The sequence below is a fragment of the Pan troglodytes genome, chromosome 16 (assembly GCF_028858775.2).
Source record: "Pan troglodytes isolate AG18354 chromosome 16, NHGRI_mPanTro3-v2.0_pri, whole genome shotgun sequence".
NCBI lineage: Eukaryota > Metazoa > Chordata > Mammalia > Primates > Hominidae > Pan > Pan troglodytes.
In genome coordinates this window covers 70,205,702-70,311,644 of record NC_072414.2, presented here as the reverse complement: position 1 = coordinate 70,311,644, position 105,943 = coordinate 70,205,702, and the positions used below count along the sequence as shown (strand labels likewise).

Here is a 105,943-nt window from a genome sequence, read left to right as displayed (position 1 = left end):
ATTTGGTCCTCGTGTGGGCTCAGTCCCTCTCCAGTCTCTGGGCTGATGCTGTCCATGGTTGATACTGATGGGAGGAGCCTGCAGCTGTCATTTACCTCAGTGACTTCATTCAGGTCAGCCTTGCTGTGGGCTTCCATGTGACTTCCAGCCTAGAGGAGCCCCTCTGTCTTGTGAGAAACAGCCTCTGGCCCCGTTTCCCCAGGGCTTCATAGTCTATTGGGGCGATAGGCATGTCGTGAGATGATCACAGCCCAGTGTAGCCAGGGCTCTGCAGGAGCAATGCAGGAGGAACTCAGGGAAGAAACAAATAAAGGAAGAAGCACTGAAGTTTTCCCAGATGAGTCAAAGACAGTGTTCTAGTTATCTCCTGCTCCAAAACATAGTGGCATAAAACGACCATCTATGCTTCCAGATTCCATGGCTCAGGAATTTGGATAGGACACTGCAGGGTGTGTCTTCCCTGCTCTGTGAGGCCTGGGCCTCAGCTGGGGTGACTCTAATGGCTAGAGGTGACTTGAAGAGTTGGGCTGGGTTGGCTGGGCTGGCTGAAGAGTGGGCTCAGCTGGGACTGTCAACCAAAGTGCCTACTTGTGGCCTCTCCAGCCTGGTGGTCTCAGGACAGTTGGACTTTTTACATGGTATCGGGGGTTCAAGTGTGAGTGTTCCCAACGAACAAGGCAGAAGTTGCATGGCCTTTTATGACTCAGCCTAAGATGACACATAGCATCACCTCCAACATACTCTATTGGGCATAGCAGTCATAAGACCAACCAGATTCAAGGGACAGGGACACAGAATTCATCTCTTGAGGCCAAAATCTTGCAGCCATGTTTTAAAACTGCCACAGAAGTTTCTGCAGAAGAGGTAACCCTTGAGCTGAATTTTGAAGGCAGAGTAGAAGTTTTCTGGATAGACAACATGGTGAGGGTGTCCTAGGCTGAGGGATCAGGATATGCAAAGGCCCAGGGGCACAAGAGTGGACTGACTGCATGACATGTCATAAGTCCCACAAGACTTCCCAGGAGCTCAGCACACAGACCCTTCCTGCCAACTCAGACAGCCATTGCTGGCTGGTCCTTCCCCGAGTGCTAAGAGCCTGCTGTGCCCCAGGGCCCGTCAGCCGAGGGCTCACCCAGATCACAGGTTGAGTGGCAAGTCCACATCCCAGTGGCCTGGCCTCACCTGGCTCCTGAGGCTGTGGTGAGCACGCAGGGAGATGCCACCTGGGAACAGCTTTGAATGAAGTTCAGTCAGACTCCATGCCTGTGTTCTCATCTCCAGCTCTTGACTTAGAAACCCGAGGCCCAGCCAAAGCTTTCTTGGTTTGGTTTTTCAAGGCACTCTGTGTCCATTGGCTTGAATCCTAGCAATTCTTTCCATAATGCTTAGTCCTTTTGAGTGGAAGCATAAAAACTCAGACTAGATTAAGCAAAAAAGGGAATTTATTCATTCTTGTGAATGGAATATTCCAGGAGCAAATCCTGGAGTTTAAACATCAGAATTCTCTTTGTTTCTCATCTGCTCATTTTTGTGTGTTGGCTTCGTTTTCAGGCAGAGTCTCCCGCAAAGTACCAGTGATGACCCCACAGTTCTAGGCTTACCTGATCCCCGTAGCCAGCAAACCCAGACGAAAGAGAGCACCTTCTGCCTAAATGCTCTGGCTGCGGTCCCAGAGAGGGCTCTGATTGGCTTAGCTTGGATCACATGCCTGTCTCAGAACTGATCACCATGGCCATGAAGCTGTAGTGCTGTAATTGGCTATGACTGAATCAAGGGCTGACCCCTGTTAGGCTTATGGATTAGCCCCACAGTAACCACATAGAATCACTTCCTTTCTAGAAATAGGGGTTCTGTAACCTGAAGAGGAAGGGAAAATGTAAAAGGCAGATGAAATTTAGTGGCCACAGCCCCAGGGCCACTAGTATAGTTGCACAATTTGTGCACTGCATAAAGCAAGGATAGAGTACCCTCCTTGTCTGCCCAGAAAAGGTCTCCTTTTCCAATTCACACAAAAGCAGCCCCATGGATGCATGCCCAGCTTTGCAAGGTCTACCCCACTTTCCTTTTCCCTGTGCTCCAGCACTGCCTGGAATACTCCACCCGCTTCCTCCAAGTCCTAGTTCCAGTGCCTACTGCCCCTTGCATTGGCCAGGATGAATCTCAAGTTCCCCATGTGCCCACAGAATTACAACTTCTGCTTTGGTCATGGTTGTCCAGCTGTGGTTCTTTGTCTATCTCCCTGTCTGGCCTCAGACAGGTTCCACAGGGACAGGGGGTATATCAAAGCCAGGGAGTGTATCCAAGCCCTCCCAGGCCAGGTGGAGGAGATGCACAGGTAGGATCTGCTTGGTGGGTGGGAAGGAAACAGCATTGTTCTCATTGCTGCCCCAGACCCTCTCCCGGCTGTTCCCTGCACATCCTCAATGAGAGGCTATTGGCCTGATCTATGCACCTCCTGTGTCACTTCTACTAGCTGCTAGAGACAAAGCTGAAAGGAAGGGGTCTGTCTTGAAAGATGCACCCGCAGAGCCACCATCCAAGGCTGGGCTCCAGACATCAAGAGCCCTTCTTCAGGAGGCCTCAGGGGAAGAGAAGGTGGCTGGGCTCCATCTGGCCTCACTGAGGCTGCCAGGCAATTGCTCTAGGGCTCAGCTCTAGCTCCTGATGAAAACCAGATCTGGGAGCTTGGAGCCTTTGGTGAAACTGGATACCTGTCAACGTAGGCAAAGGAAATACACTGTGGGAGAGAGGCTGGCTGGCAGCCCGGCAGTGCTAGGCTGGGCAGTAAGATTGGGCTTTCCTTCTGAAAGGCCCCGAGGAGCCCTTGCCATGTGGGGTGATGACAGCCCTAAGAAACAGGAGCCCCATGGAGACGGGAAAAGCACACCCACTTCTCCGTCACTTTCCTCCCTCTTCCCTTCTCTTTCTCTGTTTCATTTATTCAGATAGAAGACCTGGATTCAATCCCAGTACTAATTTTTATTCACTTTGGGTGAATTATTTAACCTCTCTGAGCCTCAGTTTGATCATCTGTAAAGTGGGAGTGAAAACAGTAGCTACCTAGTTGGCTTACTGCAGGATGAAAGGTGAAAATGCAAAGTGATTAGCACAGGGCCTGGAACATAGTAAGCCCTTATTAAATGTCAGTGATCATTACGCTTTCTCCCTCCCTCCTTTTCTATGAAAAAGTTATTTCATAGAAATAACTTTTCTATGAAATAACTTTTTTTTATTAAGCCATAAACATAATACTTGCTGACCATAGTAAGGAAAATATTTTGTGTCCCTAATGGCTGATGGGATGGCAAGAGCATTGGCCCTGGAGTCAGACATCCTGAGGTTGTAATCCCAGCTCTGCCATTTACAAACTGGATAATTTACTCAAAGCACTTAACTTCTTTGAGCTTCAGTGTCCCCGTCTGTAAAATGGGGACAGTCCTGATACCTGCCCTGCTTAGACCCCCGGGTTGCTATGCATCACATATAGGATACATTTGCAAAGGGGCACCAGAAACCATGCAGAGACGTACACCTTGGTAATTATTATTTATGCTTCTAATGTTGTGCTTTCCTTCTTGCTGTCTCCTTTTCTCCTGTTTGGTTCTTCTTTTCCTTTTTCCAGTCATGAGTCAAATAAACTTTGTGGAGTCATAGAGTGTTAAAGCTGGAAAAGACCTCTGTGACCATTGGTTCAGTGGTTCTATCAGAAATCACCTGGGGAATGCAAAGAAATTAAGATTCCTGGGCTCCAACCCAGACAAAGAGAATCAGAATCTCTTTTTAAGTGAAAACTTGTTTTAAATTACAAAAGTCGTACATGCTCATTATAAATGAATCCCAACCATACAGAAATAATGAGAGTAAAACGGTCTCTCAGAGGTAACCACTCTTAGTGGTTTGGTGTGTGTCCTCTAGGGTTTTGGCTTTTTTTTTCTTTCCCCTGGAAAGAGCTAAGCATATAGCTTTTATTTTTCCCATTAAACTAGATCCCCACTCACTTAAAAAAACAAAAAACCGAATATAGCTTAGACATCTTTCCACATCAGTACACATATGTCTACCTCACTCTGTTCTACAGCTGCAGAGAATTCCATTGTGTGGCTTGTTGTGGATGACTTAACCATTTCCCTGTTGGTGGATATTTGGGCTTTCCCTGGTGATTCACATGCAGCCCTCCCAGCCACTGCCCATGTTTAGCAACCTCTGCTTTCTACAGATGGGCAACTGGAGGCCCAGGGAAGGTACAAGAAAGAGCAGGTAGCTTCACGGAGCAAATTAGTGGCAGAGCCAGGACTTACAACCCTGGTTTCCTGGCATGCTCTCTGCATTGAACTATACTACCACATTCATCAAAAACAAACATAACAGCAACAATTTTTTTAAATGGCGATAAAGGGAACTTAATAACATTTTTCTGAACCTATTCCTAATAGTAGGAAAGAGAAAAAAAATCCTCAATTTTATTTCATGTATTCTGAGGATTGGATGTTTTCCCAAACTTTCTCAGGGTTTTCACTTCTCATTATGTTCTTTGTAAGAGTTCATAACTCAATAATTTTTTCCTACACATTGTTTCTGAAGCCAATTTTTTTTTATGTTAGTATCTCCAAATCCCACTTCCCTGGAGTATGGCTATTCTGAGAGACCTTGGTCAAATTCCACTTTACGAACCCAGCTCCCCCTTCACTCACCATAATTGATGAGTTTTCCTGGCTTGTGAAAACAAATGGAATTATAAAATTGTGACTGTCATCTATTTTTTTTATTAAGTAAATTCCTCGAAGTCCTGCAGGTAATTTTCCCAGAAAGATGAATTACCCACTTGTAACAAATATAACATGTTTGCAGAATCCTTGTGAGAATTTGCTCTTTGCCCAGAAATTATGCTTAATCTTCCTACTACAGAACGGAATGTTAATCCTGCCTCCAATGAGCTAATGGAGATTTGATTGGAAGTGACCACTGCCCATCAAGTCCCATTCTCTTTGAAGCAGTTGTCCTCACAGCCTGGTGCTGAGTTACAGACAAATATTTCCAAGTCTACTGCCCCCACCTCCATCCCCTGCCACAAATGGATTGGTCAAAATCCACTCCGATTTCTGAGTAAAAAGGAAGAGATGTCATCCTCAGATAGCTGAACACAGTGCTGGCAACATCTGAATACTGTTTAGCATTGTCTTGGGCAGAAGATAATGGGAACAAAGGAGTACAGAGTAACTTTTTTTTGTTGTTGTGTTTTTGAGTTGGGGTCTTATGGCATCACCCAGGCTGGAGTGCAGTGGCGCAGTCACAGCTCACTGCAGCCTCTACTTCCCAGGCTCTAGCAATCCTCTTACCTCAGTCTCCCAAGTAGCTGGGACCACAGGTACATGCCACCACATCCAGCTAATTTTTAAAATTATTTGTAGAGATGAGGTCTTGCTATGTTGCCCAGGCTGGTCTCGAACTCATGGGCTCAAGCAATCCACCCACCTCGGCCTCCCAAAGTGCTGGGATTATACGTGTGAGCCACAGAACCCGCCCCAGAGTAAGTTTTTTGTCTGTGACCTGCCTCTTGGGAACTAAAACTCTGGCTTCTATCTTAGAATCAAAAGTAGGCCCATCTCTTGGCCCCCAGATTGTGGTTTCTAAATGCCATTGTCTCCTAAAACAACTAGGCTCCTCGGAGAAATGGCTGATTCCAGGTCTGGAACAGGAAATGAGCTGGAGTATCTTATTAGAATAAATAGCAAAGAAGTTATCAAAGATAACTAGGGTCCCACCAAGACTCAAGAGCCAATATAAAGAAGCTCCCAGTGGCAAAAGATGGGTCACTTTCAGCATCAATGAGGATAATAACTACATTGAATTGAAACATATCAAATATGTTTTAAATTACGAAAGTCATACATGTGCATTATAAGTGAATGTCAACAATACAGAAATAATGAGAGTAAAACCGTCTCTCAGATGTAACCACTCTTAATGGTTTGGTGTGTGTCCTCTAGGGTTTTGGTTTTTTTTTTTTCTTTTCCCTGGAAAGAGCTAAGCATATAGCTTTTATTTTCCCATTAAACATATCAAATGTATTTCAATCCATAAATTAATAATGATATTAAAAAAGGAAAACAATGGCTAGGGCACAGTGTCTCATGCCTGTAATCCCAGCACTTTGGGAGGCTGAGGCAGGAGGATCGCTTGAGCCCAGGTGTTCGAGATGAGCCTAGGCAACATAGCAAGACCCCCATTTCTAAAAAACAATAAATTTGTTTTAAATTAGCCAGGTATGGTGGTGTGTGCCTGTAGTCCCAAGCTACTCAGGAGGCTGAGGTGGGAGGATTGCATGAGCCCAGGAGGTCAAGGCTACAGTGAGCCATGATCATACCACTGCAATCCAGCCTGGGCAACAGAATGAGACCCTGTCTTAAAAAAAGAAGAAAATAGAAAACAGAAAAATGCATTGGTCACTTTTGAAGGATGCCAGGAAAACCAATTCATTGCTCTAAAAACTGGTAAATACAGGGAAAGAATCAAGTATTTATTCTGTCTTTCCTATGCATACTGTACCTCAGGATAACCACATAGTAGATGAGAGCAAGTATTTCTTTTTTTTTTTCTGAGACGAAGTCTCGCTCTGTTGCTGAGGCTGGAGTGCAGTGGCGCGATCTCGGCTCGCTGCAACCTCCGCCTCCCGGGTTCAAGCAATTCTCTGCCTCAGCCTCCCAAGTAGCTGGGATTACAGGCACCCGCCACCACACCCAGCTAATTTTTTGTATTTTTAGTAGAGACAGGGTTTCTCCATGTTGGCCAGGCTGGTCTTGAACTCACCGATCAAGTGTCTTTTTATGGAAGTATTCCAGCTCATAAACGAAGGAGGTAGAATTAGAATATCCCCATGTTTCAACCTCTAATGAGAACTATAAATGTAGCCAGTGATCACCAATGGCTGTTAACATCATAGAAAGAGACAACCAGGGCCAGACATGGCAGCTCACGCCTGTAATCCCAGCACTTTGGGAGGCCGAGGCGGACAGATCACAAGGTCAAGAGATCAAGACCATCCTGGCCCACATGATGAAATCCCGTCTCTACCAAAAATACAAAAAAAATAGCTGGGTGTGGTGGCATGTGCCTGTAGTTCCAGCTACTCGGGAGGCTGAGGCAGGAGAATCGCTTGAACCGGGAGCTGGAGGTTGCAGTGAGCCAAGATCATGCCACTGCCTTCCAGCCTGGCGGCAGAGCGAGACTCTGTCTCAAAAAAAAAAAAGAAAAGAAAGAAAGAAAGAACGAAAGAGACAACCAGGTGTTTTCAGTCTTCCTAAGGGAGCAGAGCATATCACCTATGAAGCATTCTTGCCAAAACATCACCCTTGAGTCTGGCTGAGCTTCTAGAGCTACCAATCTACAGAAAAATACAGAAGACAGAGAACATGTTAAGTAACACCACAGAAATACAATCATCAAAATCTAGACTGTGTGAAGCTCTGCAGGACAAACAACGAGTTTCTCCACAAAATACAATACAAAAAATAAAATGAGGCAGAGGAAAATTTATAGAGTCAAAGAGATTTATAGTTATTTCAATCTTGATTTGAGCAAGGAGGTGAAAAAGACAATCAGGAAAATCTGAACACTGGTAGGATCTTTGATGATATTAGGACTTGTTAATTTTAAGGTGTGATAACATTTTTATTGTAATTTTAAGGGAATTATTAACATTTAGAGATATAGGTAGATTTTTTTATTTTTTATTTTATTATTATTATTGTTGTTTTAGACAGAGTTTCCCTCTGTCGCCCAGGCTGGGGTGCAGTGGTGCCATCTCGGCTCACTGTAACTTTCGCCTCCTGTGCTCACGCCATCCTCCCACCTCAGCCTCTGGAGCAGCTGGGACTACACGCATGCGCCACCACGCCTGGCTAATTTTTGTTTTTGTTTTTTTTTTCTTAGAGATGGAGTTTCACCATGTTGCCCAGGCTGGTCTCGAACTCCTGGGCTCAAGTGATCTGCCCATCTCAGCCTCCCAAAGTGCTGAGATTACAGCCACGAGCCACCACACTGGCCATCCTCTTGATCTTGACAAGCACCTGAAATGATGGTCTTGGCCAAGTCATTTCCTGTTTCTGAGTTCCATCTCCTAGCAGTTGGAATTGCTTAAAAGGGGAGAGAGGCTCTGATGGGTTGGTTTAAGCACAACTGCCCACCCAGTGTAAGGGTTTGTAATTTCAAATCTACTCTGAGATGTGTTTATTTGACCCTTTGGGGACTTTGTGAAGATTAACTTTTCACCCAGTGACATCCCACATTTATTTTATAGGACACTTTGCTGGACATTCGGGAGGGCAGATATAGATGTAAGTGATGTTTTTGACAAGATCTGGGGACTTTCTGACACTAATGGATAGTTACAGTAAAGTGCTGGAAGGAGGGAAGATCCCTGGAGGGTGCTCCCAGAGGAGGGGGTGCCTCTGAAAGGAGTGGATGGGGTTGGGTTGGAGTGTGAAGGCTGCATTTGTAGACTTGCTGCCCCATATTATTTTCACTGATAATATCCTTGCTGTGTACTATGAAACTCTGGCTCTTATGGCGATGAGAAGAGACTGAAGAGGGGATTGAGAGAGATGTTACAATAGGAATGGGGTCTTACCATCCATAAAATATGTTAACTTCATTGTTTCTTTTGAGCAAGATGGCACATTGTCTAGTTCCATGGCACTGGTAGTCATTATCAAGACAGATGACTAGAAATCTGCCAGTTAGACAAATCTACAAGCCTCTGTCCTTCTTTAGGTTACCTCGGTGTATCATTTAGAAATACTTTTCGGTGCAAGTACAGAAACCACTGAATAACTGGCTTAAACAAACAGGGGCTACCTGCCCTCCTCCTGTCCCTTCTGCTTCTTTTTTTTAAAAATTATTTTATTTCAGTAGTTTTGGGGTAACAGGTAGTTTTTGGTTACATGGATAAGTTTTTTGTTTTGTTTTGTTTTTTGAGACAGAGTCTCACTCTGTTGCCCAGGCTGGAATGCAGCGCCACCATCTCAGCTCACTGCAAACTTCGCCTCCCAGGGTTCAAGCGATTCTCCTGCCTCAGCCTCCCGAGTAACTGGGATTTCAGGTGCATACAACGATGCCTAAGTTTTGTATGTTTTGTAGAGATGGGGTTTCACCATGTTGGCCAGGCTGGTCTCAAACTCTTGACCTCAAGTGATCTGCCGCCTCGGCCTCCCAAAGTGCTGGGAATATAGGCATGAGCCACTGCACCCGGCCTATGGATAAGTACTTTGGTGGTAATTTCTGAGATTTTGGTGCACCTGTCACCTGAGCAGTGTACTTTTGGGCCAGGCACAGTTGTTCACACCTGTGATCTCAGCACTTTGGGAAGCCAAGGCAGGAGGAGGTCAGGAGTTTAAGACCAGCCTGGGCAACATAGTGAGACCCAGTCTCTACAAAAAATACAAAAATTAGCCAAGCATGGTGGCACACACCTGTGGTCCTTGCTACTTGGGAGGCTGAGGCAGGAGGATTGCTTGAACCTAGGAGTTCAAGGCTGCAGTGAGCCATGATCACACCATGATTACTCCACTGCACTCCAGCCTGGGTTACAGGGCAAGACCCTGTCTCAAAAAAACAAAAACTAAAAATAAAACAAAAACAAAAATACCCTCCCACTTCTGGGGATAGGGACAGGCAGAGAAGGTGCCCTAATGGAGGGTGCTCGCCTTGAACATGTAAAAGATCAGAGAGGTCCAGAGGAGTGGGTTCAGGTTTGGACCCATGTGGCTGGAGGGCAAGGTTTAGGTGGGAATCTATAAAGCTCCCAGCACTTAACATAAGTTACCCAAGTTCTTCTAGCCAGCTTGGTGGATGGTGTTAACCACAGTTCACACCTACCCAGTCTGTTTTCCCCTATTGCTCTTCATCTGTTTCCCAGGCTCTATTTCTCGCTTGGGGTCGGGGGGTGAGAGGGGGAAATCACATGACTCAGGCAAGGCCAATCATTGTACTATATTCCTCCCTAATTGTGATTGGTCCAGGGGTTATCATGTGACTCAAACCAGCTGCATAAGGAAATCAAGATGGAGTGAGACACAGATAGAAACAGGGATTTTAGGGGCCTGCAGGTTCAGATTTTTGGCCCCAAAGCTCAGTTCTTGCAGCTCCTCCTTCAGAGGGCTTCCTCCTGAGAGCTTCCCCAACATTCCTTACAACCAAAAAAGTCAATACATTTCTTTTTTTTCTTGAGATGGAGTCTAGCTCTGTCACTTAGGGCTGGATATGAAGTGCAATGGCCTGATCCTGGCTCACTGTAACCTCCGCCTCCCAGGTTCAAGTGATTCTCCTGCCTCAGCCTCCCGAGTAGCTGGGACTACAGGCATACCACACCAGGCTAATTTTTTGTATTTTTGGTAGAGGCGGGGTTTCACCATGTTGGCCAGGCTGATCTCCCAACTCTTGGACTTAAGTGATCTGCCCGCCTGTGCCTCCCAAAGACCTGGGATTACAGGCGTTAGCCACTGGGCCTGGCCCAATACATTTCTTTAAAAAAAAAAAAAATCGCTACTTTTCTTAATTTCTTTTTAGTTTCTTTTTTGTTCTTACAAGGTCTTACTGCATCACCCAGGCTGGAGCGCAGTGGTGTGATCATAGCTCACTGCAGCCTCTCCGTAGGCTCAAGTGATTCTCCTGCCTCAGCCTCCCAAGTAGCCAGGACTGTAGATGCCTGGCTAATTTTTGCTTTTGTTTGATACGGAGTCTCACTCACTGCAACCTCCACCTCCTGGGTTCAAACGATTCTCCTGCCTGAGCCTCCCGAGTAGCTGGGGTTACAGGCATGCACCACCACGCCTGGCTAATTTTTGTATTTTTTATAGAGACGGGATTCCACCATGTCGGCCAGGCTAGTCTTACACTCCTGACATCAAGCAATCTGCCCACCTCAGCCTCCCAAAGTGCTGGGATTACAGGTGTGAGCCACCGCACCTGCCCAAATTTTTGTATTTTTTTGTAGAGATTGGGGGGGGTCTCACTATGTTTCCCATCTCAAACTCCTGGCTTCAAGCAATTGTCCTAACTTGGTCTCCCAAAGTGCTGGGATTATAGGAGTGGGTCGCCACACCCGGCCAGTTTTACTGAGATATAATTCACATAGCCTACAATTCACCCATTGAAAGTATACAATTCCATGGCTTTTATTGTATTCATAGGGTTGTGCAACCATTACCACATCGATCTTAAAACATTCTCATCACCCTAAAAATAAACTGTGCATCCAATCATTCCCCATTTCCCCTCAAAACCCCCAGCCTTAGACAACCACCAGTATACTTTCTGTCTCTATGAATTTACCTATTCTAGAGACTGCATATAAATCAAATAATACAACAGGCAGTCCTTTGTGGCTGGCTTCTTTCACTTGACATAATGTTTCCACGGTTCATCCATGTTGTAACAGAATACATTTCTTTTTGCTGGGACTGGTTGTGGTTGGGTTTCTAGCACTTGCAAACTAAAAGTGTGGTCAGGATTTGACACTAGATCTGACAGGCACCAAAGCCCTTGTTCTTTCTGTTTTACCTGGCGAGGCCAAATCATGGAGGGCTTTGAATGCCAGGCCAAAGGGTTTGACTTTCCTGCTATAGACTGTGGGGACTACTGAGCAGGGGAGTGACAAGTTTACAGCAGTGTTTTAGTGAGAGTATCCTGATGACAGTGTAGGTTTCAACCTATGTGTGTGTATATACTACATATCATATGCAATGTGTATACACACAAATGTCTTAGGGCTGATGATTATAGCAGCAATTCTCAAACTGGGTTCCACGGAACACTGTGGTCTCATGGGAGGTGTTCCATGAGGTAATGAGAAATACTGTGCCTTTTATCTGGAAAATGCAGAAGGAACAAGATTCAAGAGAACCAGGATGCAGCCAGAGTTCTGAGTCTAAGTGAACTACTGGCACTTGCTGTCACTTCATCTAGTCATCCAGATACCCCCACCCATGCCTGTTGGCTGTCAGGCAGGATGAGAGTTACAGCTGGTAGCCTCCTGTACTCTGCTGTGTTCCTCAACCTTTGTGAAAGCTGATCTGAAGAAAACTCGTGAGGGAAAGAAAGGCCTTCATCCTCCCTTCAATCGGACAAGGTCTTTTATATAGAACCATCGTGGAATGGCAGGGCAGTGCTTTTATGGAGCAAATCTAGATATGGAGAAGGCAATGAAGCAGTGGGAACTGGGAAAGGGTGCAGACCGAGATGTCTGAGGCCTCACCCAATCCATCCACAGTGGCAATGAGTACCCAATACCTACAGGCAGAGTCCAGATATCCCAGCTTCATCCATCCAGCATGACTACTTGCCTTGCCCTGTGTGGCCAGCTCAGGACACTTTCTTTCTTTCTTTCTTTCTTTTTGAGATGGAGTTTCACTCTTGTTGCCCAGGCTAGAGTGCAAGGGTGTGATCTTGGCTCACTGCAACCTCCGCCTCCTGGGTTCAAGTGATTCTCCTGCCTCAGCCTCCTGAGTAGCTGGGATTACAGGCACCCGCCACCACATCCTGTTAATTTTTGTACTTTTAGTAGAGGTGGGATTTCGCTATGTTGGCCAGGCTGGTCTCGAACTCCTGACCTCAGGTGACCCACCCACCTTGGCCTCCCAAAGTGCTGGGATTATAGGTGTGAGCCACCATGCCCAGTCATGTCCCCACAGTTTCTAATTGAATTAGAAATTAAATTAGCACATTCACCCTCAGATGGGCCTTCCAGTTGCATTTCTCTCCACTGCATACTAATCCATGTCCTCCCTATCCTTAGAGGCCCTGGGCCAGCCCCTTCCTCTAAGAAGCTGTGGGGCAACTCCTCCGGCACGCCACTCTCTGCCACAAGGAACTCTGTGTTTTGTAGGGTACTGAGAGTGGACTTGGCTGTTTCTGGTGAGCAGTGCAGCCCCAGAGAGGAGAAGCAAGCATAGAGGAGGGAATGGCATGGTGCTTGCATTCACTGGCCCCAGAGGCAGTGGGTTAGAGCTAGAAGTTGAAGAAGCTGTTTTCATAAGGGACTCTGAGAGGTTCTGGACACAATCCAAGGTGCCTCAGGGACCTGAGGACCAAGGATAGCCCAGTGTCAGGTTTTCTCCTGACTCTGACCCAGAATCCAGCCCCATTCTGATGCATCAGGGCCTGGTGGCTTTGGGACTGTGGGAAGCAGTCTGTTGGCAGAGCCACTGGCACTTTCATGGGGGGGCATCACAGCAGAGGCAGTGCATAGAGCCCCAACAAGCAGGCTCAGGATGTGAGATGTGTTCTATTCTGCAAGAGATTTGTCCCGTGAGTTCCACATGTAGGTAGGTAGAGTCTGAGTGGAGGGCTGAGGTCCTCCATAAGCAAATGTGGATTTGTGTAGGTTTTCATCCTGTGTGTGTTTTCATCCTTTCGGCCTAAGGTTCTGGGCTGGGGGAGGGGGGAAGGGTGACGCCTCAGGTAAACTGTGTCCCCATTCACACTCAGGTGATAGCACCTGGGCCTTGGGTGTCTGCCCTGCCAGAGTGTAAGCTCTTTGAGGGTCTCCTGGCCTCACTGTTGCCCATACACTGTTGGATGGCCCACTCTGACCCAGCTTTGCTGAGAATCTGCGTGCTTGGTGTTGGGAACAGGCCCCCCAAAATCTGGCCATAAACTGGCCCCAAAACTGGCCATAAACAAAATCTCTGCAGCACTGTGACATGTTCATGATGGCCATAATGCCCATGCTGGAAGGTTGTGGGTTTATGGGAATGAGGCAAGGAACACCTGGCCCGCCCAGGGCAGAAAATCGCTTAAAGGCATTCTTAAGCCACAAACAATAGAATGAGCGATCTGTGCCTTAAGGACATGCTCCTGCTGCAGTTAACTAGCCCAACCTATTCCTTTAATTTGGTCTATCCCTTCGTTTCCCATAAGGGATACTTTTAGTTAATTTAATATCTATAGAAACAATGCTAATGACTGGCTTGCTATTAATAGATACGTGGGTAAATCTCTGTTCGGGGTTCTCAGCTCTGAAGGCTGTGAGACCCCTGATTTCACACTTCACACCTCTATATTTCTGTGTATGTGTCTTTAATTCCTCTAGCACTGCTGGGTGAGGGTCTCCCCAACCAAGCTGGTCTCGGCACTTAGGATGGCAAGGACAGAAGCCAGGCAGGCAATGTAAATGAAGCCGGGGCCAGGATGGGGTCTAAGGGGAAGCAGAGGGTATGAGTTCCATTTAAAAAGTGGGAAGCTTCCTGGCCAGTTGTTACCCTGTGGGAATGTAGGTCTGGGGATGCCAGATTTTCCCAATTTTTCATTTAAGGAAATAGAGATTCAGATTATGTGAAATCTACCGATTTTCAAATTTAAAAGTCAGCAACTGTGTGGGTTGTTGTCTATGTGCATGTTCAGATCCATTCTCCCCCTGGCCACATCCTGGGAGGGTGACCCTTGTGAACAGCACCCTCTTCCCTGCCCTCTCCATTCCTATTGGATTTGGCCAATGGACAAAATAGGTAGTGACTGAAAGGTGGGAGATTAGGATATTTATCCCCCTTGTTCCAAGCCAAGTCTCTCCTGACCCCATAAACACTGGGGCCATGGTTTTGGCAGTGGCTCCTCTCCTAGGTTATAGCTCTCATGGTCTGGTGACCCCTCTTTCCCTTCTATCTTCAGGCCTGGGGGTGAATCCCTCCACTGCTTGTCTTTGGGTGCCTTCCCATCCTTTGCTGGCTCTATTCATCCTGCCAGTATAAACAGTCCCTTCATTATGAGCTCTTCCCTGTTAACCCCTTTTAAATGTGCCCTTTCCTGCTGGGAACTACTGATACCAAGTAATTCAATTGAACAGCCACACTGGGAGGTGCAATCACACCTGGATCTGCAGTCTGGATCCAGCCAGTCTGCGGGAGTCCAGCTTGCAACTGCTGACATATGCTCAAAGCCCCACACCGAGGCCAGCAGGCCAAAGCTGAGAGTACTGCACTGACCAACACAGTGCTAAGGACAGTAGGTACACAATAACTCCCATGTTGAAACTGAAGAGGCAAACCAAAAAAGGGAAAAGGTTGAGACACGTCTAACCAGTTTAATGACTTCGAAACCGTGCAAATGCCAAACTATGGAGCACTAGGGATACAAGAGGCACCAAGGCCTGGGGGGTGGGGGTGGGGGACACTACAACATTGTCATGGGGAAAACGGGATCACCTAATATTGGTAGGGGAAAAGGGCGGTCCACCGGCAGCTCAGAACTATGACATATTCCTCAGGGGAGCCTGCATCCCTTCCTGAAAGTAGGAGCAAGCCAGCTGTCTTCACTCTCGGACATAAATTCTGGTGCAGACCACGTCATCGGCGCCAAACGTCTGCAGAGAAGAAGAAAAGGAAAACCAATCAGTGCAGATGCCTGTGCAAAAATGTTTAAAGCATATCACTAATAAGGCCACTTATTGCCCTGTTAAAAACTCTTTGTAACAGACATTCAATTTCCTGTGTGTGTGCTCAGGCTAAGCATTAAGGGATATTTTTTCCCCCTTAAGCGCTATTGGCAAAGAGGTAACCAGAGTATAGAATTATGTTATATACCATTTTCCTTTGCTTCTGGAACCTGTAAAATGCTGACATAAGAAATGCCAGGAGTTTTGGTTTTAAAATTAAACTGAAAGGGAAAGAATGTCACAATGGACATTTCTGAAGTGGCTCTGTCTCTTTTCAAATGACTTCAAGATAGAAAGAAGCTCAGGCAGCTGGGGTCATGAGGCCCAGCACTCACCAGCCAGTTCTGTTCCTTGCTTTGGAGAAGGAATAGAACTGCTTTCCAGGAAGCAGTCATCTAACCTGGGAGACAGGCTGAGATGCTGTATATGTAATACTCAAGTCACCTGCAAGCTAGAAAATTGGTCTCAGCTGCAAAAGCACAGCATTGGCATCCAAACCTAGCCCTGCAGCTCACAGCTGGCTAAGCTTGGGGGCAAATGTTTTCCTCTCGTGGCCTGTTTGGGAAAGGGGCAGGCAGGGGCTGGTGTTGAGGAGAGGGGTGGAGTTGACAAGATGATCATCGCAAAGGCTCTTCCAGCTAAAATTCTATGGCTCTTAGTTTGTTTGCTGTAGGGAGGACACGAATCATTGCACAGATGGAGGAGGACATTTTTCTGCTGGCCCCTGAAATGATATTGCCCACAAGTAAACTGTCTCAACTTTCCCCCAAAACTAGCAATTACTCACAGGCCTGCTCTCCTGGACCTCTCACAGGCAGTTAGAACAGGGAAAGCAATATGTATGTTAAAAAAAAAAAAAAAACCAAAAACAAAAACCAAGAAACAGAAATTCCCCAGTCTGTAAACCTGATGTGAGTATGTTTGTTTGCAAATGTACATTTATGTGCCAGAAGGTCCTTATCTTTCAGATTCTTAAAGTGGCCTGAAATTACAGAGATGTTAAAACCACTAAACGAGGCATTTAGCTATCCTAGGATCTTTATATTCTTACCCTGCCATCTTAGTTGGTCACGAGATGCTCTCAGAGAACATATGCTAAAACATTATCCTGACACGTGTGCTTCAGGGAAATACTTCAAGTCCTTAGTGACTGAGGAAGCAGATGCCCATCACTAGCTTCTTTTCTTTTTGAGACGGCCTTACTCTGTCGCCCAGGCTGGAGTGCAATGGTGTGATGTCAGCTCACTGCAACCTCTGCCTCCCAGGTTCAAGTGATTCTCCTGCCTCAGCCTCCCAAGTAGCTGGGATTACAGGCATACACCACCATGCCCAGCTAATTTTTGGGTATTTTTAGTAGAGATGGGGTTTTACCTTGTTGGCCAGGCTGGTCTCAAACTCCTGACTTCAAGTGATCCACCTGCCTCAGCCTCCCAAAGTGTTGGGATTACAAGCATGAGCCACTGCACCCAGCCACTAGCTTTTCATGCTAGGGATCTCCTGACCAGACTGGCAGTTATACCCACTCCTGGACACATTTGTCCTAGCCTCTTCTCTATTGGGAAGAAATGCAGGTGATTCTGCATGCTAGGGGTGTGGGGCTTGACTTTCCCACCATAAGTCTACCTCGCAGATGTCTGGACGCCTCAGAACCATGTTAATTTTCCATAATTCTTTGAGTTCTACTGCCACGGACTGTCAAATGGCTGCCAGCATTTGGGTATTGAACGCTGTACCCTGGAGAAACTATTCTCACTAGCTGACAGCTCTCCCCAGCTAACAAATAGCTTCATGACATGAGAAGAAATCGCCGCATTTCCAACCACATTTGAAGCGCCCTTCTCGGCCTGCAAACTATGCTTAGAGGTTCCCGACAGAAACTCTGTAGAATATTCCAGAGTGGTTTGTGGGAGTATACTCAGTTTTCAAAGGAAGGCAACTTATAGCCTGGGGGCAATTTACTGTTGGCGCTGGGAGAGCTTATTTCAACTTAACTAGAATAATTGCCTCTTGTTATATAGAGACTGCATCTCTCTGCGTTTTAGATTTATTAATGATAATAACCCTTGAAACAAAAGCCCACATTTCAGATCCAAAATGCCAAGAGTTAATACTCCCTTTCCCTTTGAGGCTTGTATATATGTTTGCTGTGCCAGGGAAGAATGCAGGGATAGAACTGAAGTTGGGAGGAGGGAGGATTTGAAAGTGATGGGGTCCATCTAGCAGAATTTGGCCTGTGACTCCAGCTGCTCGTATACTACAGAGGTTAATAAAATCACTCTTTCTCAGAGCAAACCGATCCTACTGAACCCTCAGCTACATTCTAAAACTCTAAAATCATCTCCCTCTGCTGTCTCTGGTACCAGTAAACCATATACGCCTTTTCTCCTAAATTTCCATGTCTCAGCCTCAAATTGCTCCCCCAAGCCCAGCAAATATCCTTTCCCTGGAAACAATATTAACCAGGTTGCAAATTAAGCCAGTCCTTTCTCTGTGAAAGGAGAAAGCATGTTAAATCATACCAGGGAAGGACAAGAGGAGAGAGAGAAAGATCAAGCAGTCTCAGTTCAAGTAATAGCTCAATTTAGGGTCTTCTTGCAGAATAAACATGTAATTTCAAGGCTGAGAGGGACCTCAGGGATCAGACTTCAGCTTAACCCCTCATTGTATAGCAAGGGGAAGAGCTTGGGAAGGGAAGGCCTATGCTCAGGTCACACTGCAAGTCCTTTCCTAGCACCCTTCAGCAGGCAGTCTCCTATTCACAACATTTCAAGGTGACATTCACTAAGATGGAGCAGAGATTAACAAAATACCTAATGGAGAACAAAGGATATAATTTCCTGGTTACCCAAAACAGCTTTCCCTTTTCTGGTCTGGAAGAAAAGGGTGGTTGCAAAACCCTTAATTAGTTTTTTTGTTTTTGTTTTTGTTTTTAATTTTGAGACAGGGTCTCAGCTCTGTTGCCCAGGCTAGAGTGCAGTGGCATGATCACAGTTCACTGCAGCCTCAAACTCATGGGCTCAAGTGATCCTCCCACTTCAGCCTCCGAGTAGCTGAGACTACAAGCATGTGCCACCACACTCAGCTAATTTTTTTTTTTTTTTTTTTGTAGAGATAGGGGTCTCACTATGTTGCCCAGGCTGTTCTCAAACTCCTGGGCTCAGCCTCCCAAAGTGCCGGGATTACAGGTGTGAGCCACCAATCCCAGCCCAGTTTTGTAACACAAAGGGAGAGCGAGGGGGATTGTTCTGCCCTCAGCCTTCCTTTGTTCTCTACCTAAAAAAAGGGGAGGAAGTGTGTGCTTAAATTATAGAGGTTTCTAATTTGGCCTCACTAGGTAAGTTTTGTTTGGCTAGGAGCAGGTGTTTAAAATGTTTTCGTCTGAATACTTTTTTTTTTTAGAGACAGAGTCTCTGTCGCCCAGGCTGGAGTGCAGTGGTGCCATCTCAGCTCACTGCAACCTCCGCCTCCTGGGTTCAAGTGAATCTCCTGCCTCAGCTTCCCGAGTAGCTGGGATTACAGGCATATGCCACCACGCCCGGCTAATTTTGTATTTTTAGTAGAGACGGGGTTTCTCCATATTGATCAGGCTGGTCTCAAACTTGCAACCTCAGGTGATCCACCCGCTTTGGCTCCCCAGAATGCTGGGATCTGAATACTTTTAAGGAAAAGCCTATCTTTTTTAGTTCTACAGGGGCTCATCTCTCCACACTGTGTTATACTCAGACACTTCCCAAATTAGCATTCATTGCCCGGCTCCCGAAGGCCATTGGAGTTTGCAAATCACAGCTAAAAGTGTTCTCTAAGGTTCTGAGTGCTGATGTGATAAAAATTACTGAAACCTTTTCCAGCCAGCAAAAGGGGGAATGAGAATGAAAAAAAATCCCTTCTGCCATGTGAGCGTGGGGACCTCATAGAGCCTAAGCATTCCAAGCCTGATGAGAGGGGAGCTTGGCTTAAAGCATGTCACTGCCACTGGGATGTATTAGTGTGGATAGTGGCAGGCACTCCAGCCTGTCTCCAGCCCCTATTCCATCCTCTGAGCCACTCCTCTTTCCTGCCAACCATTTAACAATGATTTCCTCTGACCTGAACTGTCATCTCGGGTTTTCTGCTCTAATTTTAATCCAGGGCAAATGGTGTCTTTCTCTGAACAGCCGAGTGAGGAGGACATATTTGTGGGGCCCATCTGGGGCCCCCTCTGGGGGAACTTCAGGATTATTTCAGGGTCAAGGGTTCCCTACCAGGATAAGTTCATCGTTGGCCAGCTCACGGGTCCAGTAGGTTTTGGGGCCGTCCCCTTCAAGAAGAGTTTGCGTGCAGTGGATCTTGTTCTCATTCTCCCAAGTGGCTAAACTCTGCAGGCGGGAAAAACATTAGTGACATTAATTAGAGCCTCAGCAGCGGGAGCAGGGACAACAATGAGCATTGAAAAATAATTGCTCTGCAGAGAATCAACACATGGTCCCTGTCAGCAGGCCACAGATTCTTCTCCGCTGAGCCTTATAAAGTCCAAATTCAGAGTGCTGGTCACAGATTTTATGGGGTATAAATACACCTTGTATAACACACACACACACTCACAAACACACACAAACAATCTCTTACTGAAGCAGCAAGGCCTTAGGCATGCTTTACATCTCTAGGAATAAAATTTAGAGCATCAAATGATTCATTTATATAAAAATTAGCTAACCCTTCAAACAATTTGGATTTTATTTATTTTTATTCATTTTTTTTTTAGATGGAGTCTCGCTCTGTTGCCCAGGCTGGAGCACAGTGGCACAATCTTGGCTCCTTACAACCTCCACCTCCCAGGTTCAAGCAATTCTCCTGTCTCAGCCTCCTGAGTAGCTGGGATTACAGGTGCCTGCCACCACGCCCAGCTAATTTTTTTGGTATATTTAGTACAGATGGGGTTTCACCAGGCTGGTCTCGAACTCCTGACCTCAGGTGAACATAATTTGGATTTTAAAAGCAAGAACCTTCACATCAGAACCACAAGATTTTACAACAGTTAAGACACCAAGTTTGTAAACACATCTGTCATCAGCCTATCAGGAGCACGATTCCCTGCATGGATTTTGGGATAGGAACGTCCTTTCTGTTCACTCCTCATCAGATTTAGTGCACCCCTGCACTGATAAACCTCGGTGTCTTTGGCTCTGAGGGTTAAAATGCTGCCACTTTCCCGGTTACATCCCTTTAGAAAAAATTTAAAAAGCAAATCAATCTGAAGGCTCTTCATGCTTTTGGAGGTGGGAGGCAAAAGGAGGGATTTCCTGAAGTTTTTCCCAGTGTCTGCACAAAGCTAAGTGTGGTACAGCTGGGCTGGGGGGTGGGCCAGAGCTGAATGTGCACATAATCAGTTTTTAACTAACACATGGGACACATTCATTAGGCAAGGTGTGGGGGGATGGGGGGGGGTGCATAAAGCCCCACTCTCCCGGCTGTTGTGTGAACCTTTAATTTTTTTTTTTTAAATCAGAATTACCCTTCCTGGCAGTAGCCAACATTGGATGTCCCCAGACTGAGCCCTGCCTATTGCCAAGCCTCCTCTCTTAGACTCCCAGCCCTTCACTCTATGCTGTCCTGCTCTTTGTTTCTGCAGTGCAGTTTAGGCTTCAGATCCCACCCCCTCCAAGCGTGGAGATCATTTCCAGGCTATGACAATTCTGGAGCCAAAGATTGCCTCCTAGATCAGCCTGCTTCTGGGGGGCTTTGTTTCTTTGTCCTTCCAAGCCCAGTGCTCAGAGAGTCCCATTCCGAGATCAGACCAGGCACACTGCTCAGGAAAGGTGAAAGAAACAATTTCCCACTCTCTGGAATGTTACGACTTTTTTCTTTAAAAAAAAAAAAAATTGGAGAAGGGGAGGGAGACATTCTGTCACTTTTTAAATAAGTGGTAGCACCGGTGATTATTTTTCCATCTGGTTAACCAAATGCAATTTTTGCCCATGCAAAAAACGAATGTACAACCCCTTGCTTCAATCCACTGGTTCATCCCTGGGCCGATGCATGGAGAAATAAAAAAAAAAACTCTTGCCCTTGAGGACTAAGAGAGGGCAACTAGTCCATTTTCCCAGCCAGAACCTGCCTTGCTTTTGGAAAGACTCCGCCGTTCCTTTAAGGAACCAGGCTGAAGGCGGGAAGGGAGAGGTGACGGGGCCATCGGGACTGCTAAAACTGTATCCAGAGCGTACCCAGGCGGCCCAGGGACCCGGGCGGGCGCGGGGGATACGGCGGGAAAGGAATGCAAGAGCTGCGGCTTCACCTGCGACAGAGAACCTGGCGGCTCCTGCAACCTCCTCCTCCTCCTGCGCCGCCTGCGCTTGGCGCCGCAAACCGCTGCAAAAGCCACTGCTGGGAACGCGGCGCAACCCAGAGCCCGCTCTTTAAGCGCGGCTGTTAGCACCCCGGGAGGCAGCGTAGGGATGGGGTTGAGATGGAATGAAGGTAATACTTTGTCTTGAGCCAGGGGCAACTAGGATGCACAAACCCCCTCTGCGAACAGCCAGTGTACACACCCTGCAAGGAAAGCGCGCCACAGGCTGCAAAGGGAGACATAGGTTCCTCCAGCAGCAGTGGGCCATGGGCACCGAGCGGGGACCCGGGGACGCTGTAGTGACTCTGGGGCCTCACCCTGCACTTGCGTCCGTCCACGGTCTCCTCCTCAAAGCCTTCTCCGACCTTGAAGTTGATCTCAGTGGTGCGCACCGTGGTGGATGTCTTGATGTAGAACTGATCCCCGTCCTGGCGGATCTCCACGTGCGGCTTGGACGCAGCCGCTACGGCCACTTTCCTCAGCATGGCGTTCACACCTGCGCAGGGTGCACCACAGGCTTGGGTCACGGGGCCTCGCCGCCAGTCTCGGGACCGGTCGGGCACTGCTCATACCCTAACTTTAGAAAGGGGCCTTAAAATTGATCCACTCGTTTCCCTGCCCTCGCCCTTGTTTTCGAGATGAGAGACTGAGGCACAGGGTAAGTGACTTTCCTCGAGTTGCACAGTGAATTCGTGGCAGAGCCTGGTCCCAAATTTGAGTCTCCAAATGTAAGTCCCTGATCCTCCTTGCTCTCCAGTAATCTCTCCTCGCTATGATCTAGCACGAGATAAAGTCCGCACCATCGAGGAGGGCGCCAAACATTCAGCAAACGTTCGCTGAACGCGTGGGTTCCGGGATCTCTACCAGCTTCTCCGAGACCCGGTGCGCCTGGGAGACAAGGCGATCTATTGCCCCGGGGACTCCCTCCTGCCTGGGCTCCCCAACTTCCACCCCCTCCAGGACCGGGGCACTTCCGGGACCAGGGCACCTCCGGGCCGCATCTCCCCGTCGGGGCGCGCCCTCTGCACCAGCTTACCCAGTGCCTTGAGCAGCTCGTCGAAATTCTCGCTGCTGCGCATCTTCCAGGTGCCGGCGAAGTTGGGCATGGTGGCGGTGGCGGCGGCGGCAGGTACGGACAGCGGCGGCGCAGCGGGCACACTCTGAGCTCGCAAGGCGGAGACTGGCGCTTTGCGCCCAGCGCTGCGCGCCTTGAGTCACTAGGAGAGCGCCCCCCACACCGCCGGGCTTCTGGCCCCGCCCCGCCGGCCCTGCCCCCGCTCCCCCGCAGCCCCTACCCGGTATGCGCTCAACTCCCAGCCCAGTTGTGCCTCAGCCTCCAGAGGTGCGGGCACCCGCTCTCCAACTGGGGGGCCTCCACCTCCCTCAGGACACCCACATCCCGCTTTAAAATGGGTGGTGGGAGAGGGTTAGCTGAAACAAGATGGGCTTGGAGGGGATAACTGTTGAAGCTGGGCGGTGTGGACTTGGGTTATGATTCTACTCTTCTCTCTACTTTTGAATATGTTTGAAAATATCCATAACATAAACTTAAAGTGGATAGCGAGCGGGGCCATCAGGGGATGGGACCCACTCTTTTTTCACCTCCGGTCGTACCTACTGGGTGTGCCCAGATGGTGTCCCTTCCCTCCCAGTCCGGGATCCTATTCTGAAACCCTCTCCCCGCATCCCCACGCCCCCCACAGGACCCATGGGGAGTGAGTGGCAGGAAACCGCAACCCCCATCAACACCAGCTTGGGCACTGCGGCGCGAATCCACGAGCTGCGGGTCCTCCGCGTTCCGAGTGCAGGAGGGGGCCAGACCTTTGTCAGGGCTCAGGACAAACTGTGGGTCGAGAGGCGTGGACTGAATCAGCTCCAGAATCTGGGCTGGGTGCGGCCTGTTTTGCAAAAGCGTGAGGCTTTGCACTCTTCGGGCAGACTGTGAGGGTCAAGGGGAGGAAGTCTTCGCCCTTTGCTCCCAAATAACCTAAACATCACGACCTAAAGTCCCCTCGGTGTTTCCACTAAGGGAGTACAAACACTTCACTATTACCCTTGTAGCTCTTCTCTGTACATTTTCCTTCCAGCTTTTCCCCACTATTTTACCATCTGCACACCTCAGCCAAACTGTACAATTCAGGATTCGAGAACGTGCCATGCATTTTATTATCTCTAAGTTTTTGCCCATGCCATGGCTTCTTCCTTGAATGCCCCTTTCCTCATCGGGTTAATCAAATCTTGCCCATTCACGAAAGCCCATCTTTATGCTCTCTCTTTTGTGAAATTCAGTTTCCTAATAAACTGTGATTATTTTTCTCTGAATTGACAGGATTCTTGTCCGGTCCTGCTCTTGTTCAAGTCTTCGCTCTGCTATAAACTGAACTCCTGGAGGGCAGTGATCGTTTATCCACTTGTCCTCCCTTCCTAAGGCTTAGCCAGGTGGGGCTCGATAACTGTGCATTGATTTGAGGAGGATGTGAGTGGTGGCCTGGGGTGAAGATTCCCCCAGGACCTTGGGGAATCTGTGCTGAGTGCCTACTGAACAGGGCCCTGGAAACTTCTGGAGGTGGCTGGGGCTGGGTTGCTGCCAGGAGGCTCCGAGGATCTGTCTAAGAAAGCAGCTGAGGACAGGAGAGGGGAGTGGGGCCATCATCAGCTGGAAAGGGGCATGGGCAGGGCCGGCATTCTGGACGTGCCGTCTGTGCAGTCACACAGGGCCATGCACTTAGAAGGGCCTGATAGTTAGATTGGAAAATGGAAAAGCAGGAATGCTCTGCTATTGCCAGCTTGAACGTCAGAATACTTTTTGTTTGTTTGTTTGTTTTGAGACAGAGTCTCGCTCTGTTGCCCGAGCTGGAGTGCAGTGGCGCAATCTTGGCTCACTGCAACCTCTGCCTCCTGGGTTTAAATGATTCTCCTGGCTCAGCCTCCCAAGTAGCTGGGACTACAGGTGTGTGCTACTATGCCCAGCTAATTTTTTGTATTTTTAGTAGAGACAGGGTTTCACTGTGTTAGCCAGGATAGTCTCGATCTCCTGACCTCGTGATCCGCCCTCCTCGGCCTCCCAAAGTGCTGGGATTACAGGCATGAGCCACCGTGCCTGGCCCCATAATACTTTTTGAACAAGGAGTCCTGAATTTTTATTTTGCACTGAGATCTGCAAATTAAGTAGCAGGTCCTGGATGTGGGAGGCAAGGGATGGAGCTGCCATAGAATCAAACCCACTTCACAGAGGGTTGAGTGCCTCTCCAGTGAAGGGGCAAAACAGGAGTGCCATCCAGCTAATGCAGGCCTCTGCCCGCATCCAACACTCTTCCCTAAGAAGGCTTCAGCCATCTAAAGGGCAGGGCTGGGGAGGGACTGGGGCAGGAGGCTGGAGGAGGGCAGCAATGTTGGAGCAGCATCCTAGTTTACAGCCCAGAGAGACCTTGTGAGGATAGTCAGAGGGCCGTGGATGAGGCACAAAGGTGACAGAGAGCTCTTGCAGCAAAGGCATTGGGTGAACAAAGAGGGAAGAGGGAAAGAAGAAGGTGAGGGAGGGAGTCAGAGAGAGAATGGGGCAAGAGGGGCCAGATGAAGGTGTCCATTCCAAAAGTTGGCGATACTGGGACAGGACAGTGGTGCCGTTCTGCAGGCACAAAACAAGGGCGGGAGCAGGTTCCAGGAGTGAGGAGGGCACAGCCAGTTCAGCCATAGAGTGGAAGATGATCCCAGAGTCCTTGTGAGCCCACTCTCCTTGTTTTTAAGACAGGGTCTGGCTCTGTCGCCAGTGCTGGAGTGCCCTGGTGCCATCTTGGGTCACTGTAACCTTGCCTCCCGGGCTCAAGCAATCCTCCTGCCTCAGCCTCCCAAGTAGCTGGGATTACAGGCATGCACCACCGTGCCTGGCTAATTTTTGTATTTTTAGTAGAGACAGGGGTTTGCCATGTTGCCCAGGATGGTCTCGAACTCCTGAGCTCAACCAATTTGTCCACCTCAGCCTCCCAAAGTGCTAGGATTACAGGCATGAGCACCCAGCCTGCTGTCCTTGTTAATGGAAGTTTAGAGGTGACCAGAGCAGACAGGAGGGGCCAGGACTTCTCAGAAGACCCAAATCTCATCAGGTGGCACATGGAAATGGGAGGGCAGGCTGCTATCACCTTCCTGGCTACTGGGGAAACCCCAGAGCCAAGAGGGCCACAAAAACACCACCATCATGGCTGGGCACGGTGGCTCACACCTGTAATCCCAGCACTTAGGGAGGCTGAGGCAGGCGAATCACCTGAGGTCAGGAGTTCGAGATCAGCCTGGCCAACATGGTGAAACCCCATCTCTACTGAAAATACAAAATTAGTCGAACACGGTGGTGCGCCCCTGTAGTCCCAGCTACTCAGGAAGCTGAGTGAGGAGGATCACTTGAACCCAGGAGTCCCAGGTTGTAGTGAGCGGAGATCGCACCACTGCACTCCAGCCTGGGCAACAGAGTGAGATTCCGTCTCAAAAAGAAACAAACAAACCAACAAATAAACAAACAAACAAAGCCACCACCATCGTGGTGTTTCTGTGGATCCAGAGCAGGCCCCCTGCTGGGCAGAGACCCGGCTCTTGGCCTGGGTCTTCAAACAGATGGGCAGAACCACCTGAAATGCTCTGACCTCCCTGTCTTCTCTCCTTCTCTTCTTTTACCCTTCCATTCACTAACCTTTGCTGACCATCTCTGTGAGCCAGGAACTGGGTGCACCTCTGAGGATAGTGACCACTCAAGATCCAGGTCCTGTCTTGAAGGTTCACTGTTTACACAGGAGGAAATAACCAAGAAACTCTATGATCACCACACGGGCTAATAGTGCCTGAGTGGCAGGTACTGAGCCCAGCCTGGGTTGAACCTTAGGAGTGGATCCCGAGGGGCTGTGAGAGTGAGGGAGTACAGTCAGAAGAACAACACGTGCAGGGACAGGGTTATGTGTTTAGGAACCACATATCTTTTGGCCTGGCTGGAGTGCATACCTTGAAGGGAGCAAGGTAGGAGGTAAGACAAGAGGTGAGCTGAAGGCACTCTCCTAGGGACAAAGGGTCATGAATGCAGCGTTCCCAGGTGGCCACATAGAAGGATTTAAGCAGACATGAGCCATGGTCCTACTGCATATTTGGGAAGTTGCCACCACCACAGCGTGGAGAATGAATGAGAGGAGACAAGTATATTACCAGGGACGCAGGGAGGAGGATTTTGCCCTGAACTAGGCAACCAGCGGTGATGTCGGCAGTGGGTTAGACCACAGTGGTTCCCTAAGGCTAGTCTGTGATTTGAGTCAGGCATTACAGCAGCCTGGGGAGCTTTCTAGAAATTCAGATTCCTTGGCCCCAGCCCAGGAGATTTGGATCCTGTAAGTCGTGGGTAGGGCCCAGGAAACTGTGTTCGGCAAGTTTTCCAAGTGATTCTCCTTGCACAGCCAGATTGACTTTACAATATGTCATGACTGGCAGGGGTGAGGGAAGTGGGAGCAAGAGGCCAGAATGACTCCCAGATTCCTGGGTGGTGTGCTTGGTGGTCTCATTTGCTGCTATAGGTAAGACATGGATAGCAGATGAGTTTTATTTGGGAAGCGCTGGGTTTGAGTTGTCTGAGTATCCAGGATCCAGTGGGAAGTGTGGTTTTGGAGTTCGAGAGAGAGGTCTTAGCTGAAGACAGGGATGGGGGTCACCTGTTTCCAGCAAGCAGTTGAAGACATGAGTGTGGATGAGATGTGCAGAGACAGGACACAGAAAGAGAAGAGCAAAAGGCAAAGGGTAGAGCTTGGAGAATCTCAGCGTTTAGGGGTCAGATGGAGCAGGTGAGCGCTGAAGGAAGCAGGAGGGGAGAAGGAAGAAAACCAGAGGGTGATGCCCTCCCAGTCAAGGAGCCCAGCATTTTTTAAAAGGAGGGATTGGCTGGGTGCAGTGGCTCATGCATGGAATCCCAGCAGTTTGGAAGGCCGAGGTGGGTCGATCACCTGAGGTCAGGAGTTCAAGACCAGCCTGGCCAACATGGTGCAACCCCATCTCTACTAAAAATACAAAAATAGCCAGGTGTGTTGGCAGGCACCTGTAATCCCAGCTACTTGGGAGGCTGAGGGAGGAGAATCACTTAAGCCTAGTGGGTGGAGGTTGCAGTGAGCCAAGATTGCACCACTGCACTCCAGCCTGGATGACAGAATGAGACTCCATCTAAAAAAAAAAAAAAAAAGGAGGGATGGACCAACAGTAACAACTGCTCCAAAGAGGTTCATGGAGGCAAGGGCCACCACTTGTCCCCTGGATGAGCAGCAGGACAGTCTTGGTGACTGCAGTCAGAGCAGTTTTAGGAGGTGGTGGGGTCTGAAGGCAGGATTAACAGGTTGAGTTTGGAAAGGAAAGCATGAAGTTGGAATCAGAAAATGCAGACAACTCTTTTGAAAAGCATGACTGTAGGGGAGGGGAGAGATGAACTGAAAGTTATGAGAGGAGGTAGCACCAAAGGACTATTCAGAGTTTTGTTGTTTGCATTTCAGATGGGAGGGATTTGAACATATGTATAAGGTGAAGGCAGAGACTAAAGAAAAGACAGAAGGTGCAGGAGAAATAGAAGATGGACACAAGTGGTAGAGATGGGAGAGGAGGAGACCCAGAGTGCAAGTGGAGGTGTCTGCCTTCCAGGTAAAGGAACCAGAAGTTAAGGTGCTCCTGTCTGTGTCCTTTCCTTTCTCTGTAGGTAAGAGAGGGGTCTTCTGCAAAGAAGGAGGGAAAAGTTGCAAGATGGGGCTCTTGGAGAAAGCTTGGAAGAGCCCCTTCTAAAAATAGGAAAGGTGACTCAGGGTGCACAGAAATGATGCTCCCACCTCCCTCACCAGGAAGGGCTCCAGGAAGGTTGGAGAGCAGGACAGGGGCTGGCTCCAGATTTCACAGTGGAATGTACTTTTCTCCAGCAGATCTGGGACTCCAACATATAGGTGATGGAATAGTGGGCATGTGAACTGATGCAGAGACAGAGAAGAGCAGAGCAACTGAGAGTGATGACGGAAGGGGTTGAGGTGTAGGACCAGGAGTTCTGGGCAGAAGAGGGATGGAAGTTGAGCCAGGACAGGGCTTGCTAGGCAGGGAGAAAATGGAGGAACTCAAAGGCCTGGAAGTCCTGTGAGGGTGAACGATTGGTGCGCTGGGGCAGGAAGGTAGGCATGGTCAGAGATTAAGATACTGCAATTTAGGATAACGATAAAGCCGTCTTTAAGATGTGAGTGTACATTATTAATCTTGAAGAGGGCCATTGGTGTGCACCATTTCCTAAACATATTGAGTCTTAAATCTGGAGAATCTTGTAGGACTGGTGTTTCATAGAACCCACTTCAATCAACTCCGATAAAAGATAATGGGAGCTGCCAGGCACAGTGTCTCATGCCTGTAATCCCAACACTGGGAGGACAGGGTGGGCAGATCACTTGAGGCCAGGGGTTTGAGACCAGCCTGGCCAACATGGCGAAACCCCATTTATACTAAAAACACAAAAATTAGCCAGGTGTGGTGGTGCATGCCTGTAGTCTCAGCTACTTGGGAGGTTGAGGCAGGAGAATCACTTGAACTCAGGAGGCAGAGTTTCCGGTGAGCTGAGATTGCACCACTGCACTCCAGCCTGCGTAATAGAGTGAGACTCTGTCTCAAAACAAACAAACAAACAAAAAACCAGAAAAAAAGGTAATGGGAGCCATGGAAGGGTTTTAAGGAGAAAATGCCTTGGTCAGATTGCATCTTACACAGATCTTGCTGGTGGCCTGCATGGAGGATGGACTGAAGGAGAGTGAGAGCTGTTACATGGAAAGGAGTGAGGAGTCTACTGCAGTGGTCCAGGCAAGAAATATAGAAGGTTAAAGCTTGAGGAGGTACAAGATCTGAGAAATATTTAGAAAGTAAAATATTTATTTCTAGAAATATTTAAAGTAGGACAAGTAGGACAGATTAGAGGTTGGAAGTGAAGGATAAGGAGAGATAGGTGCTGAGTTTCTAGCTTGGATTTGACATGGAAAGTGAGACCAACTCAGATGGTGGTAGACAATTTTGTAAGGAGGATGCTGACTGCCAGCTTGGATATAATAGCTTTGAGGCTCATGGGGACAAACAGATGGAAGCGTTCAGAGCATGAACTTCAGTGAAGCAACAGGAGGGAGTGTTCTGGAAGGCCTCGAGGATGAGGGAGTCAGTTTGCCACAGTATGGGAACCCTAGAGAAAGAACCCATGGAATGAAGGTGTAGGTTAATGTGAATCACCATGACATTTGAATTTGGAAATACCTGGGCTTCAGAGTAGAGCACTGATAGCAGAGTGGGAGGATTGGGGACAAGAGCGTGGAGTGCCAAATGGAATTCTGTGGTACATGGTCTGGGAGCTTGGCAGTGCCTGCCTGGACAGCTAAGGACAGGGATCAGACTTTGGGCCCTTACTGCTCAGCCCAAGGAGACTTGACTGGCACTGGCCAGTAGGCAAAGGTGACTTATTGGCTGAACACAGCTGCACAACTGTCAGTTAATTCCATGACTGTGGGATTCTAGCACATTGCAGGGTGTTTTGTGTGTATGGTGCATGCTCAGGCACACATGTGCTTACATTCAGGATCCCCTTATTGTTTTGGCTGGAAAAGCTGATCTTTGAATCTCTGGAACTTGAGGCCAGGGGTTTGAGACCAACCTGGCCAACATGGCGAAACCCAGTCTCTACTAAAAATACAAAATTTAGCCAGGTGTGGTGGCGGGTGCCTATAGTCCCAGCTACTCCGGAGGCTGAGGCAGGAGAATGGCGTGAACCTGCGAGGCAGAGCTTGCAGTGAACCCATGAGGCGGAGCTTGCAGTGAGCTGAGATCGCTCCACTGTACTCCAGCCTGGGTGACAGAGCGAGACTCTGTCTCAAAAAAAAAAAAAAAAAAATACAAAAATTAGTTGGGTGTGGTGGCTTAAGCCTGTAGTCCCAGCTACTCGGGAGGCACGAGAATCGTTTGAACTCAGGAGGCAGAAAAGACTTTTTTTTTTTTTGAGATGGACTTTCACTCTTGTCACCCAGGCTGGAGTGCAATGGTGCGATCTCAGCTCACTGTAACCTCTGCCTCCAGGGTTCAAGCGATTCTCCTGCCTCAGCCTCCCAAGTAGCTGGGACTACAGGCGCGTGCCACCACACCCAGCTAATTTTGTATTTTTAGTAGAGACAGGGTTTCACCATTTGGCCAGGCTGGTCTCAAACTCCTGACCTCAGGTGATCCACCCGCCTCGGCCTCCCAAAGTGCTGGGATTACAGGTGTGAGCCACTGCACCTGGCAAGACTTCTTGGAATGAAGATCTGTGAGTAGATGCACTTACTCACCCACTCACCATGTTTGGAGTCAGGCATGGGGTTTAGAGGAGAAAGGACATGGCCCAGGAATGGGAACTCACAGGCCGGTAAGGAAGAGAGATGCACCAAGATAAAGTCTGGGACAATGTGGTAGTTGCCACGAAGGGGGAAAGTGGAAGCATTTGGGGAACTCAGGAGAGGGCATCTAACCCTGGCAAGTTTGGACTTCCCAGAGAATATGACATTAAGCCTAAGCAGGGCCCTGAAGGATGAACAAGAATTTAACAGGCAGACAAAGGGGAAAGGGCATTCTGAGCAGAGGAAACAGCGGGGGCTCAGAAGGGAAGCTGAGCAGGGCTCTGAGGCCTCTTGCAGCTCCAGTGAGGGACAGTCTGTAAGGAGCCTTCTGGAGAAGGGACTTCCTTGGCAATCAGGTAACCTCACCTTGGAATCCAGGGACCTCAGTCTGGACCACTCCTTCCTCTCCCCCAGCACCCACCCAAAAGGGTCTTCTCAGCTGGCTACAGTTGCCTATGGTGTGTGGCCAGTTCCTGGTATTTCCTCTCCTGATGTGGATTGCTCAGGCCTGGGCCCTCTCTCCAAGACCCCTTTGTTCTCTGGCTGGCAGCCTAGAGTCTGGCTCCCGCCTTTGCAGACCCCATGTTGCCAGCCCCTCCCAGGCCACTGACCTGCATCCCTGCCTGGGACATTTCTGCTGAGTGTAGCTACTTTTGCCTGGAGGCACGCCAGAGCCTCAGCCCCCAGGGGCCCGCTGGCCCGGGGCCCCACGCCCTTAGGCAGCCTGAATTCATGCTGGAAGAATGGGGGTCAGAGTTCAGTCCCCGAAAGCTGGGGGCTCTGAAGAGGGTCCCAGTGGGGGTCTTCAGGGCAGCTGTTTGTAGTGGGGGCTGGGGCCACCATGCCCAGGACAATCTGGGAGTCAGCAAAACAGGACAAAGAATAGCAGGGCTCCTGGAGAAGAATGGCATTTGGGCTGCACACTTGCCCTGCTTGGTAGGTTTCTTTTTTTTTTTTTTTGAGTCAGAGTCTCGGTCTGTCACCCAGGCTGGAGTGCAGTGGCGTGATCTCGGCTCACTGCAAGCTCCGCCTCCCGGGTTCACGCCATTCTCCTGCCTCAGCCTCCCGAGTAGCTGGATCTACAGGTGCCCGCCACTGCGCCTGGCTAATTTTTTGTATTTTTAGTAGAGATGGGGTTTCACCATGTTAGCCAGGATGGTATCGATCTGCTGACCTCGTGATCCGCCCGCCTCGGCCTCCCAAAGTGCAGGGATTACAGGCGTGAGCCAGGTGGGTTTCTTTTAGGTTAATGGAGTGGAAGGAGCACTGGACTGGGAGTCAGAGGGAGACAGCACCAGGATTGAAGGAGTCCTGTGGATCATGGAGTCTCTTAGTAGAATAAAAACAAATAGCTAGCATTTATCGAGCTTTCACTATGTGCCAGGCACTGTGGCAAGTGCTCCATGAGTATTCATTCATTTATTCCTTACCACTGTCCTGTGAAGTGGGTACTCATTTCTAGATGAGGAGACTGAAGCACAAGGGGTGAGGTACCATGCCAAGCTCACTCAGCTAATGGGAGTCAGAGCTGGGAGGTAGGCCCAGGTAGGCTGGCCCCAGATTTATGCTGTTCGTTTATTGTACAGAAGGGGACCTGGAGGCCCAGAGAAGGGGTGCCTGGGCTCAGGTCACACAGTGGAGCAGGGAGTATCCCTCATCTCCTGCCCACCAGCCCCAGGGATCTTGGGCTCATAGGCAGTCTCCAGGGCCTGGGACGTCTGACCACCTGAAGGCTAATGAGAACAACTCTGCTTAAAAGCAGGGCCAGGAGAAAGGCTTGTGGCAGATCTATTGCTCTGTCCACCTGGGCTGTAGTCCTGGATTGCCACTGAGTGGCTGTACAACTTGGAGCAGGTCACAACTACTGTGAACCTCGGTTTCCTCCTGTGTATTAACAAAATGGAAGTGAAAATACCAACCATGCCTGCTTCAAAAGGTAAAATGAATTAATAGATGTGAAAACAAAAGACCAAACAGCTGCTTTTTAGAATCTAGGCTCAACTCAGTCCTGGCCTGCCCACCTACCCTTAAATGGGAACTCTGGCTTCTCCTTTAAGTGACTGTTACACTCATTCATCAAACATTTATTGAGCACTTACTATGTTCCAGGCCCTGTAATCAAATAACTCTATGGGTTTTGTTATTATATCCATTTTATAGACTTAGAAAATGAGGGTCAGAGGTGAACTGACCTACCCAAGGTCACAGAGAAGTAATAGTCAGAGCCAGGATTTGAATCCATGATTGTCTCAGTTGAGAGTCTGAGCCTCCTAGAAGCTGATAAGTGAGGCTGGTTCGAACGTCCACAGTGCCACATCATCACCCTGTAGCAGGCACAACGATGAAGGAGTAACCTGAGATGCTTAGGAGCAGGAAGGAAGGAATGACTATGCCAGGGGCAGTCCAGGGAGGGGTGGCCTTCCACCCAGAGAAGGGGTGGCCCTTGAGCTAAAGCTCAAAGATTTAGAGTTTGCCAGGCAAGTGCTTTAGAGCTAAAGCTCAAAGATTTAGGGTTTGCCAGGCAAGTGCTTCGGACAGAGGAAACAGCAAGAGCATAGACCTGGCAGTGGGAAAGGCAGGGAAGTGCAAGAGATGGAGGGAGCCTGGATCCTAGGGTGCGGTGGGGCAAGCGGGGAGCTGGGAACTGACCTGTAAGGGCAGCAAGGAGGAAGCCAGGGAGACTGCCGCACCTGCCAGAGGGTGCTGCAGCCTGTCACAGGGCATTACTGCTGCAAGGCAGGAAAGGTGAGCAGCCCAGGTGCAGACGTTGAGTGCAAAAGAGTTTTGTGAGGTCCACAGTGTTTCTCTAAAACGATACACCCCACCAATGTCAAAAATCAGATTTCATGTCAATCCAGATTTCTGGCTTCTCTTGAAAAACAAATGATCTGCTAACTTGGGGCTGACCTCCTATATCACAATCTGTTATGAATTGGATGGTTTCCCCCCGCAAATTCACCTGTTGGAGTCCTAATCCCCAGTGCCTCAGAATGGGACCTTATTTGGAGATAGGGTCTCTATAGAGGTAATCAAATCAAAATGAGGTCATCAGGGTAGATAGACTCTAATCCAATATGATTGCTGTCCTTATAAGGGGAAATCTGGTCCCAGAGACACTTGGAAGACAGATGATGTGAAAAGAGGCAGGGAGAACACGGCCATCTGCAAGCCAAGGAGAGAGGCCTGGAACAGAGCCTTCCCTCACAGCCCTCAGAAGGAATCAATCCTGCTGACACCTTGACTTTGAACTTCTGGCCTCCAGAACTGTGAGACAATAATTTTCTATTGTTTAAGCCGCCCAGGTTGTGGTGATTTGATACGCAGCCCTAGCAAACCAATATGCAATCCCTGGCAAGCCAGGAGGAAATGCCAGTTGAGGGTGCCCTCCTCTAGGCTTCCTCCCCACCCCTCCTCCAAGTTCCCCTTGCCCCTGCCCCATTTACCACCCTTGCCTGTGCCCTGCTTCCCCCTTGGGCCATGGAGGTAGAGCCTCTGCCATTTCACTCTGCCTGTCTGTCCTACTGTGAGGGGCTCTGTGACTAGCCCCAGCATAACCTGGTTCACTCCAGCTGCAGGAGGAACAGAAGAACCCATGTGAGCCTGGTTGGTAGCTGGCAGCTGGCCCTTCATCTTGTTGGGGAGGTTTGAACCTGGGAGTACCAGTCAGTCCTTGGGAGGGAGTAAGCTCTGTGAAGGGTCTGAGCTGGAAGAGACTTCCTGATTGTCTGGGCCCTATGGTCTGTGGACCAGCAGCATCAGAATCACCTGGGAGCTTGTTAAAATGCAGAACCCCAGGCCCCAAGCTGACTTGCTGAATCAGAATCTGCATTCTAACAAGGTCCCCAGGTGATTCATACTACATTCAAGTTTGAGATGCACTGGATCTTAAACGTCGCTGCACACTGGAACCACCTGGGGATTCTAGTGATGCTAATGCCTGGGTACCTTCAGAGACGATGATGTGATTATTCTAGGGTGGAGCTTGGACATCACAGTTTGAAAAGCTTCCCAGGTGATTGTAATGCACAACCACATTTGGGGACTGCTGGTCTACTGTGGGTATTTACACCAACTCCCCTTCCCACCAGAAAACCTTTATAGCAAATAGCAAAACTAGAGCCATGGGTCCAGAAAGAACTGCCCACATCCACCCCCCACCACCCAAATAACTCAGGCTGTCTGGGGAAGGGCCTGTACAGATGACCCTGACCAGTGAAAGCCATGGTCAGAGCCCTGTGTGGATGATTAAGAAAGCTTCTAGTCCTTAGTAGTATTTAAGTTCTTCAGTGTTCTGTAAGTTCTGGGAGGAACTTGAAATTGTACCCAATGCCCAAAGATGTTAAGTGACTTACCCAAGGTCCCATGGTTCTTCTTGGCAGAGCTGGGACTTGTGAGTGGGTGTTTGAGTCCCACTTTGGAGCACTTTGTTGATCAAAGTCAGTGGTATAGTCTGTCCCTTGGAGCATGTGTCCTCATGTGTCATTAAAAGAGTCATGGCCTGAAAGCACTGGGCTGACTTTGAGTCCCTATTGTGAAATTCAGGATGTACCCAATTCGGATGAACTTTAGAAAAGGCAGACAGGCTGCAGCTGACTCTGAGACCCAGATGGTTCTAATGAAGGCTGAAGGGAAACTATTCCTTCTTGGAAACCAGGAAGGGACTGGCAGAGGAAACAGAGGTAGGACCCTGCTCCCAGATGTAATAACCCTCCCCCTGTGCTGGGGTCATTAGTCACTGATGATTAGCTGGTGCTTTTAGGGCTCAAATATTGGACTTGAGGTTGAAGTTGCTTTCTATTTACTTTCATCTTTTTCACTAAGTAGTTGAGAGAGTATACAGTAAGGGGATGTAAGGAAGAGGATGCTCCTGGAGTCCCGGGGACTAAGGTTTGGGACCAGCTCCACATTAACTAGTTGTGTGACCTTGGACCAGACACTCAACTTCTCTGAGCCTTGGTTCCACATCTATGACTTGGGGGAATTTTTTTTTTTTTTTTTTTTTTTTTGAGTCAGAGTCTCGGTCTGTCGCCCAGGCTGGAGTGCAGTGGCGCGATCTCGGCTCACTACAAGCTCTGCCTCCCGGGTTCACACCATTCTCCTGCCTCAGCCTCCCGAGTAGCTGGGACTACAGGTGCCTGCCACCACACCCGGCTAATTTTTTGTATTTTTAGTAGAGACAGGTTTCACCATGTTAGCCAGGATGGTCTCGATCTCCTGACCTCGTAATCTTGCCCGCCTCAGCTCCTAAAGTGCTGGGATTACAGGCATGAGCCACCGCGCCCAGGCAAAAAAAATTTTTTTTGAGACAGAGTCTCACTCTGTTGCCCAGGCTGGAGTGCAGTGGTGCAATCTCAGCTCACTTACAACCCCCATCTCCTGGGTTCAAGCGATTCTCCCACCTCAGCCTCCCGAGTAGCTGGGACTCCAGGCTCACACCACCATGCCTGGCTAATTTTTGTATTTTTAGTAGAAACAGGGTTTCACCATGTTGGCCAGGCTGGTCTTGAACCCCTAACGTCAAGTGATCCTCTCGCCTTGGCCTCCCAAAGTGCTGAAATTACAGGTGTTACCCACCATGCCTGGCCTGAATTGGAGGAAATATTAACACCTACTGGCCTACAACCTACTACAAACCTGGAAGGATAACATGAAATAATGTATGTTGAAGTATACTGTTAAGGGCCATGCCTAGGTTGGACAGATGTTCTTGCTTTGTGTACTGTGGAGGGTGATGCCTATGTTATACCGTCCATGCATGCACACGCAACTACATACTATCTACCTGAATGCAAATGTGTCCACGTACTCACAGGTCCACAGTTCCTAATTCGAATCCTTTGGGGCCAGATGTGTTTCAGAATTCTGGGTTTGCAGATTTTCTTTTCTTTGTTTTTGTTTTTTGTTTGTTTTGTTTTGTTTTTTGAGACAGAGTTTAGCTCTGTCACCCAGGCTGAAGTGCAGTGGCACCATCTAAGCTCACTGCAAACTGCGCCTCTTGGGTTCAAGTGATCCTCCCACCTCAGCCTCCCAAGTAGCTAGGACCATAGGTGAACACCATCATGCCTGGCTAACTTTTGCATTTTTGGCAGAGACAGGATTTTGCTATGTTGGCCGGGCTGGTCTTGAACTCCTGACCTCAAGTGATTCACCTGCCTAAGCCTCCCAAAGTGCTGGGATTACAGGCATGAGCCACTGCACCCAGCCTGGTTTGCAGATTTTCAAAACTAATATGATACTCCATAATTAAACACCTTACTATTATCTCAGAAAAACATGTGAATCTTCATGTGAAATTGTATAATAAAGAAATGGCCTCATGTCAGTTCTGCTCTGGTTTTGCCCCCAATAGGAAGAAATGTTTTGTTTTCAGAATGTTCAAAATTTCAGAAAAGGGGTTGTAGACCTATGTCTTAATAGCTCCGGCGCCTTGAGCATAATGTCCTGTGTGCCTGGCATCATGCCTGGTGCTTCCCACATTTTACTCACTCAGCCCCCTCCATGGCCCTGTGAAATGGAAGGTGTTTTCAGCTTCATGGGAGTGAGTTGTTCAGGACATTCCCCTGCAGACATGGCTGTGAATAGTGACATTAACCGCAGAGTCAAGCTGGAGAATGTGCCCTTGCTAGCGGACATCCCAGCCATGGGGCCCCTGCCAGTGTACCCTGTGCCCTTGCCATAGTCTGCTCACACCCATTCCTCCACTTTAACATCTTGTTTAGATCTTTAACGTCTAAACAAGACCACATCCCATGAGCCCACTGATTCAAAAGGCTGCTTTTACCCTTTCTAAAATTGGTTTGCCCTTTGTTTGTTTTAGTGGTTTGAATTTTGGCGTTTTTTTGCTCTGTGGATGTGTGTGGCAGCCTTTGTTTGTCTGTGTCTGGGCTTTGTGTGTGTGTGTGTGTGTGAGCTTGGGCTCTGGGATGGAATGCAGTGGGTGTGTCTGCCTGCCTTGTGTCTATGCCTCTGCTCTGTGTGTTCCTCGGTGTGTCTCTCCAGGTGTCTAAGGCCTTGGATACATGAAGAGTGTGCCCCCGCCTGGGCTGTGAGTGATGAAGAGGGTTATCCTGGCCTATGATGGTGACCGCATTTGTGCCGATAACCTTGTGTGCGCAGACCCCTGGGTGTTGGTGCTATCTGTGTGGCTGTGTGTCTCTGAGTTAGGGTGACCAACTGTCCCAGTTTGCCTGGGACTGAGAAGTGTTCCCAGGACATGGGACTTTTCAGTGGTAAAATGAGAAACTGGGAAAGTTGGTCCCCGTCTTCCCAGGGTAGTCACGCTCTGTGGTTCTCTTTGTGTGCACCTCTTCTGTGTGTTCTCGCATATGTGTGCACACTGTGGGTGTGTGTTCTGCGTGCATTTCCTCAGAGTGTGTGTCGTGTATCAGCTTTGCACATTGGTCATGTGCCTCTCCTGCATGTCTCTCTGTAGCCAGCTCCTTGCACATGTGTCCTCTATGTTGTGTCTATGTATGCCTATGTGCATCAGTCTCCATGTGTTTGTCTCTGCATGCTCTGGAATGATCCAAATGTCTCTGTGTATGTCTGTGAATCTCTCTGCCTGTGAGCTTGTATCTAAGGGCACATGTGTTCTCTGGAACAGACACTGGGCCTCTCTGCGTGGCCATGTCTGGTTCGTTCCGCTGTGGTCAAGCTGGCCCTTCCCATGGCTCAGCCGCCCTCTCCTCTCCATCCCAGTGCCCAAGGATGCTTCTTTCTGAATGCAGCCCCTCTCTACCCTCACTCCCAGCCCCAGCCAGAACCATTGCAAAAGAGGAGTTCATTCTCCATATAGTTAGTGCAATGTGGTTGGAAACTCCCACCTGCCCCTGCTGCTGTATCTCAGTGCTCTGCCTTGCAGGCACACCGTGGCTCCTCCCTACTTCCCAGCTCTTCCCTCTCAGCACTCTCCATCTTCCATACATTCTTTCTCAGTCTGTCTGCCTTTCCCAGTATCCCTGTCTCTCCCTAGCACCCCTCACTTTTCGCTAATTCTTGAAGACTCCCGTCAGCATCACCTGCTCTGGGAAGCCTTCCCCTCTCGCCCTTTGGCAGAGTGAGCATTTCTGCCTCTGCCCTCCTACAGCCCTAGTGGCTTATCTCCACAGTGGGGTTGCGGGGTGGGGGGGGGTCATCTCTAGGCCAGGACTCTCCATTTATTGAGCCCCCTCCAGAAGGTGCCAAGCACTGGGCTGCATTGTCATTTAATCTTTACAACCATCCAGTGAGATACTTGTCCTCATGGCTGCTTTTCGGATGAGGGAACTAAAGCTCAGACAGGTTGAGGCACTGGCCCAAGGCCACACAGCTAGGAGGTAGTGCAGCTGGTTCCAAAGTCCAGACTCCTGGCACCAGGCTACCTCATGACACCCTTTTGTGGGTGTCTGCCTGGTGTGGGGCTCTGCCTGGTGTGGACCTCTGCCTGTCCCCACTGTCCTGTGAGCATTTTCACGCTGAGAGCAGGTTTGATTTGTCTCCGTGTGCCCAGCCCTCAGCACGGGCCCGGGTACCTAGCAGGCACTCCATAAAGGTTTACTGAATAAATGCCTGCTCTCGAAAATGACAACCTCAGCTTTCATTAGTGTGATTTATACATGTGCTGGGATCTTCTGGGCTGCAAGGCTGGGGAACGGGTGGCTATAATTTATCAGAAAACGTGGCAATTGTTCCAGCTTCTCTTTCAGTGCAAAAGGAGGAAGTAAATTGATGGCCAACAGCCCTGCACCGGGAAGGGCCTGCGATGGTGGATACCCCGATTCTTGCTAACAGAGCAGGCACATGACTGGGAGGCCCTCCAACCGTCCCCCACGTGGGCTCTCCTATCCACCTGCTGCCTGGAGGTGGCCACAGGGGGGTCAGCTGCCTCTCATTGATCGTCCTGCTCAGGATGCCAAATGGTGCCTTTGAAAGTCCATAAAGAAAGAGACACTCATTCATCCCTGATCAATCACCTCTTGCTGCCCTTTGTGCGGCACGTGCAGGACACAGCACAATGCCGGCTCGTCACGGGTGCTCAATCACCATTTCGGGATTAATGGTTTTTCAGATGGGAGTCACGCCCACCTCCTTCCCCCTCATCCCCAGGCCAGGCATCTCCAGGACAATGCTGCAGTGGCTGGAGAAGCCCCCAGCTCCCTGAGGCCCTCCTTAATCGAGATTGACGGATGTGGGGCGTGTGGTCCATAGAAGCCCCGGGCTCCTGCAGAAGCCGGAGACGACTCCTCCTGGGGATGGATGGGCAGGACAGCTGCCTCAGCCTTCCCAGATGTCCAGGGGAACCCATTCTCTCTCCCGATCAATGTGGCAGCTGGGTGAGCCCCAAGAGCCCCACCTGAGGGGCCCCAAGCCTCAGGCCTCCACCAGGCCAGGTTGTCAGGCCAAATGGCCTCAGCTCAGGAAGGCCTTTGAGCTTGAGAGCTGGGGGCAGGGGCTTGCTTCTCCCTTTGCCCCCCAGTGACAAGCTCCGTGTCCCCCTTTTCCTCCTGAGGCTGTCCCAGACTGGGCTGTGAGTGATGAAGAGGGTTACCTTGGCCTATGATGGTGATTGCATTTGTGCTGATAACTTGAAAATTCATCATCATAATAAGGCCTGCCGGGCCGCTGAATGAGACGGATGGCCTCCCCACATTCCGGCAGCACCGAGCTTCCTGCTGAGCTGCGATCATGTCGTCATCTTCATGGCTCCCCGAGGCCTGCAGGATGTGAATATTTAATTAGCGTACCTTTCCTGCTCTCTGGGGTGTTTGTAAATATGATTCATGGGCTGTATTGTTACCTCAGCTGAGCAGTCCCTGCCCCTCTCTGCGTGCCAGCATCTCGGGCAGAGACAGCCACCTGGCAGCTTAACCCCCCAAGTCCCACCCAGTGTGCACATCCAGGATTGCTGTTGGGCCTGGACACGGATCACTTCCCTTCTACAGCACCCAGGGTGGAGAATCGAACCACGTTTTCACCTTGCGTTTGGACTGCAGGCCCAGCAGTTACCTAACAGGCCTTTGAGGAAGGCCCCCCAAGACAAGAGGCCTGATTCAGGTCAGTTGTTCACAGGGAGCAGGGAATGACCCCAAGGGAAGGCACGACTTCACCCCACCCTCACTTAGATCAAATACACACAAGCAGACCGATCACTGAGCACCTTCCCACCAGCGCAAACCGGGGACCCGCCTTGGATCTGAGGGAAAGGCCTGGGGCCAGGGAGCAGGACCTGGGGTCTTGGTCTGGTCGCTGCTGCCAGCATGCTTCCTGACCTTGGGTAGGTCATCGGGCCTCAATTTTAACATCTACACATAGGCCCGGTAACACCTATTCTTTTAGGCTCACAGGGTGATGGGGGTGCTGGGGAAACCACAGAGTTCTATGCACATTTAAGAAATGGAGCTACTCAGGAGGCTGAGGTGGGAGGATTGCCTGAGCCTGGGAATGTCAGGGCTGCAGTGAGCTGTGATTGTGCCCCTTCACTACAGCCTGGGCGACAGGATGCCATCTCACAAAACAACAAAAAATAAAGAAAGAAAGAAAAAAGAAATGGAACTCAGAGCTGGGAGGGCTTACATCTCTCATATACAGATGGAGAAACTGAGGCCCCAAGAGGAAAAGGAACTTGCCTAGAAGTACAGTCAGAGCAGGGGCAGACTGTAGGGCTGCTGACTCCCAGCTGGGGGATTTTTCTGCAACAGAGTTTAGAAACAAAACTATTTTATTCTTCCAGCTGTGTTCCTGCATTTGCTTGGTAGTTATTACTATAGGGAATGAAGGGAGGGCACTTCTCCCTAAGACACAGTGCAGGCCGGGAATGTAGTGGGTTCCCTGCGTGGTGCTGCAGCTGTTGGAGGTCGTGTGGTGGGGAACAAAGGCAGTGGGGCTGTCTGGGCACACCCTCGGTCTCAGGCATCTACCGTGGAGGACTGTCGCAAGCTGCCTCTGCACCTCCCTCAGCGCCCCAGCAGGGCTGATCTTGTGGGGCACCCGCACAACGCACACAAACGGCCCTGAGACCACTGCAGGAGCTGGGCCTTCACTGTCCTCACGGGACCCACACCTCCTCTTCGTCCCCTCAGCTGCTGCGGCTCTCCAGGGCCATCTCCACAGTCCTCTCCACCCCTGGCCCCCACAGCAGGTCTCCCTGTCTACAGTCTTTTCTGCCTAAAACCCTTCTGCAGTGGCCCCAGCTTCAGAAATGAGTCCTCTCCCTGGCCTCAAAGACCTTTGTGATTTGGGTCCCTCCATCCCACTTTGTCCCATTCCCTCCCTCCCACCCCTCATCCCTATTTGCCCCCCGAAACCAGAGGCCCTTGTATACTTCTTTTGCTTTGCACTGCCCTCCCCTCTGTCTGCCTGGCAAAAATTCCCTCTCACAATTCAAAACCCAGCTCATGTCCCCAACTCTGGAAACATCCCTGATGCTCCAGGCCCTCGCCTCTGCCCCCGCCCCCACCCCCTGACATACCATCCTCAGAGTGCTCAGCCTCAGGATTTCTAAACCTGTCTTCCTCCAGTCTGAGAGCAGCACTGAGTCACAGACCAAGTCCTGCTCCTCTCTGTGCCCAGGGCCTAGCCCAGGGCATGGCACAGAGTGGGCATCAGTGATGTCAATGAATGAGAGGGTTTTCCAGGCAGGTTCTCTGTATGCACAGTCTCAGGTTCACAAGCTTGTTGTCCACACAGCAGCTGGTCTAGGAGCCATACTCTTCCCTCCCTCCCCAGGCCTTTGTCTGCTCTACTCATCCAGGCCAGGAGCCAGGGACCCTGGCAGATGGAGTGGAAGGAATGGGGAGGAGAAGGGCGCGGCGGTGGCTGGAGGCACCATGCATGTGGAGCCTGGTCCCCCTCCATGCAGCTTCTTGGAGTCAGGTGGGAGGCCCTGGGATCTGAACAGCTTAGCAGGTTCCTTATCCATCCTCTTCCACTGGGGATGGGGCGGGACCCTTTGTCTGAGGCCTTTGATCAGACTCTGTGTCCTACCTTCCCCCAGGTGGAGAAAAGCAAAAATAAGATCCTGGGAAGCAGCTGGCTTTGCCAGGTGTTGAGGGTAGAGTTTCTGCCTTCACCCAAACAGGAGGCTCTTCTGGTCCCAGGTGACCTCATACCCAGCCCGAGGCCTTTGCCTACCTCCTGTCCCTTCCCCATCTCCAAACGCTGCGATTATTGATTCTGCCTTTGGCCTTTTCCTGATGAAGCCTCTGCTCCTACCTGGCATGGGCGCCTCAGGGATGCGGAGAGTGGGTCTTCCAAGGGCAGTGGGGGCTTCCCTGCCGCAGTCATTTTGGGGGGGCACAAATGAAGAACAGCAGTGGTTGGGCTGCCTGTCGTCAGGGATGCCTGGCCCAGCGGTCATTAGAGCCATTCGCCCCCAGCCCATGAAGCGGGTCAGAATCCCTAACTCATTAACGACTGGCCCATCCATCTTGTCTGTCTGCACTGACACAGCCGTCGCCCCTGACAGCAGACACGGCCCTCCTGGAGGCATTACCCTCTGTGTGGGGATGAGGGGTGGGCTTGGCCGATGGGAGAAGGAAACGTCTGTTTGGGAAATGTCCTTATTGTTTCAACCACTTTGAAGCCACAACGTGTGCATGTGTGAAGGGGAAGTCTGTTGGTGGAATTGTGTGAACAGAACCGGGATCCCCTCTATACAACGGAGAGACCGATCTATCTCTTGGTCCATTAGAATACAATGGATGGGGACTGCCAGCACTGCCCACTTTCAAGACACCAGGACTCTTAACCTGAAAATGGCTGCCTCCCTGCTGCACACACACCAGGCTCACTTTTAAAAGCAGGCCAGTCTAGCCTGACCTGACAGGTTCACGTCCTAGGCTACAAGTCCCCACGTATGATTTGTGAAGGGCCTTTGGAAGCCAAACTAGGCATTGCCAACTTTCTGGACAGGGACAGAAGAGATCAGTCATTAGGGGGCTGTTTCCTATTGCCCAGTTGCCTGTGGTCTGCCTGGATGGGGTTTTGCTTGCTCTTGGGTAGATGTGGCTGTGGATTGTTGAGCTGTTTGTTGAGTTGATCTGTCCTGGACCTCTTCTCCTCTACCCCACAGCAGTGCTCACCACAGACCCTCTAATGGTCAAATCCACTCCCAAGTAGCAAGTCATGTGGATGCAGAGGAGTTTCTCAGCTCAGTGTCTGGAGAGAGAGTCACAGGTTCCTAGGCTGGACTGGACCTGGGCACCTAGGGGAGACACTCCCCATTATGCATGCACTCTGCCTGCACCCCCAGGGATCCCCCAGGCAGCCCAAGCCACTGAAGGCCGGGGTCTCAGTCTGTGAGGAAGCCCCTCCTCAACTGCCTTCTCCTGCTTAACTCTGCCTTTCGGGGGCCTCTGGCCTGGACCCAGGGTTCCAATACAGAAATCATCAGAGAGAAACTATGAATGGCCCATGCCTCCCCCTCCCCAAGGTTCCTGCCTCTGGGGCCTCCAGCCTTTCCTGATGGGACACATTTGAGTTCCATCCTCATGCTAGTCTCCCTCTGGGGAATGTTCATGTTAACCAATGTCCCTCTTTTTAAAGACATGCATATATTTTAAAAATTAAAATATTGTATAGAAAAATGGAACAAAGAAATCCACTGTTTGCAGCTTTGTATTTCCTTTCAATTTCCTCCTCCACATCTGTTAAGGGGTGATCACACAGCATACAATTTTAAACCGTGTTATTTTGTCTTGGTTTTATAGCCCAAGCCATTTCCAGTCTGATATCTGATATTCATTTTTTTAATGTTTGAAAATAGTGCAACGGAATGAGTCAATATCATCAAGTTTTCCATTCACCCCCAAAATACTCTATAAAATTCAAGGCCAAGCAAAATACTAACAAGATTTTTCATATTTGACAGATTGGCTCTAAAATTTATATGAATGAATAAATATACAAGGATAACCAAGACAGTTATGAAAAGGAAGAATAAAGAAGAGGAAATTTTTCCACCAGATATAAAAATTATTCTAAAGCTTTAGTGTTTTAAAACCATGGAAATTGGCACAAGAGTAAAAAAACAGATTGATAGAATAGAATTAAGAGTCCAGGGACATATCACCTGTGCATATATAGAAATGCAGGACATAAAAAAGGGCACTTCAAATGTAAATCCTTGTGTATAATATTCAAATGTTCCAGAATTAATTAAATACATAAGTCTCCTCCTCCCCTTTCCAGCCAGCTTCAGGTCTTTGGTGTGAACAATCCCATCACATGGATGTATACTAATTTACTCAACACAGTCCCTTTCTATTGGACATTTAGGATTTGCCCACTTTTTTTTTTTTAACAATATGAGGGGCACTGCAATGAGCATCTGTGTCTCTGAAGCAGTTTTTCTTTGTTTTTGGATTCTTTCCTTAAAGAGCTGTTCTAGGAGTGGAATTGCTGAAGCACAGGGTAGGGTATGCCCACATTGCTTTCCCAAAGAGCTACTGTGGGGTCAGGGAGAAGAGGTCCAGGGTGCATAGTTATTTCATTTCATTCATTCATTCATTTCATTCATTCATTTCATTCATTCATTCATTCATTCATTTCATTCATTCATTCATTTCATTCATTCATTCATTTCATTCATTCATTTCATTCATTCATTTCATTCATTCATTCATTTCATTCATTCATTCATTCATTTCATTCATTCATTCATTCATTTCATTCATTCATTCATTCATTCACTGAGCTCCCGTGCTGGGCTGGGTGTCAGGACTGGGGATCCAGGTCAGGCACAGAACATATGATTCACTGAAGGAGAGGCATGGAAACAGGGATCTTCAAAATCAGGAGAGTGAAGTCACCTGGCATGGCAGTGCTCGGAGCAGCACGCTGTGAGTGTCCAGAAGAGGGCTCCCCAGGACGCTGACATTTAGACTGGGCTGCCTTCTGGAGATGGGTGTGAGAAGGAGCAGAGGCAGATCACAGAGGGCCTCAGATGCCAGGCTGAGAAGTTGGGACTGTGCCCTGTGGCCATGGGGAGCCACAAAAGGTTGATGAGCTGCGGAGTGATGTGTTCACCTGCGTTGTAGGAGGCTCACGGGGGTAACCTTGGCGCAGCTCCTGCCATTGCTGGCCCTGCACTTCACAGCTCTGTTGTGCTGCCAGCCCTGCCTGACCCTCTGAAGCAACAAAGCCTCCTATACCCAGAGGCCTCCCGGTTATCCTTGTATATTTATTCATCCATATAAACTTTAGAGCCAATCTCTCAACCCCTAAAAGTCCAGGAATGAGCAAAAGTCCCGTTTCGCCCTTCTCTTGCCCTCAGGAAACTGTACCTTGTCTCAGAGTCATTGAGGGTGTGTTTAGTTGGATCTGCACCAAATAGGGCGGTGGTGGCTATGGAATTTTATCACATCGGTTCTTGTCCTGCCCCCGCTGCTGATTCCTGAAACGACCTTAGGTGAGTGAGTCCTTGCTTTTTCAGGCCTGAGGTTCCCCACGGTAGAGTGAGGAGTTTGAATCAGCTCATCTGAGAGCGCTGCCAGCCTGTATTTACACAATGCAAATGGAGCCCCAGCCCCTAAGACCAAGCATCAGCTTTTATAGGGGAAACACTGGGCTCGGTCAAGCAGAAACCCCGCCTGACTCCCGTGGCTTTCTGGGACTCCTTCCTGACCGCCTGCCTCCTCTCAGCTGTCTCTGGTTAAGCCTGTTAGATCTGGTTCTGTCTGAAGAGATGCGCACAGGCTGCTTTCCACCCAACACCCATCCCAAGGCCTGTTCCAGGCCCCTGTTGTCCCCCAGGCAGCAGAGGCCTAGCGACAGGCCTCATTCATCTTCCCACTGAGTCCAGAGACAAAGGGCTTAATGTGTGTGCAGATGGGCCTGCCCCTCCATCATCCCTCACAACTAGTGTCCGATAATGTGCCTCCAATGAGTCCCCCGTGGCCACCCTCTGGCCAGGGGGTGGCTGGGCAATGACACATGCAAACACAGGGACTGGATGACAAAGCAAGCCTTGAGGGGGCATGGCGGGGGGTGGGGCACGATCACAGCCCCACGGAGAATCCCATAAGTCATTTCTGACGTGGATACATTAGGCCTCTCAAAGAGCACTTGCCCCTGAACACTGAGCTGCCAAATTAATTGACAAGGGACCTTTACAGGCAGCTCCTAGAGAGCAGAAACCCCTGTCCCCAGAGGCCCGGCCCAAGAAGCTGTCGTTTTCTGAGAGGAAAGAATTGTGCCCTGTCTGGCCAGAGCTCAGTACCCTTCTGGGCTGAGTGAGACCCTGGCCACTGCAGAGGGTCGCATGTATGTGTGATCAAGGAAATTGGGTCCCAGAGAGAGCAGCGATGTGCTGTAAGCACACAGCACATAGGTGGTGGAGGTAAGGCTGGAACCCAGGTCTCCCGACTACTCTGCCAAGCCCTTTCCCTCCCTCTTGTGGCCAAGCCCCTGAGTGCTGCAGAGGGCTCTGACTGCCTAGTCGTAGGTCCTCCCCACCCTCGTGGCAGGGCTTCTAGGGGTCAGGGGGAGAGTCCTCAGCCCCTGTTCTCCCACAGAGCCTGAGCCTGGCCCTGGTGAAAACACTGATGACCCCCCTCCTTTTTTATTTTTTTAGAAACAGAATCCTGCCTTGTCACCCAGGCTGGAGAGCAGTGGCAAAATCATGGCTCACAGCAGCCTCAAACTCCTGCCTCAGCCTCCCAAGTAGCTGGGACCACAGGTGCATACCACCATGCCTGGTTAATTTTCTTATTTTTTATAGAGACAGGGTCTTGCTATGTTGCCCAGGCTGGTGTTGAACTCCTGACCTCAAGCAATCCTTCTGCCTCAGTCTCCCAAAATTCTGGGATTACAGGCATGAGCCACTGAGCCAGCCTAAAGCCCCCTTTAAAATGCAGACACAGAGCAGGAAGAGTGGCAGAAAGGATGGAGGGAGTGCCAGCAGCCAGGAAGCCATAGCTGGCCACTCACGGAAAGCCAGAGCACAGTACTAGAGACACAGAAGGCTGTGGATGGGAGTGGGCATCTGGGGACTAGGCTCACATCCCCACTCTGCCCTGGCCCTCTTGGGGATCTTAGGTCAGCCATGTCCTTCCCTGAGACCTTACCTTTCAGCAGAATGAAAGACTCAAAACAGGAAGCAATGATCCTATCACTATTTGCTCCCGTTTATCAAGCACTCTCTGTAAGCCAAGCACTGCGCTAAGTGCTGCTGAGTCCTTGTCTTATTAATCTTCGTAACAGACCCAAGAAGAAATTGTCTTCATTACAGGTGAGGCTGGGCACGTGGCTCACACCTGTAACCCTAGCACTTTGGAAAGTCGAGGTGGGAGGATCGCTTTAGGCCAGAAGTCCAAGACCAGCCTGGGCAACACCGTGAGACCCTGTCTCTACAAAATAAATAAAAAATAAAAATTTAAAAAATACAGATAAGAAAACAGAGTTTCAATAGCTAAAGTTACTTTTCTTACAAGTGGCTGAGCCCAGGTTAGAACCCAACCTCGGGGCATGCTCCTGGCTTAGGGACAAGGATAAGAGGGGACCAGAGAACAGACAGAGAATTCCAGAGGCCCAGGTTCAGCCAGAAAGGGCAGGTCAAAGTGGGTCCCGAGTGGGGAGGCCCATTAGCCACCAGGCCCCTTGGCCCCTGGAGAGAGGCACAGCGCAGAGAGAAACAGCCCACCTCCCCGCAGGTCTTGCTGAAGACCCTCTATTCCCCTTCTGAATCTCTACCTCCAGCCCCTCCCACAACTGGGTCCCTTTGGCTCCTCCTGTAGGAGTAGCCTCACCCAGGTGGCCTTAATCTGGTGGTCATGGAAATTTCAACAGCCCTGGGCCCCGAGCCCAGCCTGCTCTGCCCTGCTCCCCAGAGCCCCTTTCTAGTTACATGTCCTGAAGCTAGGTCATGGGGCTGGGTCACCTCCCTTCAGCATCTAGAGACCCCGCTAGTCTGTCACCTGAGTGCATCTAATCCTGAGGCTCCCCCTCCTTCCTCTCAGAGTGGCTTTGTCCATCTCCTCTCCAGGACCCGACAGGAGGAGCACAGAAAGAGCCCATGAAGAACCCCGGACTGAGATGGCTGAGGGCTGGGGCCTCGGAGAAGGATTCCCAGGGCATTGGATGGCCACCTGGATTTGGAGATTCACAAAGGAGGGACATTGTTTGATGGGAGAGGAGGCAGATCATAAGGAGTGTGAGCATCGAGGCCAGAGAGGAGGGCCTCACGCCAGCCCACAGCCTTGAAAAGCCCATGGGATGCTGCCTGGATCTTATAGTTGTGCACAGCAGAAGCCCCCAAGATCTGGTTGCTGAGAGTGGGGAGGTACAGGGCGGAGATCCTGTTGTGGGTTGGGTAGATATCGGAGGGTGAAGGAGTCCAGCATTGGAGCTGTCCTGGTTCAAAGGTTCCTTCAGTCTTCTGCAGTCCTCCCGATCACAGCTCAACAACAGGAGCAGGCTGGTGTTGACGGGTGGCTGGGGCACCACACTGTGCTGCTGGGGCCCAATCTGCCTGCCCTGCATTTGGCTGTCCAGCTGTGGCTTGTACATCCCCTGGGACTGGAGGCTTATACCTCCAAGGCAGACCCTACCCCTGTGGGATGGTTCAACCTGTGAGAAAGACCCTTCTTCCTATGAGTCCAGGTGCTTCTCTGTGGCCTGTCCCTAGAGCCTGGCCCTGTTCGAGGTCAGAAACTATATGCATTCCCTCGGACCAGCATAGCCTGACTGAGGTCTGCCCAGCAGGCCCAGCACCCACCCCGCCTCCGCCTCCCAGGTCTCTGCAGGCCAAGGATGCTGTTATTTTTTAGCCATTCCATGGAGTATGACCTCCTCATCCCCCCGAAACACTGCCTCTTCTCTAGGACCTCAGCTCGGCAGGATCCCTGTCCTCCTGACTGAGTGCTCAGAGCGGATATTCTGCAGTCTAGGGGCCTCTATTACTTGGTTTCCCGTTCCCCACTGATTTGGCAGGAGCCTGGAATTGAAGTCCGTGGAGGATCTGGGTCAGTTTCTTTACATCTAGAGCTTTGCTCAGAGAATAACTCAGTTCTTCAGGCACAAGACACCCCCAATAGCAGCTACCCCCTACACCAATGTGATGAGTTCCCACAGACACCCCAGCCCACCCAGCACAGGCCCCTCACTGACCTCCCAGCCTCCAACAGGTCCCCTGGTTCCTGGCCTTCTCCCCACGGCTGCAAAAGACTCTTTGGAGTGTCCCTATTCCACACCCCTTCTCACCCCTCAAGAAATCATCTCTGAAGGCAAGGGAATGAGAACTTTATTTGCACACCAAAAAAAAAAAAAATTGGCCGAATTTATCAAAACAGTAGATTATTTGCAATCATGGGTGCTTGGAAACTGTCTTAGCCTGGATTCCCCCTAAAGCAGAGCCTGAGACAAAGACCCCAAGCAGGGAGCTGTCTTAGGAATTCAATCCCAGGGAGCAGGAGTGAGGGGCAGGGGCGGAACAAAGGAAGAAGCAAAAGCCAGATCAAGGATGCACTGCTGAGTTGGCCACCAGCGCTGAAGGGCCTGTGTCAAGCATCTCAGAACTGTCCCTCAGGGGCCAAAGGGGGAAATATTTACTCATCAGCTTCAATCTCCCATTGGTCAAGGCTGTCCCACAGGCAACAATTCTTCTGGGTGAATGTGGAGTGATCCCCAGGGCAGGAAGATAGAGGTGGAGACTGGGGGAGGGGAGGTGCTGTCAGCTCACGCTTGGGCAGAGCTGGTTGAAACTTGTGCAGAACGGACCCCAGGGTAGTGGCTGCACTAAGAGAGAAGAGGCTGAGAAGATGTGACGTGATGCACATAAGCTGTCCTATGCAGTAGTCAGCTTCATCGCGTGTGACACAGGCAGCTCACAGCTAATGTGACAAGTCAGTGGGAAGGACACCGTAGTCAAGAACAGCTGAAGTGGATCAGAAGGTCAAAACTGGAAGGAGGCTGGGCGTGGTGTCTCACACCTGTAATCCCAGCACTTTGGGAGGCCGAGGCGGGAGGATCACTTGAGGTCAGGTGTTTGAGACAAGCCCGGGCAACACAGGGAGACCCTATCTCTACAAAAATAAAAATAAAATAAATTAGCCAGGCATGGTGGTGCACGCCTGTAGTCTCAGCTACTCAGGAGGCTGAGGTGGGAGGGTCGCTTGAGCCCTGGAGTTTAAGCTGCAGTGACAGTGATCATGCCACTGCACTCCAGCCTGGGTGACAGAGCAAGACTCTGTCTCAAAACAAAAACTGAAGGAGTCCCAGAGCCAATGGACTCACGGGACAGACAGCTAGGGAAACTGAGGTCCAGAGAGGGTTCAGGCAGAGGCAGGCTAGAGAGTCTCCCTTTCAGAGCCAGAGATGGTTCCTGAGGCCATCTGGGTGACTTGCCAGCTTCATGCCTGGCACACACTTAATGATCAAAAATAGGAATGATATCAACAGTGACAATAACAGTAATGGCTCCTGATGTGAGGTTCCGTGTTCTGGCTGCTAAGCCCCTCGGCCTCCAGGGGCACTTTGGGCATAACTGCACAGCAAGGTCTCCACATGCTTTCATTCTTCTGCTATTAATTTTAGTGCAATGGCAGTCAAGGAGTAAAAGCAGTGCTTTCACCTGGATATGCCAGCTCTGGCACCAGGATGCACTGGAGACTCACATCTAATGGGGGGCCTGGACCTCAGCTCCCTCTCTGAGTTAAGGGCGGTGTGTGGAAGGAGCTTTGTGGTGAGGCTGTTCTAAAGCTACCTTTGGCTTCTTGAATTCCCTTTGTCCTTCAGAAGTGCATTCGATACAGGAGTCCTGGGACTTTCCCAAGCTTTCCAGCTTGGGGCCAGCACCTGTTCACCCTGGTAAGAGACCCTGGGCTTAAGCTGTGGCAGGAAGGGATTTCCAGGTTCTGTTGGAAACCTCACGGCAGTGAGTTCTCTTCCTAGAGCTCCTTTTGCCCCCTTGCCTCCCAAGAGCAGGCCCTCTGGGTCAGCACTTCCCTGCAGTCCTGCCTTTCCCACCCGGCTCTCAATCCTTTGACCGCCCCCCCACCCCACCACCAACTTTGTAAATAAAAATCCCTATATTTTCAGCTCTTTCACGGTCCCTTATTCCAACCTTGCTGTCACCACAGCTAGCTCTCTGTAGAGGACAGTGGTTCCTGGCAGCCTCTGGAGGGGACACTGCAGGTGTGCACACCTGGATTGAGAGTGACACCCCCAGCAACATAACAGAACCACTCAAGGGGATGCTGAAGCTGGTACATACCAGCTTACCAGAGCAGATTGTACATATTGGTCAGCAACTTCCTGTCCGTGGCTTGAAATAGCCCATGGGGAATGGTGGCGGGTGCCTGTAATCCCAGCTACTCGGGAGGCAGGAGAATCACTTGAACCCAGGAGGCAGAGGTTGCAGTGAGTCAAGATAGCTCCACTGCACTCCAGCCTGGGCCTGGGCAACAGAGTGAGACTCCATTTCAAAAATAAAAGAAATAGCCCATGGGAGCTGTATTTACACTATGGAAATCAGCAAATGCTATACGCCAGGTTTAGGGTTTTTCTCTGAAAAGCCTGTTGTTAAACACTTACCAGCACACCATGAACCTCTGATTCTCCTCCTTCTGCCCCTCTGAGACTCTCACCATCCAGGGAGACCCCTGGCTATGTTTGAATGTGTCCCCCAAAGTTCATGTGTTGGAAACTTAATCCCCAAAGTGACAGTGTTAGAGGTGGAACTTTTAAGAGCTGATTAGGCCGTGAGGACGCCACCCTCATGAATGGATTCATGCTGTTATAGTGGGAGTGGGTTCCTTATAAAAGGACAAGTTCAGCCCCTCTTGCACTCTCTCTCTCTCTCTCTGTCTCTGTCTCTCCTCGCCTTCCCCCATCACCCTGTCTCTCCCTCTCCCTTCCTTGCCCTTCTGCCTTCTGCCATGGAATGACACAGTAAGAAGGGCCTTACAAGACACCAGTAACTTGACCTTGGACTTCCCAGCCTTCAGAACTGTGAGAAAAGAAATTTCTTTTCTTTCTAAATTACCCAGTCTTGGCCAGGCATGGTGGCTCAGGCCTGTAATCCCAGCACTTTGGGAGGCCAAGGTGGGCGGATCATCTGAGGTCAGGAGTTCAAGACCAGCCTGGCCAACATGGTGAAACCCCATCTCTACTAAAAATACAAAAATTAGCTGGGTATGATGGCCCACACCTGTAATTCCAGCTACTGGGGAAGCTGAGGCAGGAGAATCGCTTGAACCCGGGAGGCGGAGGTTGCGGTGAGCTGAGATCATACCACTGCACTCCAGCCTAGGAGAGAGAATAATAATAAATAATGATAATAATAAATTACCCAGTCTCAGGTATTCTGTTATAGCAGCACAAAACAGACTAAGACCCCACCTCCTTTTCCTTCGTCATCATGCTCACCTACCAATCTCTTCTATCTCATTCATTGCAGACAGTGGCACTAGCTCACAGCTTCCATACCCAATTCCTGCCACCCTTCAGAGGCTTACAGCCTCCTCCTGGCAGGCCCACCACCCTGGCCTCCTTGGCTCACCCTCCTACACTCTCAAGTGCCTTGGCAGCCATCTTTTTTGGCCTGACTTTGCTGCCTCCTATGTGAATAGGTAAATGCCAACGATGTCCAGAAAGTGATGGCATGATCCCCAACTACAGCAGAATTTCATACACAGCTGGGCTTCACGGTCCCTGTCCCCTCTCCACACATAGGACCTGATTCCCTTCGGTTGCACTTTGGGTCCCTGAGAGGTATGACTCAGTCCCCCAGTGTGGGGTGAGTCTACTCCTGGTTCCTGCCCAGTTTTGAAGGATGTGGGCACAGCGGAGGGACTCAGGCCCTGGATTGGCCCATCCTATCTCTGGGCCATGCCCACAGCCTGCTCAGAGCAGAGAGTCGGGCTGCATGAGGACTCAAGGGGTCTGAGTTCTGCTCCCTACTCCACCACAGCTTTACCAGGTGCTCTGGATTAACCACGTGCTCTCCCTGTGCCAACTTTTCTATAAAATGGGGATACATAATTCCTACAACTCTTATGTAGGGAGAATCAGAGGAGCTAGGGCTTTTCCGCTGGAAAGTTGATCTTGGTTGAAGATGGCTTAGAGTCCTGGTGAGAAAGAGTCACTGTGAGCTCCTTGAGGGCAGGGATTTCATCTAACTCCTTTGAATATCCCCAGCCTGGCCCCATAAAGGTCCAGTTGGTGGATGCTGGCAGAATAGCCAAGTACTGAAGGTGACCACCAACCGCTGGTCAGCAGCTGGTGAAGAGAATTGAAACCCCACCCTGAACAGTTGCTGGGTGCAAAGAACTTAGTCCCCCAGGCCATGCTCGCAGGATGCAGCCCCTCAGTCAGGTATGTGCAGAGGATGGGAGGCCTCAGCTGCTTCTGGGCAGGATGCTCTCTCCCTGGCTTCTTCCTTCTGCTGTAACTCCCTTGGGGATCTCACTTCCAGAACCTACAACTGTGGTCTGGGAACCACACTTTTGAAAACCACTAGGGATTGAGACCATGGTGTTAAGAATTTTGTTTTCAAGATGAGGAAGTTGAGGTCTAAGATGCCTTTACGAGGGGTCCCATAATGATTCAAGAGCAGGAATTCACTGCCTCCGGAGTCTGGAGGAGCCCAGGAGGGCAGGTACTTGCTACTCCATCAGCAGCGCCAGCCAAGTGGGCATGTGTAGGCAGTGACTGCCATCCTCTGGCCAGCCGTGGTAAAGCCCCTGGCTAGTGGCTCCACTGTGGTGGTCTGTGTTCCCGACTGGGGACTGTCAAGGACCCTGATTGCAGGGTAGGAAGCCAGTTCCAGGAGGTTCCCTGATTCAGTATCCATGGACCAGCTGAAGAAAGGAGTGATGTGTCCCTGTGGGTTTGGATTTGAATCCAGACTCCCGCCTCTGGCCCCATAATTGTCCTGCCCTCACCCTCTCCATACCCCTTTCTTTCCTGTGAGCTCCTGTTTCCCTGGTTTCCCTCCCTCATACTGTGGAATTATGAACAAAAAAAATCAGCTACACCCAATTCAGCATGGGTTTCCATCCTTACTCTGCCTTGCTGGCTGAATGACCCTGCAGAAGCCACTTCGCCTTTCTCAGGGTCAGTTTCCTTCTCTGTGTGAAACAGGGTGACTCCCTCCTCCGTAGCACTAGCGATAGTTATTTCTCAGGGCGTGGCCCAGTCCATACATCCACCATCGCAGCTCTCCCAGTGTTTGAAACCAAAATTAAAATTTGAAGACATTAGTGTCTCCAAAGTAGAATGTGTATACCCCAGACAGTGAGCAAGACCGTCTGGAGTATAGGAAGAAAATATTAGATCTTCTGATACTTATTTTTATCTTGTCCCTCTTTTATTTTTATATTTGTTTTATAATGTACATAAATATTACAGTAGTATAAATACATATATATTTATAAATAATGTACACATAGGAGAATGCATGGTGATAATTTTTTATTTTTAATTAATTAATTAATTTTTTTTTGTGAGAGAGGGTCTTGCTCTGTCACCCAGGCTGGAGTGCAGTGGCACCATCTCAGCTCACTGCAGCCTCTGCCTCCGGGCTTAATAGATCCTCCTACCTTAGCCTGCTGAGTGGCTGGGACCACAGGCATGTGCCACCACACCTAGCTAACCTTTTTTACATTTTTGCAGGGAGGGATTTCATCATGTTGCCCAGGCTAGTCTCAGACTTATGAGCTCAAGTGATCCACCTGCTTCGGCCTCCCAAAGTGCTGGCATTACAGGCATGAGCCACCGTGCCCAGCCAGTAATAAATTTTTAATAATAGGTACATGTGGTCACTGCTTTAGAAAAGAGGAGGCATAACTTTCTAGAAGTTTCCTTGTGAGGAAATGCTCAGAGTGGCTGATTGCTGAGTGAAGTCTGGAAGTTGCCCTGGCTATAAGCTTCAGAGATGTAAATACCCTTAGCCATCTGGCAAGCTAGTGAGGAAAAGAGACCTGGGGGCTTTCAGGGCCTTCCCTAACAGTGGGCTGTATGTTTGAGACATCCCAGAATGGCAATTGTAAGAGTAATCCTAGCTGGCATTTTTTGAGTGTTTTCCTTGTGCCAGGCACTGTTCTAAGCATTTTACATATTTTAACTCTATTAATCCTCATATCAGCCCTAAAAGGAAAGTTCTAGTATTATCCCCATTTTAGTGATATCCCAGTGGGGTTACATAATTTACCAGAGCCTTGGGTGGAGCAGCCAAGATTAAGCCCAGGCATTGTGCTCTAGAGGCCAAGTTGTTTAACCCCTTTGTGCCAAAACTGGAAACAAAAACGCCTGGGGTCTGTCTGGTGGGGCATGGAGGAGAGAAGGAGGTGCTGCTTGATGAAAGCGGGGAAGCTTGTGGGGCAGAGTGAGGGTGGCATCTGTAGAAGGAGAGGGGCACCACATGAGACACTGTGGCCCACAGGAGGGGAGGGAAGAGGGGGACCAGGAAGAAGGAGAGTCGGGTGTCAGCTGTGGGGGCCAGAGAGGAAACCTGGGATAAACATCAGAAAGGGCAGGTGGGGTCCCTGACATCAGACTCCGCCAGCTGGGGTTCTGAGGAGAGCCTTGAGAGCTCTACACGGGGCAGATGTGGCCCATGGACCTCCCTCTCCTTCTCCCTGTGCTGAACAGAGAGCAGGACTTTTGCCTGCACCCCGCTCCAGACCTGCTGATTCATGTCTTTCCCGGCAAGTCAAGTAAGCCTTCTCGGAACTGGGGCGGAGGCAGCTCTTCCTCCCAAGGAGGTAGTGAGCTCCCTGTCCTTGGAGGTATTCAAACAGAGGCTGGATGATCCCATGGTGGGGTTGTATAGAGGGAGAGAGGTATGAGATAGATCTGTGAGGTTCTTCTTCGTTCAGAAATGCTTGGACCTGTGACTCTGAGTGGAGAAGTATAGGGGTAACTCCTGGGACACTGTAGCCTAGTATCATTCTTCCTGCTTGAGCCTCTCTGTGGGTCTGCTCTATGCAGGGCTGGTTGGAAAGGCAGTGAATGACTCTCAGGGAACAATTATGTCCCTGTGGGGCTGCAGCCTTAGAGGGGGCCTCCCAACCTTGGCCTCTTTATGAATTGTAGAGCTTTTCAGGGCAGCCCTTACATCTTGGAGCTACTTCATCATTAGCCTGGATGTTTATCTATCTTATTCTAAAATCTTTTCATTTCCTCCTGACCTGGAAGACCAGAACTCTTATTAAAGATGTTTAAATGGCATATACAGTGGCAAGTCTCTCCAGATTTGCTTTACAATGGGCATTCCGCGGATCTGTGAACTTTGATAGGAAAATAATTATATCTTTATTTCCCTTAAACTCTAACTGGAATTTAATATCTTCTTTAATTATAAATGTATGCAATAAATCTAGGAGTATTAGTAGTACCTGTGACTTTGTCACCAATACAAATCACAAATATTTTCGTATCACATTGCAGCTGTTGCAAGTAATTCTAAATATTGTTTATGCTCACTGCTACTTTAAAATTACAGAACAGGCTGGGAGCCATGGCTCATGCCTGTAATCCCAGTACTTTGGGAGACTGAAGTGGGCAGATCACCTGAGCCCAGGAGTTTGAGACTAGCCTGGGCAACATGGCAAAACCTTTTCTCTACCAAAAAAAAAAAAAAAAAAAAAATTACAAAAATTAGCCAGGCATGGTGGCACATGCCTGTAGTCCCAGCTACTTGGAAGGCTGAAGCAGGAGGATCGCTTAAGCCAGGAAGATTGAGGCTGCAGTGAGCAGTGATTGCACCACTGCACTCCAGCCTGGGTGACAGAGCGAGACCCTGTCTCAAAAATAAAATAACAGAAGATATTAGACATGCTGCATTAATAAAGCACATATACTACTGTTTCACAGATATTTTGATAACTACTTTGATATAATTGGTTTCCTTTGTAATCCCATGTGGCTTGTTCTTATGTACTTGAAAACATTATTCTGCCCCACCTGGCTGTTCTGTGATCTCATGACCTTTGAGTGGGAACTCAGACTCAGGAGGGCTGCTGCCAGCACTGGCCCAAATGACTTCGGTGGTTTTTACAGCACGCTGGAGAGAATCTGAGATGATTCCCTGGCAGGAATTTGGGGATTATCTGGGTGATGCATCAGTGATTACAATTTTGTTTTTACCAGTTTTGCTAAGCAGCAGCAATAGCAGAGGTGATTAAGAAAAATGAAAGAAAAAAATGCAAAAAGAGAATAGGCAGAGACGGTGGTAGCTGCTTTCTTGATGTTGATACTGAGGGCCAAGCTTTCCACCCACCCCCTTGTAGTTGCAGAAAGCCTCAGATGTAATGGTAGTGTTACGGGATCTTTGGACGGGTATGGGAGGTATTGGTTTTCTTCCCGGGAGTGCCTTTGCCTGAGTTCTTGTCCTGTGTCCAGGAATAATGAGGTACTCGAAGAACTTACTGAGTGTTAAGCAGCTCAGAGAAGACCCGCAGTGGGTAGCTCCTCTGAGCAAGTCATCCCATGGAGTGTTCAGCTCTCAGCAGACAGGAGGCCTGGAGAGGGTAGCTCCCCTCTGCCCACTGGTTATCCTGCCACCTGCTGCTCTCAGCGGAAAGAAGACCCAACCCTGGAGAGGGGAGCTGCTCTCAGCAAAGAGAAGACCTCACCCTGTAGAGGGGGGCTGCTCTCAGCAGAGAGAAGACCCAACCCTGGAGAGGGGGACTGCTCTAGGGGATCCTGGCGGGGGGTGCTCCTGGAGAAGGAGGCTGTTCTGAGGGATCCTCTCCTCAGGTCATTTGGAAGTCTCTACAGGAGGAGGGGGGCCTCCTCTCCACAGGTCCTTTGAAAGTCTCTGCAGGTCTCTGCAGCTCTGGCAGAGAGGGTAGCTCCTTTCTACAGCTACTCTTCCCGCTGTCTCTCCGTCCTCTCCTGCAGTTTGGCTGAGCCCAGGGCTTTTATGGACCTCAGAAGGGAGGAAGTGTGTGCTGACTGGCCCATGGGCAGCCATGGGCGAGCCTGGAGGAGGCACCACAAGCTCCCACTCAGGTCTGTGGGACTGGCAGCCTGGTCCCCAGTCTTCAGTCCCTCCCTGACCTGAAGGTGGGGCCTTACTGGAGACCTACCCCCTTCTGCCCAGGAATCGATCTGCCTCCTACTGTCATTTATGGCCCCTGGGGCTTGGCCCCAAGCCCTGCTCCAAGATCAGAGCAGGGGCGGCAGCAGAGAGAGGCCAGGCAGCAGGAACAGACACTCGCTAGCGACGGGGTGCGGTGGGGTCCTTTCTGGGGTCCACAAGGGTGCAGGCTGCAGAGACCCTCTGGGTCCTGCACCTAGGAGGGCAGATCTTGCCTGCTCCCAGCCCCCTCCAAGAGCACCGGGAGGCTCGGATCCACAGCCACTGTTTGGGCAGTTGTAGCCCTGCCTGCTCTGTAAAGCAGGAGGCCTGGATCTGCAGCTGCTGTTTGGGCAGCTGCAGCAGCACCTGGGGAGCTCTCCCCAACTCAGAAGGGGGAGGCATCCACAGCCCCAGCTGTGCCTCCCTGCCTCAGCCCGGTGATGGCAGCAGCTACTGCAACAATAGTGTAAACATTGGCCGGGCGCGGTGGCTCACGCCTGTAATCCCAGCACTTTGGGAGGCCAAGGCGGGTGGATCACGAGGTCAGGAGATCGAGACCATCCTGGCTAACACAGTGAAACCCCGTCTCTACTAAAAAAAACACAAAAGAAAATTAGCCGGGCGTGGTCGCGGGCGCCTGCAGTCCCGGCTACTCAGGAGGCTGAGGCAGGAGAATGGCGTGAACCCGGGAGGCGGAGCTTGCAGTGAGCCGGGATCGCGTCACTGCACTCCAGCCTGGGCGACAGAGCGAGACTCTGTCTCAAAAAAAAAAAAGTGTAAACATTTTGAACTGTATGCATTATTATATCAAGGAGTAGCATATCTTGCATGAATGCTCTCTTTTGTGTCTAGGTATTCTAAACACTCTTAATGTGAAAATGAAGTGCATGTAGCAAAAACCTTTTATTATATGAAACTTTACAACACTTGTGAAAAAAATTAAATTTGGTTTGTGCACAGTGTAACCTTTCTCCAGATATTGTCCAAAATTACACACGCACAAACCGTTCACCCTAATTAGGCGTTGGCCTCAACCTAAACATCTGGGACTGTTATCTATTAAACTGCTGCCAGAATCTTACATCCAGTTACCTCCACTTTCTAGAACATATTCTCCAATAATGCTATAGAAACCAATTTCTACTCCATACTGATGTTTTTTTGCAACAGCAATTAAAATTTTTTCTTCCAAAAAACCCCATTGTTCTGGGACAGGATTCATTGGTTTCATCAGATGCCTGAGACGTCCACAGTGTAAAAAAGGCCAATTATTCTAGCTTTATAGTCCCAATGCTAAGGTCATGCCAATGATCGCATATGTCTGGCCCTCTGGGGGAATGTGGTGAAAGTAGGTATTTAATACATCCTTTTTGAAGGAATGGTTTGGAGTTCTTGTCATAATTATAGAATTATAAAGCTGGAAAGTCTTTAGAAAGTCTTTATTACAATGATTTTCAAAGTGTTTGGCCATGACTCATAGCAAGAAATGGATTTTCATTTGTGACCCAGTAACCGCATGGGTGAAACAGTTTTTATAAAACATGATGTAACTTTACTATGTATGATGCACTTTTATATCTTCTATTCTACTTCTTTCTTAATGTATTCCATTTCTCTTTTTTGAGATGATTAATTGAATTTTTATCCAAAACAACTGGCTTCAATTGAAAATTATTAGTAGCAGATTTGGGAGCAAGTAAACAGAAATGGAAAGCCTTAGTATTTGGCTTAATTATTCTAAAAGCACACTGATCACATTTATGCTTTTTTAATTTTAAATTTTAATTAAATTTTAAGTTAAAAGGCATAAATGTGATCAGTGTGCTTTTAGAATAATTGGAAGGTGGGGTATTTAAAGTTAATGTGTAGAAAAGAAAAAAAACCTTACATAACCCCAGATCACACAAATTAAAATTCACTTAGTCATACAGTTGTGAGCACTTTTGACAGCCAAGATTTCACCCTTCTTAAAGTAGGAGTCTTTCAAAAATATTTCTTCATATTCAAAAGCTAAAAGTTAGAGTGAAGATGGCCCAATTATCTCGGTGTGGGAGAGATTACATAATAATCTATTTCCAAAACCCACAAAACCCCGTAAATGTCAACAACAAAAACAAAGCAGCAGATTGGCCAAAACTAAGGCAACTGGTTATACAGGAAGGCAGCAGGTCACTCATTTAACTGCTAAAAGCCATTGCTTTGTAGTACTAATGTTAATTCCTTTCCACACTTCAGGAACCCACATCCCAGCCATTGCAGGGTCAGTTTCTGTGTATTTAGCTCTGTGGAATGTGCCCGAACACCAGTCAGCACTTAAGTCTATCTAAGTTTGAAAATCAGCTCACTGGCTTCATGATATAATTTGTACATTCTTCCTTAGCTTCAGGGGCACATGCCTGACCCTGGTCCAATAGATCCAGAATGGTTACAAGGATATCTTGACTTATAGGAGATGCCACATAAGAATTTTGACAATTCAGTCTTGAAGTCTGCTCACTTTGACCCAAACTTTTTAAGCCAGTGACATGCAGAGGGTCCACTGGGGCTGGATGAAATTTCTATGGACAGAGATGTCACAGAGCTGGGAAGGAGAGAAATAGCTCTCCAGTCAATGTGACTGAGAAAAATTAGTCATATCACTCTGAAACATGTGAACTTGAGGGTTAAGGATGCTGGCATGCAGGGAAGTCATGTGTGCAGCAGAAGAGCTGCAGGATGTCTTCTCTTTTGTGTTAATGTGAGATTACTGAGGACAAGAGAATAGGTCCTGGGAGATGTGGGTGTATTTGCCAATTTCTCACCACACATAGCCTCCTCAAAAAGCCCCCAAAGATGGCCAGGTGCAGTGGCTCATGCCTGTAATCCCAGCAACTTGGGAGGCAGAGGTGGGTGGAGCACCTGAGGTCAGGAGTTTGAGACCAGCCTGGCCAACATGGTGAAACCCCGTCTCTACTAAAAAAAAAATACAAAAAAAAAATTAGCCGGGTGTGGTGGCGAGTGCCTGTAGTCCCAGCTACTGGGGAGGCTGAGGCAGGAGAATCACTTGAACCCAGGAGGCAGAAGTTGTAGTGAGCCGAGATTGCGCCACTGCACTCCAGCCTGGGTGACACAGCAAGACTCAGTCTCAAAAGAAAAAAAAGCCCCCAAAGATGAACTTCACCTAGTTGTAAGTGGTCTAATAGTCTTCCGTCTCAATATATATATATATATATATATATATATATATATATATATATATTTGAACTTCAAAACTAGTTTTTTCGAAAAATATTTTTTAGAGCTGGGGTCTCACTCTGTCACCCAGGCTACAGTGCAGTGGCCCAATCATAGCTCACTGCAGCCTCAAACTCCTGGGCTCAAGTGATCCTCACTTCTGCCTCCTGAGCAGCTGGGTCTACACGTGCACACCACTGCGTCTGTAACTTTAAAATTTTTTGTAGAGATTGGGTCTCGCCATGTTGCCCATACTGGTCTTGAAATCATGGCCAGAAGCAATCCTCCCCCCTTGGCCTCCCAAAGTGCTGGGATTACAGGAGTGAGCCACCACATCTGAGCCACAGGGCGGCCTCCATAATGGGGCATGAGCCTCTTCCCATCTTTTTTTGTTGTTGTTATTCGAGACAGTCTCACTCTGTTGCCCAGGCTGGAGTGCAGTGGTGTGATCTGTACTCACTGCAACTTCTGCCTCCCGGGTTCAAGCGATTCTCCTGCCTCAGCCTCCCAAGTAGCTGGGATTACGGGCACATGCCACCACACCCGGCTAATTTTTTGTTTCTGTTTTTTTTCTTTTTACTTGAGACGGGGTTTCACCATATTGGCCAGGTTGATTTCAAAACTCCTAACCTCAAGTGATCCACCCACTCCGACTCCCAAAATGCTGGGATTACAGGCATGAGCCACCACACCCAGCCCCATCTCTTTTTTTTTTTGAGACGGGGTCTAGTTCTGTTCCCCAGGCTGGAGTGCAGTGGCGTCATCACGGCTCAATGTAGCCTCAACCTCCAGGGCTTAAGCGATCCTCCTGCCTCAGCCTCCCAAGTAACTGGAACTACAGGCATGTGCTAATTGTTTTTATTTTTAGTAGACACGAGGTCTCTCGCTATGTTGCCCAGGCTGGTCTGGAAACCCAGAGCTCAAGCGAGCCTCTCACCTCGGCTCCCAAAGTGCTGGGATTACAGACGTGAGCTACTCTGCCTGGCCCTCAAAAAAAAAAAAAAAAAAAAAAAAAGTCAGTTGACAACCTATTAAACTGATATCTGTCACGCTAATGGGTCATGACTAGCAGTTTGAAAGACAAAGCTCGATTTCACTGAATTTATTTCAGCAACAGAAGTTATTAGCTTTAGTCCAATCTCAAAAGTACAAAATGAAATTGCAACACAAACCTCTAAACCTGCAGTTGCCGGAAGCTAAACCTCTGCGCTTCCGGAAGCAAATTTCCAACTACCACTCCTCTGGAAGCAGGACCTGGCTTCCTCCCTCCTCTCTCCGCCCACCCTCGTCGGCGTCTGCCCCGCGCCCGCCATAGCGACGGCAACGGGCGCTGCGGAGTGCTCCGAGCCGTGAGGGCGGGGCCGGCGCGGTGCCCCGCCCCTTCGATAGCTCATCTTTGCGCGTCGCAGTCGCGCGGAGCCCGGCTTCCGACGTGCAGCCTGGCAGTGCAGTGGTGAGTTGGAAAGCAGGGCCGTTGGGGATGGTGGTCATTAGGGCCGTTGACAGTCCAGGCCAGAGGGCGAGTGAGCGAGGTTGGGCCCGAGGCTGCCTGTAAGCAGGTCCGTTCAGGGATGCTCCAGGCCCTGGGGCCTGAGGGTGGCTTCCATGACTCCATTTGCCCTGGCTGTTCCTCGGTGTACGGGGCCTGAGGGGAGTAGGGGAGGCCCGTGGGTGGCCTCCTTTTGCGTCCTGAGAATGTTCTGGGCAGTATCGAGATTAGGGCTGGTTTCTCTGCGGAGGAGATCATTTATCCGTAGCTGGGAGGGCTGTATTAACCGAAGTTTTCCAGTAGTGGGCCACGCCGTCTTAGGTAGCGTGCTGGACAGATACAGACATCACTGGACGGGTACAAACAGAGGCTGGGTTCGCTTTACGCCAAGTACCGCGCAATACTGTGGGCTGTTGACTTGCCTGAGTAGTTTCATAGAGGCATCTGTAGTGTTCCTTGGAAACACTGAGTCAGTGATGAATTCTGCCTAGGAAATTTAGGGAAAAGTTTCCCAAAGAGAGAAGATGGCAAGAGAGGGCTAAGGTCTAAAGTCTCTTAGCTCTGACCTTCATAAGACCCTGAAGTAAGAGGTAGTGTATCTTGGTAGCCTATACTATAGCTTGTATCCACCTTTTAGTGTCCCTTGGGGAAGCTTCCTTAACCGCTTCTAAGCCTCCATTTTCTTACTAGAAAAGTGGAACTGATCATAAGAAAATAGTAGTTCCCCCCTTATCTGCGGGGTGTACGTTCCAGTGGATGTCTGAAATCTTGGATAGTGAAGGACCCTGACTGACTTACCGTGGTTTGACTTATAATTTTTCAACTTTACATAGGTTTATTGGGAAGTAACCCCATTGTAAGTTGAGGAGCATCTATACTGTGTTTTTTCTTGTACAGATTACACATACATACATACCTGTGATTACTTAGTTTAATTCGTAAATTAGGCACAATAAGAGAATAACAACAATAATAATAAAATAGAATTATAACAGTGTAATAAAATGTATGTGAATGTGGTCTCTCTCAAAATATCTTACTGCACTCTACTCACCTATTTTTGGACTACGGTTGACCTCTGGAACTGTGGAAATCAAAACCTCAGCTAAAGAACTACTGTACCTAGTAAGCGGGGTTATGAGGTTTCAGTGAGCTAAATCTTTGTGTATTACTTAAAATAGGACCGGATTCATTGTACATCCTCAAATGTGCACTCATTGATAGAATCACACCCTTGTCTTTTGGAGCCCGGGTTTTTGGAAGCTGGCTTACCGCAAGCCTTCCTCCTTTTTTTGTTTCTATCCATTGCCAAATGTGAGGCCCAGAATGACAGGGAAGAGGACAAGCCTGTGCTCCAGCAGGCAGAAGGCTGTGCTGAAGCAGAGGTTGAATACCATTCCCGTTAGCCAAACTGGCTTGAGCACTTTCCTGTCTTTCCTACCCTGGGCAGAAAGAACCCCGTTCATGGGTCACAAATGAATAAAACACTACCAACCTGTCTGTAATCCCAGCACTTTGGAAGGCCAAGACAAGAGGATCGTTTGAGGCCGGGAGTTTGATACCAGCCTGGGCAACATAATGAGAACTTGTCTTTACAAAATCAAGACAAAACACTACCAATTTGAGATCTTCATAGGCAAGGATTAGTTATAAATTGTTTGTTTGTTTGATTTCCTGTTATTGGAAAACCTTCAGCAGCTTTTTGGGCTGGCAGATTTAAAGAAAGTAACCTGAACCTGGATGCCTTAACTGTGTGGTCCCTTAAACTGCCAATGGGTAGAATTGCGAGGGCCGTGAACTTGGCTGAGAGGAAAAATTGCATCTTTATGTTTCCTAACCTCCAACTGAAATTTAGCATTTTCTTCCACTGTGAATGTAGGCAACAAATTACATTATTAGCAGTGTGACTTTGTTATGAATATAAATTATAGATATTTGCATATCATGATATTGTGTAAGCTCATTACAACTTCGAAATTATGGTAGTTATTAAATTTGCTTCTAGATCACGTATATAATGTGTCAGTAAAGAAGCACATATGTTTTTGTATTTTGATAAAATTTTAGCATACAGTCTATCCTCATTATTTGTGGATTCTGTATTTATGAATTCACCTACTTACTAAAATTTGTCTGTAGCCCTCAAATTAATACTTACAATGCTTTTGTGTTCTTTGGAAGACATGACATTTTTTCACATGTGAAAAATTTTAGTCGCCTGATGCACATGTTCTCAACTGAAGTCAAACAAGGTGACACTGCCTTCTTGTCAACTCTCATATTGTAAGCAAATGTCATTTTTGCAGTCTTTGGTGCTACATTTTTCTCATCTTTGTGCTTTTTGTCGGTGATTCCACTGTTTGAGATAGCCCCCAAGCATAGTGCTGAGGTGCTTCTAAATGCAAGAAGATTGTGATTCGTCTTATGGAGAAAATATGTGTGTTAGATAAGCTTTGTTTAGGCATGAGTTCAGTATTAATGAATTACTAATGTATATTCAGTAAGTGCCTTTAAACATAAACACACATAAAACATGATTATGTATTGATTGGTTGACAAGAATGTGCCCAGAGGCTTTCAGGAACCTGTTTCCCCAAGGAACAGTGGTTCTGTGTTGGATAATTTAGTGTCTGTAGCGACTTCATAGAACATAATTGTTGTGAATAATGAGAACCTACTGTAATTGGTTTCATTTCTAAACCTGTGTATTTTCTGTAAAGACATCCTGAGCCTGAGTCTGGTGGCTCATAACTGTAATCCCAGCACTTTGGGAGGCCAAGACAGGAGGATCGCTTGAGCCCAGGAGTTCAAGACCAGCCTAGGCAACATAGGGAGACCCCATCTCTACAAAAAATTAAAATATCCAGACATGTTGGCACGCACCTGTAGTCCCAGCCACTCAGGGGCTGAGGTGGGAGGAAGACTTGGCCTGGGAGGTTGAAGCTGCATTGAGCCATGATTGTGCCACTGCACTCGTCTGGGTGATGGAGCAAGACCCTATCTCGAAAAAAAAAAGTCCGCTAAAGGGGGTCTTTGGCACACACAAAGAAATAAGAACCATTAGCCCTTAATGTAGCCTGAGAAATTAGATCTATATCCTTTATTTTTTATTTTTTATTTTATTTTTTTAAGATGGAGTCTTGCTCTGTCACCCAGGCTGGAGTTCAGTGGCACGATCTCAGCTCACTGCAACCTCCGCTGCCTAGGTTCAAGTGATTCTCCTGCCTCAGCCTCCTGAGTAGCTGGGATTACAGGTGTGCGCCACTACACCCAGCTAATTTTTGTATTTTTAGTAGAGACGCGGTTTCACCATGTCAGCCAGGATGTTCTCAATCTCTTGACACGTGTCTCCCTCCAGCCTCTGCCCTTATTTACCTGCCTGTTGGCTCTTAAAGGCATTTTTGGTTGAGACCTTTGCATGTAAAAGAAGAACTTTGCCATCTTTGGATTCCCCCATGTTTGTTTGTTTGTTTTTAATAAATAATATTTAATATTTAAAGGAGCTGTGGTTTTTTTCTCTCTAAAGAGCAGGAAAGGACAGAGACTGGTCGCTCTCTGCAGTCACACTTGAGGTGAAGAAACCATGGGATAGGATTAGCTGTTAGTTGAGTCCCTAGGTTCAGAGGAAGAAAGAAGACCATACCACCTGGTAGGGAATGTGAAGGAGGTTCCAGGGACTGATCCATAGAAGGGTGTCAGAACAACTTCATAATAAAGAATTGCCTTATTTTCTTGGTCAGGGGGAACTTCCTGTGTGCCTTCTATCCTGATGACACCCCCTCACTGAAATCCTGGTGTTGTTTCCACAGAGCTGTCTGGCCTTTTGTCCTTGATCCTTGGTTAAGGAAATGACCAACCAGGTAAGACCTGTGTTGAAGGGAAAAACATCAGTTGGTCTCTTTGCCAAGTTCAAGTCCAGTAGGTTTTCTGGATGTGTAGTCAAGAAACTAGCATCTCATTCTTGCCCGGCTCCTAAAGAGCTGGGTGACCCTGGGTACCTAGTCACCACAGTGTTAGGTGGGACTAGTGAAATGCAAATACTGAGAGGAGGATTGGTTCATCCAAGTCTTTACCACAATTTAGTGAGTAATAGAAGAAGCTTAAAAGATGTTGTACAAAAAAAAAAAGAAAAGATCAGAATAGGAGATAGAACAGGAGAAACATATCTTTGTAATAAGATTAGGGACAAAGTTAATAGACTGTTAGGCAGGCTGTGTGTTCTTATGCAGCTGCAAAATTTAAGCTACAAACTGGACTCTGAGCTTCCTTGGTGATCAGAACAGAAAAAGAAAACATAATTTATTGGTCTCTTGTTGGGTGAGTGTGGGTAGTAGGAAGGAGGGGAGAATGTCAGTTTCTTTAAGAATTTTTTTCTGATATGACTGTACAAATCTTGCATGAATGGGAATCAAGGAGCTTGCGGGATGGCCAGGTTGACAGCAGAGGAAGTAACTAACACTGTGGTGACTCTGTCTACTCGGGGAGGAGTGCTTTCTGGAGGCAATGTGAGACATCTGAAATCTGACCATGGGTTTAATGTGGCTTCTGTTCTTTTTTAGTACGGTATTCTCTTCAAACAAGAGCAAGGTAAGTAGCCTGCCTGTTTAAGCAATTCATCTGTGAAAAAAACTGTGTTGTCCCTGGTTTAAGACTTTGGTCATGCTGACCAGACATGCAGTTTTCAAGTATACTCACTTTGCAGAAGAATTGGCAGCTGAAAACAAATACTCTTAAAAAACAAACAACAACAACAACAACAAAAACCTGAACAACCAACTAAAAAAAAAAGCAGTCATCATGATAGGTTGGAGAATTCTAGGCTGAGGAAAATTTTTCCACCTGAGGAAGACATGACGGAGCTTCCCAGCTGCTGAGGTGGAAGAAGGAAATGCTTTGAGCCTCAAAACTCTGTTAATGCCGGCTCATCTGGGGAGGTGAACATGAGCCTTTTTCTGAACTCAGAACTTGCTTTGGCCCTTAATGAAAGTGAAGCCTATAATAGTGAAATGAGTTTCTCTTGAGGCCACTGAGTGCATGGGGAGGGCTGGGAGCTGTGCAGCAGTGGCAGTGGCAGGGATGGGAGAGCAGGCGGCAGGTCAGAGTGGGCTGGGATTGTAGCTGACCAGTGGTACAGAGCTTTGTACCCAAAAAGGAGCCATGTTTGTGCATGGGCTACTCACCCATCTCATTTCTTCACTATAGCCTCGATGAGTTTGAGAAGGCCTAAGGAATTTGTGGAATGCCTAATAAAAGCTCTTGCTCTCTAAGTAGGTGACATGGAGGTAGTTTGACGTTTAAGCCAAAAGCATCATCCAGGTTAGCTAGTGTAAGTAACTAGTAGGCTAATTGGGCATGCCAGTCAACTACCTTATATGTAGCTATTGTCATCCCGGTGGCAAGTTAGCAGGCTTGAGTTAGGTGAGGTTTGAAATGGAAGCCACAACGCTGTCTGTGGTGCACAGCTGTTTTAAGTTTAATGCCTTTATATTCATATTTTGGGAAGGTATCACTGGAGAATTGTTGCCAGGCAGGGGTAAAGCCTCCATGTGCACTTGTCACGTTTTTACATCCACACCGGGTCTGCACATACAACAGCATGGCCTACCAAATATGTAGCTTACAGACTTAGACTTAAGGTAGACTTTAATTAATAGAGATTGGATTTGAATCCTAGCACCTCTCATTCCTTGTCTATAAAATGAGGATATTAATAGTACCCACTTCATAGGATTGTTGTAATGTAATAATTGGCCCATTAACCATAATAAAGATACTTGTTGGGAAAGGCAACTTAATATATGGAGGCTATAGTAGGTATTTTCTTTTAGATCTATACTGTTTAGAATTGAACTGCCTGCTTGTTTCGAAAGATCTTTTCGGAGTATCTGTTACCGGGTTTAGGCCTTTTCTTGGTAGGAGGGGGTCTTCCCCACTGGTTTTACTTGTTTTTAGCCAAGTGATAGCCATTGTAGACTCCTATATACCAGATAGCATGCTAAAAGAAAGGACACTGGATTTAGAGTCCAAAGTACCACCTTCTCGCCTGGTAAACATGAGATTTAGGGCAAGTAGCTTCTTCAGAACCTCCAGTTTTCATATGTGGCCCCAAAATTTCAATAAAAGCTGTATAGGAAAGCACTTTGTAAAATAGTAAAGCAAATACAAATAAATGTTACCTCACAATTGTTGAACAGTATCTCGGCTTCATTAAGTCGTATGCAAGAAGAGTTTATAAATGAAGCACTTTCCATTCTAGCCCATGATGATGCCATTTGGTCAGTTGCTTGGGGGACAAACAAGAAGGAAAACTCTGAGACAGTGGTCACAGGCTCCCTAGATGACCTGGTGAAGGTCTGGAAATGGTGAGTGCCTCTCCGCTAACATACAGCCTTGGAAAATTGGGGGCTGAGGTTTTACTTCTGAACTCTCCAGTTGCAGTCTGGGAAATACTTTTTTCTAGGCAAGAAAGCAATAGCAATATGGTGGTATAAAACAGCAGCTTATTTTTCCCACTTGTTTTCCTGTTACTCTGTATTAAAGCCCTAAAGTTAAAAAAAAAAAAAATCTTAAAGTCCTACATTTAAAACCTGGCAGCATTTGGTGTTCTGTAGCTCATTAACTCTTCTCTGATTCTGTATTTCATAGACCATTGGTATTGCATAGTCACAGGGACCCAGAATTTCAGATGCCAGGTAAAGTGTGTTCTGTGTGAAGAAATCCATTTCTCTGTCCCCTGTTGAAGGCGTGATGAGAGGCTGGACCTACAGTGGAGTCTGGAGGGACATCAGCTGGGAGTGGTGTCTGTGGACATCAGCCACACCCTGCCCATTGCTGCATCCAGCTCTCTTGATGCTCATATTCGTCTTTGGGACTTGGAAAATGGCAAACAGATAAAGTCCATAGATGCAGGACCTGGTAAGAGTTTTACTTGTAGGGGAGATAATAGAGGTTCATGATTTCTTTTCCAAAATCTTTAGGGATAGAATGTGTTTTACAACTCGGAATTTTTTGGATTTGAGAGGGGTGATAATGTGTGCATGAACTGTATTTCACATAATACCCTCAGTGGGGCTGGAAACAGCACTGTAATGAAACACTAATACCTCTGCAACTAAACATGAATGTTTACACTAAGGGAGATAAATAAAGGCTATAAATAGCCTTATGTCAATTCAGGTTAGATTTTGCTGCCAAATGAATTTTGGTAGTAAACCTGTAGAAAAAGCCTGTAGTTTCCAGAGCTTTTTGGATTTCAAACTGCTGGTTTGGCGTTGTTGACCTGTATTTTGTATTTTCCAGAGGTTCTTTATTTGCCATATTCTGAACTGATTCATTCACTGCCTTACGGAAACCTAGAATGTAAAGCATGGGGTCCTTATAGATCTGTATCATGGTCATCTCTACTAATTTTGATTAAAGGGTGGGATTCTTGGTATGTGATACATGTGAAACTTTTAAGAAACATCAATTTTTTTTTTGTTTTAAGTACTGTAGAACAGCATAATCTTGTCCATCAGCCTCGGTAAACATCATCTGAGATGACAGAAATTAATGATGTCATAGGCTGACTAATGTGGAGCAGCAGAGGACATTTCAGGATTCTTTTGAACTTCACATTTACTTATAAATGGCTGCACAACATTCCCCAGCAGAACCTGCTCTGCCAGAATGGGTGGTAACCGCTAGAGGGTGCAGATAGCCTGGCATTTCTCTGGCACACCCCTTTGTGGGTTGATGATAGAAGAGCTGCTTAGGTGTTCCATGAACACAGTTCCCTCGATTGGTGCCCTGGATGGATTCGCCTCCCACCAGTTATGCTCAGTAGCCACTCTAGGCTGTTTCTGTATTGGAAAGAATGATGGTCCCAGAGTTTTTAAAGAGGCTGGGTTGTCTGGAAACTGAGTGCATTTTCCCTTAGAAGCAATATTTCTTGTCTGTAATTCTTACCACTGGAGCTCTTTTAAGAATATGCATGCCCAGTCCATATTTTGGATCCACTGAATCATAGTGTTCAGAGTACGTGGGGTGGGATATGTATTTGGAAAAAGCTACCCAGATGCACCCTGACTCCCCCGATGGTTGTCTTTACATGTACCCTTACCCTGCTTACATTACTTACAGAGGACTTGGGTCCCCAAACTATCCTGCAAAGTCTATTAAGACTCCAATATATAAGCATGGTCTTAAGAAAAGAGGAAGAGACAGAACTGTTTCTACCTTTTCATCTTGGGTGCCTAAGCTTTCCCTGGGCTCATAATGCTGGTGTTATTCCATGCTGGTTGTAGCCCTGGGCACAAGGCAGCTGAAGAAATCAGTGCTGGATTGGTTCCGAGTAAAAGGATGGCGTATGTATCCAGCTCACTTTCTCTGATAAACAGTACCTTTTACTGGATATTCTCCAAGTGTGGCAAGGTTTTAAAGGTTACTGTTATGAAAGAAAAAGATAGAAGAGGCCAGGTGTGGTGGCTCACGCCTGTAATCCCAACACTTTGTGGGGCTGAGGCGGGTGGATCACTTGAGGTCAGGAATTCAAGATCAGCCTGACCAATATGGTGAAACCCTGTCTCTACTAAAAAATACAAAAAATTAGCTGGACATGGTCCTGTGCACCTGTAGTCCCAGCTACTCAGGAAGCTGAGGCAAGAGAATAGCTTGAACTCGAGATTATGCCACCATACTCCGGCCTAGGTGACAGAGCAAGACTCAATCTCAAAAAAAAAAAGGAAGAATGGTGTCTGAGAGTTGGATTTATTTTCTTTTTGGATAGGACTCTGCATAAAACTAGACCAGGCCATTAAACAGCCAACAGTTATTTGGTCCAGTAACAAAAGCAAGCATTGCTATTGACAGCTAAAGAGCAGCTAAATTCATCTGAAGGTAAAACTCCTTGGATGAATTTGGGTCTAATGAATGTAGGGAAAATAGACACTTAGTTTCTACCTATCTTGAAAATATGCATGGAGAATCTGAACCACCACAAAGGAAGAGAAAAAGAAAAGAGAGACAATCCCCAGTCGTGGAGAAGTAAGGAAGTAGGAGGAAGCGAAGACCATGAGTGTACCAGTCTTTGTGTGGACATATGTTTTCATTAGGAGTAGAATTGCTGAGTATCATGGTAAGTGTTTGTTTTCACTTAAGAAACTGTCAAACTGGTTTTCAAAGTGTCTGTGCCGTTCTACATTCCCACCAGTGTATGAAGGTTCTGGTTTCTCCACATCCTTGCTAACACTTGATATTGTCCTATTTTTATTAAAAATTTAAGAAACCCTTAAACTAAATTTAAACTTGATAAAGAATTAGCATCTTTACAACATAATTTTCTGAATCAGGACACTGCTACTCCGATTTAAAAAGATGTGTCTTTTGGTAAAACTTTAGTTTTTAAAATTAAGGCCAAGTCTTTTCACACTGTATTTTTGTCCTTCTTTTTTCTGTTCAGTGGATGCCTGGACTTTGGCCTTTTCTCCTGATTCCCAGTATCTGGCCACAGGAACTCATGTCGGCAAAGTGAACATTTTTGGTGTGGAAAGTGGGAAAAAGGAATATTCTTTGGACACGAGAGGAAAATTCATTCTTAGTATTGCATATGTAAGGAAACATTGCTCTCTGTTCTCCTTCTGATTCTTTCAGTTTACCCTTCCAGCCTGTTGCAGTCCTTGCCACAGATTCTGTCTTGGTCTGGTCAGGCAGCTGCTGTCTCACTGGTGTGGTTTGCCAAGTAGCCAGTTAGACCTGTAGACAGCAGGAGGTTTGCTTGTGTTTGGTAGGGACAGCTTAACAACATGGAGTCTGAAAGTGCTAATTTCTCCATGTGTTCTCTGAACAGAGTCCTGATGGGAAATACCTAGCCAGTGGAGCCATAGATGGAATCATCAATATTTTTGATATTGCAACTGGAAAACTTCTGCATACCCTGGAAGGTATATATCATCATCTTATTTTTACAAACTGGGTTATCAAATCACAAAGGAAGAATTATTCTTTCATTAAAATGCCATTAAATGGCAAATGGGCATTAGATTTACAAAATATCAATCTCAATTGGAAAACTGAAATGCCTCCAGGTTTTAGTCTTGTCACTATAGTTTTTTTGTTTTTTTGGTTTTTTTTGTTTGTTTGTTTGTTTTCTTTTAGAGACAGGGTCTCGCTCCCAGGCTGGAGTGCAGTGGTGTGATCATAGCTCACTGTAACCTTGAACTCCTGGGCTCAAGGGATCGTCCCACCTCAGCCTCCTGGGTAGCTGGGACTACAGGTGCACACCACGGTGTCTGGCTAGTTTTTTAAATTTTTGAGGAGATGGGGTCTTGCTGTTTCCCAGACTGGTCTCTAACTCCTGGCTTCAAGATTTCTTCCTGCTTTGGCCTTCCAAAGTGCTGGGATTACAGACATGAGCCACCATACCTGGCCTGTCACTGTAGATTTAACCTAGACATACTAGTTCTTGTAATAGTGTTAAGTGCTTGTTTGGGTGAACAGACTTACTTTTTATTATATCGTAATCTATCACATTATGTATGTGTGTGTTAATATATATTTGCTATATGAATGTCTCATTTCTGTCATTTTGGATTCTGACGAACTTTGTGATTGGAAACAACTTTTTGTTGATAATTTGAAGGTGGATGAAAGTATTGTGCCCACTGTCCACACTGGTGGCCTCTGGAAAGGAGGACTGGGTAGCTAAAGAACAGGGGTAGGTTGGAGGGAGACTTTATTATGCATACTGTTGTGCTGTTTTGAATTCTAATCAAGTGAATTTATTACCTCCTCACATTGCTATAGTTTATTCTTTATACTATAATAAAGGATTTGATAGGGAAATAACACCTTAATTTGTTCAACCTTACAAATCAGGAGCAATGTATATATCCTTGTGTGGCCATATTTGTAGTAGAAAAGTTATTTAAAGCAATGTATGCTGAGGGCAGGGAAGGGAACTAAGGAGAAATGGCTCCGGGAGGAGATACTGGGGTTATGTGGATGTTTTGAGAACATTAAGAGGAAAGGCCCAATCAGAACTCTTGCTTTTCTGCCTGAAGCACCTGAGCATTTCAACTCAGTGGCTCGTAATCATTAAAAGGGGCATTGTCAGTGGGAAGCTGAGTGAGGAGGCAGTGGTCCACCAGATTAACAAGGGCCTTTATGAATTTCAGGCCATGCCATGCCCATTCGCTCCTTGACCTTTTCCCCGGACTCCCAGCTCCTTGTCACTGCTTCAGATGATGGCTACATCAAGATCTATGATGTGTAAGTTACCTTAAAGGCGTCTCCCTTACTACTGATGCCCATCTTGTCCCTTTATTGTTACAAGGAGCCCTAGGGAGGAGCCCTAGTAAAGACCTGTGCTCAAGTCACATGAGACACCTTGACTCCCCAGGCGGTCCTCCCCCGTTCAGCGCCCATTTTTAGTGTGTGTCCTCAAGGGCTGCTTGGAGGAGGATGTGCATGGGCTCCCTGGTAGGATCAGATACTTGCTACTTTTTCTCAGGCAGCCTGATTTTTGTGAGCCTACTGATTTCAAATTCTTTGGGATAGGTAAGTAATATACAGATGAGGAAATGGAGCCATGGGCTGTAGCTGGCCCCTGGGGACAGGAAAAAATTAGAGCATCCATTTTCAAGGGTAGGGCTGTTCTAGCAGACATGCCTCTGCCCTAGTTAGGGAGCAGTCAGTTTATAAGCCGCCCCGCTACAGGTCTAGATGGGAGCGTTTTTGGTTTTGGCCCTTGACTGCGAGTATAGAAGCAAGTTAATCATCCTCTTTCATTCACAGCCGTCATTGTAAATCTGTGCAGACCCCTATGTCTTCTTCTTTTCCCCCATCATTTTTAGTCCTGACTCCTATTCCCCACTGAGGTATCCCCTGTAATGTGTTGGATCTGTGTTCTTGATACTATGACTTGGTGCTATGGTCAGCTCTCCCTGCCAGGCATGCCTCTGGCTCATTGCTCCTGAACATGGCATTCTAATCCACTGCATGTACATATCACACTCCAACCCTAGCCATGGGTGCCAAGACCTCCTCCACCTGCACGTACTGCAACCCTGACCATCCATGTGTGTCCTTTCAGGGGCCTGTGATAGTTGCTTGGGAGTTTAAACCTCACAGTAGGAACACTGCTCCTTCTAGCCCACTTCTGGTTAAAATGCAGTTTTTTCTGGCAAAAGGTTATCAGCTAGACATAGAATTCTAACTGCAGTTTTTGGAATTGTAACTGAGTGAGGGTGCTATAGCCCAGAGGGGAAGATGTCTCTGTAGAGTTATACTTGCCTGTTAGTGGCAGAGGCAGTATAAATGCAGCAGTTCCTTACATTTGTGACTTTATGATTATCTATTGCCACTGTTTTATTGATCCTCCCAGCAACCAATGAGGTAGCAGCACAGATTAGTGTCCCCATTTTGCACATGAGAAACCCAAGCTGAGGTGGTTGATTTGCCCAAGGAGGTGGTACTGAATGAAGACCCAAGACTGTTTTTTTTCACCCAATATTGATGCATTATTATTAATTAAAGTCCGTAGTTTACATTAGGGTTTACTCTTTGTGTTGTACATTCTATGAGTTTTGACAAAATGATGTGTAGCCACCCCTAACTACAGTGTCACGCAAAATAGTTTCACTGCCCTAAAAATCCCCTGCTCTACCAAATCATCCCTTCCTCCTGCCTTGAGCCCCTATCAACTACTGATCTTTTTACTAAGGCCCAGGACTTTTTACCCTCCCATGGTCCCACTGTATCCCACCTGCCCCCTAGCCCCTAACTGAGGTCTGCTCCACTCTGCTGAGGTCTTGTGTTTAGGGGTAAAATTGCTGACCTCAGTTAGGTCTTATGGTGGTTCTCCTGCCAGAGGTGGTTGGGTTTCATTTTTATTAAAAAAGTGAAAATAGCTGTTGTAATTAGACCTGTCTTGTTCTTGATTAGGTTTAAACTGGTCTCTCCAAGCTGCATCTGTCATAATGAATACATCTTGACACTTTCCTTGGACTGGGAGCCCTGGCCCCATACGGAAAGGCTGCTGGTGCAGGCAGGAGTGTGAACCTGCCCTTCTCCTCAGATGGCTTCCTTGCCCCGTTGGTTCTCAATTTCCTCATCTTAGGGGTTGGCTTGCGAAGCCTCTGTAGTGTGGTTCTTTGTTCATTTTGAGCTTCAGCTCTTTGCTTGTGAAGGATTTTATTCTTGGCTCTTGGTGGCGTCAACACATTATGGGTTAATGCTACTATTAAAATTTGTCTCTAATGCATGAAGCTACTTCATTGAAAGAGGAATTTTTGATATAGTATTCATGGTCATTATAAGGATAGCAGATTTGGTCCAGCTTATTGGCAGAGTAAATAATATACTTTCCACTTCAGTGATTATACTGTAGAAATTAACATCTCAATTTTGTTTGAAACTTTCCCATTTCAGACAACATGCCAATTTGGCTGGCACACTGAGCGGCCATGCCTCCTGGGTGCTGAACGTTGCATTCTGTCCTGATGACACTCACTTTGTTTCCAGGTACTTAATGATTCTTAGCAGTTTCTAAAATGCTGGGGAGATGAGAGCAGTCTTCTTGTATAGATTGCCTTAACATTTAAAGATGTTTGACCCTTTTTTATTCAGTTAGCCTTTCTTTTCTGCAGTTCTTAAAATTTTTATTTAGTGATGTTAGTTGACCTTAGCTGGAACAAAAGTCAACAAGTAATCCTTTTAAACAGTTAAACTCTTAGTTTTTTCATTATAAATTGAGGCTTCTACCAGAGTGACTCTAAGGTAGACTTGTGTTCCAATGGTAACTTTAAATATGTAAATGTTTGTAAAATGTTGTTTATAGATCCCAGTGTTGGTCAGGCCTGGGATGGCCAAGACAGTTGGAAAGCAGGAGATGGACAACTTGAAGGCATTGCACAGTGCTTTAGAGGCCTCCTGCGAGCCTTGGTTTTGAAGCTTTAACAGGCCTCCCTCCCATCTGGAAATAGGTAGCTGTGTCTGAGACTCCTGGAGAACAATTAATATGAGGGCCAGGCAGATCACAATTTCAGGAAAATGGCTACCTTGTGAGGAGAGAAAGCCACCCAGTGATGCTGATACCTGGCCATTTCCTGTACCGAGGCATGGGGTTGGGGGGTCTGAAGTTAGAAGAATGTAAGTCATCAAAGGATTTTCGGTCGAAGTCCTTCCAACTTCAAACCGACACTAATGTTCACTTTTTAAAATAGTTCGTCTGACAAAAGTGTAAAAGTTTGGGATGTTGGAACGAGGACTTGTGTTCACACCTTCTTTGATCACCAGGATCAGGTATGGCATTATTATTTCATCTTTAGATAGTCGGGGTTGTTTGACCATTGTACCAAAGAGGTTTTCTTTTCCTGACCTTGTTGCTTGAGCTGTGGATACCAGTAGATGCCTGGGCCTGAGCTGCTCTATCTGCTCAGTCATCCATGTAGCCAGAGTTCCTGTGCACAGTCTGCGGTGCAGAGGCTGGGATGTGCCGTCAGCCTAGCAACTCACGAGGCATATCCCCACATAGGCTGGAAAACATGGTGTTAGCCCCACAGCCTTTAAATGCCGTCTTTGGAAATTGCTGCAGCTGGTGTCTGGGGCCCTCTCCTGGGGGCTGCTGGGCCATGGCAGGCTCACCAAGGACCTTCCTCTTCAGGAGATTCCATTGCTTAAACACAGTCATCGCTTGTCATTTTTGGAACTGTCCAAAGAAGAGATGTGATTTTTTTTTTTTAATATAGTAGAAGCTGGAAATTCATACAAGTTTTTTGGCTTTAGTGTTATTGATAACTTTTCAGTCTTTAAAAGGAAACTGTTCTCACAAGCATCTTTATCTTTGCCAAGGTGAATATGTGAAATAGCAAAGGTGTTCTAGTGCAATACTGCTGAGTCTTTCATGTGTGCTTGTATCCCCTGGGAACCTGGTGAAAATGCAGATGCTGCTTCACTAGGTCTGGCATAGGGCCTGGGATTCTGCATTTCTAACAGGCTTCCAGGTGAGGCCAAGGCTGCTGGTCCTAACCACACTGTAAGGTCTTGGGGAACTAAGCATAAAAAATAAAATGTCCATGGCAATATAATATTGGCTTTTAATATATTTTAAATATTTTTAGATGGTCCTATAGATTTCTCCTCTATGAAGTGGAACTTAAAGTTAACTAACATTGTTCATGCTTTTTTATTTTTCAACTTAAATTGTCCCAACAAAATTGAGGGGGTTGTATCTTGATATTCCACTTCTGGATTTAAGCATCTTACTCAGGGAGTAAGTCCTGGCTAGCTGTGTTTCCTTGTATGTAGGGATCATTGCGGTGCTGTTTCAGAGGTTGGAGTGAAAGGCCATCATGCAGCCCAATCCCAACACTAAAATCAGAGTAGGGTGACAGGCTTACCACCCAGAATCACCTCCTAATAATCAGGAAGTTATTTCTGATTAGAGAAACTCCAACCACATCAATTCTGTCTGGGAAGGAGGTGTGAATCAGTTAATTTAACACATAGCAAATAAAAATCTATGGTCCACAATATCATGTTGTCTAGCTCCTGGGGACAGGCAGGCTCCATAGGCCACTAATAACAGAGTGAGAATTACTGACTGTGGGGGGCGGACGCAAGGGGTCAGCTGAGGAGCGCAGTTTGTGATTTTCCCTATAGGCAGTGACCTCGGGGTAGTTGTGGGGCTCTTTCTTCCTGGAAGCATAAATGTTGGTCTCTTACGGCTTCCATCTTCCTGGCATTAGGTTACACCTCAGGATTCTGACTCTTTGAAAGGGTTGTAGATAGTCTTGATTAGTACTGTATTTAAAAATGATTTTTTTTTTTTTTTGGAGTATGGGAAGGGGCAGGAATGCTAATTAAATAGCAATAATGGAAGGTGCTTGGTTAAAGCCTCCATTCTCCCTGATTTAGAAAGTACAAGAACATCCTCATCTCAGTTTTGGTAGATTCAGAATAACGAGAAAATAAGGATGTTCATTTCATAAATATTATAAAGAATAAAGGCATTTGTAGAACTTTTTTTTTTTTAAATTTACAGGTCTGGGGAGTAAAATACAATGGAAATGGTTCAAAAATTGTGTCTGTTGGAGATGACCAGGAAATTCACATCTATGATTGTCCAATTTAAACATCAAAGTCTCCAGGCTTATGCTGCAAAGAGAATGTACGGATTGATCATGACATTCCTTACCTTTTTAGGCTTGTTTAAAAGAAATATAGCATTTATTGTAGCAAAGACTTAAATGTTGTAGATACAATATGAATCTTTTCATGTTTTATTGGAAATGCTGTTCATACTTTAACATAAAGCTTTCTTAATGCAAACACTGGTGTCCTTGAACATGCTTCTTTTTTCAGTTACCCTATTACCAGTGAAACAGTGAGAGGGATTGGCATTAAGAGCAAATCTCTGCCTTAGCCATCAAGAGATCCAGGTACTTCTTTAACTTTCCAGCTTAGAAATACAGGCTGACTCTTCCAGGGAGTTGACTCATGCAGTGAGATACAGCAGCGAGCTCCCCGGAGCTGTGATAAAGAAGCTAATCTATTTTAGAATGGAGTCCTGAAGGAAAGAGTATATTTGACTGCATAGGAACATTATGTACTCCTGTCTATCTGGGCATCCTTCTACTTGATGTATTAAAGATGTCCCCTGCCAAGCCCTCCTTCCCCTTATTAATTTCAGAGAGGTCTCTAACTCGCTAGGTGGGTGTTGGAAGGCAGGCTGCTATTCTTGCTGCCTTAACAATGCCTAGGCTCAAGCCTGTGCCTCATGCTGTACAACTGTAGCCCTGCCTTAGTTATTTCAGAGTATCTGTACCTCAGAGTTTCCTCTTCATCAGCCCCCTTGAGACTCATGGTAATGAGAAAGATGTAAGTAGCTAAACACTTGGAAGCGTGTTGCTTTTTATTGATCATAACTTCATATGCTTATGAGTCAGGTCATGTGCTTTTCCCCAAACCACTCACTGCCCTCAGAATAAAGCTCACACTCTTTATCATAGCCCCCCACTTCTCCCTCCTGCTTGCCTTGCTCACCCTCCTGTAACCACATCATCCTTGCCATTCCTCTGCCTGGAATGTTTTCCCTCCAGACCTTCGGACATCTGCTCCCCAGCTGCATCCAGGATTCTGCCCATATGCCAGCTCCTGGTAGAGGCCTTCTTCCCATTCCCTTCTACTCATTCCCATTCCTCTTGTTCTTCATAGCAGTTACCACTTTTTGTTTGCATTCACCCCCACCCCCAAAATAAAGCTCCATGAGGGTGGAAACTTCATTCCATTATATCAACCAATGAGAGGCAAGCTGGCAGGCACCTAACACTGTTTATTTGAGCTCTCAAAAAAATGAAAAAGCAAAGCCACTTGTCTCTCATACCAGCTCAATTTTAATTTTAAAGTGACAAATGTACAGGTGGAATACAATTTTAAGCAACACCCTCCAAATTCCTCTTACATGACAAGAAGGAGCTGAATGTAATTTTACTCCATTACCAACTAAACAGTAGTTCTTTAGCAATAATTAGGAAGTCACAGCACAAAAACGACACCCCAGAGTTGTGGTCCATTTATAGATTTTCACATAGGCTTCGTTGGAAGAAGTGATTTTATATCTATCCTGACCAATGGTCAAAGTGGGCACAGGTGGGCTGTTTCTATACTTTGAGCAAATTATGCCTCACTAGCTGGCAATGTTTTGCGGGAACCTGGTCCGTGCAGCTGGTTCACCTTACCTGCATGGTCTGATCTGCCCTTTGACCCTCCTAAGGAAGATCCCTGGTCTGAGTGAAACTCTAAGGTGCCATGTAACCAAATAAGGGTAGGGTAGATCTGACAGGTGGCCTCTGCTTTAACCCAGCAGCTTACAAGTTTTTTGTGACTTGGGGAAAAGAAATAAGCAGTAATGGCTAAAGACTGAGGTAACCCTAAGTTCGAATTGTAGTCTACCTGTCAGGAATAAAATAATGACTAATATCCCTCCAAACAAGCTATAATTTACAGTAGTAGTCCATACAAATTGTAATCCACAGTGGAACTCAGAGAAATTCTTACCAAAACATCACTTGAGCAGGAAGCCCTTTGTAATATGGCTGTGCAGTGAGAGGAACGATCCTTTGAAAGGGAGCTCAATCTGGGAGAATGAGGTGGAAAACACTGGGGAGTTCTATGCCTTTGCAGACCCTCAAGTCACCCCGGATTACTGGTCAGAGAAGCTGGCTGTGCCATGGGCCACACCAGCAGCATTCTCCCTTGGCTTCTGTCGCTGCACTGAGGCTGCCGGGGACACAGAAGGATTTAGTTTTCTTTACAAGTAAGCACTTTGGTGGGAAAGCATTGCAAAAGTTGTCAACAGAAAATCATTAAAACCCTGAAGAACAAGGTGTGAGGGTCACAGGCAAACAGTTATCAGCATATGATTCAAACACTGGTTTGTCCTCACCACAGAGCTTGGAAGGTTCAGAAAACTTCCAAGAGAGATGATCAGACACTCACATTCCATCCACTGAAGGGCACAGAACAGTAGGAACTAAGTTGGCCCTGTTAAGCAGGCACATGCAGCCATGTCCGATCCACAGATGTGCTTTTATTCTTTAAGAGGATCATCTAGAATCCTCAGAAATGTTATCTTAGCAGCCCTGAGATCATGCCCTCAATAACTCTGCCAAGGGAAGGGGGGAGAAACCACAGACCTAGAGATGAGTCAGGATGCCCACTTTGTGCCTTGGGGTTTGCTAGGGGGCTAAGCTGCTAACTGGGCTGTGCTTTATTGGTGACACTGAATTATGGCAAAGCCACTAGAAGCACAAAGTGTTGGTGCAATCACTGACATCTCAAAAGTATGTCCTGAAAATAGAAATGAACAGATTCCATATGCAGACTAGAGGTGATTTATACTTAAAACATTTAAATATAAATTAAGCTACAACTTAAGTTACAACCAAAAGAAAAGCCAAAAAGACACTCAGCAATTAAGAATGCTGAACACATACACAGGACATCCCAAACACGAGGCCATTAAAGCGATGTCATTTTCATTGTGCCAACTTTACATTCATCATGTGCTAGTCCGGTGGGGCCACGCCGCCCCGCACCACGTCATGCCGTCTGGCACTGCACTCCAGCCCGGGGCCCGTCTTCGTCCTCCTCGTAGGCCTCCCTGTGCTGACGCCAGTTCTGCTCATTGGGACAAAACTCCTTCAGCTCCACCTGATCCATGTCATCTGTAATCCTCACTTTCTGTCGAGGAGGGAGTAAAGCTTCCAGCTGAGGAAGCTTTTCCAGAGAAAGCCAGTGTTTTTCAGGAAAGATTACCTGTAAAGGGTGAGGTGGGAAAGAAAGGTGGCTGTTTTTTCCCCTTCCAATTAAGGCATTTAATAGTATGTCCATGACAATGAAACATAGTGAACTTACTAAAAACTGTATGATCAGAATCCCTTTTTCCAGGGGTGCTTTGTAGATGGGCATTCCTTCATCACGCACGCATCTCAGGTCCCCGTGCTTTATCACCTCACCTGCCAGAGAAAGGGTCAATTAGGAAGCAGGAAGGCAGAGGGGCCTGCAGAGGTCCTTCTCCCTCACGGGAGAGCCTGAGGCAGGCCCTAGCGCCCCGTGGCAGTGGGCAAAGGAAGTGTGGCATCTGACTGGAAAGCTGGCCCCAATCCCAGGTATCCTTGTCAGGTACTGCCTGGGGAAGGGGCTCAGGCTGGGACTCTGGCCCGTGCTCTGGGCTCCAGCAGTGTGTTAAGAGGGCAGCATGGTGCAGCTGCCATCACAGGTAGGTTTAAAACAAGTGAACTAGAAGTCATGACACCCAAGTCTGCCTAAAATGGGGCCAACACCCGTCACCCTGCCTCTTTGTGGGGTGACAGGTATCCCTACCACGAGGGGGACAGGAGTGCTCCCCACAGACAGGAAGAAGCCTCAATAGAGTCCAACCAGTCCCCTGCCTGGCATAAAAACTGGCTCTTGGCCACCTGCAGGTGACACCCAGGTTCCTTGGTAGGGAGCTCACTAGGTGGCTTGGCCACTGGCAGTCTCCTTCATGGTCACAATGCACTTCCATACACGCTGCTGAGCTGGAGTCACCCTCCCGGCTGGCACCCGCTGGGTCTTACAGCTACGTGACTTTGGAAGGCATCAGAGGAGTTCAGACCCCAAGAACTCTAAGGCGTTCTCCCAAGTCAGAAACTTCCCTCTAAGCATGGAAAAGGAAAGGGACAAAAGGGTTTCTGATAAAGCATGCTCTTCAGCTCAGCGATGAAAATGGACAAAGACAGAAAGAAATGTTCGGAAAAAATGGGGGAGACGGTGGAGGGGAATGGAAACACTAATTTCTTCAGCAGTCCACTTCCATACGGGACTATCTAGAAAGTGAGCTCTCTCTTCAAGAGGAAATCTTTAAAGAGGAGGTTTTAAAAATAAAGTAAGCCAATGACTATCCTTGAGATTCATTTGCTGGCAGGGCTGTGGTTCAGACATGGCCTTCAGAGCCTACTGACTGTGCAGGACAGCAACCCCTTAGCTAAACTGCTCCAGGCTACTGGCTTTTTGTGTTCCTGTTTATTCTTTTTTTTGAAATACAGTCATGGCCAGGCATGGTGGCTCACGCCTGTAATCCCAGCACTTTGGGAGGCCGAGGCGGGCGGATCACGAGGTCAGGAGTTCGAGACCAGGTTGACCAACATAGTGAAACCCCGTCTCTACTAAAAAAAAAAAAAAAAAGAAAAAAAAAAAAGAAAAACTAGCCAGGAATGGTGGTGTGTGCCTGTAATCCCAGCTACTTGGGAGGCTAAGGCAGGAGAATGGCGTGAACCCGGGAAGCGGAGTGTACAGTGAGCCAAGATCGCGCCATTGCACTCCAGCCTGGGCGACAGAGCGAGACTCCGTCTCAAAAAAAAAAAAGAAATACAGTCATGCACAGCATAGTGACCTTTCAGTCAACAACATTTATGAAGATGGTTGCAAAGATTACACCAAACTTTTACTGCACCTTTCCTATGTTCAGATACTCACATACGCAGCATCGTATTACAACTGCCCACAGTATTCAGTACAGCAACCTGCTGTGCAGGTTTTAGCCCAGGAGCAACAGGCTATGCCACACAGCCTAGGGTGTAGCAGGCTATGCTATCTAGGTCTGTGTGAGTACATTCTATGGTGTTCACACCACAACGACATCGCCAAACAATGCATTTCTCAGAACATATCCCCTTCGTTAAGTTACATATGACTGGTTTTTCTGTCTCCCCATTCCTATCAGGTGTCGCTTCTTGCTGCTCTCAAGCCCTACTCCCCATGCTTCTGCTTCTAGCTTGCTGGGAGCTGGGAAACTGACCAAGCATGGAAAACTACAGGTAAGAGAAGAAGACCACGAGTTAGGCTCTCCCGGCAGATAAATACCTGCCTACAGGCAGGGCCATCACACCCTTGTGTGGCTCCAAAATCACTTTTTTAATTAATCCAATCCTCAGCAATGCTCATAACAGGCTAAAAGGCTCTGGGGAAGAAGGCATTTCAACAGCAGAAGAGAGGAAGAAGAGGGAGAAGAGAAAATGGAGTAACAAGAAATAAGCCAACACAAAAGAGGGGTGAAGAAAAAAGGAGAGGGTGCAAAAGAGAACAAAGTGAAAACAAAAACAAAACAAAAAGGACAAATCCCCAAAGAACTCTCCAACGGCAGGTTTCCTGGATGCTCCACCCTTCCTTATAATAAAGAAGGAAATGGATTTCTTGGGATTTGCCACTTCCTTCCCTCTGGGGCTCTTTCTCCACCACCCTCACTCCATTTGGCTCCCGGTTCCCTAGGCTGGAGTCAGCTGAGACAGCAAGGAACGCTGGCTCTTGGTGGGGCCCAGGACCTCAAATAGTCCACCCCTGGACAGGACAGGCTTTCCCAAAGAAGTTACACACAGATGCTTCCCAGCCCCGGCTCAGGAGGGCTAGGATCTGGGCTGTGACCACGTAAGGGCATCTTGGACACAATGCCAGAGTGCTGAGCTCACAACCAGTGGTCTGGAGCTTCGTGTAAACTGTGATCCTCAAACTCCTCCTTGAGGGAGGAAATGGGTGCCTTGGGAGGTCTGTGGAAGCCTAAGGGAAGGTGTTTTATTTTAAATTTTCATGCAAATTTTGCATTATACTGCAGTGCTTCCCCCAATCCTTAATTAATTATATGTATAAAAACACACACAAGTCTGGGCAACATGGCGAAACCCCGTCTCTACAAAAAATACAAACATTAGATGGGCGTGGTGGCATGTGGCTGTCCCAGCTACTCGGGAGGCTGAGGTGGAGGTTACAGCGAGCTGAGATCATGCCACTGCACTCCAGCATGGGCGACAGAGCGAGACCCCTGTCTCAAAAAATAAATGAACAAATTTTAAAAATAAATAAAAACAGACACAGAGCAAATGACAAACCAAATGGGGTAAAATGTTAACATCAGACAAATCATATATGGATGGGCCTCGGACTATTTTTATATTTACAACTTCTTATAAGCTTGAAATTGTTTCCAAATAAGTTTATTTTAAAACTCCACAAACCGATCAAGGCTTGGATATATAATTCTGCTTCCTACTATCCCCGGGAAAGGAGGAACCTGAAAGAATCCAAGAGAGGAAAGAGAAAAAGAGCACAAGGCTGGGAAGAGAAAAGCAGACAAGGAGGGGAAGGGGGAGAGGGACACGGAGGGAACAGAAGTCCAGGCCTCAGTCACCCCACCAGACTTGAGTCTTATCTCCAGCTGCCACTGCCCTGGGGGCAGGCTTATTGGTGGTTACCTCCCTGCCTGCCCTGAACCTACCCCTTTTGCACCAAACCTCAAATGGCCATAGGAAAAGGTAATCCCAGCCCCACGGCCAGTGAGGGGACTACAGCAACACTACAAATGGCTGGTGCTGGGGCCCAGGCTGCTTCGGTGGCGTAGCCGCCACCACACCCATCCAGACATTCTTTGCTATGCACAGCTGACCTTAGTGCTATTCAGAAGCAGCTTCAAGTCAAGGTCCCTGGCCTGGCCTCTCCCTTCTCAGCCCCTTCTAGGTAGGTGCCCTGGTGCCCACACAAACCCTCAACTACAGTGAACACACCAACCCTCCTGGGAGATGAGTGCCCTGGTGTCTACAGGGGGATTGGGGGCTGAGCTCAGGCCTCAGGAACCCTTTCGGCCTACAGGCATCTCCCTCTGGCTCCCATGGGTGTGTGCAGACCAGCAATTCCTGTGGAAACCTCCAAGGATAAACTGATAGGCAAAGTCTTTCTTACAGGAAAATTCTATTTTAAAATGTAACTCATGTAATGAACAACAGAGGCTACAAGAACATGTGGACGAATCAGCACAAATCACCACTTGATAGAAAATCACCACCTATTAAGCTGTTTTCTTATACAAAAATAAATTTTTAAAAACTTAAGTTTAATTGCCAGAATTCATCTAAAATTCAGAGCCCCAAGATTCTTATTTGAGACTTTCCCCCCAACTGAATATTTTTTCTAGGAGAATATAAAAGAACTTTATAAATTATCCAGAGTTATTAGGGATAGTTTTAAATTTAGAGAAAATCATGTCATACTAATTTGTGTAACAGAATTTGACCTTAAATGTGAAATCAGGCGAACTATTTCCAACACAAAGAAATAAATACTCAAGGCGACAGATGCCCTAAACACGTGGCTTGATCATTACCCATTTTATGCAAGGGACAAAGTATCACATGCACCCCATCAATATGTAAAATATTATGTAGCAATAAAAAATCAGGCTAACTTGCCAGAATTATTATGCCAAACATACAGAACATCAATGGAAACACACATTTGAAACATTACCTGCTTTGGATGTAATAACAAGAATTCGATTGTCCAATGTTTTTATCGTCTTCTTGAAGCCACAAAGAGCTTCAGAAAGCTGAATTTTCATTTTCATGATCAAGTCATGGCCTCGTCTCTGAAAGACACTATGATCCTTCTGATCAAGCACAATTATGACATCACCAGGCTCCAGCTCAGGCTCCTGATCTCCTTCTCCATGAAATAGTATCTTTTGCCCATCTTTCATACCTATGAAACATCATCCCTTTCTGATTAGCCATTTCTCATACAAACCATGCTTCCTTAAAGCTTCTGAAGAAGGAACAGAGTCCTTCAGGGATTCTTTATTCATCAAGTCTCCCAACCTCATGCAGGCACAAGGCAGGGAGGGGTGGTTAGGATGGCCAATGACAAAAGAGGTCCCGCTTCCCTTGGCATAATGTGGGGCCAAGCCCAGCATGCACAGGGAGAGGGGGAATGCGGCTCTACATCCCAGGTTTACACAGCACTCCCTGCCCCGGGCCTGTGATGCCACACCACCAGCATAGGGTCACCGCCCACCTCCCGGGGCACAGGGTGCATGACTTGGGACTGATAGGGACAGGTCAGCCAGCCCTGTCCTTTTCTAATAAGTCAGCTTGCACACTCAAGGCACAGGGTTTAGGCATGTTTAAACAGTAAGTCCTTTAATAACACCTGTGTCGGTTTGGCTGTTGATTCTTTTACTTTTGGTCTCATCTCTGATCTAGGATATATTTACTGGATTGGAAAGCCACAGAATCATCAGGGAATACTTGGAGGACAGCTAAAATGGAAAAAGGCCTTAAAATGATGGCATCAGGCAAAATGAATAGCAGGAGAAGGTGCTGTATTTGGGGGAATCTGATGCAGCAGATGGGGAAATGTGGAGAAAGGGAACATGCAGCCACAAACACTTACACAAGCCCTTATGGCCAATGAGCATCAGAAGCGACCAGGAAGACACTCCGAAAGATTCTAGAGGAATGGCTTGAGAATGTCAGGAGATGGCAACTAACCCAAACCAAGGCCAGGTAAGACTTTCAGAGCATTAGAAAACCTCATAAAGAGGCTGTCTGTGATCTCAAGGAAGCAAACCTCAGCAAGAACACTTTGGCAGGTGACATGGAATGGAAATAAGGCCAGGAAGGGTGAAGAGAAGGTGACCGGGAAACAAGAGGAATTCATGGCACACCCAATACATGTTGTGATACAGCTCACTTCCCTGACATCTAGTCTGTGTATCCCACGATTAGCACCCAGACAGCATTTCCAGCCCGTGTGGAGCACCAGCTCTGCGCAGCCTCACCTTTTTCAACATGTACCTCGATAATCTTCTTCTCACGGATCACCTTGGCACCGCTGCAGCTCTCGCAGCGGTCCTTGGGGTTGATGCGCTCACCCTGGCCCTTGCACTCAATGCACACGGTCTGGATCTGCTGTACCATGCCCGGCCCGATCTGCTGGATGTGAATCTGCATCCCCCGCCCCTTGCACAGCGGGCACTTCTCCACCGATCCCTTCTTCCCACCAACACCTGCAGGGTCAGGGGAGGCAGGAATGAGGGCCATGCTCTTCCCTTACCAGTGTCCCTGCTGGGCGCCATGGCAGAAGGGTAGGGAACCCTCACATTGGACAATGGGCGTAGAATTCTATTTACAATCGTAAAAAACAATGCAGAAGAGTCTGGAGGAGTCCAGCCAAGCAGACAACATCCAGATGTTAACATCTGACCTCAAACGTTTGTGATTTTGGCTGCACCAATCCAAATTTATTACTTTAGCTTCATCAAATGTGTTTTCTTCCACCCCAGGTGGAACTCGCATAGGCCCACAGATGAATGAGGAGGCTGGGGCTGTGGAGATCTAGACAACACAAGCTCTGTCAATAGTGGCAGCTACCCAGCTCAGCCAATTCTCTCTGTGGGACAATGTGAGGCTGGGGTCACCAGACATGGCTTTTCTTGAAAACTCAGGTTTTTAAAAAATTACAATAATTATATATACATTTAAGTCAGGGGTCAAGAAACCATGACCAGACTGCTTGGTTTTGTAAATAAAGCTTTACTGGAACATAGGCATGTCCATTCATTTATGTACTATGACGGCAGAGTGAACTAGCTACAAAAGACTCCATGGCCTGGAAAGCCTAAAATCTGGCTCTTTACAGAAAAAGTCTGCCAACCCCTAGATGAGGTCAAGTGTCTGATTTTTAATTTTTAAAAACAATTGTCTGTATACATATGTAACAAACCTGCACGTTGTGCACATGCACCCTAAAACTTAGAGTATAATAAAAATAAAAAATACAAAAACATAAAAAAAAAATTGTCAACATGTCAAATACAGGTGCAGCCCAAAGAAAACATTCATTCAGGCAAAGAGGTGTGGCCCTCAGGCCACCTGTTTGTAATCTCTGCTTGACCCCTGCATTTGAAAAAAGATAACTTATTTTCCCTGAACTATAAAACAAGCATTGTTTCTGAATCTAAGGGATCAGAACTGTGCGGTTCAGTCAAAAATTAATTTTTACCTTCACATTTCTCACAAATTACATTTTTCTGGAGGGCCAATTTCTTCGTGACTCCATTATATAAATCTTCAAGAGTTACAGATAACTGGTGTACAACATTCTTGCCTTAGCAAGGGAGAAAAAAAATTAGTGGCGTTGAATGAAATATACCATTGTATTAAATACCACCCATATGACCCTTAGTTGTATGAAGTCTCCAGAGACTCAAGACTGTGGCTGGGTCATGTGCTCCCTTCCCTGCAGGAAGCAATGCTTCTATTACCCCAGCCCATCCTTCTGGCCCTCAGCCAATAACAAGAGCTAATACCCTCTCTAGCTATGAGCTAATTATTCAATCATTTACAGAGGCCAACAAAAAGACTTTCCACCTTTATTTTCTGAGAACAAATCTGAGGACAAGGAGAGCACTAATTGAGAAACCAAAGGCAATATTAACCCACAAAATTGGTTAAGTTTCCCCATGAAAGGAGTCCTTTCTATACATAAATGTTTGACAGCCAAAGTCTCTGGATCTTTCACTGAAACTCTTCCTTGGGCATAAAGCACTTTACTTTCTGAGCCCTTCTGTAACCGGTGGCCAAATGGGAATTCTTTCCTCTGCCAAAATCTTGCTTCTGCACTCAGGACAGTGGGTGTTCGGTCCACAGGGTGGGGGTGTGCTCCAGCACCTGCCAGCCTGTCAAGACTGACAGCATCAAGACCCTCCCTGCTGCCCGTGGAGCTCCTGCAGTCACTGAGATGAGCTGTCCTGGTTTACTGGCTGCCAACTTTGAGAGATGACTTAATTAAGGGCATGAACTTTTTCATCTCAAGACAGTGAGGGAGCTGGACAAGAGAATACCCAAGGTTTTTTGTTTTTTTTGAGACAGAGTCTCGTTCTGTCGCCCAGGCTGGAGTGCAGTGGCGCGATCTTGGCTCACTGCAAGCTCCGCCTCCTGGGTTCACGCCATTCTCCTGCCTCAGCCTCCCGAGTAGCTGGGACTACAGGCGCTCGCCACCGCGCCCAGCTAATTTTTTGTATTTTTTAGTAGAGACGGGGTTTCACCATGTTAGCCAGGATGGTCTCGATCTCCTGACCTCGTGATCCACCCACCTCAGCCTCCCAAAGTACCCAAGGTTTTATCACGTCCACACCATCAATTATAGGAGCAGGCGATATGCTCAAAGGACAGGGGAAGGATTTTTCCCTAATAAACACTTTGTGATTTTCAGCACTCTATGTTCACAGAATTGACACCCAAGCTTTTTCAAGCTCAAAGTCAATTACAATGTGATAACAAGTGCAGCTTCATTTATCTAGGGGCCTCTCATTGACTAAAGCCACACTTCTTAAACCCCAAGGCAGAGCTCATTTCTTCAGACTTTATCCAGAATTGTAATACGCTTGGTTATCTTTCTGGTTTCAAGATCCAAAGCAGCCTGACAACAGTAAACTAAACAGGGGGAATGGGAACTAGTCTATTAGCAACTACTAACATTAGCAACTACTAACAACAGAGGTGACAGCCCGTAGCCTGGCAGAAGTGAGATGCAGAAAAATTAGGAAGAACAAATCCCGAAAGTCAAAACAGTGGCCTGGGGCCATTGAGCTAAGGGCTAAGAAGTTCCTCATTCACCTCCTGGGGATGAAGTTGCTACTACTCATAATGCATTCTGAAAAGAAAGGCAGGTCATTTACAAAGATTTCAAAACATAAGAGATGAATTTTGTTGCCTAGAAAATCCCCTGAGCAGGCTGGGAAATGAGGCCATACTGAACATGGCAAGAGTACCCACCTAAAATTAGAGAGCCTGCAGCCCACGCCCAGGTCAGGGAACATGGAGGGCCACAAAGGGAGGGTGGGCAAGAGGAGAGAGGAACACTCTCGGTAAAGGATCACTGACAACTACAGGAGGCGTCATTTACATCCCTCAGCACACTCTGGTGCCTGACCCCAACAACAGAGGAAAAGAAGGCACGATGAACTTCACCTTCCTCTTTTCTATCCACCACTCCATTCGCTCCTTCATATGGTATTGGAGGGTGTCAGATAATTACTAAATTTACCAAGAGTTTCCAGGTAGCCTGAGCACTAGACAAGTGATAAACTCTTTAAAGTTAATGATCTCAAAACATGGCAATTGTACCTTGTGGGGTTTTTGTTTGTTTGTTTGTTTTTTTGAGACAGGGTCTCACCCTGCCGTGCAGGCTGGAGAGCTCACTGCAGCCTCGACTTCCTGGGCTCAAGTTTTCCTCCAGCCTCAGCATCTCAAGAAGTAGCAGAGACTACAGGCATGAGTCACCATGCCTGGCTAAGTTTTTTATTTTTATTTTTTTGAGATGGGGAGTATCACTATGTTGCCCCGGTTGGTCTTGAAATCCTGGCCTAAAACAATTCTCCCACCTTGGCCTCCCAAAGTGCTGAAATTACAGACATGAACCACCGCGCCTGGCCCAATCATATCCTTTTAAAGCATGATCTATCCTGATTCCAACAACACGTATAATTGTGGAAACCATACAACTTATTTATGTTTCTTTAAAAGCATTTACCTCTTCTCTCTCTAGCCATCCGTCCACCACCACCAAAGAACATGTCAAAGATGTCCATGGGTGAAGAGAAGCTGGGGCTGCCTGAGCCTCCTTCTTTAATTGCCTGCTCTCCGCCTTGGTCATAAACATCCCTTTTCTTTGGATCTGAAAGCACTTCATATGCCTGGGATATGAGTTTAAACTTTAAAAGAGAGAGAGAGATTTTTAGAGAAGTTTCAGTTGTTTTGTTAAGCAAACCTGCCATATAAACATACAAAGTAATAAAGGTATTCTGCCCCCAAACCCTTGAACTAGCCAGTCTATACATCCTCTACCTGGAATCTGACTTGCCTGTCTACCTACTCCTTTGGTAAAGTGGGAAACACAGGGCAAACATATTAAGGGACTGGTGGTAGGGACACGACAAGAATAAGGGAGAGAAGGCAGTAGAGAGGGAAAGTTTCTCACTAATCCGGCTGCACCAGACAGGAAGTCGAGACCAGCTAGGATACCATGAGACAGTGCCAGGGGTGAACCTCTAACCAGATAGAGCCAGGACTCTGGGCGTTACCACTGGCTCACCTCCTCATGGGAATCATTTCACTAGTTTACTAGAATGAAATTCAACTACAGGTATCTGTGAGCATCTAACCACGTGCCAGACATTGGATACAAACCTATACTCCTGATCCTCCCCCATAAGCCCCGCCCCACCCATAGTCTTCCCCATATCACAGTTATTGGCAATGCCAATCTCACCTGTCAACAAATCCCACTGACGCTACCTTCACATTTGCATCTCCAGTACCCTAAGACAGACACAATATCCCATGTGTAGCATTCCTGCCAAAAAGTTACCACTGGAAGCCAATTGCACGAAAACAATCAGAAAACCCAAATTGAGAGATACTCTAAAATTAAAAGATAGAAAAAAACGAATACAATGTGTGATCCTGGATCAGATCCTGCACTGGGGAAAAAAAAAATGGCTACAAAGGACATTATTGGAACAATGGGAGAAATGTGAATCTTTGTTCCCAATGTTAAACTTCTTGAATTTGGTAACTTTACTATGGTTATGTACAAGGATGTCCTTGTGCCTAAGAGAAACATGCAGCACTTAGGGCTGAAAGGTTATGCTACAGGTAGCTTCCTCCCAAAATCTTTAGCCAACATTAATAATAATAATAGATAAAACAAATGTGACAACTTATTTACAACTGGTAAAGCTAGGTGAAGAATACATAGGTGTTCATTGTACCACTCATGTTTTCTGCAGGTATATGGACATTTTTAAAATAAAATCAGAATGCTAAAACATGCAAGATCTGTTCCTTCTTACCACACCACATCCACTCTGGCCGAAGGCACCATCTCAGGCCTGGACCACTGCAGTGGCCTCTTCCGTGGTCTCCCATGTGCCCTCCTCACCCCAGCTTTCAGTGTGTTCTCCATTCGAGCCCACTAATTGGGTCGATCCTCTGCTCAAACCTCTAAAGGTGGCCCACGTCACTGGGAGTAAAAGCCAGTCCTAACTTTCATCTATAAGCCCAACTTGGCACCTCTACTTTCCTCTCCTCCTGTGTGTCCCCACCCCAATTCTATGCCAGCTTCAGCAGGCTCCCTGCTGTTCCTCAACTCTGCAGTCTGGGCCTCAGAGGCACCTCGGCCTGGTGCGGCCTCCCCACTCATCTCTTTCCAGCCTTAGCTCACAGACCACCTTCTCAGGGATGCCTCCCGGTGATCCAGCTTTAACACTGCAAACCCACCTCAGACCCTCCCAGCCCCTACACCTGCTGCATATTTCTCCATATCATGAACCACCTTCTAACAAGCTGCATCATCTACTGCTTATGCTGTAGGCCCCACTGCAACATAAGCTCCATGAAGATGGGGGGTTTTGTCCACTGCTGTCTAACTGAGCCTGGAACCATGCCTGGCATATAGAAGGCACTTAGTAAATACCTGTTAGATGAATGGCTCGATTCTGGGAACTCAGAAATAAATAAATGAGGTAGGATCTTGGCCCTCCAGAGGCCACAATTTAGTGGGAGAGACATATATGGACATATAGATATACAGATCCTATAATGCAGCTGGCTCCACAAAATATTCAGGGAAAAAAAGTGCCATGAAATAAGGAATTTGAGAGAGAGAACAAGGGAATTTGAGGCATTAATTCCCTTGTTCTACAGATCCCTGATTGAAATCTAATAAGTAACCAATAATAATAGCTAATAAATAGCTAAAAAAACTGTACAATTTAGAAAAGTCTTAAAAAGACATCAGCATCATATATAAGGCAGCTAGATCTTTTGATATGTTAATTCTCATACCATTTCTGCGAAGAAGTAAGTACCATTCACTACTACCCCTTTCCTCAGCAGAAAACATGAAGTATAGTGTAAGGATTGGGTGCCTGGTACAGATCAGAAAGCAACTAGGCCAGGCTGCCCCTAGACAGTTTCTGCGTCTATCTGCAGGTCAGGACTAGGTAAATAACTTCATGGGAACGTCCACTGGAAACACTCACCAAATACCCTGGATACTCACATGACATTTAGACTTAATAGAATGATCTAAGAATGGAAAAGGAGTACCCAGTTGCTTGGGACATTCAGTCAGAGGCCAGATCTCACATGGGATGGGGGTTCCAACTACCAGTAGGGAGTCCATCCTCTAGGGTCCCAGCACTCCAAAGTCTAATTCAGCTCCCGGCCCGGACCCCCTTCTCCCAATGGGAGATGAGTGCTATGATGAGCTTGCCTTTCAGACCATGATCATTTGCCACAGAACCTTAACAGGATTACTATACAGCTGAGGGGAAAATGCCTTTGAAGACTATGTAACAACTTGGGAAAAGTACTTATAATAAAATATTAAGTGGAAACAAGAAAACAAAATGCCTATGTATCAGGATGGCCATGTATGATCATACTGGGGAAAGCTTGGAAAGAAGCACAGAGTGGTTAGGATAATGTGTACTTGGTAGGTTTCCCTCTGTGTTCTAAAATTTTCTGCATGGTTTGCTATGTTTTGATTTTTGAACTTGAAAGTCTATTATTCAAACTAAAAGTTACAATGAAATTGACCAAAAGACCAAACTCATCTCAACAGGGTAATAGCCAAGAATATACCCCACATCATTGCCCCTAAAAGGGACTATCTTGGTGACCCACTGCCTACCACCCATGCATCTTGCAAAAAAAAAAAAAAAAAAAAAAAAACCACCCGCAGATAAGTACAGACTCCATACAGAGTGCCCAACAAACACAAGGTGCCCCAATGCTTAGCAACAGGGGACAACAGGGCAAAAAACAAAGACCAACATCTCAACGGCCTTCTCAGTTTTCCCGGCAAGGGGTAAAGAACTGGTGTAGTCTATTTTTGAAGAGACGTTAATAATACAGTGACAAACTTAGGAGGAAAAAAAAATTTAAAGGTTCTACCTGTGATAAAGTGGAAAAGAACTACACACACTCACATACACACTCACAAAAGGCCTGCACAGTGCACCCAGCACAGTGGGGACCAGAAGAGGAGGTATTTGTTGAATGAATGAATGAATGAATGAGCTCTCTCTGGGGGAACTTTACAGCCGTTTCTATAAATTGTGTCTCCAGTCTCCTCATCCTCTTTGATTTCCGATCTAAATTGCCACTCTCCTCCCAATATCCCTTTCACTGCAATTTCCCTTCCAATTTGTGCCTTTATAGGGCCCTCTCCTCCTACATACAATTTTTTAAAGTGCATTTACTCAGCCAGCTAACAAACATTTTAGCACCTACCCTGCACAGCTAGATACTCACCCCATAAGTGGCCATGGGGGCACAGTCACTGCCCTGCTTACATTATGGCAGGTAATACAGTTATCAAACAAGTAATCACCATTAAAGTAGGATGCACGTTGGGCCTGTGGTTCAGTCTGCGAGGCAGAGGCAGCCTCCTGGAAGATGTTTTAGCTGAGAACTAAAGAGTTTTATCCCCTTCCGTGAAGGTAGAGGAAGGAAAGTATTCCTGGCAATGGGCACATCACAGAACCCCTCCCTCCAAGCTGATGGGCCTGCCAGACCTCACTGCCAAGGGCCTCATTTATGTGACACTAACTCAGTGCCTGGCTATGAATAAATATTAGTTTAAAACAAACCAAACAACCTGCCCAGACAGGTATAGACAGGGTGAAACCTACACATATGTAGTACAGGTCAAGTCTAATTTTTTAAAAATAAAAGCTTCAGAACAAAAGCATATTCAGCTCTAACTGTATACACAGAGGCATGAACTTACTCTTGTGAGTGCTGAGATTTGACCTGAAACCAGGGTCAGGCTTTCCCACATGTCTTTAGCCAGCTTGCTGAAATGTGAAAATTAGAAGCCTACAAGCTCTCCTTAAAGGAGACTGTCAGAAGCGGACTACAATGAATGTAGGGAGCAGGTGGATGAATCACCAGCACCATGTAACACGCCAGTGCCTTTAAAAGCTACAGTAAGCCATCTAAATATAGATGAGAAAGAACGCAAGTGAGTAACAGACAAATGGTCTTACAGGAAAGCATTTTAAACTTGTGACAGCCACATTCAGCACATGTGGCTAAATATAAATATTCCATCACTGTTGCCATTCAGCCAACCGTCCTGAAGTAGCTTTCTCCAGCTTGGAACAACTAATACAGACAGGTATTTTGATTCCAGCGTCGTTTCCACAGGTCTTAAATGCTACATGGGTGATTGGTGTGGTTTCAAACATGGCCCAGGTGACACTGCTATCAGCTACTATAACGGCCCCAGCTCTCAAGACCCATGCGGAACAACCAAAGTTTTGTAAGAAAATGGCAAGAAGTGAAAGGAGGAACGGGAGGGTTAGCAGCCTTTCCTTGCAATGCCTCATCCTTCAATTCACCTATTCAGGTGGGTCATGAGCCTCTTTAGAGATAAAAAGCAAACTTTCTGTAAACAGGATGGAAAAGCTTTTAACTTCTGTCTCTAAAATGCAGAGCATTTTCAGTCTATGATTGGTACTATGATCAACTGTGTGTCACTTGTCACCGAAAACCCAGAATATGAGTACAAGCTGATGTCAGGTTGCAGATGTCCGTGTCCCTGTTTAATAAAGAAAATGGGATTATTCACTATCTGACGCTTTTATCAGGTAGGCAGTAGGTGCACAGAACAAATCCAGCTAGTCATTCTCAAGAGAGGCACAGCGTTTGTCCAAGGTACCAGCTCAGATTAAAGACACTCATCCCTAGGGTTTATGCATCAACAGAGAACATGAGCCAGTCGTTCCCAGCAAGTAAACAACTGTTTGTGTGTGCCTCAGTTTCCCGATTCCCAGGCCGCCTCTCCCACAGGGAACCAACACACCCTATGAGAACTAGTCCGGCGCGCGCGGCAGGGGCTACCCAAATACTTGTGGAGCGAATGGAGGAATGAATGGGCTCGGCAGGGACTCGCGAGGGACCGAAGTGCCGCACCACATGCCTCCTCCGCGGGCGAAGCGCCCTCCACCGACCGCGCCGCACGGCGCCCAGGGTCTCCCGCCACCTCTGCCCGGCCTGGCCCCGAGGCGCCTGGCGACAGCCTCCCCAACAAACGCGGCTCAGGTTTCCCGTCGCCTTCAGTGCTCCTGGCTTAATAACCCTTGGCCCCTCGGGAGCCCGGCCCGCGCCCCGCGCCGCCCCGCACCTTCTCGCCCTCATCCGGGTTCTTGTCCGGGTGGTACTTGAGCGCCAGCTTCCGATAGGCCTTCTTGATCTCCTCCGGGGACGCGCTGGGCTTCACGCCCAGGATGTCATAGTACTGGGTCTCCTTCACCATCTTGTCTCTGCGGGCGGGCGGGCGAGGCCGGTCAGAGCGCCCCGGACGCCCCTGCCGGCACCCTGGCCCGCGACCCTGGCCCGCGCCCCCGCCGCCCGCCCGCGCGTCACGGTCACGGTCGCCGCCGCCGCCGCCGCCGCTTGTAGCTCCCGCCCGTCCCCCCCGCGCCGGACCGACTTCCACGCCCGGCTCCACCGCACTAGAGCCACCGGCTCCTCCGCGGCGGGTTTTATTCGGCGCCGGCGGAAGCTTCCGCAAGGAGACGGTGACGCCACAAAGGCCTAGAACCTTCGCGGAGGTTCCGGCGGCGCCGCGGCGGGTTCGCGGCCCAGACCCCCGACGCCCGTCCGGCGCGGCCCAGCCGCTCACCCGGGCTTCTCGGGCGTCTGCTGCTTTGGCTGCCCGTCTGATTCCCCGGAGCTCCAGCTCTGACTGCCGCCCCGGGCCATGGCGGGGGCTGGAGAAGGCGGCTTGGGCCTGGAGGGCGCCCTCCGACTACTGTCCCGCCGCCCCGACGCCGCCCCCTTGCCCTTCCGTGGGTCCGTGGAGCCGGCTGGCTGGAGAGTAGGCGGCCTGGAGGACTGTGTCGGCCGGAGCCCTGCGCCGAAGGGTGGGACTGAGAGAGCTGCACCCTGCGGACCCCACCCGGCCTCTCCCCGGGGGTGTGGCCGCCGTCTGTTCGGTCACAGCCAGGCTGCGGCCTAAGGTGTGCCTGAGATTGTTGCATTTTTTAGGGGGTTGGAGTGGGTAGGGGCCCTCTGCTGCCTCATGACCGCAAGGCTGAGGTGAACCTCTGGCTTTCCAGTTGAGGTACAGGGGTCCTTTGCTGGCCCCAGATGTGGACAGTATCCTCTCGAATGCCCACCACCGGGAACCCTTAAGTCCCTCAAGGTGAGCAGTGACGCCCCCCAAGTCTGCCAAGGGCCGACAGTGCCCTCTCTTCTCCCAGAAATGGGAAACTGCCCCCTCTCCTCTGCACATCATCAGTGAGCAAACATCAGGGCCGGACCAGGCTGTTGGGCCCAGTGTTATGTACAGGGGGTCCCGTGGCCTGGACCCTGACACGGCGAGGTGGCCCAGGATGCTTGCCTTGGAAGGGTACAGGAATAGGTCCCGACTTCCCTAGGCTGCCCCCAGCTCCCAACGGGTGCTCAGGGAGTCCAGATCACAAACCGTTGCAGAAAAGTGGGCGTGGAAAGCAGGCCCCAACGCTATCACAGAATTGCAGGCCCCTGTCCCCTAGCCCTCCCTTGGCTTCTGCCAGGGGAACAGTTTGTCAGAAAGGGGGGTCACTGCTCACCACCCTGGGATGCCCTGGCCTTGTTTTGGGTACTGTGGCTGAAGCAGGTACTACCTCTCCTCCATGTGTTCAATGGCGGTGAGAAATGACTTGTACTGTACAAGAGAAATTAAGCTGCTCTTCTTGGAGATGTTGCTTTTTTTTTTTTAATTATGCCTTGTAGAGCAGAACCTTTAGGCAGAGAACTCAGAGCTAGAGGTCAGAAACTTTGTTTTCTATCCAGATCTTACTATCTGAGCCTTAGCCTCTCAACACTTTTCTTCGTCAGCAGGACATGGGGATTGCCACTTGCCTGCCTTTCTCAGAGGGCTCTTGTAAGGATCAAATGGGATGATAACTGTGAAGACTCCTAGCATAGTGGGTCTCAAATCTGGCTCCTGACAGAGATCACCTGGAATCTTCTAAAAATCCCTCTGGGTTGCACTCCACACGTGTTACCTTAGAGCTTCTAGGGGTGAGGCCCAGGCATCAGTGTTTTTAAAGCTCCCCAGGTGGGCCAGCCAGAGCCGAGATCCGCTGCCCAGGGTCACATACTCGTCCAGATTTAGTACTCGGGACCAGCGGCATTCGTAAAATGGGCATGTGCAGGAGAGGGATGGCTTAAAGACAGAGCCTAGAAACACAGAATGGAGCTATGCACTTTGGACGACAGTGAATTCTGGAACCAGTGAGACTTAGACCTAGGTTCAAATCCCAGCCCTGCTACTTCTGGCTGTGGAACCTTGGGCAGACAACTTAACCTTTCTGAGCCTCAGTTTTCTTAACCTTTTAATGAGGATATTAATTATAACTACTTCATAACTTTGTGAAACACCTGGTATATAGTCACAATATTGATGCTTTTTTGCGGGGGGGGGGGGGGTGCGGGCAGGGGCTAAGGTATAGAAGCCGATAGTGATTCTCTTCTTGATGGAACTTAGCCAGGCTCCTATGAGCCCTCTTCTCAACTAGGCTTCAGTCTTGGCCTATAAAGACTGAACAGACAGCAACACAGTTTCTAATAACTCAACGTCACATCCTTAAGATCACCGGTTCCCAGGCTTTTTGGCACCAGAGACCAGTTTCATGGAAGACGATTTTGTCACGGACAGGGTGGTGGGGGTGGGCAATAATTCTATGATGAAGGCCTGGCATGGTGGCTCACACCTGTAATCCCAGCACTTTGGGAGGCCGAGGTGGGCAGATCACTTGAGGCCACGAGTTCAAGACCAGTCTGGCCAACTTGGTGAAACTCCATCTCTACTAAAAATACAAAAATTAGCCGGGGATGATGGTGCTCGCCTGTAATCCCAGCTACTCAGGAGGCTGAGGCACAAGAATCGCTTGAACCCGGGAGGCAGAGGCTGCAGTGAGCTGAGATCACACCACTGCACTCCAGCCTGGGTGACAGAGCAAGACTGTCTCAAAAAATAAAAAATAAATAACAATAGGATTGTCTAGTAAAATCAGATATTTTTGGCCAGGTGTGATGGCTCAGGCCTGTAATCCCAGCACTTTGGGAGGTCGAAGTGGGCAGATCACTTGAGCTCAAGAGTTTGAGATCAGCCTGGCCAACATGGTGAAACTCCGTCTCTACTAAAAATACAAAAATTAGCCAGGTGTGGTGGCACGGGCCTGTAATCCCAGCTACTCAGGAGGCTGAAATAGGAGAATCACTTAAACCTGGGAGGCAGAGGTTGCAGTGAGCTGAGACTGTGCTACTGCATGCCAGCCTGGGCAACAGAGAAAGACTCTATCTCAAAAAAGAAAAAAAATGGAGGATGAAACTGTTCCACCTTGGATCATCAGGCGTTAGATTCTTATAAGGAGCGTGCAACCTAGATCCCCCGCATGTACAGTTCACAGCAGATTTCAAGCTCCTATGAGAATCTAATGCCACTGCTTGGTTCCTGACAGGCCACAGACCAGTACTGGTCTGCAGCCTAGGAGTTGGGGGCCCCTACCTAAGGTGACCCTGGCCCCACTACCCCCTCTTAAAGTGCCTGCCTGAGAAAACTCAAGGCTGCCAAAATATTTACTGTGTTTTTGTTTCATCCAACACCTGAGGATAGAGCTTCTGTCTCCCTGTCTCTTTGGGAGAACGGCATCTTAACTTTGGCAATTGGCAGCTAGCAGACACAGCTGGCCTAATGTCACTTACACTGACCAACCCTTTGTAATTTTTCACTTCCCTGATTCTGTTAAACTGCTGCTTGTCCTTCTCCCTATTCCCTCATGTTCTTTTCAAAATGCCCAATTACTTTTCGTACAAATCGATATTGAGCTCAGTTCATACTAGATTGTTTTCCCTATTGCAATAGTTATGACTGATTAAATTCTGTCCTTACAATTTTAACTAGTGTTCAGCTTTGTTTATCTTAGACAAAGCCTCTGACAATCTAGTAGATTATTTCCCAGAATTATGCTTGGGAGGATTGGAGGCATTACACAGACATTTCTTATTTTGTCAGTTATGTGTTTATTTTCATGATGACCTTTTCATTACTGCAACTTTTATTAAAAGTGACACTGACTTTCCACTCACAGTAAGCAATGTAAGGTTTCCTTTTTATATTCTTTTAAAAAAGAGTAGATAAATAGTAAGTGTATGATAGTACCTGTAGTACAAGAATAAAGCAACAGTGGTGATACTTGAATGACAGAAATTTGGGAAATGCTGATCCAGTTCTACCATCTCATTCTACAGTTGGGGAGACTTTTAGACAAAGAAGCCACATTATACAGAACAGCCATTGTCCCTTGATGCAGTGTGGGGCTTCCTTTCTGACCCAGTGTAGAAGGAGAGTCAAAGCAAGCACGGAAGTAGGTTTTACCCAGGGAATGCTGGGATGGGGTCTTCAAGGAGTCTCCTGAGAGGGAGAAGCCACACCTACCTGGGGAGGGGGGTCAGGAAGGACTTCATGGACGAGGGACATGTGCCATAGACCAGGAAGTTAGAGCTCCCTTTAGCAGCAGGGAAAGGGAGGGCAGCCATGCTGAACGGACAGCAGGATAAAGGCAGAGAGTGCAGATGGATGAAGGCTCTGAATTGGAAGGGAAGCAGGGACAGGTGTGCTAGAGCCTTGAATGCCTTGAGGAGGAGTTTGCTGCTCTGCTGGGCCCTGGGGAGCCATTGAAGGTTTCAGAGCAGGACCTGTGTTCTGAGAGGTGTAACTAGCAGCAGACCCTGGGGCTGGGTGGATCTGGACCTCCTTGGAGAGGCCCAAGCTGGGCATGCAGGTTTGTAGAGGCAAGCCCAGAGAGAGGGCATAGAAGGAGAAAGCTCCAAGGAAAAGCATTGGGGAGCACCTGTCTTTAGGAAGTGGAAGGAGCAATAGCCATCGGAGAAGCAAGAGGAGAACCCAGAAAGCAGAGAGGACCAAAATCATGCAAGGCCAGAGCAGTGAGGGGTAGAGGAGACAGTGCCTGGGTGGCAGAGAGGCTGGGAATGGGGGGGACCAGTACTTCAAGGGGAGGACATTAATTTATTGGCCCCCGAAACAACAGTTGTCATTTCAGGCCATTGTTTTAATATTGGGAGGGATTTCCACTTGGAGAGGCCTTGCCTCTCACTGGCTGTGTGACCCTGGGCAAATTAGCTTTCTCTGAACATCCATTTCCTCCTTTGCAAAATGGGGATAAGAACATCTGCTTCACAGAATTATTGTACAGGTGAATGGAGACAATGTGTAAAGGGCTTACCGTGTGCAGAAAGCACGTGTTCTCACGATGAAATTTATTGATTTCATCACAACAGGATTTGTGCACACCAGCTATGTGTCTGGCTCTGTGCTGGGAACCAACAATACAGCACTAGATTAAGGTTATGCCTGTCCTCAAGGAGCTCAGAGACTAGCTGCACCTGAACACGTGACTCCAACCACTTTGGGTGACCCCTAGCACGGGCTGATTTTGCTAGCATTCCAACCCATAGAATTTTCTAAGAACTCACACTGAAGTAGTTAACCGTTGCCACCTTGCTTGAACAATAAAACCTGAGCCCCTGGCTACATTCCTGTGGGTTAGGGCCTGGTCTCTGAGAAGTCACTTCTTCCTGGAACTTGGCCTTTACCCAGAGTTGCTGTCACCAGAGGTTGGGGCTGCCTCTGTTTGGGGAGAAAAAAACTAAGAAAGTGAGGGAGTGGTCATCCTGCCACATATTTGGGCTTTAGAGACAAAATTCTGAGGTTTTCTCATCAGGGCACCCATCTTTTGAGGTCCCAGAGTCCAGAGAGAAGACATCCCTCCATCCTTCCAACAGATATGTAAAGTGCCTTTTGTGTCCAGTGTTGCAAGAGGCTTTGGAGCACACCGGGGAACAGATCCTGTCTCCCCCACACAGAGGACAAGAAAAAATCTAGAAATAAAGCTCTAACTGTAGGAGCGAAGGAAAAGTGTCCTTTTGAATTCTGGGTGGTCAGAAGGAGGAGACGACCTTCGCATGAATCCTGGAGGTTGAGAAGGAGCCAGGCGTGCAGGACTCGGGTTAGAGAGTTCTAGGCACAGGCAACAGCACGTGTGAAGGCCGCAAGGTGTGAAGAACCAGAAAGGAACCAGTGTTTCTGGAACAGTGATGGAGAGGGGGCATGGCCTTCAGGGCAGAGTGGGATTTTATCCTTAGGGCAGCAAAGGTGGGGGGTGTACTTTAAAACTTTTGTTGTATATTTATTTCATAAATTTTATTTTTTTAACTTTATTTCAGCAATATCTCTATGTTGTTACAGACAACATCTTTGCATACTTTGTGTTCTATTTTCAGTAATGCCAGATTATAAAACATTTCTTGAGTCATTGTAGCTCTCAGTTTCAATTTGGAGACATTTTGCTCCTCTGAGGCATAGCAAAATCCTCAAAGCAGTCCTTAGATTCAGAAATGAACCATGGATTTTATATGCTTGAATGTCGTAATGGAGTCTCATAAGATAATTGAGAGTTACTGTAGAGATATTACAAATATTTTAATTCCATCATATAATTGCTATCAGTTTTTTTTAAAAAAAGTTTATAAAAACAGCTGACACACAATGAATTGCACCTATTTAAAGTGTACTGCTTGATCAGTTTCGATATATGTATATACCCATGAAACCACCATCTTAATCGAGACGTGAGCGTATCTATTGCTCCCAAAAATATCCTCATGAAAGAGTATATATTTAAAAGCCTGCTCAAGCTTGTATTGGTCTGCAGTTAAGCTGGGGCCACAGGCCTGTTCTGCTGTCTCCTAGTTTGTTTTTTTCCAGAAAATAAACCCATCAGCGCTTCAGTTGTGATACTGGCTCCGTCACTTCTTAGCTGTGTGACCTTGGGCAAGTTACTTAACTTCTCTGCCTCAATTTCTTATCTGTAAAAAAATACCTACTTCATGGGGTTGTGAAGAATATAAAAGGTTATGTGTGTGTGTGTGTGTGTGTGTATACACACCCACACGTGTGTATATAAATTATAGGATGAAAAGTTCTTGGACAGTGCTTGGCACAGTGTTCAATAAATACTGGCCATTGTTGTTATGTGATACAAAGAGCTCCATACATGCATCTGCCTAGAAGGATTCTATTTGGAAATACAAAAAGCCCAATAGGGTGGGAGGCTGAAAAACCTTCAGGGGAACTTGGCTGAGACACTTACCATAATAGTGCCACTGTTATAGGGTGCCTTGTGTGTGTGTCCAGTAAAAGCTACACTTAATGATTTTTTTCAGATCTTTCCTCAGCCTCAGCCAGTCCTATCTCAGCAGTAGTGGCCGGTGTTAAGTATGTTGCCTAGAAAATTACAGACTATTCCAGACCAGGAAGGAAAGTTGACTTCATCTTCAGATACTCAGGCTCCAGCCTGGAGACATCTCATCTCTCCTCTGTCACTCCTTCCCCATTATTAAAGTTTGTGGATGTTCCTTAGAGTCTCCCAGACCTGTCTTGGCTTTAAGGTGAGCCCTCATCATCCTCTGCCTAGCCCTCTCCAGTCACTCTCCTTCCATTCCAGAAGTCATAGACCTGCTCTGGAAGCTTTGATGGATCGCTGAGTAGAATAATGAAATCCAAATCCTTCCCCTGGCATTGAAGTTTTTCCATGGTCTGAACTCAGTTTACCCTTCTTGGCTCCAAGTCCTCAGAGCGCTGTTTGCACTGTCAGAGTAGTGTGGTGCTGTTCACCAGC

At 47.7% G+C, this 105,943-nt stretch overlaps 3 protein-coding genes and 2 long non-coding RNA genes across 15 annotated transcripts; 2 read left to right on the top strand and 3 right to left on the bottom strand.

Annotated features, from left to right (window-relative positions):
* Window positions 1-15,053: 15,053 nt before the first annotated feature.
* Window positions 15,054-22,948, bottom strand: CRABP1 (cellular retinoic acid binding protein 1). Its single transcript, XM_001142851.8, has 4 exons — window positions 22,783-22,948; window positions 22,064-22,242; window positions 19,666-19,779; window positions 15,054-15,352 (listed from the first exon to the last, which is right to left on the bottom strand). The coding sequence occupies exons 1-4, from the start codon at window positions 22,850-22,852 to the stop codon at window positions 15,302-15,304; spliced, it is 414 nt and encodes a 137-aa protein (XP_001142851.2). The 5' UTR covers window positions 22,853-22,948; the 3' UTR covers window positions 15,054-15,301.
* A 17,710-nt stretch (window positions 22,949-40,658) lies between these two features.
* LOC134808463 (uncharacterized) lies at window positions 40,659-63,684 on the bottom strand. 2 transcript variants are annotated; one of them, XR_010151437.1, is made up of 3 exons: window positions 63,518-63,591; window positions 53,256-53,353; window positions 40,659-40,824 (listed from the first exon to the last, which is right to left on the bottom strand). It is a non-coding gene; the product is annotated as an uncharacterized LOC134808463 (long non-coding RNA). The 2 variants fall into 2 exon arrangements; XR_010151436.1 differs by lacking the exon at window positions 40,659-40,824 and adding an exon at window positions 50,332-51,129 and having other exon boundaries at window positions 63,518-63,684.
* Window positions 63,643-80,142, top strand: SKIC8 (SKI8 subunit of superkiller complex). 6 transcript variants are annotated; one of them, XR_010151435.1, is made up of 11 exons: window positions 63,643-63,798; window positions 67,644-67,694; window positions 68,394-68,421; window positions 70,091-70,196; window positions 70,577-70,749; window positions 73,274-73,422; window positions 73,661-73,754; window positions 74,988-75,081; window positions 77,242-77,334; window positions 77,651-78,114; window positions 79,856-80,142. XR_010151435.1 is itself a non-coding variant. In XM_009429635.5 (11 exons), exons 2-11 carry the CDS (start codon window positions 67,683-67,685, stop codon window positions 79,943-79,945), a joined length of 918 nt encoding a protein of 305 aa, XP_009427910.1. In that variant the 5' UTR covers window positions 63,695-63,798; window positions 67,575-67,682; the 3' UTR covers window positions 79,946-80,142. The 6 variants fall into 6 exon arrangements, 4 of the variants coding, with proteins under 4 accessions (XP_063650318.1, XP_009427910.1, XP_510527.3 ...); XR_008539359.2 differs by having other exon boundaries at window positions 63,695-63,798; window positions 67,575-67,694; XM_009429635.5 differs by having other exon boundaries at window positions 63,695-63,798; window positions 67,575-67,694; window positions 78,036-78,114.
* A 1,041-nt stretch (window positions 80,143-81,183) lies between these two features.
* Window positions 81,184-99,608, bottom strand: DNAJA4 (DnaJ heat shock protein family (Hsp40) member A4). 5 transcript variants are annotated; one of them, XM_003314802.5, is made up of 8 exons: window positions 98,878-99,608; window positions 98,377-98,515; window positions 92,713-92,893; window positions 90,181-90,285; window positions 88,958-89,185; window positions 87,649-87,879; window positions 83,230-83,330; window positions 81,184-83,130 (listed from the first exon to the last, which is right to left on the bottom strand). In XM_003314802.5, the coding sequence occupies exons 1-8, from the start codon at window positions 98,955-98,957 to the stop codon at window positions 82,915-82,917; spliced, it is 1,281 nt and encodes a 426-aa protein (XP_003314850.2). In that variant the 5' UTR covers window positions 98,958-99,608; the 3' UTR covers window positions 81,184-82,914. The 5 variants fall into 5 exon arrangements, with proteins under 5 accessions (XP_003314850.2, XP_054523044.1, XP_016783198.1 ...); XM_054667069.2 differs by lacking the exon at window positions 83,230-83,330 and having other exon boundaries at window positions 98,878-99,125; XM_016927709.3 differs by lacking the exon at window positions 90,181-90,285 and having other exon boundaries at window positions 98,878-99,125.
* Window positions 99,311-105,680, top strand: LOC107968531 (uncharacterized). The gene is made up of 2 exons (XR_001709712.3): window positions 99,311-99,399; window positions 105,489-105,680. It is a non-coding gene; the product is annotated as an uncharacterized LOC107968531 (long non-coding RNA).
* Window positions 105,681-105,943: the final 263 nt, after the last annotated feature.

Excerpts from the sequence above, each read along its gene's own strand:
- CRABP1 (XM_001142851.8), bottom strand. The coding sequence starts at position 22,852 with ATGCCCAACTTCGCCGGCACCTGGAAGATGCGCAGCAGCGAGAATTTC. Across the intron at positions 22,243-22,782 it reads CGAGCTGCTCAAGGCACTGG|GTGTGAACGCCATGCTGAGG; the intron begins GTAAGCTGGTGC and ends CACCCTGCGCAG. Across the intron at positions 19,780-22,063 it reads TGGACGGACGCAAGTGCAGG|AGTTTAGCCACTTGGGAGAA; the intron begins GTGAGGCCCCAG and ends TCCCGCCTGCAG.
- SKIC8 (XM_009429635.5), top strand. Across the intron at positions 75,082-77,241 it reads TACATCAAGATCTATGATGT|ACAACATGCCAATTTGGCTG; the intron begins GTAAGTTACCTT and ends TTCCCATTTCAG. Across the intron at positions 77,335-78,035 it reads GACACTCACTTTGTTTCCAG|TTCGTCTGACAAAAGTGTAA; the intron begins GTACTTAATGAT and ends TTTTTAAAATAG.
- DNAJA4 (XM_003314802.5), bottom strand. The coding sequence starts at position 98,957 with ATGGCCCGGGGCGGCAGTCAGAGCTGGAGCTCCGGGGAATCAGACGGG. Across the intron at positions 98,516-98,877 it reads CAGACGCCCGAGAAGCCCGG|AGACAAGATGGTGAAGGAGA; the intron begins GTGAGCGGCTGG and ends GCCCGCCCGCAG. Across the intron at positions 90,286-92,712 it reads GATGGCTAGAGAGAGAAGAG|GCAAGAATGTTGTACACCAG; the intron begins GTAAATGCTTTT and ends TCCCTTGCTAAG.